This window comes from Pseudorca crassidens, chromosome 17, assembly GCF_039906515.1.
Source record: "Pseudorca crassidens isolate mPseCra1 chromosome 17, mPseCra1.hap1, whole genome shotgun sequence".
Classification (NCBI taxonomy): Eukaryota; Metazoa; Chordata; class Mammalia; order Artiodactyla; family Delphinidae; genus Pseudorca; species Pseudorca crassidens.
Window position 1 is genome coordinate 82,031,501 of NC_090312.1, and position 121,896 is coordinate 82,153,396.

At 43.8% G+C, this 121,896-nt stretch overlaps 3 protein-coding genes across 3 annotated transcripts; 2 read left to right on the forward strand and 1 right to left on the reverse strand.

Moving 5' to 3' along the window:
- Nucleotides 1-40,624: 40,624 nt before the first annotated feature.
- Nucleotides 40,625-45,765, reverse strand: MRPL15 (mitochondrial ribosomal protein L15). The gene is made up of 5 exons (XM_067712331.1): nucleotides 45,605-45,765; nucleotides 44,626-44,780; nucleotides 43,880-44,045; nucleotides 41,588-41,711; nucleotides 40,625-41,133 (listed from the first exon to the last, which is right to left on the reverse strand). Exons 1-5 carry the CDS (start codon nucleotides 45,710-45,712, stop codon nucleotides 40,796-40,798), a joined length of 891 nt encoding a protein of 296 aa, XP_067568432.1. The 5' UTR covers nucleotides 45,713-45,765; the 3' UTR covers nucleotides 40,625-40,795.
- A 10,760-nt stretch (nucleotides 45,766-56,525) lies between these two features.
- LYPLA1 (lysophospholipase 1) lies at nucleotides 56,526-76,248 on the forward strand. Its single transcript, XM_067712336.1, has 9 exons — nucleotides 56,526-56,694; nucleotides 57,478-57,509; nucleotides 63,700-63,765; nucleotides 65,592-65,639; nucleotides 67,442-67,512; nucleotides 69,858-69,931; nucleotides 71,273-71,374; nucleotides 72,689-72,865; nucleotides 74,485-76,248. Exons 1-9 carry the CDS (start codon nucleotides 56,626-56,628, stop codon nucleotides 74,536-74,538), a joined length of 693 nt encoding a protein of 230 aa, XP_067568437.1. The 5' UTR covers nucleotides 56,526-56,625; the 3' UTR covers nucleotides 74,539-76,248.
- Nucleotides 76,249-83,966: 7,718 nt separating this feature from the next.
- On the forward strand, nucleotides 83,967-117,086 carry TCEA1 (transcription elongation factor A1). The gene is made up of 10 exons (XM_067712330.1): nucleotides 83,967-84,194; nucleotides 92,493-92,555; nucleotides 97,320-97,425; nucleotides 102,319-102,406; nucleotides 105,382-105,527; nucleotides 106,664-106,720; nucleotides 108,393-108,547; nucleotides 111,150-111,296; nucleotides 113,773-113,844; nucleotides 115,535-117,086. Exons 1-10 carry the CDS (start codon nucleotides 84,132-84,134, stop codon nucleotides 115,541-115,543), a joined length of 906 nt encoding a protein of 301 aa, XP_067568431.1. The 5' UTR covers nucleotides 83,967-84,131; the 3' UTR covers nucleotides 115,544-117,086.
- The last annotated feature ends 4,810 nt before the right edge of the window (nucleotides 117,087-121,896 follow it).

Below are 121,896 nucleotides of genomic sequence, written 5' to 3' on the forward strand. Positions count from 1 at the left end.
AAGCAAAGTATCCCGGGCAATGAACTGGATTCCAGACCCTTTGAACAAATTATCACCCCCAAACGAATTGTCCTCTTATCATTGGGGGCCTCTCACCGTTGTGGCCTCTCCCGTTGTGGATCACAGGCTCCAGACACGCAGGCTCAGCGGCCATGGCTCACGGGCCCAGCCGCTCTGCAGCATGTGGGATCTTCCCGGACCGGGGCACGAACCCGTGTCCCCTGCATCGGCAGGCGGACTCCCAACCACTGAGCCACCAGGGAAGCCCTGGAACGTTTTTCTTGATAAAATGATTTAAAATGTTAAAAATAAAGATTTTAAAGAGCCATAATTCTCCTCCCTTCTGTGACTATTTTTGTTTTTAGCTGTTATCCTGCAGTCTTTGCCCACCTGCAGACATGGTTTCTCATAGTTTCCGGCAAGGATTAAACTATTTACATCCTACTTTTTTATGTGACATTATTCATTTACCAGCACAGATCTCACATTATCCTATAAAATAGCTCCAGAACAGGCCACCATGTAAAAGTTTTACAATATTGGATGTGAATATTATATTCAGGTTTATGCTACAACAGGCCTCTTTATGACCATAGTTTTATTCTTTTTCATTTTTCTCTTTAGTAGATTATATTCTTTGCAAAAATTATGGAGGCTTTGATGCTTTATATTTGTCATGCATTCCCCTACAAAAATGAGAATGACTCTTTGTTACCAAATAGTAGATTCTTCATCTGATTATAGCCAGGATTTTTGTTTGTGTGTTTGGCTGGTTTTTTTAAAATTTATATTGGAGTATAGTTGATGTACAATGTTGTGTTGTACAGCAAAGCGAATCAGTTATACATATACATATATCTACTCTTCTTGAGATTCTTTTCCCATATAGGTCATTACAGAGTATTGAGAAGAGCTATCTGTGCTATACAGTAGGTCCTTATTAGTTATCTATTTTATAGAATAGTGTATATATGTCAATCCCAATCTCCCAATTTATCCCTCCCGCATCCCTTTCCCCCCAGTAAACATAGGTTTGTTTTCTACGTCTGTGATTCTGTTTGTTTTGTAAATCAGTTCATTTGTACCATTTTTTTGGATTCCACATATAGGCAATATTATACGATATTTGTCTTATCATATGATATTTGACTTACTTCACTCACTATGACAATCTCTTAGTCCATTCATGTTGGTGCAAATGGCATTATTTCGTTCTTTTTTATGTACAGCCAGGAATTTGATCTGGGGGCTGATTTCACACTTGGAGAAATTGGGGTACAAACACATTCTAACCGACCTGTCCTTAGAACCCATTCATGCAATGTACTCATCTCATTTTTAAATGACCAGGAAAAGCAATGCTGCTGCGTATTTCAGCAGTAGGATCCCATGACAAATGACCCAGCATTTCCAGAGAGAAAAACCACCCTGGACTCACTGGAAGTCTGGAGCAGAAGTAAAGTAATGGGGGAGGGAGGGCAGGAAGAGAATTAGGACAAATAATCTGTTACACATACATTGTGTGTAGCAAGAACAAACTGAAAGGGCACTCGGACTGCCTGAAGGGATAGGATGTAGCTGTCCTTCTGAATGGGTCTTATGTCCTATCGAAGCCCATTGTTTCATGGAACCCAGGCCTAACAATGTCCCATTGTGGCCATGCAAAGACAAGTTGGTTAAATGCGAGTTTTCCAGATCTCTGCCTTCACTTTCAGTCTCCCGGACTGTACCCCGAGGATGGCTCTGCTCTCACTGCCTGTGTTGCCATGCTGCTGGCCATGTAAGTAAGGATGGTTTACAGGCTCCTTGATCCGCCTGGAGGACACTGTAAATCTCTCACCTTGCTCTGACTTTATTAAGTGTAAAGACTAGAGCACATATTTCCAGAGAGATAACAAGGGGAAAACTATCTCTAGAATTGCCGACCCTACTGCCCATCTGCAAAGCCACCTGTGGAACCATGAGGATGCTTCACACAGATGGAAGATGTTCTTAAGGGCTTTATACAAATCAGTGGGTGGTTTGATACGTTCATTTTAAAGGGAATTTGAAGACCAACTTCAATTGCAAGAGACTGCTTTGCTTCAAATAAGCCTGGAATGGGAATTAGTACCAAGAGGATTTTAAAATCCCTGCACTGAAACAACAACCCCTATGGCAAAAGAGCATTCTTGTTGCCCCAGATTTCTGGGTCACGTGACATCTCGCCACAAACGCACAAGGACTGGGTAACCAGCCAACTGGAGATGTTTAATAAGGAGGCACTGGAATGATGGAAAATTCCCTGGAAATCATCTATTTCCTATCTCACCTCCCAGATGGGGAAGGTGCTGGCTTCTAATGGGGAGGTTTTGCATTGCTTGCTGATGGTTTCTACGGAGAAGCAAAGAAATGAAAACCCAGATGTTTCAAAGAAGGGAAAATGTTGCCATTGCCATGTGCTCTGGGGTCGTACCTTTGTCTTTTCCTTCCTTTCTGGCTCGGAGGATCCTGGTAGAGATGGGCTTTGGTACAAGACCCCTGCTGGACGTGGGGTGAACAGGAAGAAGAGGCTGGGGGTCTCTTAGGCTGCTTCCTTTGAAAAGGGGTGAGTTACAGAGTCTAAAATATACTATTCTATCTGGTCAAGGAGCCTGTGGCGTGGACGCGCAAGGAAGGCATCCCAGCTCTGACGCCGCCTGCCCTGGGCGGCCTAAGGCCTGCTGTTCCATCTCTCTGTTGCATCCCTTCCCCCAACTACAAGTGGGGGTGATGACTGTCCTAGTGTCCTCACGAGGATACAAAGAGACCTAATGTAGGTGGAAGTGCTTTATAAAAATAAGTTATGTGTCTTTTGGGTTGATTAACAAACACTGAGGGAAGGCTGGGGGTTGGGCTTGCACGCTCAAGTGTGCCTCTTCCAAGCACTGACCGCACTCCCGCACCACTCACACTGAGAACTAGTTGAGAACTGCTTTCCGTGTTTGCAGAAGCTGTATTTCCTCCTTTCCTCCACGGGGGTCAGGGTGCCCGGAGGACTGACAACTTACTCGGGCTTAGCAGGGAGCCCGTTAGGTTGAAGCTTGGTGGAAAAGGTGGAAATAGGCTGAGGGTGGAGGAGGTTTGGGACACAAACCATAACCCACATTTCTCCTAACAGGACATTGATCAAACCTAGTTTTGGATGGAAGAGATGTAGGCGACATTTTCTAAGTCGTGTTTTGATCTTCCTAACGTAAAGCACCTGCTTTTTATGTGTTTAGCTCTGCTATGTATTTTTAAGACTCTCTGGGTCCAGTTCTTTGGATCTAAAACCCAATCCTCTGATTCATTAGAGTGTTATCCTTTTTCCTACCTGATTGTAAAAGAAGAGAAACATGTACTTTATCTATAGGTAAGCCTGGTCCTATTCACCAGCCTCAGTGAATACTTAGGGGGTGTGGGTGACCTGATGTCACCTGGAACCTTTCTCACGAAGGTCGTTGTAGAAAGAAGTATGTTAAGTGATAATCCTTCCTGTGAGTTGTTTCCCCATCTGTGAAGTGAGGAGTTTAGAGGAGCCCATCCAGTCAACATGGAGTAAACAGTGACCTCTCACGACGTGGATTTTCTCTTCTGCTTCTGCCCACCCACCCATCCCCCCCTCCCCTAACCCTGGGGTTTAGTAAATAGTAAACCCACCCACAGGGGCAGGGGCAGGGGCAGGAGAGAGGTCCTCACGGATTCCTCTGGTCCACTCAACCCTCACCCGCCTTTCCAATATCCACCAACGGGAAAACCCAAGATTTCTCTGAGTAGGTTGAGTTCAGGTCAGCAATCATGTGGGGATTGACTCTTACAAAACAAATCTGTGCTAGGCTCTGGGAATACAAAGTCAGTGCATGCCTGTCTTTAAGGGCCTTTCCATCTTAGTGGGGGAGAGAATCAGAGACACAGAGCAGTGAGATAACAAAGCCAGTCCTCTGCAAGGCACATGCCCAGGTGCGGAGGAGCTGGGAGTGGGGAGAGAACCTGGACCAGTCCACTGGACCTGGCATGGGTGGAAGAATCACACAGCAACGCGGGTGCAGATCGCAGGGCTCCACGGCCAGCTGAGACCAAATGGAGTCAATCAGAACGTGCTGGAGCCCTAAGGACTGTTGAGTTACTTCCCAAACATTCTAATATGATGAGATTTCATCTGTCGGAGGTGAGAGAGCAGTGGCAGGAGATCCGCCGCACCTCCACTAACCTTCACACAATAGGTCTGATAAAGCCCCCTCCTCAAACAAAGTCCCGGCAGTCACTTTATCAGATGTAATTACATTTTCTAATCTCACAGTGACTTCCCCACAGGTACTGAGAAACTCAGGTGAAGGACCTTCCCACAGGTTATCTGCTTAGGTTCTGTCCAGTTTACGGCTGCAGGTCTAAGCTTTATGAAGCATTGTCCTGGCCCTCCAGGTGGTGTCACAGCAAAGCAATCCCCTAGACCCGGAGAGGAATCCACCTCTATCCCTGAACAATGTCATCACTATGCCACCCAGGCCCCTCCCTCTGCGTGAGAAACCTCAAAGGCATTTGGTGACATTCAGCTGAGGAGGTGCCTGGTTTGGTCAGTGTGACCACCTGAGCTACACTCACGTCACAGGTGTGGTCTGCATTACACCTGAGGCTCATGGCTGCTAGACCCAAGATTCCACGTACAAGGACTCTGTCAGTGTGATGGGGTGATTAAAGACAAGTGGCATTAAAACCTGGTCTGAGATTGTGTAAAAATCATAGGTGGGCGGGTGTCCCAGTTTGTCATCCAGGGCTTCTTATTTGTGAGTTAATTAAAAGAAGAAAACCTTGGGGCGGGGGGCAGGGAGGGACAATGCTGGTACATATATCATTAGCCCTAAATGTCTTACAGTTCCTCAAGTCTTTCTTTTGGTGAATTCTTCTCTTGTTTTGGAAATATTTTCCTAGTAGCTTTAGGATTTCTCCAGCTCTGATCATGCTGCTAAGCAATGACTTGATCACAAGTCCCTTTACCCTCTCCGTACACAGTACAGAGACGTCATCCTCCGCCACACCTGAGGGCTACAGAGGTATAAAATTCAGTATTTCTCTCTTGTCCAGTTAGAAGCTTGAGTGTCTGTTTAGTTAAACACTGTAACTTTGCAAGTCCATTCTTTGGAAATAACTGTGCAATGCTTCATTTCCCAGGCATAGAGGAGAGGTTCCTACCCCTCCACGTCAGTCCTCCCCCTTTCCCTCTGCAAGTCACACCTGATCTTCAAGGGGTAGCTGTTATGTCGTGGCACAGTAAAGGTGTCCTTACGAAAAAGTTCTCCTGTATTTTTGTCACCAATTTGCCCTTTCAGAAGTGATAAGTGCTTCAACATCCGGTTAACTCAGGCACCATGGGATGGTAAATGGTGCAATGGGATGAATTAGCCCCTGGTCTGGGTGATCAAGGAAGCCATGCCCGACGCAGTTTGGAAGCCAGGTGTGTGGGTAACAGGGTACCTGGAAAGCTCGTCCCAGCCCTGCCTCAGAACCAGCTCTGTGACCCGGGGCCCCTCTGCGGCCTGAAATCCATCTTCTCCTGAGGGACCTAGGTGTAAAACGCATGTTCTGAGGGTTGTGCTGGTCAGGCACAGATGGCCCCTTGTGACACCAGGACTTGACCTTGGGCAGGGGGCCTTCTTTCTTTCTTGTATCACCTTTAACTCATGAGAACTATTTAGTCTAATCTATTTAAAGAAAGTGGTGCAATGATGCCCAGATGAAGACTCTGCCAGGAAAAACAAAATCCTAATCGCTTTTTTCAAGCTACGTTTATTACCAAGTGCCAGGTAAGTTCTTCACGGGGCACCACCGGGTTAAACCTCATACCAAACTCTGGGTATCATACCCGTTTCTGAGAGCGGAAACTGGGGTCGACAGGCTAGAATGTGCTCAGGTCGCTCACTAGTACACAGTGCAGCTGGCACAAATGAATCCAGACTGCGTGTTCTTTACTGTTACTCCTGGGAACTACACACAGTGATTTGAATAGCGTCTCGTCTGATCAGGGTGCATACAGTGGGGCTGGGACTGGGACTGACCTAAGATTGTCCTGTATTTCCATGAACTTGGGCTTCTGTTTAAATTTCCTCTATAGTCTTCTAAAGTCAAGTCCGTAAGGTCTTGCATGGATCAGAAGAAGAAAATGTCCAAGATGCTCGTGAGGGGAGGAAGAGTGTGAAATATCATTAGATGGTCAGAGGAGGAAATGATCAGTTTCAAGCTGCTTTAATCAACTGAATCGCTCCCTATTTGTACAAAGAGAACAGGGTGGTCCAAGCCCATTTGCGATCCTATCTTTGGGGCGTGATGCTTGTGACTGGTACAGTTCCTGAAGATGTTTTAACAGCCCCTCCCTGCCTCCATTGCTCCCCCTCAATGAGGCAAATCAGACCTGGGGGCCTGAGGACCCGTCTCGCTGGAACACCCAGTGGTGGGAGAGAGTCGCGCATAAGCCAGTAGGCTATGCGAAGAATTTGTAGAGGACACAGAAGTTCACAAATGGAATGGCCTCTGAGCTCCCCAAAGAATCTCGTTTCTAATCTTCCTTTGTATTATAAGACGTGGCCTGGAAGCACAGCCAGCCAGAATTAAGAGACAAAGCCCATTTTCCAGGAGGGAGGGCCCTTCTCCACAGAACGCCCTTCCTCTCATATTCTTACAAAATGATGATCTGTTGGCCCTCTCAGTGTGGAATCTCCCTTGAATCTCCCGTTGGCCGCCCTGCCCAGCCGCTCACACTGAACTCTCTGATAGCCTCCTCTTGCGAGGAAGTTGTGGACAGGTGGCCAAGAGACGAGGGTGGGAGGGGACATTCAGACCGAGGGAGCAGCCTGTGCAAAGGCCAGGGGAGCAGCTCACAGGCTCTGAGCGGAGGTTCCTCCAACTCGGCTGCCCGTTGCAGTCACCTGGGGGGACGCAGGACAGTCCCCAGGCTCACGTTTGACCCTCAGATTAATGAACAGGGCCTCTGGGGTCAGGATGCAGACATCTGCGATCCCTAGTGCAGCCACTTCTGAGATCCTGGGGTGTAGAGGGTGAACCCAAAGAAAGGCCGGGGGTGAGGCCGAGGGCTGCTGTTGGAAAGTGTGTGGAGGAGATGGTGGGGTCTTAGATGAATCTCCTGGTTCTTGAGTATGAGAGGAGTGTGACCAGGTGCTGTAGGAGAATAAGGAACAGGGAGAGGACGACGGTGAAGCAGGACAGCCGTGAAGAGGCTGCTGTGATGCCCGGCAGGAGAGGGCGGTGTCAGGCCTGACTCCGGACACAGTAAGGACCCAGAGCACACAGGACGGGGGCGGAGACAGCAGAGCGAGTGATACGGGAAGAGTCAGGGGGCGGGGGGCTACAGGCCCAAAGGAGACGGAGAGCGGGGATGGGTCTTGACCACCCAAAGCAGCCTCCTGGGCTTCTCCTGCTGCTTCTCCAGATGTGCCAGCTGGACAAGCTCATGGGGCAGCAGCTCCGGGGCCTCCACGCCGCGCTGTCGCCCTGGACCCGGGAGCCCTTGCTCCACACGGGTGAGAAGGAGTCCTCACCTGCAGGCCAGCAGTGCCCCACACCTAAGTCTTAGGGCCCCGAACAGGCTCCACCAGCATCACGGAAGTATCTCCAGGGTGACCATCTTTTCCACGCCAGAAACTGGAACACGTGTGCTGACCAGGAGTTTTCACACTTCAAGTATGATCTCAGGGACATCACCTGTCATGAAACTTCTAAGTCCTTTCTACTTTTTATGTGACTCTAAAGATAGAGTGTTTATTTACCTACTTACTTACTTATCTTGGCCGTGCCGCGTGGCTTGTGGGGTCTTAGTTCCCTGAACAGGGATTGAACCTGGGCCCTCGGCAGTGAGAGCACGGAGCCCTAACCACTGGACCGCCAGGGAATTCCCAAGATAGGGTATTTAAAATAGGACTATCCCAGAAAACCCTGGAAGTATAATTTCCATAATCAAGTACTACACTGCTTTGTTTACCAAGTATTTTTTACTACGTAAAAAATAATTTTGAAAATATTCACCAAAAACGAGGACGTTAATGTGTGCGGTAATAAGCTTTCTTATTCATACAAATAAAATCAGAAGTGGTCCTCAACGCAGCCACCCAGCTTAACTCAGCTCCACTCTGTCCTCTCTGCTATGTTATTTTTAATTATTGGTTCGATTTTACAGAGTGAAGAACAGCGTCCGCCTTCTGAAGTCTTTCATAATTTAAATCTACACAAAACTGTTATGAGAGACGAAGGAGGGATCGAGAAATAAAGGAGTTTCCAGAAATGATAAAATAAAAATAAAGTCCTACGATATGTCTACAATAAAAAATAAATTTGAATTATGAAATAAAGCTATGAGGAAGAAACCCAGCCCCAAGGTTGCAAACTAAGTATTTAGCATTCAATCCATTCTTAGATTTATTTCAGTTAAGGGTACTGACAAATTATAGCACAGAACAGTGAGAAGAGCGCTGCGTCCCGGCCCGGCTCTGTCCTCACGCTTTCTGTGGGACCCCAGCTGCCCCTCGTTTTTGAGCCTCGGATGCCACTCTGTCTCATGAGCCATTGGAATAAGCAGTATTTCTCCACCCTTTTGCCTGTTAGACTCCCTTGGGGAGATTTTTAAACACATCAATGCCCCTAGAAATTTCCAGAACTCTTAAGCTGGATTCTGGTCGTAGGTCCTTGGGATCAATATTTCTAAAAAGCTCCCCCAGTGGTTCCAATGCATTGCAGGAGCTGAGAATTACTGGATGAGAGAGATGATTTCTACGTTCTCTTAGAAAAAATTAGGGTTTTTAAACCTAATTTCATGGGACACTTCTCCCTCAGGCTCTCATTCCAAAAAGAAAATCCAGACTAGCACAAGCTTCCTTTTGTTTCCAGGAAACACACACATGCAAAGATGTAGAGGTCAAGACCAAGGTTTACGCAGGACCCTCAGCGTCATGATGGTTTGGCTGATTTTAAGGAGAAATTCTAAATAGTTTCTAAACAGTATTTGTCGCTTCCAGGTACACTGAGAGGTCCCCAGGTGAGCACGAAGGAAAGGAAAACGATGGAGCCCTGGGCCAGCTCTCACGTGGGAACCGGCCGCGGCCACTAACCTTTACGCCAGTGGAGTGAGCCGTCCTCTGAACACAATAGAAGCTCTGCCACTTTGAAGATAAGCTCGCACAGCCCGCTTGAAACAATAATTCTGTACTTTCTTTCCTGTTTCTAGATTTATTTTAAGTATTAGTATAAAATGTCAGAGCAGCTGATAGCGGCCAGATCAGTTTGTATAAAACTCGACTGCCTGTTTGTGGTATATTACGGCTATATTTGACACAGGAAAGCACTTAATCATGCATGCTATCAGCAGACCACACCCACCTTTGTGAGGACCCTCCGAGGCCTCGAGATTTATCACCGTGAACTTGAACTGGATGGACAGGCCCTGATGGATAACACAGGCTGCTTCTGAGAAGTTGGGGCTAAAAGGGTACCATCCACAATCCACAACAGTGCCAGGAGAAAGTCGCGCAGGGATGCCCTGACTCTTATCTCAGGCTGAGATTTTAGGAGTGTAAATCTGATGATTTGGCAGTTGTGGGAACCTCCCGAAGCCCCATTTTGCCTCCACATTAAATGGTCTTTTTCTGAAGCCGTTGACCACATTTTCCTGTGTACACCACCTGATGAGTGATCCAGCTTAGAGAGGAAAGGCCGGCGTCTTCGCTCTTCACCGCCCTCTTTTCCGGTGGGTCATCCTGTTTGCATGTTTGCAGGTCTCAGCACCTGAGGGCTGGCCCCGTGGGGCAAGGCATGGGGGTGGAGGCCCTTCTCTCCATTTCATACGCTGGACACCTGAGGCCCATAACGGAAGTAAGTGACCTGACCAAGGGGAAGCATCCACAGGGGACCGCGATCCAGAAATCCTAGCCCTAACTCCTTCCTCTTACACACGAAGCACTCGGGCCACGCCATCTGGTGTTGGCATTTGACCAGAAGTCAAGAAATCTGGATTCCACTCTTGGTTTCCACTTTCTGCAGTGAAAATGTGACCTTTCACAAATCACCTCTGACGTCTGCTTCCACCTCTGAAATGGGGATGCTCGTCCCCATGTACCCAATGGGGATATACCCAGATAGGGAGGCACATCTCAGAAGACCGGTGTTGAATGGATAGGAAATAGTTACCACGTTGTCATTAAATATTAATACTTTTAAATACCTGTTTGGAATTACACTCTGGGGCCAGACTGACTGGTCACAGCTCAGCTCTTCCAAGGCGCTTACAAAACCTCTCCTAGGGACTTCCCTGGTGGCACCGTGGTTAAGAATCCACCTGCCAATGAAGGGGACACAGGTTCGAGCCCTGGTCCATGAAGATCCCGCATGCTGCGGAGCAACTAAGGCCGTGTGCCACAACTACTGAGCCAGCGCTCTAGAGTCCGTGAGCCACAACTACTGAGCCTGCATGCCACAACTACTGAAGCCCACGCACCTAGAGTCTGTGCTCCACAACAAGGGAAGCCATTGCAATGAGAAGCCTGTGCACCGCAACGAAGAGTAGCCCCCACTTGCCACAACTAGAGAAAGCCCACGTGCAGCAATGAAGACCCAACGCAGCCATAAATAAATAAATAAATAAATAAATGGATTAAAAAAAGAAACAACCTCTCCTAGCCTCAGTTTCCTCATCTGTAAAACAGCAATAGTAGAATCCCATAGCTTTTTTTTTTCCTCTTTATTATGGACATTTTCAAACATACTTTTAATGGTAGAGGGAACAGTAGAATGAACTATGGAAATTAGTGCATCACCTAGTCCCAAATATTTTTTTCTGAATTCCTTTAAACCAAATCCCAGGTATCAAGGCTTTTTCCCATCTCTGGCTAATTAGGTTATACATTTTCTAACATCACCACCATGCCGTGCCACGTCACATCCAGCAAAATTAACAATAATTCTTTAACATCATCTAATATCTAGTCCACAGCCAATTTCCCTGGTTGTCTCAAAGATGTATTTTTACAGTTGGTTTATTAATTCAGAATGCTAATAAGCTCCAAACGCTGAACATGGTTACTACGTATCTTAAGCCATGTTTATTCTGTAACAGTTCTCTCTCTCTCTCTCTCTCTCTCTCTCTCTCTCTCCATTTAAATCAAAATATTGCTTTGTTGGAGAAAGCGTACCATTTTATCTTGTGGACTCTTCCGCATTCTGGATTAGGTTGACTGCTTCCTTCTACCGGTATCTAACTTTTCCCTGTCAGTCTTCAGTACGGATGTCATCATAGGTTTGATGGTAAGGATTACATGAGTTAATACCTGTAAAACTCTTAGTACTATACTAGTTTGCAAGGGCTGCTGTAACAAAACATCACAACCTGGGTGGCTTAAACAACAGACATTTACTGTATCACAGTGCTGGAGGCCGGAGTCCATAATCCAGCATTCTTAGGGTTGGTTCCTTCTGAGCACCACGAGGGAAGGATCCAGCCTTCTCTTCTGGGTTTGCAGATGCCATTTCTCCCTGTGTCTCTTCACTTGCTCTTCCCTGTATTTGTGTCTGCCTCTGTGTCCAAATTTGCCCTCCCTAGAAGGATGCCAGTCATATTGGATTAGGACCTACCCTAATGACCTCATCTTAGTTAATCACATCTGCAACAACTCTATTGCCCAATAAGGTCACATTCTGAGGTGTTGAGGGTCAGGACTTCAACATATGCATTTTGTGGGGACACAGTTCAACCCATAAGAGCACAATACCTGGCACGTTGTAAAATTTCTATAAATATTAGCTAAGTTGTCAATAATTCCATCATTACCATGTTATATTGTTACTCATTTAAGGATTAAATGAGTCAATACATGTAAAACATTGAACATAATACCCAGCCCGTAGTGAAATTTCTATAAATATTAGCTATGAAGTTGTAATATGTTACAATGTTAACTATTTAGTAACTGTTTCCATACTGATGTATATTCACGTTAGAGTATTACTTCTTTAGTAATTTTAATACTAATTTAAATTCATAAGGCGCAATAAGAATGAGCCTCAGGCCAACTAAATTTTACTAGCTAGGGGCACAGGAGAAGGTCTGAAACTTGGGAGGCTAGAGGGAAAGGGGGAGCCTGGCGGCCACCAGAGCGGCTGGGAGCCCCACCTCGGGGAAGGTCAAGTCCTGGCTCTCCTGTGCCACCCAGCCACACCACCTGGACAAGCTACTTCTTCAGACTGAGGTTTCCTTCCCTCCAGAGTGATCAAACATTAGATATTCTCCAAGCCTCTTTCACTTCTGATATTCTAGGTTCTGTAAAGAAAAGGACGGTGAAAGGCATAGCAGGCAACTGTCATTTGTAACATCAAGAAAGCTATTTCACTATATTTATAGTATCAGCAAAAAAGTTAAATGCTTAAAATGCATGCTGAAAATGTACTTTTATTTTAGTAAAAGTGGTCAGGCTGACATATGTCAGCCTTCTTTTATATCACAATTTTCTTCACTTTGGTTTATACCTAGTTGTTTTTCTTTTTCTATTTCATGGATCATTTTTATTTTCTTTTTGTAAGTGAATTTTCTTTGCTCTCAGTGTTGTGGTTATTTCTTTCTTGTTTTTAAGCCTCTAACTACTTTCTTTTTTTAATTTTCTAAAATTTTATTTTATATTACAGTATAGTTGATTTACGATGTTGTGTTAGTTTCAAAGGTGTACAGCAAAGTGATTCATTTATACATATACATATTTTCATTCTTTTTCAGATTCTTCCCCATATAGGTTGTTACAGAATACTGAGTAGAGTACCCTGTGCTATACAGTAGGTCCTTGTTGATTATCTATTTTATACATTAGCTAATTAGTTTGTCTTCTTTTTCCATTTTTCCATCACTAAGCTCTCCTTCCTGACCTGTATTCTCTGTTACTCCCCTCCCGGGTACGTTTTCTTTTTTTCTCTCTCTCATTTCTTTCTTCTCTCATCTGGATGAAGGAGTCCAAATCTCTTGCTACAAAGATGGAATCGCTTACAGCATCCCAGTGAGATTTCATCTTGAAAACTCTGCTTCCCTTTTTCAGATGAGAGCAGGAACCCGGAAAGCTGCCGGCCAGGGATAAGGACCCAGGGCTTGGGATAAAGAACCACACAGCTCTTCACAACCTTACACGAACCCTCTGCCTCACGCCCCACAAAAAATCATCCGTCCCTACCGAACCTTTCTCCCCGGGGAACACCCTACTAGGGAGCTCAGCCGCCCGGCACTTTCACTGCCCAGGAGCCTACAGGTAAGAACGGTGGACGGCGATGATGCTCGGTTGGGGGGAGCCTGTTGTGTGGCCAACACACAGCCTTCGAGACGCTGATGTTGTGAGAAGAGTGAGGATACACGTGCGGATCGTCAGAAATGATCACTAATTGAAAAGAAAGCCCAGAGTCCACCGAGGACTCTTCACGTCTTCTTGTAGCCGCACCCCCAGTGAGGGGGGCCCGGTGAGCAGCTGCAGGGGGACGTGGCGAGAAGGGGGCAGTGGGGTCGAAGGGGCCACCCAGACCAGGAGCCGGCACCCAGGGGACTGTCCATCAAGAGGGCTCCTTCACTTTCTGTCTCCACCCATGCGCCAGGCAGCCGTTTTGTCCTGCTTTCGTTTCCCTAATAAACTTCCCTCCTGAAAAGACACAGCTCCCGTTAGAAAAATTACATGGCCTTTCTGTGTCAGACCCATTTCACTTGCTTGGACAGTGTAAGCCAGTTCTCCCCTAAAATCTGATTACCCTGGATAAGCTGAAAGGCCAAAGTAATACGACCAGAGCTTGGCAACGCTTGGGATGTGAGGGCTAAACGATGTGGGAAGAGTCAAAGTCAGAGTTCCTAGAAGGCTGATACACCACATAGAATAGGACGAGGTAGAGTCCATCCAAGTAATCACCTTCAGCCTGGCCTCCCCACCAACCATCACTATTGCTGTCTTGGGGTGGTCGGTCCGTTGGAAGTCGTCTGGAACCTCAGGGGCCGTATTTCACGTCCGTGTTCATTGAACAACTACATGTTACGTGCTCACTACATGCAGGACCCTGAGATGGATGCCATGAGATTGTACAAAGATGAAGGACACAGGGTTGAGTCTGGAATATAAGACACATGTAACTAAAAGTGCAAGCGTACTGGTTATTTGTATTATGTGTCCCTTAGGCTGCTGTCAGCAGCAAATAATAGAAAATTCCAACTTTTAATTTGGTTTAACTAAGAACTCTAGAAATAGGGTGATTGTAGGGTTGGTTAACGTAACAGCTGAGATGTCCTTCTGGACTAGGGTCTTTCCTTCTTCCCCTGCCGCCACCCAGGCACGCTGGCCTTGTCCTCGGGTCTGTCCCCTCACAGGCACAAGAGGGCAATAGCTCCAGTCACTACACACGGCACATTGGGTGAAAGAACAGGGTCCAGCGTCTCCGTGTGTCTCTCCTTCATTTTTATGGACAGAAAATCACCCTTGGATCTGCCTCTCCCCCACACTTTCTCTGGGTCTCACTTCTCAGAATTACGTCACCGGCAAGACAAATAATATTAACCTGAGCACTTGAACCAATCAAGATTCAACCCTCTGGGCCTGGGGAGGGAGCCCTGGACACCAGACACTGAAACAAAATCTGGATTCTGTTACCGAAGGAAAAAGGGGGGAAGGCTGGCTGTCAGGTAGACGGTCAACAGGGTTTACAGAAACACATACTGCCGCTGGCACATTTACTTCAAGCTGCTCAGCCACATCCCACAGATGTTTAGACAGACCTAAACCTGGACGACAAAGTATCTGAGCGTCTTACATTGTTTTACAGGAGAAAGAAAAGCACTGTTTCTCCCAGAACTGAGGACAGCTCTTGGGTCCATACAGCCGCTGCTCATCGCAGCCCTAATGTACTGGATCCCGTGTGCGGGTCTGTGCTGAGCATCTCACGCCCGTTAGCTCCATCAGTTCTTACCACCGTCCTGCCGAGGGAATGTCTTATCCCCATTTACACAAATTAAAGGAAGCAAAAACAAAAGCTTTGCTTCAAGGAAGTGAAGGAACTTGGCAGAGTCACACAGCTAAGATGTGACACAGGTAAGAGTCAGGTGGAAGCCCTCCCCTCGCGGTACCATCTCCACTGCATCTTGTGGGGATGACCGTGGGGTGGGGCTGGGGGGAGCAGAGCTGCGTGCCCCCCACAGGCTCTGTGCCGCCGTAGAACATGAGGCTCAGGGTTGGATGGAAAGAAGCCCCGGAGGCTTATAAGGGGGGTTGCTGGTTGTTTGAGGACCACCTGGGAATCCGGGAGCTACAGTGACAGGGATTTCCTCCCCTTTCTCCCAGGAAACGTGGGTGCTCAGCGCTGCGGATGATAGCGGGACGGAGAGCTGACTTGTAAAACGCTCAGACGTGCACCCGAGAGCCACGTTATCCCATCACACTTCTGTCTAGGAAATCTGGAATCCCGTCTGCGTCCGCCCTAATTACAAGCGACATGCGTGTGCTGCCCTTCATGGCGTACGCGCCACCTCATCTGATGTCAGTGACGGAACAGCCTGGACCAGCTCTGTCCCGGAGAACTTCCACGACGGTGGGAAGGTTCCGTGTCTGCCTGCGTGATGCAGGTGCTACAAGCCCCATGGAGCCGGTGAGCACGTGAAATGTGCCTGGCGCGACAGAGGAACGGACTCTTTAGTTTCACCTAATTTTAGTTTAAATTTAAAGAGCCACACGCGGCTCCGGCTGCCGTGGGGAGCGGTGCAGGCGCGGGCGTGGAGTGACTGCCCCGGGTTTATTGCTCTAGTAAGCTTGACGCCTCTATTTGTGGTAACCGGTTGCAACCGGAATTCTTCCTGGGTTCCTTGAGTTAATCATCAACCTGATCTCAATGCTGGAAATTAAATTCTGTTGCTAAAACTCCTCAAGTATGAATTCGATCAGGCGAAGGGACCAAAAATAGGTGAAATAAACTTTCCTTTATGTCGATGAGATCTGAATTTGTTGGGCAATGAGAGCAAAATATATATCCCATCACCTGAGTGAAGTTTTCCACTCAGGCTGTGGGTAAAAGAATGAGCTTCTGAAGCCAATAACGCAATTGCCTAAGAAAACCTATTCAGAGTGGCAGGGCCATAACTGTCCTTGCCCTCTTGAGAGGAAAAATAGAATCAACGTCTCTCTTGTGATTCACTCGAGTGACCATAATTTCTGGAAAGTTCTAGGCACCAAACAGAAATCATTATCTGACACCATTCCCACTTGTCAGCCCTGGTCAGGCCCACGGAGGAGACCTGAGGACAGGAGGAGGATGACAGGAAGGGACGGGCCTGCATCAGTGAAATCTCGTGCTTTAACGGAAAAGGGGGATGAGGGAATAAAGGGTTAGAGCAAGTCCCCCGGGAAGACATTTCAAACCTTGTGAGGCTGTGAGTGGAGCTCCCTATTAATCTAAACAAATACTTCATCCTGCAATGCGATGGGGCCAGCATCCCGGGCTTTGTGAGGCCCTAGATGCCAGGTCTCTGCCGGCTCTCTGCCCACTAAGGGATCTTGGAAATGGCTGAGAAAAGCTGCCAATGACAACATCCACACTCCCGCCCGGCCGCGACCTCGGGGAGGCCGGGGTCGCACCGTTGCGTGAAGCTGAGGCCTGTCAGCAAGCGCCCTGCTATCTCCAGAGAGGTCCCTTCCTTCCTGGACTGATACAGGGGTAGCTCAGCCGGGCAGGTGACCCTCACCTCCACCCCGGATCGAGTCCCATGGAGTCAGACACTTCATTTCATCATCATTATTAATAGCTGGGTGTGGGAATGTTTCCTGAAGGACACGATAAGAACCACACAGAATCAGAAGGAAACAAAGTCATGACTCAGCACTTTTCCCCCTCCTACCCGACGGCCGGAGGGAGTTTCCTGTTTGACCTGAGGATATCTGTGGGGTCTGGGACGCCTGCCCAGTGTCTGCTTGAAGATCTAATATCGTGTGGGCTCAGGGTGGGCAGCCACTGAGATTCAGAAAAATAGTAGCTAGCCTCTGTGTCCCAGCCCCCCTCCGGCCCTCTGGGTACCTAACGCTGATGAGCAGATCTACCTTCCAAACTTAATTACAGTGCCAGCTTCTCCTTCCTGAATTCCAAGGAGTTTGGCAAAGGGAGGGAACCTAAAGTATACTGAGCATTTGTACATAGGTCTATGTACAAATATAGATGTGTATCAGATTAGCCTCTTTATCTCCCTGTGAGATAAGAAATATTAACCTATTTTATAATGCCATTTGCAGCAACACGGATGCAACTAGAGATGGCCATACTAAGTGAAGAAAGTCAAAAAGAGAAAGGCAAATATCGTATGACATCACTTATATGTGGAATCTAAAATATGACACAAATGAACCAATCTACAAAACAGAAACAGACCCACAGACACAGAGAACAGACTTGTGGTTACCAAGGTGGGAGGGGGGTGGGGAGGGATGGAGTGGGAGGTTGAGGTCAGCAGATGTAAACTTTTGTATACAGAATGGATAAACAACAAGGTCCTACTGTATAGCACAGGGAACTATATTCAATAGTCTATGACATACAGAGTGAAGTGAGTCAGAAAGAGAAAAATAAATACCGTATGCTAACACGTATATATATGGAATCTAAAAAAAAAAATTGGTTCTGAAGAACCTAGGGGCAGGACAGGAATAAAGACGCAGACATAGAGAATGCACTTGAGGACACGGGGAGGGGGAAGGGGAAGCTGGGACGAAGTGAGAGAGTGGCATGGACATATATACACTACCAAATGTAAGATAGATAGCTAGTGGGAAGCAGCCGCATAGCACAGGGAGATCAGCTCGGTGCTTTGTGACCACCTAGGGGGTGGGATAGGGAGGGTGGGAGGGAGACGCAAGAGGGAGGGGATATGGGGATATACGTATATGTATAGCTGATGCACTGTTATAAAGCAGAAACTAAACTAACACACCATTGTGAAGCAATTATACTCCAATAAAGATGTTACAAAAATAGTCTATGACAAACCATGATGTAAAAGAATATTTAAAAAAAAGATTGTCAGGACTTCCCTGGCGGTCCAGTGGTTAAGAGTCCACGCTTCCACTGTAGGGGGCCTGGGTTCAATCCCTGGTCGGGGAACTAAGATCCCACAAGCCTCACAGCACGGCCAAAGTAAAAAATAATAAAAATTAAAAAACAAACAAAAAACTCTCCATGTAACACTCAGAAAAATGTCACGCCCCAAACCCACAGCCCACATCACCTTTCTTGTCACTGACCTGCCTCTCCAGCAGGGGAACGATGACGTGGGTGAAGCACCTTCAGGGCACAAAATACAGTCATTTCCCAGACACCAAAAAACTTAGTAATTAAGATAAATAACATCTTATTGAAATATTTTTAAATAAAAATGAATCCCAAAAGAGCCATGAGTCTTTGGCCCTTCGTATTTGGGCCACAGCTAGCCAGGGAGAAGAGCTACCTGTCCCCGCCTCTTCAGCGTAAGTGGAGCCCCCGTGAGGGAACGCCGAACTCCATTCTTGAGATAAAGGAACTACCGTTTTTCCCACGACATTATTACTATCAAGCTGTTACCAATAATCAGCAAGTCTGGGCTGAATGCTGGCTGTCTTGCAGATGTGGTCCTGGGTGCAGAGGGCTCAGTAATGAACAGGGGAGGTGAGGCCGGCCGGCTGCAGGGGAAAAGAAGTGGTAGTAACCGTCCACGGGGCTCGGCTACAAGCAGCCACGTGCAAAGGAGGGGGGGTGGCGGATGCACGTGGAAGACACCTAGCCTGCCCAGAGGCATCAGGAAAGGCGTCCGGGGAAAGTGACATCTCAGTTACCAAATGGCAGGGGCAGTAACATGCCTCCTCTGGCACCAGGCAGACGAGGACCGTGTGTCCAGAGAGGCTGCTGTTTACTGAATACTTATATTAGTTGACAAATCACAAGCTTCGCGGCACTGAAAGCTCAGGCCATCCCACAAGACAGCTGTGCTTCTCTCTCGAACACTCCCATCTAATCCATCAACAAATTCTGCTTGTTCTACCTTCAAAATACATAGTCCAACCACCTCTTGAAAGGTCCATCCCGACACCTAGGCTGAGCCCCCAAGTGACCACCTGGCGTTCTCCTTTGCCCCCTTACTCATCTCTCGGGACTGGTTCCAGAGCCATCCTGCCAAAGCGTAAATCTCATCACGCCCAAACCTTCCAACTGCTTCTCGCTCTTCCTCAGAGTAAAGTCCAGTAAGTCAGTACTTCCACTGGCATGACTTACAGGAACTCAGGAGACCCACGAGAATTATTTCCACACAATACCCACCCCTCATTTCTGCACCATCTTGGTTCCTAGTAGACACTCCTATAAAAATACCACTGTCATCCACTCCAATTTATCTGACTAGCAGAGGCTGGGACCACGGCCCCTCAAGTAGTCTCATGGCCCTTAGTTAAGGCTCCTGCCTCCCAGGGTCCGAGCAGTAGGGTGAGGCCAGCCTGCAGTACTGACCCCAACCGTGCCCCCCAGGGCCCTGGAGCCAGCGAGCTGAACAAACCTCACAAACATCAGGGTCTGCCTTAGAGAAATCCAAGTGGCTTTTCCCTTAACTTTCTGTGTTGCTCTTTTAACTTGGCCCAAGGCATTAATCCAGGTACAGAAGGAGGATGTCTAGGGCATTCTATCAGCCATAACAACCCTGACCAATGAGTTTAGACCGACCTAACTGGCTTTCAAGGATGAGGTCATATCACTGACTGCTTCAGCTAAAATCAGGGGCAGATTCCACACCACCTTTTCTAATCGAATGCTTCCCACTGTAGGAGAAACTGCTCACAGGGGCACATAAATAAGAAGCCAACATCCCTCCACGGCGCTCCCTTGAGGACCAAGGTACTGCTGCTTTGGGGGAGGGCCCCACGGCTGTCCGAGTGTTATGTGATCTCCGGGTAGTATTTTCTTAAATACTTGCAGGTCTCCCAGGACCACTCCTAGGGGTCAGGTCCCTGTGTCTTCATAAGAAAGGCAGATTAACCCCTGGCTTCCAGACTAGACATACAGCACTGGGAGTGCACGCCATGCCCCTGGAGAGAAGTTCACAATTGTTGGGGCCATTCAATGAGACCCACACCCCGGGTTTCTGTGACAAGACGGACAACGCCAATGATGCAGCATCTGAGCCAGCTGGTAGGTCTGTGGGTCCCAGTTCAGTCTGAAAAATTGAGTCCAGTCCTTGCTTTTAGGAAGGGCATCCCTGCAACCTGTCCTGTTTGGATACACCACCCAAGCAGCCCGCAGAACTGTGGAGCCGTGGCTACGGAGAGGGCGGGGGTGGGGAAGGCATCCAGTGGTGTCAGGAGGATGCTTTTGTTTTTGCATGTGAGGGCCCCCCACTGTCGCTTCCAGTAGGTTTCTCAGTAAAGAGTGAGCACTCATGGTCAAAGTCACCTGGAGGAGGATGGCAGACCCAATCAGTCTCAAATTTGATTCCCTCCCGACAGTGTAAAGGAGCTGCACTAGGCCATTTTCCTTTTTGAGAAAGGCTCCGAAAACGATCATTGATGTCCCTCAAGCCCCCGCAAGTCCTGAAGTCCACGGTCCCCTCCCCAGGTGCCTGGGAGGTGCTGTCCCTCTACTGGCGCAAAATCGGTGTGGCCGGCCTGGCACCTATAACTTCACCTCTGGTCTAAATGTTCCCCTCCTCTCACCAAGACCTTTCTCTGGGAGGGTCAAGTGCAAGACGAACAGGGCATGTTTTTATGTCCTTTTTAATTAAATTATTTTACTTATTTATTTTTGGCTGCGCTGGGTCTTCGTTGCTGCATGCAGGCTTTCTCTAGTTGCGGCGAGCAGGGGCTACGCTTCGTTGCGGTGCGCGGGCTTCTCATTGAGGTGGCTTCTCTTGTTGCGGAGCACGGGCTCTAGGCACGCAGGCTTCAGTAGTTGTGGCACGCAGGCTCGGTAGTTGTGGCTCATGGGCTCTAGAGCGCAGGCTCGGTAGTTGTGGCGCACGGGCTTAGTTGCTCCGCGGCATGTGGGACCTTCCCAGACCAGGGCTCGAACTCGTGTCCCCTGCATTGGCAGGAGGATTCTTAACCACTGTGCCACCAGGGAAGTCCAGGGCATGTTTATAAAATGGACGGCGAACACATTTATTAGCATGAGCTGCCGTAAAAAAATACCACAGACTGGGGGGCTTATACAACAGACATTCATTTTCTTCTAGTTCTGGAAGCTGGGAAGTCAGATCAAGGTGCCAGGGCTGGTTTCTAGCAAGGCCTCTCTTCTAGGCTTGCAGACAGATGCCTTTTCAATATGTCTTTACATGGCCTTTCCTCTGTGCTTGTGCAGAAAGAGAGAGAGGTCTGGTGTCTCTTCCTCTTCTTATAAGACATCAGTCCTATTGGATTAGGACCTGCCCTTATGACCTCATTTACCTCATTCAACTCCCTCAAGGCCATATCTAAAAATATATTGACACCAGGGGTTAGAACTTCAGCATATGAACCATGGGGAGGAGGACACCATTCAGTCCATCACAGCCCTTAGTCCCCAGACAGGCCACGGTAGGAGGAATTGGGAAAAAGGGTCCTCAAGCATGTGGTCATTATCTTCATGATCTAGGGCCACGTTAACCCAACGAGAGAATCCATGTGGCTGAACCAAAAGGAAGTTCAAGGCCTCCCTTTGCCTGGGCTGCCCCCAGAGAGTGCACCTCCAGGCCGCCAAAGCTACCTCTAGGTGAAAGAAAGGAGCATCATACCCAGCTTTCATAAGGGCAGAATCCCCAAATGTTCAAAATAGGTCTCGATACCTACTGAGACACAGTCCCCTGGGGTGCTTTGCCACATGCCTTATGAGCAAAGGCACTGGCTCTCTGTTTTAGACCCTTCTTCCAGAAGGTCTGTCCAGCAAACAGCCTTGGAGGGTAGAGGCAATCTCTCGCTCCAGATCCAGGGGCAGCTGTGCTAACTTTCCGGGGTAATAACATTTCCCTCCAGGGCAAGGAGCACGCAGGCTTGTTGTCCACTATTAAAGATTCGGGGCTCCTTAAACTTGGGGTTCCTTTCACGGATGTGACCCCTACACGCGCAGCTTCCACCCACCCCTCACCACGCTGCTCTGTGGGGAAGGCTCGCGGGACTCTGACCAACTGCTACTGCCATGAGTGGCCATGTCCTTGGTCTCTGACCCAGCGGGTTCTTGCCTTCTGCCAGCATCACTAAAACGATGGAGGCTAAGTCCTCAGTTTGCAAGTAGGAGAACCCCTTCCCAGGTCTTAATGATCACCCCACCTTGTTCATCCTGATCATTGCCCTGGAGGCCGCCGAGGGAAGACAGTTCCTTCCTGGGGACTGCCTGATCCAGCGACCGGACCCTCTCCCTCAGGCATGTGGGCCAGGAAGAGGTGAGGGCGTAGAGTCCCATATTGTTTCCAGTCGATTTTGCAGGAGGCTGTTTCCATGCTCAGCCACACTGGATGCCTGGGAGTGGCGCAGAGCTCGAAGTTCCATCAAATACTTGACTGTCAGAGCCTCTTGCGATAAAAGGCTCACCATTGTCAGGATGCAAATGGTCCAGAAAGCCAAACACAGACGCTGTCTCACGGGCTGCGGGGCGCTGGCAGAGGCCGCGCTCAGAATCGGATGACACCGTAACCCAAAAATGTGTCAATGGCACTGACAGCCCTGAGAGGTTCCAGGGTGCAGCGTGGTCCATCTGCCAGGGGCGATCAAGAGCCGTGTCCCACGTGATGTGGTCCCTGTTTTGTGAGGACGGTTGAAGTCTGGGAGACTGAAGGATAGTTCTGGAAAAGGTTCAGTGAGGCTGACAGGGAGTCCTCGCACCAAAGGGGCCCGTCCCAGGCATCCCGGGCACAGGCCTTAGAACCCCTGGGAGCAGCTCCGGGCAGCGTGTCCCCTGTGTGATGCGGAGGTGGGGTCAGAGGTCAGCCGACGGAGCTGGGTCCCACCACACTCTGCAAGAAACCCTACGAGGTGCATCCTCATGGTTCCCCCACCAGCTGTGGTTAACAAGGATCCCAGAGTAAATCACATTAATGAGGAACAAAGGGACTAAGATTCTGAAAGAGAAGAATGGAACAGCAAAAATAAAGCGTACATTCAACATGTATGTACGTACTGTGACTACATGACAGGGAAAGGACTACACAGCGTGCCACAGAGCGTCACATCTGTAATGTGCAAATATTTGTACTTTAAAAAGACTCTAGGAGGACCTAAAAGTCATCTTTTAAGCCCTGCAGAGAAAGCCGTGCTAATCTGTATGTAAGTTTTTTCGGTGTGATTTACCATATTTTTATTTTCTCCATAACCAAAAGCAGCCTGAGCAACTTCTTTTCTGTCTGTGGGACTCAGATGAGTAGGAGGAGGGAGTAGGGGAGCCCCCTCCCCTTGTCACAGTCCAGTGGGAACAGGCTTCTCTTTGGCGGCCTGGGTTCAGGATCTGAGAGGAGGAGAAAGGGGGGCGTGGGGTGCAGCAGGCCCAGAGCCAGCAGCTACATCACAACGTCTCATCACCTACCTACCTACCTACCTACCTACACGTCAATTCTTCTAAAGGTGGATTCGGATATAATTTACCCCATGTGAAATATACATGGTGTTAGTTTATTCACAGCGCTGTGGTCTGAGTTTAGGATAATCACATCTCTCCAAATATCAAAACCCATTAGCAGTCTTTTCTCCAACTAGTCACTGATCCAGCCTGAGAAAACCACCAGCTTACTTTCTTTCTCTAGACCAGCCTATGTTGAACAGTGCACATAAATGAGATCATGCCGTACGTGGCCCTCTGTGCCCAGCTTCACTCATGCAGCTCAGCCCATTCGTGCTTCATCCATGGTGTAGGGCAGTGGTCCCCAACATTTTTGGCACCAGGGACCGGTTTGTGGAAGACAAATTTTCCACCGACAGGGGACGGGGGGATGGTTCAGACAGTAATGCGAGCGATGGGGGGCTGAGGGGGGGCGGCAGATGAAGCTTCACTCGCTCGCCCGCCGCTCATCTCCTGCTGTGCGGCCCGGCTCCTAACAGGCCGAGGATCGGCACCAGTCTGCGGCCCAGGGGTTGGGGACCCCTGGTGTAGGAGGTATCAGCACGTCATTCTGTTTTATGGCCAAATAACATCCACTGTACCCCACACCACGTGGTGTGTATCCATTCATTAGTTAATGCACACTCGGGTTGTTTTCACGTGTTGGCTGTTATGAATAATGCTGCCGTGCACCTTTATGTACAAGTTTATGTATGGATGTGTGTTTTCAATTCTCTTGGGCACGTACAAGAGGAAACATATAGTAACTCTATGTTTAATATCTTGATCAACTGTCAAACTGCTTTTCTTACCAGCTGCACCAGTTTACATTCCCACTAGCAATCTAGGAGGGTTCCATTTTTTCCATCTCTTGGCCAACACTTGTTATTGTTGTCTTTTGATTATAGTTATCCTAGTGGGTTTGAAGTGGTATTTCTTTGTGGGTTTTTTTTTTTTTTTGGCCTCGCGGCACGGCACGTGGAGTCTTAGTTCCATGACCAGGGATCGAACCCACACCCCCTGCAGTGGAAGCACCGAGTCTTAACCACTAGATCACCAGGGAAGTCCCTTTCTTTGTGGTTTTGATTCACTTTTCCCTAATGGGACGCTAATGATGTCCAACATCTTTTCACGTGCTTATTGGCCATTTGTATATCTTCTCTGGAGAAATAGCTATTCAAATCCTTTGCCCATTTAAAAAATTCTGTCCATTTAAAAAATTCTGTAACACCTCTTTGTTGACTTGGAAGAGTTCTTTATATATTCTGGATACCACTTTCCCATCAGATATGTGATTTCTACATGCTTTCTCCCATTTTGTGGGTTATCTTCTCACTTTCTTGGTATATCATTTGCAGCACAAAAGTTTAAATGTTGATATAGTCAAATTTACCTATTTTTTCTTTGGTTGCTTATGCTTTTGGTGTCATATCTAAAGAGCCATTGACTAATCCAAGGTCACAGAAATTTACTCTCATGTTTTCTTCTAAAAATGTAATAGCTTTAGCTCTGACATTTAGGCCTATGATCTATTTTGAGTTAGTTTTGTGTGTGACATAAGGAACGGGTTGGATTTCACTCTTCGGCATGTGGATATCCATTTTTCCGGCACCATTCATTGAAAAGACCCTTCTCACCCTAGTTTCACCCTATTGAATTCTATGTCAATTTTGAGCAAAAATAATTCTGTTTCTCTCTGACCACAGCCTGAGGGGAGGACAGCCAGGTTCATTAACGCAGTCCCCTCATATTCCAGAATTTCTAGTACCCGGTATTTTGTGAGACAAACCTCCTCCAAACGCATTTGTTGACTAAACTAACACAAGAAGCGTACTTAACCTTGCTGAACTACCTAAGAACTTGAACCGCTTCTGCTTGCTATTAATACTCAGTGCTGTGAAGGAGGCTACTGGTTTCTATTGAAACTCGATCCTGGAGTATTTGTCTGGGAAGCGGGGGGACTGATTTTCCTGTTTTACCCATGACCTCTCCCAATAAATGCATTTATTAATTTCCATGAATTGTTGTGGCTGCTGGGAGGTGAGGAGCAGCTGCCAGTGGTGGCTCAAAAGCCCAGGCTGCCAGCAGAGACCACAGAGACCCTGGACTCACTGCTTCCCGACTCTGTCATGGCCTTGGCCCCTCCAGTTCATGCCCTAACTCAGCCTTCCATCCGACTTGCAGAGAGAATCATGGGCACATTTTAAGTTCTCCTGGCCAGTCCTATGACAGCATCTCAAAAACATCACATGAAGTTTTGGCCTTCAAGGTGGACCAGCTCAAGCTACTTGGACCACTGGAGGCACTCAAACCATATTGTAGAAGATATTCAAGATTTAATGCAGAACCTACGTATGTTTGTTCCACGGGACTCCAGAAAAAAATCACTATTGAAGTGGTCTTCAAGGAGCCCAGAAAAAACCTCAAATAAGGGGTTGTAATTATTTCAGAGAAGTCAAGCTCTAATTCAACCTGAGTGTCCTTTCAGGCCGGTGTTCTTCCTTCTAATAGGTACACCACCGTCAGAGCCACGGTGTTCCAGGGAAAAGCACATGCACTGGAACATTCTCAAGTCCTGGCGGGACCCAGAAGAATGGGGTTCAGCCTCCTCACCCGCCAGCATGACCAACATGTCTGCTCCTCTGCTAGGAAGAGATATGGAAAGGCCTGGAATCCCAGGATCTTTTTCTTTTTCTAATGAATTTATTTATTTTTATTGAAGTATAGTTGATTTACAATGCTGTGTTAGTTTCAGGTGTACGCCACAGTGATTCAGTTCTACATACATTTTTTTTCCAGATTCTTTTCCCTTATAGGTTATTACAAAATACGGAGTATAGTTCCTTGTGTTATACAGTAGGTCCTTGTTGGTTATCTATTTCATATATAATAGTCTAGAATCCCAGGATCTTAACAGGAAGAGGCCTTCAAGATGCACGACTCTCCCTTATTTACAGATGAGGGAACCGAGACCCAGAAAATCAAGGGATTTGGCCTGTGTCACGCAGGGAACTGAGGCTTTGGAGAAAGACTGGAAAGTACTGGCACGTGGTAATGTTCTGGGTCCAGAATCACTGGTGTAAGACAGTTTTCCATTCAAAATCTGATGCTTCAAACACGCCACTGTCTTGCCCAAACTATTAAGCTGAGATGTGGATAATTAACAGCAAGTGTTGGCTAAAAGATGGAGGTGGAGGTGGGCAGTTACTACAGCCTCAAAGAAACCCAATCTAAATATAATTCCCCACTGCAGCACTGGGACACAAAAGACATCCTCTTGTACCTTTTTCTCTGCATGAAATGTGTTACAATGAGAGGTCAGCTGACCTTTGTTCCTTGGATTATGTTGAGATTGTACAAAGAGCCTCCCAGTTTGTATTTCACAGGGCCCAGGTGCTGGCCACCCCTGAACCCGGGTCCCCAGACCTTACTGTCCAATGCAGCAATTATGTTCTCTCTCTCTGCAGCTGCACTCGGAAGAGTGCTTTCGTGGCCCACCAGGAATTTCCTGTGATAGAATATCAGAAAGTCACTGGTGGCTCGGAGGAGGTGACCTCACAGGGCAAAAGCTCCCTGTTTTCTACAATAAACATTCTCAGTGTGGCCATGCCGGAGACTTCCTACACAGACCCCACACCTACGAGCCACTTGTCATCTTGACACCAAACAGCCGGAGAAAGAAATAGAACCATTTCTAAGAGATTATCTTTTTGGAAAGTGAACTGGCCTCTGGGTTCCGAGTACATCAGCAGCATCATAAAAACCAGTGACAAAAAAGCTTACCCAAAAAGGATTTTAAGAGAACATAGGGTTTTTAAAATTTATTTATTTTTGGCTGCGTTGGGTCTTCGCTGCTGCACGCAGGCTTTCTCTAGTTGCGGCGAGCGGGGGCTACTCTTCACTGCAGTGCACGGGCTTCTCATTGCGGTGGCTTCTCTTGCTGCTGAGCACAGGCTCTAGGCATGCAGGCTTCAGTAGTTGTGGCTCACGGGCTCAGTAGTTGTGGCTCGTGGGCTCTAGAGCGCAGGCTCAGTAGTTGTGGCGCACGGGCTTAGTTGCTCCGCGGCATGTGGGATCTTCCCGGACCAGGGCTCGAACCCGTGTCCCCAGCATTGGCAGGTGGATTCTTAACCATTGTGCCACCAGGGAAGTCCGAACAAAGGGCTTTTATAAAGCAAATAGTTTGCGGTTCGTAAGCGAGGGATGGAGGCCGTCAAATGACCCTAAGGCCCTTTAGCATCTTAAGGGAGAGGAGCAGGGCCGCTTGCTGTGCTCCACGGGAGACCTGGGAGCATGGTGTCGGGGGAGGCCGAGGCCTCTGTGCACGAGGCTTTATGTCTCCAGCCCTATCTCAACAGCCAGCATGCAGAAGAGTCACTAAGAATGAAGCCAGGACCACGAGGTGATAAACCATCAGAGCTGGCATCCATGGAAGACACAGGCCATCCTCTACGGATTGGGAGACAGTGGTCCAGGGCAGGGGCAGCCAGCATACTCACTGCAGCTTCCTCTGTGGTCCAGACGCCTACCACCAACGGAGGCGGCACCGCAGGCCAGAGGGTGGTGTTTCCTCTTCTCTCTTCCAAAGACTGCTCTCTACACCTCGATTAGCCTTTGTGTGTGAAAGTGTCATGGATCCTCATCCGCAAAATCTCATGCTTAGAGGCTGCGCGGAGTGCCATTTGTAAATAAGGAAACCGTGACGGATTGACTAGCTGTCTAGCATGAGAGAAGAGGGACCCGTCAACGCTGAAGGTTAACTTCAGCCCTTCTGAAGGTCTTTGTAATGAGCCCCGTGCTTAGCAAGGACTCCTGAGAACACATCTGCCTGTCCCTCCCCCTAGCTTGTAGCTTGGACTCCCCACTACCACTTGCTTCCAGTGGTTACTGTTTCCCATTCATACAATTAATCCCCTTGGTAGCTAATAAGCTCCTGTCCTTGTAAACTAGGACTTGATGGTTTGATTAGGCTTGTGTTTTCCTGGTCTCTGTGGCTCGCTCTCTCTCTCTCTCTCTCTCTCTCTCTCTCTCACACACACACACACACACACACACACACACCCCGAGTCCTTCCCGTCTTTCCGTAAGAAGGTGACAGCATCTGGGGCAGGCTGCAGGTGGGCGTCCTGGAGCTCCTGTTCAGAGCATCCCCCGAACCCAGGCCCCTCAGGTCAAGTAGGAAGCCAGTGTGACCAACGGCAAGCACTGACACGAATCTTTACTGCATCCCTTTGTCTTGGCATGGCCGCATTCTCACAGTCCTCCTAAAGGGTCCCAGGTGTCAGACAAGAGCTCCGAGCCCCTTTCTTCTCCTCCTTCGGTGTGACTGGAATTACAGGCAGGCCACATTAGCAAAGGGCGGCCCCTCTCACACCTTGTCTGAGGCACAATGCAGTGTGCCTTTGACGTCACTTCCGCTGACCCCATCTGAGGACTGGACGCACGACTCCTTTCCAGACCACAGTGTGGGTGACCCGGGCTCCCCGCCCCCCTAGTCCAGCGTGCTCTGGTCAAGCTGCCATTGTTTGCAGGGGGGCACACCCGCCCGAGGAAGGTGGTTCCAGGGACCTGGTCTAGGGAAAGGATGTTGCAGGTACCATACAGGAGAGGATTTCATTTAGTTATTTATATTTTAGACCGCGCTGCGAGGCATGCGGGATCTTAGTTCCCTGACCGACCGGGGATCGAACCCGCGCCCACTGCACCGGGAGTGCGAAGTCTTAACCAGTGGACCGCCAGGGAAGGCCCCGGGAGGGGATTTCAGGTTCCAGCCTTATCCAAACAGGGGCTGAATCAGAGATGTCTTAGAGCCGGGTCCCTGCATCCAGCAACACCCCGTCACTCCCCACCGCCGGCCCAGACAGCACTGTCCCTGCTGAAGGAGCAAAGCGCATATTCTGAGGCTTGGGGAACGGGGCAAAGAGGTACGCCTGGCTCCCCGCTCCTGAGGAGCTACTGCGGCCACGTGTGGCGGCAGCTTCCGCAGCTCGGGCTGCGTTTTCTTGTTACTCAGTATCACTCCACGCGGGATGCCTGGGCTCCCGCTCCACTCACCCACTGTTCAGCTTCCTCCTCGTCAATCCCCAAGCCACTGCTGAACCACTGCAAAATACCGTTTATAGACACATTTGTGTAGCTGTGATAAATTGGCGCTGACTTCTTCTCTATAGAATATTCAGGAAGGACGTATACAGTGGGTCCCAGACAGAGGCCCAGGCCTGGCGGACGGCACTACGAACTGGGAGCGAAGACGTCTGGGTCCCGGCGCTGCCAGCCCCTCCCCCGCGGTGACGGAGAACGGGGCGCATCCTCTCCCCGGACCTCCACCTGCTCCTGCATCTGTACACCAAAACTATATGATCAGAGGGCCTCAGAGGCCCTCAGGCTCTGAAATTTCAGCTCAGTAATATGGTTTCTGAGTGCTTACCTGGTACCAGGCCTAAGACAGCCCAGACCCCTATGCCCGTGACCTTAGCCTAATGGGGAAGCCAGACAGCAAACACATAATTACAAACAATAAACTTACAAGTGTCTGCATCACTACAAAGGAACACTCAGAGTGCTCTCAAGGTACACAGTCCGGTCTGGGTACCGTGATGGCAGGAACTTTTGCGAACACCCAATGGCATCCAGCTACTCGTGAAGAGAAGGTACAGAAAACGCAAGGGTCGCATTTCAGCGGGAAATACAGGAGGCCAGAGGGCATCACCAAGAGGCAGAACTGGAAGAAGAAAAGACAAATGCAAAGGAGCCCGTTTAGCCCAGTTCTCACTCCCTGTGCCCTCAGGGTCCGGTCAGTCCTGGTGAATCCACAGCAGCCGCCATTTCAAGGCGTTTCCATCAGCAAGAGAAGCCGACCCGGGCGGATGCCGGCAGAGACGTATGCACTGAACCGGTCAGACCGCCTGGAGACCCGGGTTCAGAAAACGGCAGGAACAAAGGCAAGCCGGGCAGCAGGAGGCAAACCAAAACCACAGCCAAGACCCACACCCCGCGGCGCGGGGGGCTGCCCGGAGGCGGCCTGTTTTGTCCACATCTTAGCAGCAACCGGCTGTGCAGCCTTGAGCATGTCGCTTAACCTCTCTGCGCCTCAGTTCCTCGTATGTAAAATCAACCTAAAACACCGTATTTCAACAAGCCTAAAATGTTGTCAACTGTAAGATGTGCTATTTTATGAGCCACTAAGAAGGAGAAAAACGCTGCCAGTTAAACTATGATGCAGCGCTTTCTCATCACTCCAATTTTTTATTTTACATTTGGTAAAAAATCCTTCTTAGATCTTGTCAGATGGAGGTTTTTACCATGGCAGTCTTATACAGACATAAAAAGGAAAAATAAATTAGGATACTTCCGGACCTTTCTCAATTTGGAGCCCAGATCTCCTTCCGAATGGCTTGTTGGTCTGGTCATTGTCACCCCAGGCACCAGCCACCGGCAGCACTTCTGCAAAGCGTTTCTTTTTTTGTTGTTGGTTTTTTGGTTTTTAATTAATTAATTAATTAATTATTTTTTGGCTGCATGGGTCTTCGTTGCTGTGCGCGGGCTTTCTCTAGTTGCATTGAGCGGGGGCTACTCTCCGTTGCGGTGCGCTGGCCTCTCACTGCAGTGGCTTCGCTTGTTGTGGAGCACAGGCTCTAGGCATGTGGGCTTCAGTAGTTGTGGTACGTGGGCTCAGTAGTTGTGGCTCACGGGCTCTAGACTGCAGGCACAGTAGTTGTGGCACATGGGATTAGTTCCTCCGTGGCACGTGGGATCTTCCCGGACCGGGGATGGAACCCGTGTCCCCTGCACTGGCAGGTGGATTCCTAAGCACTGCGCCACCAGGGAAGCCCCTCTGCAAAGCACTTCTGCACCGTCTTCTCCTGGACTGGCGTCAAGCCTCAGACACCCCTCCTCCGAGTGCTGCTTTCTTGACCTCCCCCGGGGGGGCTGCGCTTTCAGGGCACAGACAAGGTCCTTTCCAAGTGACCCTCAACACGTTTGTTGCCTGAGACAGCGAGGGTTTGTGTACCCTCCACGCCACCAGGAAGACAAGCAAGCGTGTGCAGCAAGACAGGCCTGGTGACCACGCCGGATTCCAGACGCTGGGCGGGCTGTGCCTCAGGTCCCAGGAAGGACAGACGTTCCTGCCTGGGGCCCAGCAGGTGGTCACGACCTGGAGTTCATTTCTATAGGGAACCTAATTGTAGTACATTGTCAGCACTCAATAAACATCAGTTCTTTTCTGCTTTGAATAAACACTTGTAGCCATAGGGAACTATACTCAATATTTTGTAATAACCTCTAAGGAAAAAGAATCTGAAAAAGAATTGTGTGTATATATATATATATACACACACACACACATATAACTGATTCACTTTGCTGTACACCTGAAACTAACACAACATTGTAAATCAACTATATTTCAATTTAAAAAAAAGAAATGCTTGTAGCAAATTATGAATGTTTTACAAAGATGAGCCTTTTCCTCTGAGTTTTGCAGGTTGAGCAGTGTGGCCGGAAGACAAGGTACAATGAGCTGACTGTTCTACCATTTGCGTGCTTTCAAAGAAACCTGAGATCGGGGTGGGAGCTACCAGGAGAGGGACGAAGAAGTGAACCTGGTTTCTTCAGCCCTGCAGGTAGCCCGTGTCCTCGGGATGAAGCTCAACGTGCATGACCAGCAGCCAGCACTCAGAACGGCTCAAAGAAGCCCCAGCAAGGAAGGGACGTTCCTTGGGGTTCAGTGCAGGTGCCTAAATAACTGTTTTTTCCTACTTTTTCCATCTCTAATTATTTAAGCTTAACTCGGTGATTACCCAGTGTTCTTGGGAGCCCAGAACGGCCTTGCTGGTTCTCTTTTGTGTGATGTCAGGGCTTGGAACACTGAATTCTATCTCGGACCGTGACAGCTCACACACCTTTCCCACGTGTGAGAGTGGGGTGGGGGATGGGAAGGGCTCTCCCCGGGGAGGGGCCGTCGGAGGAGCGAGTGGAACAAAGGCCAGCCCCCACTGCATGAATGACCGGGGGGCCGGCGGGAGGCAGCTGATGGGTTGCTCTGCCCAACTGGAATGGCCTTTATTTCACAATCCTTCGTGAAAAATATAAGACCTTTAACCCTTCACCACTATCGGTCCCTCCCCCTTGCATTTGCTTTGGTGCAATTCGGTGTTTCTAAGGGAAATATCTGAAGAATACTGTGAAATCCTGACTTGGCAAGTCATTGGCTACAGGGACCAAAGCTCTTCGGTTTTACCTGTAAGATGAGAATAAGCAGCACAGGCAGACCTGGGTGGCAGGCGCCCAGGAAAAGGAAGCGGAGTAGGGGCACTTGCCTTCCCTCTGCATTTGCAGGCCAGGACGTCAGGCTTCTAGTGTTCCAACACCATTTCTGGCTTACAATGTGGCTTTGAGCCTAAAAATATGCGTATTTTGTATTTTGACAAATACCATCCAGCTGCACTCTCAAAGCCTGTGCCCAAATGCAGTCCCATTAAGGAGGAAAAGAGAGCCCAGCTCCACACAGGCTCACCGGCCCCGGATTCTTTGGTTTTTATCTCATCATTGGTGAGGTGGTGCAGATTTCACGCGCTTACGAACTACTTCTCTGAATTTCTCGTTTCTCTGTCAGGTTGTTAGAGCCGTCCTCATCTGTATCTTACAACAGCAGCTTAGAGGGGGAGTATCTGCTGGGACGGAAGGGGGACCAGGCGCTGGTAGAAAAGGTCCCCTGAATTCTCCACTGCAGTCGGGCCCCACGGAAACTGGGAAGCTCTCTCCAAGGATCCCGCTCCTGAAACCTGGAGGTGGAGAAGCCAGAGCTCCGAGGAGCTACCACAGGTCTCACCCTCGCCAAAGGGCTGAGCTGCCAGTGCTGGGTGGCCCGTGGCAGCAGCTGTGTGGCCCAGGGGTGCAGGGCAAGCGGCTGCTCCCAGCTCTCTTTGTATCACTCAGCCCAGCCGCAGGGTTCCCCGTAGCTGGTAAGGCTGGAGTCTGAATTTATAGATTTCTTTGTTTATTCTAAAGAAAAGAAGCAGGAAGTTCATTTTTACCAGTGACCTTGACTAGAAGTCTTTGATGATGAGGTTTCACGGGTTAAAGGTTCATCATGGCTTATTTATGTCATTTCTTTAATGGATGGACTTCATGAAATAAACTATACATACACAGGCGAGCACCTGTAGTTCAAAGCCAAAGTTCTTCCATTTAATATACCTATTTTTATTGTAGCTCCATCCCAAGCGATAATACAAATAATGTCATATCACTTTCAAATATTTGCCTGGACTTTTAGAACAATGATTGTTCTAGTCTTTCTAAAATATTTTAGACCTTAATAGAGAAATTTAAAGATATTCCTTCTCCACAATCATTCATCAAATACAACTTTATACGTTTTTTGTTATGCTCTTTGTTTTCTCTTTGTTTAAAGAGCAAAATGTTATTCCAGTGGAGGAAAAGAACTTTATTGCAAAAAACGATTTACAGCTGTGGTTCTAAATGCACCCTGAAGTATAAGAAACCTGGGGAAATGGCTCCACCTAGTGCCCTAGGTGCGGTACTGCAATACGCAAGCTCCATAAACGGTACCAGTGCTTCTCAAACTTGACCGTGTACAGAAATTATCCGTGATCTTGTTAAAATGCAGATTATTACTCAGGTGAGAGGTGAGGACTGAAACTCTGTATTGCTAACAAGCTCCCTGGGGATACACATGCTGCTCGTTCATGGAATTTCCATGAATTTGATGATAAGTCTAGTTGTCTAAATAGAAGGTTGTAATTAGATGTAAAGACCCTTTTAGATGTTAAAAGTTCATAAGTCAGACTTGTTTTCCCCCTTTTCTACAAGGGGCACTATATTAGTTGTGTTGGTGATGTTGATTACTAATTGCAGAAAAACCAATTGCCCTAAGTGAATTCCCTTTAATGTTCAACCCTTATTTTGTAAGTACAACATCTAAGAACATGCTCACGTATTCCCTTGCCCACTGCCTTACTGTGAACAGTTCTAAGAGCAGCGTTTCCATGTTCTATTTCATCTCCCTGGCAGCTGGCATTGGCTAAATTACAGCAGGTGCCCAGCCCGCTGGTCTAGGTAGGTGAGTTCTCCAGGTGAGAGACTAAAGCAGGTGGGCATGCAATGACAGGTGGCAGGTGCAGGGAGCCCCGGCTAAGTGTGTGCTCCGAGACTCTGCTGCACGAGGAGAGAAATTTGTGTTATGGGGACCCTCTTCCCCGAAGCCGTCCATACAATGTCTTCACAAAATAACAAGTGCTCCCACTTCTCGGACCCCCATTGTGCCCAGACTTGCCGATGACGTACACCTTCCCTCTCACACCCAGCACCACAGCCATCTGAGGGACCTTGCCATCTCACAAGAGAAGCTGCTGAAGCTTTGAGCTTTAACAGACCTCCTGGGTCAGCAGCCCACTCAGGACACACATGCAGAACCATCTCATTCAAAATCTCTTCCTTTAAACCACTTTGCCACCACAGGTAACGCTAGTTCCTGAGCGCACACCTCCTGGGGCGTCTCTTTCTTAAATAGTCTGCAGCTGGTTTTCAAATGTGTCTGTTAATACAAAGTCTCAGAAAGTGAGAGCTTATCTCTTCTGTGTCCTTAACACGCTAGGCGGTGCTATTAATGTGCTATAAATGTCGTTTTTGGAAACTTGGCAAGCCACTTCACAGGTTTCTGGGGGAGCTAAGTGAAAATCAGTGTAAACCATTGTTACTACTTTGGCTTTGATTTCCTCCTCCTCCTGTCACCGACGGCCACCAAGGAAGAACCTGGGTTTGCCGTGCCCAGAGGCAGCTTCCACTTCCTTCAAAATTAAAGGTGAACTAGAGTATTGGGAGCAGGTTACCTGCAGCACCTACTGCTCTGGGATTCAATTTCTCCTTCACTTGCTTCTCCATTCCCTTCTACTGGTGCGTGTAAGGTGATCACTCTGCCTTTCTGACTTTAGTAGTCCCAGTGCCTGTTGTTGGGCCTGCTGTGTGAGCACTTCGGGTTTGCTGAATGTATAAATCATGAATAATTAACAATCCTAATTAAGTGGGACCAAGATCACACCTGGAAATTCCCACGAAGTGCTCACATGTGGTCAGTAGGTGGCAGTCTTGCCTCATTTCTGATGGCTAAGGGGCGCGCATGCGTATGCGTGTGTGTGTGTGTGTGTGTGTGTGTGTCTAGTTGAAAGCCTGTGCTTCCTCACTTGTAGAAAAAAGGAGAATTCTCTTTCCAATTCTTTATAGAGTTGGAAAGAGTCTTCTGCAGGTCCCTCACTCCATTTGTCAAAGCAGAGGACCTGGGCTTCCTTGGTGGCGCAGTGGTTAAGAATCCGTCTGCCAACGCAGGGGACATGGGTTCAAGCCCTGGTCTGGGAAGATCCCACATGCCGCAGAGCAACTAAGCCCATGCACCACAACTATTGAGCCCGTGTGCTGCAACTACTGAAGCCCGTGCACCTAGAGCCAGTGCTCCACAACAAGAAAAGCCACCACAATGAGAAGCCCATGCACTGCAAGGAAGAGTAACCCCCGCTCTCCACAACTAGAGAAAGTCCGTGTGCAGCAAAGAAGGCCCAACACAGCCAAAAATAAATAAATAAATAAAAATTTTAAATAAATAAATAAATATGCACCCAACATAGGAGCACCTCAATACATAAGGCAAATGCTAACAGCTATAAAAAAGGAAACTGAAAGTAACACAATAATAGTGGGGGACTTTAACACCTCACTTACACCAATGGACAGATCATCCAGACAGAAAATTAACAAGGAAACGCAAGCTTTAAATGACACAACAGACCAGACAGATTTAACGGATATTTATAGGACAGTCCATCTGAAAACAGCAGATTACACCTTCTTCTCAAGTGCACACGGCGCAGTGGTTGACAATCTGCCTGCCGATGCAGGGGACACGGGTTTGTGCCCCGGTCCGGGAAGATCCCACATGCCGCGGAGCAGCTAGGCCCGTGAGCCATGGCTGCTGAGCCTGCGCGTCCGGAGCCTGTGCTCTGCAACGGGAGAGGCCACAACAGTGAGAGGCCTGCGTACCGCAAAAAAAAAAAAAAATTACAGACCAATATCACTGATAATTATAGATGCAGAAATCCTCAACAAAATACTAGCAAACAGAATCCAACAGCACATTAAAAGGATCGTACACCATGATCATGATCACCCTGCGCCCTGAGGGTGACACGTCACCAGGCAGCTGTTTCCTGTTTTCACTCTTCCCTTGATCAAGTGGGATTTATCTCAGGGATGCAAGGATTCTTCAATATATGCAAATCAATCAATGTGATACACCATATTAACAAACTGAAGGATAAAAACCATATGATCATCTCAAAATGTCCTTTCTCAGCAGATCCTGATTAAAATAATGAAGTTTAGCATGCCCTTCTTTTCATCGACAAGATGCTGACCACAGACTGTATGAATCTTACGGCGGAAAGGAAGTAACATTTATGGAACAGCTACCACATACGAGGTGGACCACATAAGATGCTTAATTCACCAACACTCAGAGGCACTTCTGTGTCAGGCGCAGTGTAAGTGCTTCACAAATACTGACGTCTTTCAATCCCCATCATCACTGGATGCATTAGGATCTGTCATTATCCCCTTTTTCAGATGGTGAAACCGAGGCTCGGAGAGGTTAAGTAACGGTCACACAACTAGTACCGGCCTCTGAGCCCAGGGCAACTCTCCTGGCAATTCTGCAAATTGGCCTCCGTGCCTGGAGCCTCTCCCTGGTAACCCAGTGAGCCCTCAACCACAGGAGAGGGTGTTGCAGTTAAAGGATGCACCCCAGGTCATCTGGCTGCCATTGGGGCCTGAAGCAGCACTGAAGTTTACACGTGCAAGACCATGCCACGCCTGGCACACTGTCTGCAGCAAAGCCTCCCAGACGTGGCCACCAGAATCTGCACTAACTAAAGTCAGGGAGCATGCTTTGTTCTCTGACACACGTGGAGCTGGGTCCCTCTGCTGCCGTCTGGCGTTTTCTCCGCCCTTGCAGAGCCGCTCCACATTCCAAAGAATAAAGTAACATTCAAAAAGGAAAGTAAACCGAGGAAATCCAGTTACTACTTCCAGGCATGAAAAGATCTTTCCCAATGCATATCAACTCAAGCTTCTCTGGTCTTGGACCCACACAGGCCACGTACACTGAAAACAGGCTGAAGCCACACACCAGGAAAGGACTGGAATCCAGACGGAGGGCGTCTGGCTTTTCTACTTAGATCTCCAGGTGATGTGAACTCTTCATCCTTGGAAATGACCAGCAGCACCCGGCACTGTTACATAATTCAGCTTGAGTCTCCCTGCTACGCAGTGATTTTAGGACTGGCTTCATAAAGCAGAATGGACGGATTTTGTGGAACGTGCCTGTTTTGGCCAAGAATGATCTGCACGATTATTCGATTAAGCCCAGGATACAGCTGTTTGTGACTAAGCCCCTGCGCCCTGAGGGTGACACGTCACCAGGCAGCTGTTTCCTGTTTTCACTCTTCCCTTTATCATTCTATCCGGACTTCCTTTCACCTGCAGGCCCCCAAGACGACCAACTTCAGCGAGTCTGACGTCTGCCATCTCCCATCTCCTTTTCCACCCTCACTGCTGCTCAGGGTAGTTGAGTCATTTACGTGGTGCGGGGACCCTCGTAAGGGCCTCACGAGTACATCCTGGGACTGGAAGGCGAGGAGACCCCGTCATCCACCTTCACGCAACTAACTGCCCCCTCATTTCCCGTGAAGAACTGTCTGTCGAGGCGACTCCGGCCCCTCCAACAAAACTGCAAAGTGAACCACAAAACAGAACCTCTAGCAGCACGTCCGGGGGGCAGTAACCCACCCAGAGCGAGGCTGGAACTCTGCACAGAAAATGAGTGGTCTCTCAGGCTTGTCTCCTGCTTCAGGCCGGACACAGGACAGGATGTGTTTAAATGTAAGGAAGTTCATTTCTGTGCAAATAGGTTGAGGTCAAAGCAGCTTTCCTCAGCACCAAGGCAACACCTCAATCGTCATGGTATTTGAGCTTGTAATATACAAAGATTATGGGTCACTGCACTTTACAGTTGGGAAAGGTGAAGGGACTTGCCTAATGGATCCTATAGCAATGGCTTAAGAATAGGGCGTAGTCTTCCCTAACGGAAAGTGCCTTTGAAACAGTATTAGATGTAACAATAAGAAGTAAGGTCACTGCCTTTATTTGCAATCTATGCCTTTTTTTTTTTTAATTTATTTTACTTATTTTTGGCTGAGTTGGGTCTTCGTTGCTGCGTGTGGGCTTTCTCTAGTTGCGGCGAGCGGGGGCTACTCTTCGTTGTGGTGTGCGGGCTTCTCACTGCGGTGGCTTCTCTTGTGGAGCACAGGCTCTAGGCACACATGCTTCAGTAGTTGTGGCACGTGGGCTCAGTAGTTGTGGCTTGCGGGCTCTAGAGCGCAGGCTCGGTAGTTGTGGCGCATGAGCTTAGTTGCTCCGTGGCATGTGGGATCTTCCCGGACCAGGGCTCGAACCCGTGTCCCCTGCATTGGTAGGTGGATTCTTCACCACTGCACCACCAGGGAAGCCCCCTGCAGGCTATGCCTTTTTGATTCAAAAAAAGAAAAGAGACTCCAAACAAACTAAACAGTGGTAGTAGGTCAGGGATGGGGAACAGTAAGAGAACATGGACTTCTACTTTTTAGACTTCAGTATTACATAACTTCAAAACAAGCATGGACTACTTTTATAATGATAGAAAGTTTTTTGGGACTTTTCCCCGTGATTTTAAAAAATGAAAATGTATTCTATTCCTGACTCTTAGTCACTGTAATCGTCAATAAAAACACGTTTTCTCTGCATCTTGGAATTCTTCTTTGCTACCATCTCTCTTCTTCTATATACAATATTCAAATAAAACTTTTTAGATACCTAGCATAGGAAATGTAAGATGGCTTTATGGCCAAAATGTTTAGAAAAAGAGGCACAGAAAAAAGTAGATGATTTCTGGTGCTTTATCATCACTCTCCCTCAAAAACACCTGTCACTTGTGTCTCTGAAAAATAAAAACATGTTTTTAAATTGTTGCCCATCCTCTGAAATTCATAGGTGACTATCCGAGAAGATGGGGCTAGTAGTGATTCTTATAAGTTCTGGGTACTAAGAAATGGTTTAATAACAAGCCAAACTAAATAATCCTGGATAAAAACTGAAATACACTCTTCGTACTTAAATTACTTTATAAACGGAATCTTAGCTCAGCTATATTTGAGGTAGATAAGGTAACAAAATAATGCACTGTTTAGGTTTTTAAATTTTTTTATTTTCATAAAATAAACAAGCAGGAATCATTTTATTTCTACTGTTGAAGAATTATCATGAATTATTCAAGATTTAATTGCATCAGGATAAATTAAGCTTTCACGTGCTTAGATACAACAGACTTACTGACTGCTGAACCTTTTAAATTAACTGAGTTTAACTTTCACATGACCAGTTGTTTTTATGGCTTATATAATCATTGACCATTTTCTCAAAAACATTTAAAATGACTGAAAAACAAAGGTTTCCAAAGTCTATAAGTAAAATCATATCAATTAGAATTAGAACATTTACCTTCTTCAAGGAAAAAAATGATACTGGCTTGATCATTTCTGTCTACTCTGAGTTGAGAAAATGAATTCCCTTGGAGTTCTGGTCTCAATTTTGCTAGCAAATATTGAACTGCTTAGAAGCTACTCACCAGTCTTAAACCTTCAACTCACACCCCACATCTTAATCATCCCAAGCTGAAGGCTTGCTGCCTTGACACTGGGCAGCAGCGCTTCCTCGCGGCTACCGAGTAAGAGGCTCACCAGTTCATTAGCAGCCCTCTGACCTTGACCAAGCAGCCAACAAAGCAATCCCATCCCACTTGCACGTCCACTCTGATTTGCAACAGTAAGACAAGACCTGGATGGAAAGATGATGGAAGACTCAACCGGAAATTGACTAAGAGTTACACTCTTCCTTGGGCAGAGAACCAGGGAGCTCAGAACGGAGACAGAAGCACACAGATCCACCAGATCCTCTATGCAGTCCTTGCTTACTGTATTTTTATTTTAATTTAGATAAGAAAGAGAGAGATGATTACACAGAAAACACCAACATCTGCAGAATTACAAATTAAGCAAATGCAACGGGAAACACACGTGTTTCGGTCCCTTTCTGGTGCTCTTTTACCATCTGCTCTCTTGGAAGGAACTCAGGAGCTGTAGTACTTGAGGAGATTCTCATCCGTAGGTTTGAGGATTTTCTTATCTGCCATATTCACTACCCACCCAGGAGCAAGACCAAAGAAAATCTGCCTTGGATCTTTTCGAGTGCTGAGCATTTGGAAGAGTTCGTCTTTCGTGATATCAGGTAAGATATAACCATACTTCTTGGCGAGCTCCAGTCTCGCTTCAGGAAATTCAGCAGGATCCGCCAAGTAACCACGATTCCTTGCATCAGTGTAATAGGTTACCAGTGCCTCAGGGGGGAGCATTCGCTTGGGAATGGGTTGTCCACGGAGAAAGAATGGAATAGGTTTGCACAGTATTTCTAAAAAAAATGTTTAAATAGAAAGAGAGAGATGCAAATACTGCCTATATACACAATGACTTTCTCTTAATAATGGTATTCTTTTAATTATTAATTTTTAAATATTTCCAAGAGGAAAACTTAATTCCCAAAACTTTTTTTTTTATTAAACAGGTTTGTCTTAAGTAAGCAAATGGAAACACTTGACTTTCAAAAGTCTGCATCTTGAAAGTCAAAGTTACTCCTGCATCACCAACAGCGAGTGAATTTCTAAACGTGGGAAATAGCATATTGAAGCCCCATGTTTCAAAAAACAAAACCTTTTTATGACACACTGGCTGAGGTGTATGAGAAGGCGGAGCGCCACCAGCCACACCAGTAGTAGAAACCCCTCAAACAGGAAGCCAAGGGAGCTGCAGAGCAAGTCAAACCCTCGTGTGGCAGTCAGCACGCGACCCCGAGGCAACAAGCTTACCCAGGCTCCGAGGGTCGTAGAAGGCCGTCGTGACGACACCCCCGTTCTTCTCGATCGCAGCGATGGCCAGCTCTGAAGCCAGCTGTACTTCAATATTAACTTTTGCCTTAAAGGTGTCAGCACCCTGTCACCCGTCAAAACAAGGTCTGTGAGGAGACGGCTTGGCTACAAGTGAATTAATTACATGAGCTTCCCGTCTACACTGTGTTTTCTCCTCTAAAGGGCCTGCAACGTGACAGCTATTCCTACTTTAAATACCTCTGCTTTGAGGTCCTATCAAACACCAAATTCTTCCACGTTTTTTAGGCCAACTTGTTTTACCAATTTTCATTCCCTATGAGCAGGGATGACTAGAATTCCATTTTATGCATTTGGCGGGCACCACCATAAATACACATTCCCATTACTTCAGTAACAGCAGATTGTTTAATCCTCAAGACAACTCTAGACCAACAGAATCACTGCCACACCAATGTCATAGACGGCAACACATAGACGGAAACGCAGAGAGGTTAAGCAACTTGCCCAAGATCACAAAGCCAGGGGGAGTCTAGTCCCAGCGCCTTCGTTCCTAACCACATTATGCCATGTGACACAGATAAAAACTTACCTTCCTGACCCTAAGTAAGCAAGAGGCCAAGAGCTGGTTAAAGAGGGGGGCAAGAGGGCTCGAGCCAGCAAAAGAACAAAGTATCTGAGCTTGGGAGGGGCCACTCTAGGGAAAGGGGCAGAGACAACAACAAAAATAAAAATAGTACTCAACTTTTTAAAGTCCCGTCTGGGCACTTTCATTAGGATGTGCTATATTTTACTCTAATTGCAGAACAGATTCTGACAAAATAAAAAGATGGTGGCCCTACCATTCTTTTTGCAGTAATCAAAATTTTTTTTGCTATTCTGGTACGGCCGAAACAAGCTGGCTCCCAATTTCAAAATATTCCATCAATTCTAAGACACATTTTCTCACATTTTTCCCATCTATGATACTGGTAGGCATTTTTACAGTCAATGGCACTCTTGACTCAATGAAACAAAGTCTTGCCATATTATTTGAGATTTCTAATTACTGTTCCACAGATTGCTTAACCATTTCCCCATCCTTGGGCATTGGGGTTAGTTCCAGCATTTTCAGTGTTATAAGAAGAATATTTAGCATTTCATTATATCAATTAGGTTTCTTTTGTTTTTCCTTAGGACTTCTGTTCCCAAATTGGTAATGTTGTGCTGAAAGAGCAAAAGAGTCTTATTACTACAAATCTGAAATCCAGAAAAGGGCAAGCAGTTTACAGAGCTGTAAATAATGTATAACTGTACTTATTCAACCAATGTCCTGGTGTAGATTTCAGAATGATTTTTGCTAGTTTAATAGACACATGCCTGAAAGCTGTTGGGATGTGCATTAATGTCTGGTGAGGTCATGGGTTTTTCCATATGTTAATCTACAGTTGTGTTCCCTTATTCGCCTCAAGTAGAATACTGAGGTTTAATGGTGTATTTGGTATTGTCTCTTCAAATCATTTTATTTGGAAAACTTTTATCCACAAGTGTACTTTTTCAAAGGAATCTAAAAGGTTTTCCCATAAACAATGCTCCCCTCTAGTGGACACTAAGTTACTTACACAGCAATATCGTATTACTGACATACAAGAAACAGGTAGTTGATTAACAATCTACAAGTTCATTTGCTTATGAAACTCCTGGCCAACTTCTACAAATAGAAAACCGCTTCCCTACAATTAGAACTGAATTTGATTCATTTCTGTCTTCCATAAATACTGAGTGACTATCACAAGCCAATATTTCCAATGTTGTAAATACAGCAATGTATCAAAGTACCTGCTCTCAAAGAACTGACATCACAATGAGGAAAAACAATGAAAAATAAATACATTACTTGGTAATAAGTGTCAAGTGTTCATACACTCAAAGAAAAATCCTTTGGGCAGAATAAGGCAGACGGTCGGGTATGAGGGTATGAATGTTCCTTTATAAAGAATGTCAAAAACATCTTCCTACTAGGATGACATTTGAACAGAGAACCAAACAGAGTGAGGGAGAAGTACGAATGGGTACACAGGAGAAGAACATCCCAGGACCAGGGAACAGAGCCGCCCCTGCCTCCCGCCACCAACAGCATGCAGCTTTCTAAAACCACGAGTATAACACGATCGCCACTACATAATGTTTATGACAACTCAAAAGGGATAAAAATAAAGCAGGCAGGGTGTCGATTATATGCAAATCAGAAATAGCCATCTATGTAACTCCAAAAACAATCTAATTCAGACTTACCTCCTCTACCAGCTGAACACCATAATCCCTTTTAGATGGCTGGATGGTCACGCCTCTCCCATTGACAAGTTGGGTTAAATCAATAGGTTGTGTAGGATCAACTCGACCCAAATCGATAAGATACTGCAGCCTGTTGAGACTCAAAGGCTGATACTGGCGTCTGAAGCTACACAAGAAAGTAACAGTAGTTGGAAAACTCAGCCAGACTTACCTTCCAGCAAGATCTCCAGATCAACTCAGAGCTTTGTCCTGGGTTTTCCTCCATCAGTTTATATGGTTTAACAAAATAAAACCCCTGAGTATGGCATAAACATGTAATATCCCTTGATTTGGGGGCAATGAAACAAAACCAGTAAGTACTTACTTTGTTTCACCAACAATTATTTGCCTAGGCATCTACTTCACTCATTTAGACAAATAAATAAATATTTAACCCACTATGTAAATTATACATTAATGGAACTCAAAGTAATGGTGATTACCATTTATTGGGTGACGAAAATGAGTCAGATTTTATATATGTAATCGCCCTAAACCTCGCGAGCAGACACCATTATCTCCATTTTGCAAGTCAGTGCAATGTCTGGCTTTTTCCCCAATTCAGGCTAAACTTCATTACCAAAAATGGTTCAGAGAAACAGCAATGAAAGTTTGCCTCAAAGTGGATTTAAATTTCTACCAACCTAGTTTTAGGTAACTCTCAGTGAGAATTAGGTATTTTACACTAAGAAGAAAAGCAAACTTACCTATGTCCTTCATTAAACCCGTATTTTGGGATTCGAAGGTAAAATGGAGTCTGGCCTCCCTCAAAGCCCAGCCGGGGCCGGGTTCCTCTCTGTCGTTCTCCCTTGTGGCCTCTGCCACATTTCCTACCTCTTCTCTGACCTCTTGGTCGTCTTCCCTGTAAGGAAAGAAAAATGTTTTATGATCTACAGATGCACTTTTAAAAATTGCATTTCACCTTTGCACTGTATCTTTTGGTTACGCCCTTCATTCATCCAACCAAGCACGACTAGCCAAGCCCACTACGTGCCAGGCACCATCCTAGCTGCTCTAAAGTCCAAACACTCCACATGAGCAACTCTGCCTCCGAAGATGTAGCTAATTCTTGCAACCAAACTCCAAGTTGTGTTTCAAAGGGAAAGTTCCAAGAATGAGATGAAAAAAAGGAGACTGTGACAGGTTGGAACTGAAAAAAATTGTAGAATTAAAAACATCCACAACAAGCAAAGTTTGCATGATACGCAAGCGCATTTATTTTGGAATTAATTGTCAATATGCCATTGTTACCCATATATAGCGTTTTATTTAAATACCAACTTATAAGGAAAATATTTTTCTTACTTTACATCCTGTCACTTCAGGAAAGCAACAAATTGATTTTTAAAGTGACAGTATGTCCATGACAGCTTTTCTAGCTATATTCAATGATTTGCAAAAGAGACATCAAATGTAATAAATCTTTCCCATGAAAATAAGGTATGATGGAAAAGCACTCCATGTTAAACCCAATTTTAAATGAGACAATCATTTGTACTTCCTGCGACCTCGCTCCCCCGCCCTAATTAACGTAATTAAGCCTCTAAACCTGAACCTTACAGAGAACTGGGACCACGTGGGCAGGTTTTCCCGCGTCACCTAAGCAGAGGGGCTCAGGGGCCCCTGGTTCCCCCAGCGCCTCTGCACCCGCGACCCCGAGGGCCCCCGCGCCGCCCGCAGCCTTACCGGTTTCCTGGAGCCCGGGTTCGGCCTCAGGTTAGCCAGGCTCACACGAGGAAGGGCCCGCAGCAGGTCCAAGGCCTGGGGCCCTCCGCCCCGCACCGGGCCGGCCATAACGGCGCGCCCGCCAAACCGCAAGGACGCCGGGCCGCCAGAGCTACGTAATTTCCGGCACTGCTTTACGGCCGAGGCCCCGCCCCTGTCGTGCTGCAGGCGCGCCGCGCCGCCAGCCGCGGGGCATGCCGGGAGCCGGGTGCATTCGCGGTGGCGGCAGGTGTGCGAGGGTGTAATCTTCGCGGTGCGCCGGCTTTATGTTTAGTTCGTTGGGGATGGGATCCTGTTTTGAGAGGTCGTGCCTTGACCTTGGCTCGGAATGTGCTGCGTTCTCTTCCGCCGCACAAAGCACGCGTTGAAAACGGTGTGTGCGTTAGAGGGCTTGGAGTCACTGGCCTGATGTGTCTCCCAGCCTGGTCCTTAGAGGCGCAGGGTCTTCTCCGAGCTCCACGTGGGGCCCAGAATAAGATACCCTGGGCGCTGAAGTACCGACTTGGAGCTGAGCCAATTATACGCCCTGTCCTCTGAAAAGAATTGCACAACGGAGAGTTGTGGGTTAATTGTTATTTGGGGCAAGATGAGGGCTATAGCATGGGAGATAGCCCCTCAGCTCCGAGGAACTGCTCCGGAGGTCAGTATATATGTGATTTACGTGAAGGGAGGTAGTGTCATCAAGCACACATGTTGGCAGAGGCTTGCTGCTGGTCACAGGAGCAGATGTCACCGGTAATCATTCTAGTGCCCTTCTAGATACAAGGAAATGCCAGAATTTGGGCTCATAAAATCTTCTGGAAATGCCTATCTGAAAACCTGTTCTGCCAGTTTTCCCAGAGCAAAGTGCGCCTTACTCCTGATCTCAGCCCTCAAGTCTTTTCAAGGGGTGTTGGAGGTCAGCGGCTGCAGTGGCTACCGACTTCATCCTTGTAGAGGCAGATGGCAAGTTCCGACTTTTAGCTGGCAACCTTGAGACTCGAAAATAATACTCAGGGTCGAGCTATTACAGTGTCTGGCTGGTACCAACCCGTGAATAGGACGCAAATTCTGCATCCTGTCCGAGTGCGTCTGTGTTGCTTTGACCAAGTCACAGACATGCTAACTTCACTTGCTGTTAATACTGAAGGAGCCACGCTGAGCGCTTGGCTGTGTGTCAGTCGCGTGCTGAGTCACCCTCATTCGATTCATCAACTGAACAACCCCTCGTGGGGTAGATGTTATTACCTTTCGGACTTGACAAGGGCGGTAGCTTGAACGACGTCTCATAGCAAGCAGCAGAGCCAGGATTCACACTTTGCCTCCTATTACATAAGTAGTATTTTTTATAATATAAAGTTGAATATCTGCAGCACAAAATACATAACAATATTTTCACTCAAAAGTATCGGCTTCCCTATTTTTGTCTTAAGTGAGTATAATATGGACCATGCTCTTTTCTTTTCCTTTCTTTTATTTTTCTTTTTATGTTTCACTGTCTTGCTGGGGGATTGTTCTGCTCATCCCTACTGGTGATCACAAATGGTGAAGGTGGAAATAAAATTTTGGAGGGCAACTACTTCTCTGTTTAAACATTTTTGAAGTTATTTTAAATCAAGTGTGAAAAACTACAGAGGGGACTTCCTGGTGGTCCAGTGGTTAGGACTCTGTGCTTTCACTGCTGGGGCCGAGTTCTATCCCTGGTCATGGAACTCAGATCCCACAAGCCCCGTGACCTGGCAAAAAACCCCACAAAAAACACAGAAAGAAAAAGTTGCATTCATTCCTTTATTTAAGCAATATTTATGAGCGAGACACTGAACTTGTTACTGAAAAATATACATGGATGAAGTCAAACAGGATCTTCTCCCAGATTGTTTGAAATCTAGTAGGGGAGATTTTCCAAGAATTATTATTATTATTATTATTTTGGCTGCACCACGCACTTGTGGGATCTTAGTTCCCCCACCAGGGAGCAAACCCGGGCCCTTGGCAATGAAAGCGTGGAGTCCTAACCACTGGACCACCAGGGAATTCCCCAAGAATGAGTATTTTTGAAAAGTTAAAAAAAAAATCAGGCCTCTTGTAGAACAAATAGCACTACAAGAGAAATACAAATATGTGAGTTCTATAAAACAATATGAAGATAAAAGTCCATACTATTTAGAAGTGTAGAAAGAAATATAGTGAAAAAAATAGAAGCTAGTCCCTGCCTTTAAGGGTTTTCAATTCAATATATTTCATCATCTTTCTGTTAGAAATTTCATACTTCTGGGAAGAAAATTGCAAAATATGTTGCAAAATGTGTCCTAATCTACAGAAAGATACATAGTTTCCCCCCATCTAGAAAATCATTGTTTTCACTAAGTAATGAGCTCTAGATGAGTGTTAGTTCCAATAATATTCTTTATCATCGAAAAAAATTTTATTGAATAAATGAGATACAGGAAATATAAAACAGTGTGCTGCCCTTCTGTGAAGTAGATGCTTTTTGTTGTATACGTTATGTAATGTAATTGGTGGACATCAGTTAATGATAGTGGAAGTAATAATTGTAGGCTACATATTTGTTTAGCCCATATGCAACATGTTGACCAAGCATATAAAACAGTCAAAATAATTTGATGAGTCTCATCTGTGTTGTAAGAATGTAAATTAAGGGTGTATGGTGAATAAGTCATCGATCTTTAAGCCTACAGAAGTTTTACATCATCATTATCATTGCAGGATAATATTTATTAAGCACCCACATGCTTGGGGTGTTGTCCTAGACCCTGTTTAAATCACATTAAGGAGACCTTGTAATAAGAAAACATCTCAGCAACTATTTAAGAGTCATCCTGACTCCAGCCCTGGTTAATAGTGACTACTGAGTCATTATATAAAAGAATGAAGTGAACCCTATAAAGATGCTATAATTTGAAGTCCATTGGGAAGGCCCTCCTTCTCATACACTCCCAAATAATCTTCCTCCACCTATCCCAGTGCTTTGACAGTTGTCAATATAGATTGATTCCTTTTAGCTAATTAATTAAAATAAAAATTTTCAAGGATGTAAGAATGGGAGTTGGGGATGAAAATAAAAGGGGATAAATTCATCACACAAGGTACTGTGTATGAACCATAATGATAATACACTATGACATGAAGAGTCACGTCAGGACTTCCCTGGTGGTGCAGTGGTTGAGAGTCCGCCTGCCAATGCAGGGGACATGGGTTCAAACCCTGGTCGGGGAAGATCCCACATGCCGCAGAGCAACTAAGCCCGCGCGCCACAACTATTGAGCCTGCGCTCTAGGGCCCCGCGAGCCACAACTACTGAAGGCCGTGCTCCACAACAAGAGAAGCCACTGCAGTTAGAAGCCCGCACACCGCAAGAAAGAGTAGCCCATGCTCTCTGCAACTGGAGAAAGCCTGCACGTAGCAACAAAGACCGAACTCAGCCAAAAATAAATAAATAAAACAATAATAAATTAAAAAAAGCTCAACTCAACTGTTTCTGAGATTAAAAAACAACAAGACAAAAGCATGCACATAAAAGTCTCCCATCTCATCTCCCTAAATGAGGTCACACATTAAATGATATTTTGGCAGGGATGGGAACAGGAGGAGGAAAGGAATTTCAGTGATTCAGTTATTACTGACGAGTCATTTTTAGAATGGGACCAAGAATAGGCTAATTTTGTGAAGATCAAAGTTGAGTAAAAAAAACTGGAGATGTGATTTTTCTTAGTGAAGGAAGGAAGGAAGTCAAGGGCGGGAAAGAAGTGAATGGCTTTGATACTGGGAAACAACAAATATTGAGAGAGAAGAGAGCATGAAAAGGGTTGAAAATAAACGTCACCTTCAAAAAAATTACCTAGTTTTATCAAAGGTTGTTCCTGACTCAAAGGTCTTCATTCACACCTAGATAATTTTTGTTTTGATTTTATCATAGTACATAATGCATTCATTTGTTATGAAAAAAATGCAGCTGTACAAAAGCGCCTACACTGAGAAGCAGGAGATCTTCATAGGCAATCACTTTTAACTTTCTGTTTTCATTTCTTCTGGTGATTGCCTCCATATTTACAAATTAAAATTTCCCTACACTAATTGTTTTTTATCAACTTTTGACATTGTATATTCATTCACTTGTTTTATGATAGCTGAAGATCTATATTAAACTACTTCCTTCTAGTATTTTCTCTCATGGTAAACTGTGTGATTTAAATAATATAAGAACTTTAAATAATATAAGAACTGCTTCTTGGATGTTCAAGTTTCAGAAGTATATATGAGCTCCTCCCTCTAAGATGAAGATACTGACACGCCTCCCCTGTCACTCCTTTGCCCCTTCTCATTTCCAACCTCTGTTAGCTGCCTATTTACTAACAATTTACTGACAATTTAATCCATTGTCATGGATTATCAATATACCTGTACACTTTCAATCATCATTTAGTGTAAATAAGAAGCTACGATTACTGTATTTGCTCTTTCTAGACCAGTTTTCAGTATTTCCCTCTTTTCTGGCCCCAGAGAACTGGCTTTCAGGTTGATAGACTTTCTTTAAATTCATGGCCATAAACCTCAAATTGGTCATCCTACCTCAGTGTTCTAGAAAACTTACTTTTTCACTCTCCATGATGACTATTTTGTATCTACTTTCCCTCTCTCTCTGTCAATGATTTTCCTTTATACTTTAGAAAAAGGAGTCATGAGATGGAGAATTTCTTCCACATCCCACCAGTAAATGTACAGTCCTTCCCTAGAGCAGCATTCATCCTCTATATCCTATTAAAGAGAAGGAAGTGGCTTTTCTCCTGCTAATGGTCAGTCTTTCCACCTGTGATCTGGACTCCTCCCACCTGCTTAAGAATTTTGTAGTTTTCATATCCCCTTTCTTTCCTACATTATCAATCTCTCCTTGTACTGCTAATCAGAATACAAAAAGGTAAAATGGTGGGGCTTCCCTGGTGGCGCAGTGGTTGAGAGTCCGCCAGCCGATGCAGGGGACATGGGTTCGTGCCCCGGTCCAGGAGGATCCCACATGCCGCGGAGCGGCTGGGCCCGTGAGCCATGGCCGCTGAGCCTGCGCGTCCGGAGCCTGTGCTCCGCAACAGGAGAGGCCGCAATAGTGAGAGGCCCGCGTATCGCAAAAAAAAAAAAGTAAAATGGTGCAGCCTCTTTGGAAAACAGTATGGAGTTTCCTCAAAAAAGTAAAAATAGGGGACTTCCCTGGCAGCCCAATGGTTAAGACTCTGCACTTCCACTGCAGCGGGCGTGGGTTCAATCCCTGGTGGGGGAACTAAGATCCTGTGTGCCACGCAGTGCAGACAAAAAAATTTTTTTTAATTAAAAAAATTTTTTTAAAGTAAAAATAGAGCTACGTTATCCGGCAAGCCCACTCCTGGGTATATATCCAAAAGAACTGAAATCAGGATCTCAAAGAGATATTTGCACTTCCATGTTTACTGCAGCATTATTCACAGTAGCTAAGACATGGAAACAACCCATGTGCATCGACAGACAAATGGATAAAGGAAATATGGGATAGACCTAAAATTAAATATTATTCCAATTTAAAATTTAAGGAAATTGTACCATTTGTGACAACATGGATAGACATGGAAGATGTTATGCTGAATGAAATGTCAGTCACAGAAGGACAAGTACTGCATGATTCCACCTATATCATGTATCAAATAGTCAAACTCATATAAGTAGAAAATAAATTGGTGATTGCTAGGGATTAGGAGTGGGGTAAATGGAGAGTTGTTGGTGACTGGGTGTAAAGTTCCAGGTATGCAGAGTGAATGCTATCTAGGGATCTATATGATCTAGGGATCTATAAGGTCTAGAGATCTATAACATTACAACATGGTGCCTATAGTTAGCAGTGTGGTGTGTGCTTAAAAACTTAAGAAGGTAAATCTTTTTAAAAAATATATATATATTTATTTATTTATTGGCTGTGTCAGGTCTTAGCTGCGGCATGCGGGATCTTCGATGGAGCATGCGGGATCTTTTGTTGTGGCATGCAGCCTCTCTAGTTGTGGCTCGTGGGCTCAGTAGTTGTGGCTCGCGGGCTTAGTTGCCTCGAGGCATGTGGGATCCTAGTTCCCCGACCAGGGATCAAACCCACATCCCCTGCATTGGAAGGCAGATTCTTAACCACTGGACCACCAGGGAAGTTCCAAGATGGTAAATTTTATGTTAAACGTTCTTATCACAAGAAACAAAGCAAGGGGACACAAGAAATCTTTAAGAGGTGATGGAATGTTTATTACCATGATTGTGGTGATGGTATCACAAGTATAAGCATATGTCCAAACTCATCAAAATGTACACATTAAATATGTACAATTTGTATATATTAATTGTACCTCAATAAAGCTAAAAAATAGAAATTATCTTCTAAAGTGAGTTCTTAGCAGCACTCAGAGCAGTTGGCCACCCCCACTTGAAATATTTTCCTTGTTTGATTTCTGGATAGCCCACATTTCTGGTTTCTTTCTTCCATCCTGGCTGACCTCTCTCACTTTTACTGTCTCCTCCTACACCATCTGACCTCTAAATATTGAAATTTATTGTTTCTATGCAGATGTTCTCCCAAGGTGATCTTAAATGGTTTATAAATTCTCAGATTTATACCCGCGTCCCAAATCAGAGCCAATCTGTATAGAGGGAAGACTGTGAAGACACAGGGAGAAGACAGTCACCTACAAGTCACGGAGAGAGGCCTCAGAGGAAACCAGCCCTGCCGACACCTCGATCTTAGACATCTCACCTCCAGAACTGTGCACAAATTAATTTGTCTGTTAATCCACCCAGTCTGTGGTCCTTTGTTATGGTAGCCCTAGCAAACTAATAGAGATTCTGGTACCAGGAATTAGGGCACTGCTCTAACAAACATCTAAAATTGTGGAAGTGACTTTAGAACTGGTTAATGGGTAGAGGCTGGGAGAGTTTTGAGGGGCATGTTAGAAAAAGGAAGGAAAAGAGAAGATTTGGAAATTTCTCAGCCTTTCTATATTGCAAAAAATGAGAAAGAGTATTCTGGAGGGAACATCAAGGGTGTGACTGGACAAACATTCACTACAGGGGCACAACAGTAAGTGTGAACTGAAAGATGGAAGAGTCAGAGAACTTAAATACAGATTGTTAGAGGTTACGCAATCTGAGGAACAGAGAAAAAGAATGAAGAAAACTGAGCAGGGCCTTACAGAATTGTGGGACACCATTAGGCATACCAGCATTTGTGTAATGGAAGTAACTGAAGGAAAGGAGGGAGGGGAGCAGAGAAATATCGACTATATAGTGGTTGAAAACTTCCCAAACACTATGAGAAACATTACGTATCCAAGAGCCTCAATAAACTCTTAGCATGACTGAAAGGAGGTCTACACCCAGACACATCATGGTCAAATGCTGAAAGCTGATGGTATATGTCCAAAGGAACTGAAAGCAGGAAGTCAAACAGATATTTGTATGCCAATGTTCATTGAAGCATTATTCACAAAAACCAAAAGGTGGAAACAACCCAAGTGTCCATCAACAGACGAATGGATAAACAAAAAGTAGTGTACACCTGCAAAGGTATTTTATTCAATCATAAAAGGGAATGGAGATATGATACATGCCACAACATGGAAGAACCTTGAAAACATTATGCTAAATGAAATAAGTGAGATACAAAAGGATAAATATTGTATGAATCCACTTACATAAAATATCTGGAATAAACAAATTCATAGAGACAGAAAGTAGATTAGACATTACAAAGGGTTAGGGAGAGGGTGGAATGGAGAGTGTTGCCTAACAGTTACAGAGTTTCTGTTTGGAGTGATGAAAAAGTTTTGGAAACAGTGGTGAAGTTTGCACAACATTTTAAATGCAATTAACGCTACTGAGTTATACACTTTAAAATGGCAAAAATGGCAAATTTTATGTTAAATACATTTCACTACAATTACAAAATTAATGATGTAATGTACCAAAAATCATTGAATTCTACACTTTAATGGATGAATTGTATGATTTGTAAATTATATCTCAATAAAGCTGTCAAAGTAAAAGGATGTAAAAAGATAAACAGCAACAATAAGAGAGCTGGAGCAGCTATGCTAATATCTGAAAAAATAGATTTTAAGATAAAAATTGTTAACAGGAAGCAAAAACTGACAGAATCTAAAGAAAACAATAGACAATTCAACAATAAGAGTTGGGGACTTGAATTCCCCTCATTCAAAAATTGACAGAATAAATAGGCAGAAGACTGATGAGGTTATAGAACACTTGAACAACATTAAAAACTAGCTGGACATAATAGACATCTATCAAACACTCTGCCCAACAACAGCAGAATACATATTCTTCTCAAATGCACATGGAACAGTCTCCAAAATAGACCATATGCTGTGACATAAAACCTGTCTCAATAGAACTGAAAATCTGAAGTCACACAAAGTATGTTTTCTGACCACAATGGAACTTGTGAAAGAAATTTGGGAAATACACAGATACATGGAAATTATTTTCAAGTATATAATTGCCTAAAAATCCACCAAAAAAAAAAAAAGCTACTAAAACTTAAGTGAGTATAGCAAGATTTCAGATACAAGGCCAGTATGCAAAAATTAAATTCCTGTATCTAGCAATAAATAATTAAATTGAAATCTGAAATACCATTTACAATTGCATAAGATATGGATTTTCTAGGCATAAATTTGACAAAAGGTATTCCGGCCTATACAATGAAAAGTAGAAAACATTACTAACAGAGGGCTTCCCTGGTGGCACAGAGGTTAAGAATCCGCCTGCCAATGAAGGGGATACGGGTTCAGGCCCTGGTCCGGGAAGATGCCACATGCCGTGAAGCAACTAAGCCCGTGCGCCACAACTACTGATCCTGAGTTCTAGAGCCCGCGAACCCCAACTACTGAAGCCCGCGCGCCTAGAGCCCGTGCTCTGCAACAAGAGAAGCCACCGCGATGAGAAGCCCACGAACCACAACGAAGAGTAGCCCCCGCTTGCCACAACTAGAGAAAGCCCACGCACAGCAACGAAGACCCAACGCAGCCATAAATAAATAAAAATTTATAAAAACAAAGAAACACTTTAAAAATAAATAAATAAAACATTACTGGTAGAAATCCAAGATTACCTAAAAATTCACACTAGTTCTTGGATCAGAAGACTCAGTTGTCAGACGTCCTCAAATTGGTCTGTAGCTTCATGAGAATCTCACTGAAAATCCCAATAGCCTTTTTATTTTGGAGAAATCAGCACCAACTTAACATTTTTGAGAGCCCACAAAATTATCAGCACTCAGATCCAGTATAAGAATGATTGGGGAAAAAATAAAAGAGAGTATGAATAAGACCCCCAAACTTCAAGCATTCTGGCTATCATATAATTAAAGTGGAGATTTTGTTGTTTTGTTTTTGTTTTTAAGATCTTTGTTCACTAGCTTCCCCTTCCCTTACACTGGACTCCCTAAGGATTGTTAAAAAACAAAACTCAACAGAATAAATAAAAAAATCTAATTGGCTTTATGCAACGATTCATGAATGGGGCAGCACCCCATCCAGCAAGTAGAGAGGAGCTCCGGGGAGCCGCACAAACAGAAGACTTTTAAAGGCAGAAAGAGGGTGGCAACGAGGAAAGAGCAGATTACTTCATTTTTCTTTGGGGGATGGAAGGGGTCTAGACAGGCTGATTAACTCACTAGCGCCGACTAGGAAATTCCAGACTGACTTTAAGATTACATCCTGCCAGAGATTGAAACTGGAATAAGTTTAGGTAGTAAGTTTCAGTTTGGGGATGATGTGGGCTTAGCACAAGTGACTCCATTTTGGGCCTGTTATCCTCCTTTTAACAGACTGTATATATCCTCTAAGTTTCTCCACTAGATTGTGACAACTAAAAACTGTCGTTTGACACCGGTTCTACAAGGGTGAAGTCAGTAGCCGCTGCAGTCGCTGACCTTCAACACCTCCAGAAAGGAGTTCAGGGCTGAGATCGGGATGAGGTACCCTGTGCTCTGGGGAAAACTGGCAGAACAGGACTTCGGATAATTAGATACTTGCAGGTGAAAATTTTTATGAACCCAAACTCTTGCATCTTCCCACATTCAGAAAAGCACTAAAACCATTAAATCTCTTCTGACTAGCAGCAACCTTCTAGGGAGACACGTGCTTGACTGCATGCACACTTGGACCAAAATCATCTACCCACTGACCTCGCCCCCCACCCAAACTTTTCAGAGCACGTCCTCAGCGCTGAGAGGAGGTGTCCCAGGGCATAGCCCTCAGTGAGTCCCCAAATAAAACGGAACCACAGCTCTCACTGTGTGTTTTCTCCAGTGGTCAACTGCAACCCTCCGAAGGTCAGGGCATTTTGCCTTTAGGTGTGTCCATCTCCGCCCCTCCCAGATCCTACCAGGTATTTGATGGGCATCGGGCCACCGCTGTAGAATGGGGTCATGTGTTCTGGGGCCTAAATCAGTAGGACCTCCAGAGCCACCAATCAGCAAATTGTGGAAACTCGGTGACAACTGAGTGCTTCCCTCTCCAGTTGCAGTTCAAAGGAGGCGAGGCGCGGGCCCCCAAACTACACACCTGTGCAGCCCCCAGTGGAAATACCGCAGAAGCTGCTCCCCAAGTCCAGTCCTTCCCGACCTTTGCAAGTGAGTGGGGTCGGGAGTGACCGCGCGGCCCCGCCCCCCAGACCGGCCGCCCGCACTGAGCACGCGCGGCCCGCGGGCCTGAGGTCAGCTCGGGCCGCCCTCTGCCGCGGCCAACGCGGCGTCGGGCGGCCGGGCACTGTGACGCGCGGGGCGACCGGCGGGGCGGGGCGGGGCGGGGGACGGTACGGCGAGGCGCGGCGCGGCGTGGGCGCGCACGCGCCTGAGCGCGCGCCCGTGGGCGGGCCGGACTCGGCGCTTGCACCCCCCTTGGGCAGCGGCTAGGCGCCCGCTCCGCCTTCCGCTTCCGACGCGCGGTCGGTGGAGCCGGTGTATGTGCGGCAATAACATGTCGGCTCCGCTGCCCGCCATCGTGCCCGCCGTCCGGAAGGCCACCGCCGTGGTGAGTGCGGTGCTGGGGGCCTCGCGAGGGGTCGCGTCGCGGGCCGGTGGGCGGCGGGCCGGGGCTGGGACGGGGCGTGCGGTCCGGGGGGTCGGGCGCGGTGGTGGGCGCCGCCCGGCCGGGCTGTGTGCGGAGGGGGCGGGGTCGCGGCGGGCGGCACCGAGGCCCAGCGCCCCCGGCCCTGCATCCCCCGGGCCCTGCGCGCGGATCCGCCCCGGGACCCCGGAGGCACCCGCTTGAGTGGACGGCGCCCCAACTCCAGGTGGCTCTGGAGCACGTTGCTGCCTTGTCTGTGCATGAGGTAGATGCCTTGATTGTGTCACCTTGCACCCCTGTCCTCAGTTAAAGAAGTTTGAAGATTTAGTGTCCTTTTCGATCAGAGGTGCTGTTCCTTAGGAAACTTGTGCGTGAGGATCTCAAACTTACTTTTAGCCGCCGGAAAGCTCCCTTTTGGGATGGAGAAATTATACTGTACGCGTGAGAACTTTCATGGTTTGACCCTAAAGAGACAAAACGATTTTTCTTGGAATGTGATCATTTGCCCAGAAGCCTGTCTAACTGGGACCTCTTTAAGTGCTAAAATCCCACGTTAATTATCTTAGGAAATGCACCGAGAGACGTTAAGTGCTTTTGCCCCTTACGCGAGGTCTGTAGAGATTGATTAACTTGCTGAAGGTAGTGTTCTGTGATTCCGGCCTCCACCTTAACTGGGGCTCTGGAGTGTGTAACATTCCGCTGGGTTTATTTAGGCATTGCTTACTCATTGTTCCTCTTCCGTTCTAGGTGATTTTCCTTCATGGATTGGGAGACACAGGGTAGGTACCATTGTTAGTACCCTAATGAAACGGGTCATGCAACTCTACACGAGCAAAGAATTCTAGGATTGTATAAAAATAGATTGATAGTCATATTTCGTACAGTCCAGTCATGAGATAGAATCCTTTCTTTTTTTGAAAACCCCCAGAATTTTCCCCTCATTCTCTTATTTTGTCATTCTTCACCTCCTCTGTCTGGAACATATTAAAACTGCAAACTCCTCCTTGAGTTGCCGTGTGTAGTGGATACCAGAGATGGGAGGTATGTTTGTAGAGATGCAAGTGACAGCTTTCCAGAGGAGGTAAAATTTCAGGGCAGGTTGAGAAGAACTAGTTGATTTTGATAAGTGAGATAATAGCAATGTGAACATTCTGAATGAGAGCTCCGATGTTCCCTTAAAAGAAAAAAATCCGTTGAAGGGCAGGGAATGCAGCTCAAAGATTTGTTTGGAGGCTTATCAAACACATTCTGTTGTGCTAACTGTAGCCGCATGGTTTATCTTTCACTCAGTCTCTTTCTATATTGAGAGCTTTTTAAAATTTAAATCAGTGGTTATCTGTTTGAAACTTCGATCAAATTATTGTTATAACATTGTTACAAAATTGAAGAATTAGAGGAAAAGTGAAGATAAATTTTGATAAGATAGCCAAGAAACTATTAAATCTTTGCAAGGAGGCACTGGGCCAGATTAATTCTTGAAAGTGATTCCTAATATCCTTTTATGCCTCCCAAGTAGAGGTACATGACACATGCCTTGCATGGAGTTATGGGAAAGGTTATAGGACTGTTTCTGGCCATCAGGTAGTCCTATGAAAAGGACAGACTTACTTTACTATTTATTTTTTTTTCTAAACAGAGGTTTTAGAGGAGTTCTGTTTTATCACCAAACCCTTCTTGATGCTGAGACCCAGGGAGGATCTAGTTCACCTGTAACTTTCCCAATAAAGAGAGCTTCAGGGTCTGAAGAATCAGTCCAGGGGGTAAAATCTTCAGTTGTAGAAAGATTCTCTGTGGACCCCAGTTTAGCCAGATTCTTTAGACCAAAGTTAAGAGTGAAAGTGATGAAAAAAATGAACAATGTGAGATTAAAAACACCAAGAGCAGCCATGACATCTTGACTAAGAATTAAGTTTATATAAAGAAGTAGAGGTCTCCAGTTCTGACAGTATTTACTTTGGGGGAGGGCACGAAAGAAAGCTGACGCTAGATTGCTTCCATGAGCACATGACGAAATTCAGAACCAGCCGATCTGACAAGTGGCAATTCAATGTTTGAGTTACTTTTTGGAGGACTAAAGTTCTTTTGTCAGGTTACCGTAGAGGATGATAGGGATTAAGCGACTCAGCTATGGAAATGGGCAGCTTTGCCTTTCTTGGTTAAGGTTCTTTTTTGCAGGACCAACCAAGGTGTGTGCTGTCTGGGAACTTGGGTCTTGCAGTCTGTGTTCTCATGAAAAGTCTCTGATGGCCAAATAAGATTGGGGGACCCTGTATAATTCTATATTTTCTCAATTCTAATATGTCATTTCCCCCACATTTTTATGTTACTGAGATGGGTATTCATCTTACGATATGTGTGTTTATTGTGGTGGTGATTTTTTTTTTTTTATAAAAGGCTTTTTTTCAGTGGTGCCACTTAGATTATATCTTAGTGTCTAGGAAATATGATACAGCATAGTCTCCTGTAGAAGATTTACTGGGTATGCACTAGCATGTTTAAAGCTCTGGAAAGTTCTGCAGGAAACACATCTGACCACAAAATTGTTTCTATGCATAACATGTATAATAAAATGTGTTAGTTCAAACTATATTGCCTAAGATCAGTTTTCCTTCCAAAATAAAAACAGCTTGTCTTATGATTATGAAAATGTTACATTTGTCTTACAAAAAAAATTCAAATACAAATATGCTTGAGAAGAGAGTGAAAAACAGTTGAACAACCCAGAGATACATATTTATTTTTGATAGCATTTTAAAAGTGTTTTATTTTGAAATGCTTTCAAATTTATAGAAGGGTTGCAAGAATAAAACAGATTCCTTAAAACCTTCTACTCAGATTCACTGATCTCTATCGAATATGTTACTGTGTTTGCCAAAACTTGGGAGAATAAATTGCCGATGCCATGATTCTTTATTTCCAGACTTCAACATGTATCTCCTAAGAACAAGCAGAGTCTCTTACGTAACCACAGAAAATTACCAAATTCAGGAGATTCAGCGCCATTTAACATTGTTATCCGGTCTAGTCTGTCGTCTAACAGACCTTGGCAGCTGCCCCAGTCGTGTCCTTTGCAGTAATCCTGTCCGCCTGCACTTCCATCCCAGCCGCACTGCGCTGAGCTGCTGCAGCTCTTCAGTCTCTTTTAATCTGGAACAGTCCCTCGGCTCTTCTTTGGCGTTCGTGACATGGACGTTTCTGCAGGGATCAGGCTGGTCCCTCCATTTAGGTTTATTTGACATTTCCTCACGATGACGTTCAGCTGGTGCATTTTTGGTACGAACACCATGTACATGGTACGGCCTGTTCATTGCATCACGTCAGGAGGCACGTGGGACGCTCCGTCCCATTACTGATGCCGACCTGGATCACGCGATAAAGGTGGTCTCTTTCTTCCTCTGGGTCTCTCTACGGCACCTACTCTCCCTGTGTAGGTAGAGTGAGTCGTGGGGAGATGGAAATCGTACATCAGACTTTCACCTGATATTTTTCGCGTCTGTGGATGATTCTTGCTGGAGTAGGTTGTTACTGTGATGTGATTTTCTAATCCTGCCACTCCTTTGATGTCTATTAGCTTGCCCCTCCCCACTTGTGTAGTTTGGACTCACAGATTTACTTCGAGGGTTACATTCCCTCGTTGTGTTGTCATGTAAAATTTTTAACTACTTCTTTTAAAATAACTTCAAATTTACATGAAGGTTGCAGAAATAGTATTTAGAGGTCCTTCTACCTGTCACTCAGATTACGCAGTTGTTAACATTTCTCACACGCTTGAGAATAAGTTGCAGACATGTTGCCTCATGACTCCATAGAGCTTCAGTGTGTATTTTGTAAGTACAAGGACATGGCCACCTAGCCATGGTGTAACCATCAATCAGGCCGTTAACCCTGATCTGAAGCTACCATCACATCCACCAGCCCCACTTGCCTTTCCCTGGGTTGACCCAGTGGTGTCCTTTCTGGGTCCAGGATCTCAAGTTAGATTGAGCTGTCACGTCTCCTGAGGCTCCTTCAGTCCTGAGCAGTCCATTTTCTTGTCTTTGGTGACCTTGACACTCTTCCCCTATGGGCCAGTTCCTAGGTAGGATGTCCCTCAGTTTGGGTTTATGTGACGTCTCCCTTTCGGCAGGGACACCGCAGAGGTTGCTGTGGTGGTCCTGGGACCACACTGTGTTGATTTTTGTGCCTTTGCTGATGATACTGTGTTTCATTATCTGGTTAAGGTAGTGTCTGCCAGGTTTCTCCACAGTAAAATTAATAAATATAATTGCACTTAAAAAGTGTTTTGTGGGGAGATACTTGGATTTTATGAAAATATCTGTTTCTCACCAATTTTTCACCTGTGGATTTAGCACCCATTAACGATTGCTGTCTGGATCTGTTATTGTGATGGTTGCCAAATAATGCTCTTTTAAAAAATTCCTTCATTTGGTATTTATTTGTTGGCAGTCTACAGTATTATTTTCAATCCTCTCCTTATTTGACCTCTCAGTAAGATCTGACCCACTTAACCACTTCTGCCTTTGAAACTTTGTTTTGTAAACTTTTACAATCTGGCCTAGAAAAATCTCACACAGATGGGCGATACAGACCAGCGACGCCTGGAATATACGGAGGGGAGGGAGGGGTTTCCATGAAGAGGGCCTGGCTTTCTCCTTCCCCGCTCCCCTTCGTCAGAGCTGTGCTTTCCGGTGTCACGGTCAGCTGTGAGGGGAGGGGGTGTTCCCACGCAAGAAGCATGACTATGGGTGGGGCACCTGGGGGGAGGCAGGTCCCAACCTGCACTGCTGGCCCAGAGCTGCCAGAGCTGAAGCCAGCTTTCTCGCGGAATTACGAATACGGGAAGGGGGACCGACTAGGAAAAAGCCTGTGGTGTTGGGCTGGAATCGAGGAACCAGCGTACGCAGACTTTTTAACAAGTTCCCAGACTTTTTAACAAGTTCCCAGACGGCAACACATTTTCGAAAACCACTGGACTGAATGAACTGTTTGAGGCCACACTTCTAGATAGAGACAGAGTTGGGGCTAGAACCCAAGACTCCTACTCGTTCATTATTTACTAAAGTATTTTCCTTTGTTGCTTGTGCTTTTGTCTTCACGTCTAAAAAACCATTGCCACGTCCAAGGTCACAAAGATTTTCGCATGTTTTCTTCTAGGAGTTTTATAGTTTGATCTCCTACATCTAGGTCTTTGCTATATTCTGAGTTAATTTTTGTACATGGTGTGAGGTAGGAGTCTAACTTCATCCTGTTGCACGTGGGTTTCCACTTATTCCAGTTACTTTTGTTGAAAAGACTATTCCTTCCCCATTGATTTGTTTTGGCACCCTGTTCAGAAATAAACTGACCATAAATGTGAGGGTTTATTTCTGTATTCTCAAATCTATTTCGTTGATTTGTATGTCTTTTCAGTGTCACAATCTTTATTACTGTTGCTTTGTAGTAACTTGAAATTGGGAAGTGTGAGTCCTCCAACAATACTTTTTTTTCAAGATCGGCTATTCTGGGTCTCTTGAGTGTCCAAATGAATTTTAGAGTTAGCTTGTCAGTTTCTGCAAAGCCAGCTGTGATTCTCGTAGAGATTGCATTGACTGTGGATCCATTTGGGGAGCACTTCCATCTTAAGAATATTAAGTCTTCCAGAATGCAGGATGTCCATTATATAGATCTTCTTTCAACATGTTTTGTACTTTTCACACTAAAGTCTCACATACACACACACACGAACCCACATGGAAACACACATACGCACATGCACGCACCCATATATAACTTCTAGAATAGTGCCTGACTCAGTGCAGTGTTACATAAGTGTTAATGTTCATAATGTTACTAAGTTTTCTGTATTTCCTTAACATTTTGGGGGAAGGTGGATTAAAATAGAGAAGTAGTTAATAGAAAAGCATTTAACATTTATTTCAAAACTATTTAATCCAAAAAGGTCTTAAGTTACCTTTATTTTACCCTCTAATAGAGGTAAAATGTGGAAAGTATCAGGTGTAATGTCAAGTGTAAAGACACAGGGAGCTGTATGTATGTATAGTATCATTCCATTCTTGTGAAATCTATTTCTCAAGTGATATGCATGGAAAAAGTTGGAAGGAAATACGTAGAAAGATTAACTGTTTATTTCTGGCCAGAAGGATTTTGATGACGCCTCATATTCTGTTTTGAACATATATATGTACATATACGCATAAGGAGAGAACGTTAATTAAAGTTACTTTTTCAACTTCTTTTCTTTTTTTGGCTGCGTTGGGTCTTCGTTGCTGTGCGCGGGCTTTCTCTAGTTGTTGCGAGCGGGGGCTACTCTTCGTTGCGGTGTGTGGGTTTCTCATTGCGGTGGCTTCTCTTGTTGTGGAGCACGGGCTCCAGGCGTGCCGGGCTTCAGTAGTTGTGGCACGTGGGCTCAGTAGTTGTGGCTCGCGGGCTCTAGAGCACAGGCTCAGTAGTTGTGGCGCACGGGCTTAGTTCCGTGGCATGTGGGATCTTCCCGGACCAGGGCTTGAACCCGTGTCCCCTGCATTGGCAGGTGGATTCTTAACCACTGCGCCACCAGGGAAGTCCCATAGGTTGTTATTTTTAATGGTGTAGTAAGCATGGAGAAATATCAGACAGCTGCTTTACTTTACTCCTCTGAGAATTTTTTCTTCATATAAAATGAATTATATCATGTCTTGCCTACTTTGTTAGGCACATTGTTGGGAGGTTATAAAGAGATTTAAAAAATGTATTTTATAAATTATAAAGCCCAGTGAAGTATATGCAAGAGAAAACACTGCTCTTCAGGAATCACGAGAGATCATTTTTATCCGCAGGTGAAGCTGAAATCATAAGCTTTGGGTTGTTTCTAGATTGGTGGTGGTCTTTTAAGGGGTTGAAATTTACCCTCACAGATTTACTCTTCTGTTATTAACTTACTGGAATTTAAAGCAGTATCTAATGGCGTTATTCATGTGGTTTCTCCACCAGGCATGGGTGGGCAGAAGCCTTTGCAGGTATCAGAAGCGCCCACATCAAGTACATCTGCCCGCACGCGTAAGTGTTTTCAGTTTTCAGGCTTGGGATTCAGAGTCTGGAGAGGAACAATCGTGATAGCTTTACTTTTCCAGCAAAGCATTTGAATATAATTAATTTTTATCTTTTAAATGTTCAGCTTCAAAATAAAGATTAGTAAGTTCTGTGAAACTAAAATGTGTCCTGGTTACGTTGAATTTTTTTCTTATCCTTTTTGTTGAGAAATTTAAAATAATGCTCTCTTGGAGATCAGTTGAACTCACAGCCAGAAAAATTTTTGTAGACATACAAATGCTGTTAAGTTCTCAGGACATCCATGAGCTGTCTCTGAAGGGGATTTACCTATCAGGTTTGGGAGAAATCTCCACTACCTTGAAAACACGCCTAAATTTGATCAGTTCGAGGCAATGTGATGCAGCGTGGAAAGAGCACAGACTCTGGAGACTGTTAGGTTTGGTTTTGAATTCTGAAGACATTTGTCGGTGTCAGAAAGAAACTAGTAAGTTTTGAGCAAACTCAGAAAATCACTAAGATGAGCAAGTCTTAGGTCAAAGTGTGCTGAGAAGCAGTAGCCATGAAGAAACAGGTGGGGTGAGATACATGCTGATAGCTTAGTAATTCATCCTCGGAAGTGGTCGTAGCAGCAGAGTCGATAAATGTGAAAGAGGAAAAATACGAGATTATGTAAGAAAACATCCCCCCTCTTTTTATCCTGAAAGGGTTGCGGTGTCCTTATTAATCTGACTCATGCCAGAGACAGAATTCTTTTTTTTTTTGTCTTTATTGGAGTATAATTGCTTTAAAATGTTGTGTTAGTTTCTGCTTTATAACAAAGTGAATCAGCTATACATATACATATATCCCCATATCCCCTCCCTCTTGCGTCTCCCTCCCACCCTCCCTATCCCACCCCTCTAGGCGGACACAAAGCACCGAGCTGATCTCCCTGTGCTATGCGGCTGCTTTCCACTAGCTATCTATTTTACATTTGGTAGTGTATATATGTCCATGCCACTCTCTCACTGTGTCCCAGCCTCCCCTTCCCACCTGTGTCCTCAAGTCTGTTCTCTGTGTCTGCAAGACAGAATTCTTGATGGTGTTGGAATTTCTGCTACACTGTTATTGGCTCCAAGATTGAATTTAGTTTAAGGCTATTTCCCAACCTAGGGAAGTTTATGTTTTCGTGGAAATTTTGCTAAGATTTTGTGACCTCTAAGGTAAACTTGTTTCATGAGTCAGGAGGATGGTGGTGAGATGTAGTTAGAGTGTATTTGGTTTTCTTTCCTTTTGTACCTAGCTGCATTCAGGTTGTCCAGCAAGTTTTTCATCACAGAATTGAGTTGGGTATAATGGACACTTAGGCAAGACTTATATTTCCCTTATTTATTTAGAGGTCTCTTAAACAAGCAGGTACATAGCTAAGAACTAGAAAATAAGCAAAAATGTAATTTGAGCCTATGGGAATTGATGTCACCATTCCTGTGCAGTAAGTTGCTTGTGTCCTTAGCCCCTTAGTCAGAGTCTCAGAAATTTCCATCTGTCTTGGTTACTGTTTTCCTTCTCGTGTCTGGTTTGAAAGTATCAAATAAAGATGTTGAAGAAGGAAGATGTTGTTTATTCGCCAAGCTTAGTCCATTCCAGCTGCGGCTCTGTCTTGAGAACCATTTGTAGGGTGTGGAGAACAGAATTGTGCAGGTGTACGTGCAGTGAAGCAGCTCATCTATTCAAATTGTAGCATTCAATTTTGTGAGAGCCTCAAGTAAGCATCTTCAGTTGATGGAATTTATCAGGTTTTGTACTTTGGTATACTATACTTATTTTTCCTTTTCTTTTTCTTCCCCATGTAGACCAGTTATGCCTGTAACATTAAATATGAACATGGCCATGCCTTCTTGGTAAGTAAGACTTCACTTATTCAATAAGAACTTTTTACTTATACTTTTTTTTTTAATCAGAAGTGCTTTTGCATATAGCAATTTTTAACTAATTATTTTTAAGTTGCAAAGTTATATAAATTTAACCTTTATTCGACTACTTCAGGTTTTATATGTTAGATTTGGGGTAAATCTTAAGGAGCTGCACCAACAGGTAGAGAAACAGGAGAGAGTGGGTGGATAGAGATATCGCAGAGAGCACCTCTCACTGCTTGATAAACCTTTGTTGATTTCAGTACCCAAACGTGTTCGTGCGCCCATGTGGCATCCACTCTGGTGAAGCCGTGGCCTCTCCACCTCCCACCTTCTTGCCTTCCTGGAGAGCTGGCCAGTTTTTAAGGAAAGCAATTCCTGCTGAGCCCTCTCGAGACATTCGTGATGTCAGGCGTTCCCTGTGTGCTTTACAGTCGGTTCTTTGTTCTCTGAGCCACTTACAGACCATGCTTTCTTCCTGCTGCTCTGAGATCTGCCGTCAGGTCTGTTCAAAACTGATGACTTTGACACCCGATTCCTATTTCCCTTTCCCCTCTAGCTCCTGCCACCGTCTTACCTTTCAGGTGACTGTGGGATCCAATGTCAGTGACCCATTCACAAGCCTTGACCGGCTTGTCACTTCCTGGACTCTTCTCTTTCCGCTGACGTTTTCCTCTCTCAGCTTCAGGCACCCACAGCATCCCCTGGGCTTTGTCGTCTGGAACTGTTCCATCTCTGAAGGCACTTACTTCAGACCTGACTGTCAAGTGTAGTTGTTCCCCCTGGGAGTTTGCTCCCCCGTCTCTGCACTGCCTGTTGAGGCCTCCTGAGGACTCCAGCCTGTCGCCACCTTGTCCTCTGCTTGTTCCCACTCACCTCGAACCCACCCTGCACCTTCGTTTTTATCTGCTGGACATTGCTTGGCAACTTTTACAGGTTCCTGCCTCCCTTGACCTTTGATTCTTCCACCTTCCCGCTCTGGCACAATTCCTGTCCAGAAGCAAAGTTTCTACCTCACGTTGCTCGAGACCATAGTGGAAGCACCGAGCGGGTAGCGAGGTAGTCGGGGCCAAAGGAGGGCCCCAGCCTCCGGTTTGAGGTCGCTGCAGTGCGTGGTGACGGGTTTTGCAGAATGTGGATGGAGGTGGCCTGTGTGCAGTAGGTGTGGGCCGCGCGTGCGCAGGTGCCGTGGTGAAGTAGCTCTTTCCAGACGGCTGACTTACGATGCACTAGGAGGGAAGCGAGGGGCTGGAGTTTATTCCAAAGATCTTAGGGCTGTGGTTTGAGACTCCTGTCAGGTGTCAGGTTGGACTAGGTCATTCTCCAGGTGTTTCTACCTTAAAATTACATGGTACTGTGACTTTTTAATACAATCTGTATCTAGTTGGTGTGAGGGGAACTTACAGGATGTCACATTCACGCATTTAAGTTGACCGTTTGGCCTCCAGAGACAGTTTTTTTTGTTTTTAATATTTATTTATTTATTTTGGCCACGCCGGGTCTTAGTTGTGGCATGTGGAATCTTTTAGTTGCGGCATGCAGACTTCTTAGTTGTGGCAGGTGGGATCTAGTTCCCTGGCCAGGGATCGAACCCAGGCCCCCCTGCATTGGGAGCACGGAGTCTTACCCACTCGACCACCAGGGAAGTCCCCAGAAACAGTTTCATTTGAGTTTAATGTTCTAGAGAATATCTTTGGTTAGCCTTTTTTCTCTAAAATTACCATCTTCTTATCAAGAGTAGATATTCTTAGAATTGAATGATTCTTTTAGAATTTTGCCTTATTTTCCAGGTTTGACATCATTGGGCTTTCACCAGATTCACAGGAAGATGAAACTGGAATTAAACAGGCAGCAGAAAGTGGTAAGTAAGAAAAGTTTTATAGTAGATTCAGTCGTGCTGTTGTTGTTGATGAAATACTACATACTATGTAAACGCAGGTGGTGCTGTCCTTCCTTTCTGATGGCTCACTGTCTTGTTTGACTCGTTAATAATGGCCCGTGAAGGTGAGGCATGTGGGGAGGAACGGCACTTGTCAGGCTTGAGTGCTGTCGGATGCGTCGTTTTGCTTTGACTGACGTAGGCCAGTGGAGAAAATCGCAGCATGGTTGATGGCTGTGACCAGTTATTGTCATTAAAGAGATTTGAAATAAGGACATAGATAAGGCTACCAATGATGTCATGATATATAACGAAAATTATGGTAATGGTTAGTTTTAGTGAGGGGCCCCTGCTCGAACACTACTGGACCTGCCAGGCGATTCCTACAAATCATCTCACTGGGCACTCCTGTAACGGTATGAGCTCTGCTTTGCAGGGTCTCCAGTCACGTCCTCGCTTATGAACATGGTAACCCCGCTTACTTGTGGGGTGAAAGCATAAAGAACACTAACTTACCGGGAGAAGTCTGGTTTTAGCCCATGCCCAGAAGCACGTGTGTCTTTGACTCGTATGTACTGCAACATTGACAAGTAGACAGCGCGGTGGCCAGGCCGGCCTCCCTCATGACCTGGGTGATGACTTGGTGGCCTCGATGCAGCAGGCCTGGCTGTGAGGCGTTCGTTACAGACGCGAGGTGATAGGTACCCAGGGAACCCTGCATGGTCTTCCTATTTTCACATTTGTTGGAAATTTTCAAAACTCATTTAAAAACCAAAAACGGTAGGTAGGTTCCTTTTTAAAAATCTTTTTATTTTTTAGAAGAACTCTTAACTTTAAGACAGGGAAGATGCATTCAAAACATATTGGATATTAAGGAATGTCAAACCAAGGACACTGACTTTTAGGACCATCGAAAAGTGGATCAATGCTACACTCCTAGAGCTAGGGTTTTGTCAACCTATAATAGAGCTCGTGTCAGGTCTGGGGGTGGGTTGTCAGGGAGGGTGGGCCTTGTGGAGCAGACGGCCAGGCCCAGTGGGTTGCAGGGTGAAAGTCCCTTCCCCGGGTAGGGTTGGCCCGTGGCATTCTTCGTGTCTGACGTGATGTCTGATTGGAGAGAATCGGGTTGAGGCCCAGAGTTAGGAATGAGGGGTGTCTCCATTTGGGGCCGGGAAGATGTGCCCGTGAACAAAGAAGAAAGGGCTCGGGGTGCGTCCAGGGCCTGGAATCAGGACCCGTCACTCCACAGCTGACTGTTGTCACCATACCTGGTTTAACTTTATCTCAGCGCTTGGTGTAACCAGAGGAGTGAAGCCGTTTGAAACGGAGGGAAAGTGGCCCCAGCTCCCTGCTCCTCCCCAGCGCAGGGCTGCTGCTGCCCACCTGCATCTCCTTTCCCGCCCAGGCCCTGCATTCCCCCTCAGTAAAGCCTCAGGCTTCTCAGCAAGGCTTTCACCTCTCTACTCCTGTCCTCTCCTCTAGCCCGTTTTCCACACACTCATCAGGGTACCACTTGCTTTTCAGCCTATTCTAACTAAGAACTAAATTTATACAAAAAGAAAAAAACGTTTAATTTGGGCTTTGGGGTTTTTGCAGTGTTCTAATAAAAGCAGGGTTTTGGTAAAAAGGAAATATAAAGTTGGCAAGTTTCATCTTAAGAAGATGAAACTTACACATATGTCAAAAATGAGAGGAGATAAATTTGTAAAAGGTGCAGTTATCAAAAACATAGTATTATAAAGAAAAAGGAAATTCTAGGAGTTAATCAAGTAATACAGTTAATGATGCATGTCAGAGTATTTTGCAGAAACAAAAGAATTCATTTGATTTTTCTCCCGCATTGTTTATTGGCTATAGGGAAAAGTATAGTGTCTTTTTTTCTTTTTTTAAAAATAATATAGTGAACTGTTTAAACACCGTCAGTCACAAACCATGTAAACTACTTAACTACCTACGATTTTAAAATAACAGCTTTTAGGTACAAATGCCTATGGTTCATTGAAGAGAAAGAACTGTAAAATGTATATGAGCAGAATGGACCATGGATAAAGGACTATCCGTACCCATCTGTTGATGCGAGAAAAAACTTGTTTACAGATTATGCAACAAATAATTGAACAGTTTAAGTTTAAGTAACAGCTGCAAAATCTTGAGTTTTTGAAAATCCATTCTAGTTTTGTATTTTAATAGAGTGCTCCAAGTTTTTCACTTGTTTTGACCTTTAATGTACTTTGTGGTTTTCTGTTATTAATTTTTTTCCTATTTAAATTATATCAGTGGGCTTAACTTTGAAAGTATTGGTGATTTAACTTTTATGTTATTTTTAGTAAAAGCTTTGATAGACCAAGAGGTGAAGAATGGCATTCCTTCTAACAGAATTATTTTGGGAGGATTTTCTCAGGTAAGATAAAAGTTTGGGTGATATGTCGGCGTCATCAGTATATTTATCTAGAAGTCTGTAGTTTCCATCGTTTTTCTATGGAGGAGTCCTGTTTTTAGAAGATGTTCTAGAATCTGATATATTGCTTACTGTTAATGCTGAATTAAGTTTGAATGGACCAGAAATAATGATTGATTAATTAGAGAGTGTGTCATGCTCTTTTCCTTTTTTAGTTTTCTCTCTTCAGTGATAGCCTTCACCCTATAGATTATGTCTTGAAAGTCAATTTTTTAAGGAAACTGATTGGAACCTGGAATGTATTTTTCTAAAATAGCTAGTACACATGCAGTTAGGCCTGAGTTAACACTCTGTACCTCTCTGAACGAAACTCTGCCTAAACGCAGGTGTAAGTCCCCTTCCCAGGAGCAGACGAGCAATGGAATAAAAAGGTCGAAGACAGGAGAATTCCTTCCCTCTGTTTGTCACAGATTCTCAGTGGTCGAGCCCTGCGGACTTCCCTGTAATCCCGGTGGGGTGAGATCAGGGTAGGGACTCCCACAAAGCGACCCCGGCGCAGGGGCTGTGCCGGCTGCTTCCTGACCGCCACTGCATAGCGCAGGGGCTGTGCCGGCCGCTTCCTGACCGCCGCTGCATCTGTCCTGGTCCCTGGGTCGGGGGTGCTTCAGCCGCACCCCATGTTCAAGGATCCCTCAGTGGTTCCCGTTCTTGAGTAGATGGTGGGGTCGTCCTTGGGAGGGGAGCAGAGTCAGTCTTGGTAACAGCACGGGTCAGAGGGCACGCAGGCCCCAGCATACGGGTGTTGTGAGCTGGCGGCCAGTGCTCCAGAGGTGTCCGCCGCGGGCTTCTTCTCATGAGTTCTTGTTTTGGAAAGTAATACCAGTCTAAGACCAGATTTTGGTCCTACGTGTTTGCTGAGGAGGAGATAGTTACTCTAGGGGACTTCCCTTGTGGTCCACTGCTTAAGACTCCGCGCTCCCACTGCAGGGGGTGTGGGTTGGATCCCCGGTTGGGGAACTAAGATCCCATTTGATGCATGGTGCAGCCAAAACAAAGAAAACAGTAACTATAAGTTAGGAACTTCCGTACGGCATTGTCAGGGCAGCAGCAGGCTCTGCTGTTGGCTGGTTGGGCAGTCGCTGTGCTCTCACGACGGTCTTCACCGTGGAGAGTCAGGTCCTTGTGGACACGGCGGGGCGTGCATGTATTTCTACCAGTTTGCCTATTGTATTGGGCATCAGCCACCCGCTTCGATTTTTTTATGAATGGTGTTGAGAACAAGCATCACTCCCGTTGCTGCCGGCAGAATTTGTGTCCCACTGACTTTCCCTGTTGTCTTTCCAGGGAGGAGCTTTGTCTCTGTACACGGCACTGACCACACAGCAGAAGCTGGCTGGCGTCACCGCTCTCAGCTGTTGGCTGCCCCTGCGGGCTTCCTTTCCACAGGTGCCTGGCGCACGCCTGCAGCGCGGCGTCACTGAGCGGAGGGGTGGCAGATGATGTTGAGGACACCGTCACGTTATGATTATTAATAAATTTAATTTTTTAAAGCAGTTTCAGGTTCACAACAAATTGAGCGGCAAGTACAGAAGGTGTCCATATACCCGCGTCCCCGTCCACGCACAGCCCCCCATCAGCATCTCACAGCACAGGACGCATTTGTTTTAACCAGTGAACCTACGGTGACACGTCAGTGTCACTCAAGGCCCGTAGTCTACATCAGTCACCCGTTTTTAAAAAGAACTGCCGTAGACTTGTGTGATGTACTATCGCTAGGCTTTACCTGTATACTGCACTGTCTCTACCGTGGGTTGCATGGAATAGAATAAGAAATGAGTCCTTAAAAAGAGAAAGGAAGAAAGGGAGGGAGAGGGAAGGAGGAAGGAAGCCCTTACTGTCATAAATTCTATATTTGAAGTCTTTGGTACATTTTAAGATACATATCAAAATTAGGGCTATTCTTCACACATAGAAATGATGCTTTTGAATGCCCAGTGTGTTCATTGCTTGGTGGCAGAATTCTAGTGTAGAATGTAATTTCTAGATACTCAACAGTATAAAGCAACATATAGCACACATGGGGGACGCGGGTGTTACTTTATTTTCAAATTCATCCTTAAACCTAGGGGTTTTTTCTTACCACTATATAGTAACCCTTTGGTGTCTTGCACATAGTAAGTGCTGTTTATTAACTTTCTTATTCAAATCAAATAAGAGGGACTTCCCTGGTGGCGCAGTGGTTAAGAATCCACCTGCCAATGCAGGGGACACGGGTTCAGTCCCTGGTCCAGGAAGATCCCACGTGCCGCGGAGCAGCTAAGCCCGTGCGCTCACTGCAACTAGAGAAAGCCCGCGTGCAGCAGCGAAGACCCAACGCGGACAAAAATAAAAATTAATTAATTAATTAAGTAATTAAATACACATTCTTAAGAAAAAATAAAATGAAAGAATCAAATAAGAGCTGCAAAGAACATGACTCAGCTAAAACATACTTCTTGTGTCCAGCCACCCGAACATATGATTAGGATACAATGTGTTTCAAGGAACTGATTCATTAGGAAAACATACAGCACAAGGCAGGGTAATCATATGTCCTATAAAAGTCTAAATAAAGAGATGGGGGGGTATAAGGATGGGAGGAATTTTATTTCTGTGGCCAAAGATAACCTGTAACGTGAGCAAGCACGTGTTGTATGTGCCGAGCATGACGCTCCACACGCTTGGATAAATGGTCCTATAGTCCTGTTCTGTTTTCTGCAGGGTCCTATCAGTGGCGTGAATAGAGACATTTCTATTCTTCAGTGCCATGGAGATTCGGATCCTTTAGTTCCCCTAATGTTTGGTTCTCTTACTGCTGAAAGGCTAAAGACATTGGTAAATCCAACCAATGTAACCTTCAAAACCTATGGAGGCATGACGCACAGTTCATGTCAACAGGTAAGTGTTTGGAAGCAGTGATTATAGGGACACGTCTGCAACTGTTTGCATGTGATATTTTCAAGATAAATAACATTTGACTGCTTGGGGATTTCAAGAAGTTAATTAATGAATTCACATTGAACCATAGGTTAGTAGGACTTAGATCAAAGTTTATGCAACTTAATTCAACAGACATTCACTAATTTCTTATTACATGTAAACACTGTAAATAATTCAAGGACAAATAAAATCATTTCTTTGTTAAAATCTAAAGTAGTTTACTTAAAATGAAAATTTTGAATAGGGAGGAGGATATATATCCAAGTAACTATATAGAAAGCAGAATGTGGTATGTGTTATATTAGGAGTTTTTTAAAAGTGCTCTGAAACACTGAGACGGGTGATCGTAAGAATGAGGGTTGTCAGGATAGGTTTGGAGGCTTGAAAAGGACTAGAATAAAAATCAATTGCTAAAAAAAAAAAAATTCAGTTGCTAAGCATTGAGACAGTCCAAGTTAACATTTTTTGCACCTGTCAGCCTGGCGAAATCATTTGCTTTGGGACAGAGAAGGCAGGTAGTAATATGACTTATCCAGAAAGATGGGGAACCTGGGATTCTAGGCGTTACTGAGAACATAGTTGAGCCCCTGATGATGCATTGAATCCAGAAAGGGCGACACGCCAGGTACCAGGAGGGAGGGGCTGAAGGTCCAGAGCAGTGGTTTTCAAAGCACACCCACCGCCCCCCCCCCCCCCCCCCGGAGCTTAACAAACACACAGATGCCAGGACTCCAGACTCGGTGCCTCTGAGTCAGCACACAGGCTTCAAGGGGCAGACGCAGGCGGCAGTGTGTGTGTGGATGAGACTGTGCACCACACTGGAGAACACTGGACAGACGGTTCGGGGCAGGAAGGGATAGGAGGTGGGGCTGGAGGAGGTGGGGTCGCAGTGGGGGCCACACGGCGGGTGAGACAGGCCACCGCCGTGCCGTGCCTTCTTTCCCGAGTGAGGAGGCGATGCGGGCGAAGGTTCCTGCGTGCTCCTGTGTGGGTCTAGCGGTGGCAGCAGGAGATGTGTTTGAGGGAAGTGAGAAAGCTGGGCCAGACGCAGGAGGTGTCGAGCAGTTTCCTCTGTGGTGGATTCACCTCTGCGTCTCTCCAGGCCTGCCTTGGGGACCTGCTCCCCTCAGCCTCAGCTGGCTGGTTGTGTGTGAATCCTTTGGAAAGGCACAAAGCATCTGGTACTGTTGATTTCGCATCTCATTCTAATGAGGGAGTGTTAGAAGCTGGGCACGGACACTTGGTTGACGGCAGTTGTGTACATACCGAGTCTTCTCTGTGTAGTTATTGTCACTTTTAGACCCCCTTCCTCTCCCCCCGCCACCCCCAGTGTTTTATTTTGTTCAAGCAGTGCAAATGCAGACCATTTTCATAAGACTTCGTAATACGTGAGAGTGATCATTGAATTACGATAATAATCGTGGGAAATGTTTTCTAATTTCTATCGGTACCTCATTTCTTTTTCACCACTTTTTATATAATTGTAGTAAAAATGTGGTTTTAGTTAGTGGTATTTAGTGGGGATTTAATTTCTGATTTGTGTAACTGCATATTAATAATCCCTTTATTCCAAACAGGAAATGATGGATGTCAAGCAGTTCATTGATAAACTCCTACCTCCTATTGATTGACGTCACTAAGAGGCCTTGTGGAGAAGCGCACACCAGCATCATCGTCATAGAGTATAAAGTTTTTTCTCTGCCCGATCTTGAAACCTCTGATGTTTGCAGTGTTAGAGTGTTTTGCAAATACACACCAATGACACAGACTAAATAAATCTCCTCATGGGAAATTTATGATCTTTTAAGTTTCTATGTATGTATTTGTGTAACATTATCCAGAATATATTAGTATTAAAATAGGTGAAGCAGGTAGCTTCTTTCTCTCATATGTAATTCAGCAAAATAATAAAATACTGTAACCAGATTTTTTATTACATCACTTAAAAATTATTAGTATGCTTAATGAAAACCTGCTCAGGTATAAATGAGCAGTTAAGACATAAAAAGTCTATGCGTGCTGTGACTTAAGACTCTGGACTTATTCCCAAATTACTTAGTCACCATGCAGTATCTGTATTTTTATATATGTGTTCATATGTACTTAATGATTATAATGCATAATAAGAATGAGGTGTTATTACATTATTCCTAATAATAGGGATAATGCTTCTAAGTGTCAGTAAAAAGAAATATTGCTGTCTTCAATTAATGGCCCTCTTATTTTGGGGACCAGGTTTTTCTTTCCTGAATATAATTTCTATTTAATACTCTTTTTTCCTCTCTAGAAAAGAAAAGTGTTCTTTCTTCTTTTTTATCCTTCATAACAGACCAAATATTGCCTACTTGCCATGGACGTCTGCTGTCAATACGTGCTGTAATTTGACATTCTGAATCACAGACGTGACGGCACTGAAAGTGTATTTATACTTGTAGAAAGAAGCCAGGCATCCCTTCAAAGTTTCTACACTACTTCTTAAACTGGACCTTTGTCTGCAGCTTAGGCCTGCAGAGTTACAGGTAACGAGGATAATTCTGTGGTTGTATTTTTCTGTAATTAACTGAAAGAATAATTAGGTCATATTCTAGTATGTTCCGAAATATTTAAGACTGATCTTACAAACTGTAATTTCTAAGATGATTTGTTCTAAGATGATTCTCCTCATAGCGTAGAGTTTTAGTTTACTTATTTTGCACATATGTTTGAAACCAACTGCTGTAGGAAATGAACAATCCATTTGAAAAATTTGCTTTACTTTTATCTGCCAGTGGACTTATTTGAAATTTTCACTGTAGTCAGAGAGGATCTTTTTAAGTTAGTTTCTGTGCAAACATGAAAGTAGCAATTATTTGATTTTAAATAGATTTTTCAGATTATTGGTTAACATTATTTGAAAACAAGTTTATGGGTAATAAAAGTTAGTCAGAACTCAGTACATATGGTGTAGTTACCACCCAGTTTAATATGTAGCAAAAATGTACGCCTGATATTTCTGAACTGTTGTTAATTTTTCTGCTGTATTCCAACTGACTAGAACACCGTTAGGAACGCATCTTTATAAATGGGTGCTACTTGATGATGGAAATGATTTCGTATGGACAGTGTAGGATGTTAATAATGAAGCCATACGTTTATGTCTGGATTTACAATTTTTAAACAATCATTTACTAAGTCATTTTGCTTTTATCTTGAAGAATGTAAACTGTTGTTTCACTTACACAAATCAGCAAGATCTAATTTATGGCAAGAAATATATTCCATTGAAATGTGCTGTAACGTGGGAAAATGTAAATCTTTTTCACGGTTTCTATCAATGTGAAATAAAATGTAATTCTGACTTTTCTGTGACTGGCTCTTTGGAATATGATTGTTAACATTTGCGTTTCCTTGGAATGGCTGTCTGTAAGGAAAAGGAGGAAAGCGACAGTGTAATCCCAGGAACACACATTGAGAGGGAAATTTGATGGTGGTGTGGCCCCCGCCTGGCTCTCTCCAGGCGGGGCCCAGGCTTCCTATTCCTCAGTGTTATTAACAAGCTGAACAAATCTTCAGTTTGATTTTCAGTGTTCCTAACCTATTTAAGAAGTTTGGTGTTTTGCTCTGTCTTTTCCTTCCATGTAGTATTCATGGGATTTTTTTAAATTCGTGTCATAAATCAGTTATCCAAGTAGTTTCTTCTCCTTTTATCTCACTGCTGATTTCTAACTCTTCCCAGGAAGGAATCCCGTCTGTTCTGCCTCTTAAGCAGTCCTTCAGCTTCTGCTTTTGAATAAAGTGACAGCTCCCCTTTTTGTGAGGCTGCTTGTTCCATTTTGGGGTTGCCCTCCTGGTAAGAGAGTTCTGTACTGTAGTGCTCTCTTCAACAGCTCTTTTTTAGATTTATCCTTCTTCACAGCAGCATCATATTTCACGTGATAATCTTTGATTTCATCATCCTTTTGAAACTCTTGGTTCACAATCAGATGTGGTCAGAGCATGGTATTGTTTACGTCTGTCGACAGGTAACGACAGTGTCTATGTATGTGAGTCATTGGGAGGTTTGCCTACTGCTGAAGTTCTTCTTATTGCTACTTTTTAGAAGTAGATACATGACACCCTCCTAACAACATACCATTTTATTCGTAAAATTTACTAAAAAGTGAAAATTTGTTTATTCGTTAAGTACTTAATATATTCCAGGCAGGCACTGTACTAAGCATTTTATATCCTTTACTCATATAATCTTCACATCAACCTTAGCTTCATTTTACAGAAGAGGAAACTGATCCCTGGAGAGATGAACTGTTTGCCTGTGGTTACAGAGCTATTATGTGTAAGAGCCAGGGTTCAAAATGATGTGCCTTAATTACTTTGTGGTCCCCTGCCTTGCCCTGTGCCCCTGTGAGGTAATTTAAATGCTTCTAAACATAAATAAATGAATAACTAAATAAATACAGCACAAACTTATATTTCATATAATTCAAAACACCTAGAAATGCTAAATAAACCAGGGTAAAAATCAGCTTGCCCTAAAGAAATTGCATCCTGCGGTACCCAGAGAGAACTCAAAAGGGACCTAAAACCCACACGGCACACTTGACTTGGGGTGTCTCAGAAATTACTCACCGTTATGAAGCTAGCACCCTTTTAAGGGCTGCGCTCTTTGTCATATGAACTGGAAAAAAGTCTGACTGCCAGGAAGCGATGGGGAAGCTTGTCTATTTTGGCTTGGGCTCTGAATGAGAGAGAAGGGAGCTCTTCACTTGAATTTGTTTAACCAGAAGCTTGTCCTCATAGATATTTGGATTTTGAATGTATACTATTAATGTGGCCTGGAAACACATAAGCTTCTAAGTTAATATCAACAATTTCCTTGGGGACTTCCCTGGCAGTGCAGTGGTTAGGCCTCGGCACTTTCACTGCTGGGCTTGGGTTCGATCCCTGATCGGGGAATTAAGATCCAGCATGCTGCAAGAGGAGGCACAAAAAAAAAAAAAAAGAATTTCCTCAGACTGGCTCTGACCCTCAGGCACCTGGAAGAGGCAAACAGATTCTTTTTATTTGTTTATTTATTTATTTAGGCGGCCTTCTCATCGAGGTGACTTATCTTGTTGCACGGGCTCTAGGCACATGGGCTCCGTAGTTGTGGCGTGTGGGCTCAGTAGTTGTGGCTCACGGGCTCTAGAGCGCAGGCTCAGTAGTTGTGGCACACAGGCTTAGTTGCTCCGTGGCATGTGGGATCTTCCCGGACCAGGGCTCGAACCCGTGTCCCCTGCCTTGGCAGGTGGATTCTTAACCACTGTGCCACCAGGGAAGTCCCCAAACAGATTCTTTATGGAGAGTGACATTCTCAACCCAGGCTGGTTAATTTAGCCCTGCCAAAAGTGAGCTGAACACCCCCAAAGGATGAAGCCTATGAGAGAACTACCTACACAGGAACACGAGATGACACAAAAGGTAAAGGGATCATTGGGCTCTCAGGAACTTTAAAAGGATAGATAGTATGAGAGAGTTAACCAACCAGAGAAAAGAACAGACAAGTGAGAAGGACACAGTATCAGAAAATGCAGCTTTGGGGACTTCCCTGCTGGCGCAGTGGTTAAGAATCCGCCTGCCTATGCAGGGGACTTGGGTTCGAGCCCTGGTCCGGGAAGATCCCACATGCCACGGAGCAACTAAGCCTGTGCACCACAGCTATTGAGCCCACGTGCCACAACTACTGAAGCACGCGTGCCTAGAGCCCGTGCTCCGCCACAAGAGAAGCCACCGCAATGAGAAGCCCACGCACCGCAACCAAGAATAGCCCCCGCTCGCCGCAACTAGAGAAAGCCCACCCGCAGCAATGAAGACCCAACACAGCCAAAAATAAATAAATAAATAAATTTATAAAAAAGAAGAAGAAAGAAAGAAAATGCAGCTTTGAAAAAGAAAACGTCTAGAAGTGAAAAATAACCACTCAAGTGAAAAATCTTAATGGAGGAGCATTGTTTATGATGGTAAAATATTTGAAACAACCCAACGTGGGATAAAAGTGGACCAGCTAAATAAACTACCCTCTGCCTACACAATGGATTGTTACACTGCTATAAAAAAAGAATGAGGATGCTCTATTAATTTGGGAAGGATTCAGAATACATTATTGATGAAGAAATAAGGTACAAAACAAAGGGGAGGAAATAAGACCATATATTTGACTTGACTAGAATTTGCATTAAAAGAAAACCTCAAATGCGACAAGGATGCAAAGAAGAACCTAATAAAAGTGGTTATGGATGGGGGAGAGGATGAGGCAGGTAAGGAAAGGAGGGGAGAAGGCCGGCCTTGGATATGTTTTCTTTTATTTTGCAGTACGCAGGCCTCTCACTGCTGTGGCCTCTCCCGTTGCGGAGCACAGGCTCCGGACGCGCAGGCTCAGCGGGCCCAGCTGCTCCGCGGCATGTGGGATCTTCCTGGACCGGGGCACGAACCCGTGTCCCCTGCATCGGCAGGCGGATTCTCAACCACTGCACCACCAGGGAAGCCCGGATGTGCTTTTTTTATTCTTCAGATTTTTTACTGTGGTAAAATATAACAAAATTTACAGTTTTAACTACTTTAAAATTATACAGTTCAGTGGCATTCATTACATCCACATTGTTGTGCAACGGTCACCACCATCCACCTCCAGAACTTTATCAACTTCCCAAGCTGAAACCCCATACTCCTTGTTCTTCAGATTTTGAGTTGTAATATCTGACCTACAAAAAATATTCAAATGGATGAATTAAACTGCATACTAGGGACTTCCCTGGTGGTCCAGGGGTTAAGACTCCACACTCCCACTATGGGGGCCTGGGTTCGATCTCTGGTCAGGGAACTAGATCCCACATGCTGCAACTAAAGATCCCGCATGCCGCAACTAAGACCTGGCACAGTCAAATAAATAAATATTAAAAAAACCCTGCATATTAGACACAACAGACGTGTATGTATGTGAAATTGTGTATGAAAGAAAGCTCTGAGGAATTTACTCAGGAGAAATCCCAGCAAGCAAAAGGGGAGGGTAAGAGACTAGAAAGGTAAAATTAAGAGGTCCGACGTAAAGTGTAATGGAAGTTGCAGGAGAGAAGAGGATGGGACAGAAGCAATATATGAAGATACAATGACTGACATTTTCCCAGACTTCAGGAAAGGTAAGAAATCTCAGATTCAGGAAGAAAAATGTTACTAAGAGTATAAATAAACTACTAAGTCTCTAAAGAGACATTTCATGGTGCAAAGCAGAACTGAATACCATAGAAAAAGGACTTAATAGCAACCAGAGAGAGCCTGCTTTCAGTGTCACACAGCATATACTTAAGAAAAACACCACCAGAGGTCAGAAGATAATGGAATAACATCAAAGTGGGAGAGAAAAGGACAATTGGGAACTTCTACAGAGGTCAACTCATTTCACAGTGAGGGCAAAAGAAAACCACTTTGTCATAGAAAGTGTATGAGAAAAAGAATACTGACAGAACTGTTAAAAGGTGTTCTTTCAGAAGAAAAATGAGCCAGAGGAAAGGAGAGATGCAAAGAATGGGGAAAGAGTGGTAAACATTTGGGTAACTAAACAAAACCGACTGCATGAAACTAATACTAACTTGGGAGCTGAAACACGATAAAAATGAAGTACCTGCCCAAATCAGTTGTACTTTATATACTAGCAAGGAACGTGTGAAAACCAAAATTTAAAACACAATACTACTTATAATTGCCCAAAAGGAAAAAAGAGTACCTAAGTGTAAACCTAAGAAATGTACAGGATTTGGAGGCTGAAAACTATAAAATGCTGATGAAAGACATCAAAGAAGATGTAAATAAATGGAGACAAACATCGTGTTCATGGATTGGAGGACTCAATATAGTAAAGATGTTACTTCTCCCCAAATGGATAGAAAATTTAATGCAATACCTCTCAGAATCCCAGCAAGATTCTTGTAGCTATACACAAGATTTTCTAAAATTTATATGGAAAGGCAAAGGAACCAGAATAGATTAAACAGTATTGAAAAAGAAGAAAGTGGGAGAAATCCATTGGATTTCAAGACTTACTATACAGTGACAGAAATCGAAACTATGTGTTATTGGCAGAGAGAGACACATAGATGAACAAAATAAAGCAGAAATAGCCCCACACAAGCACAGCCAAATGGTTTTGGACAAAGGTACAAAAGCAATTAAACGAAGGAATGATAGTCTTTCAACAAATGGTGCTGAAGCAATTGGACATCCAAAGCCAAAGAAATGAACCTTGAACTAAACCTTATACCTTATACAGAAGTTAATTTAAAATGAATCATAGACTTAAACATCAAATATAAAACTTATAGAAGAAAACCCAGTAGAAAATCTTCAGGATCTAGGGCTTAAAGTGTTTCTAAATAAGACAGCAAAAGTATAATACCTCAAAGAAAAAAATTAATTGGACTTCCTCAAAATCTAAAACTTTGGCTCTTTCAAAGACCCTGTTAAGAGGATGAAAAGACAAATTAAGACTGGGAGAAAATATCTACAAACCATATACCCAAATATCCAGTACCTATAATATATAAAGAACTCTCAAAACTCAATGGTAATCGAGCAGATGAAAATACATTCAACATCGCTAAACCATTAGGGAAGTGAAAAAACCAAAATGAAATATCACTATATACTTATTAGAACAGCTAAAATAAAAAATAATGTCAATGCCAAATGCTGGTGAGGATGCAGAAAAGTTGAGCTTTATTTCATCCCCACCCCTACAAGTTTGGAAGCTACATATCATTGTATTCTTTTTTAGTTAATATTTAAATGGAATGACTATTTCTTATCTACTTTCCGAAAATAGGAGAACCATAGAATATTTCAACTTCTATCATCCCTACCATTGTATATAAGAAACCCACAACTTTTCTTTTGAAGCATTCATAGATTGACAGGGAATTATGAAGATAGTACAGAAAGGTCCTGTGTACACTTCACCCAGTTTTCTCCAATGGTTACATCTTACATATGTAAGATGAACAGAGCCTAAGAAATCTGTGGGAACCCATCAAGTATATGGAGTCCTAGGAGAGAAGAGAGAGGCAGCAAGAATATTTGAAGGAACGATGGCAAATCTCTCCCCCCACCCAAATTTTGATGCCATTCCCACCAGATTTGTACTATGGTTCCGCTATCTCCACATCCTTGTCAACACTTGTTTTTATCCATACTTTTATTCTAACCATCCTAGTGAATGTGAAATGGTATCTCGTGCAGCTTTAATTTGCATTTCCCTATTAACTGATTGTGTTGAGAATATTTTAATGTGCTTGTTGGCCATTTATACATCTCGAGAAATGTCTAGTCCTTCGCCCAACTTTTAACTAGGTTGTCTTTTTGTTGTTGAGTTTTAAGACTGCTTTGTATGTCCAGGACACTAGGTTCTTATCAGATATAATTTGCAAATATTGTTTCCCATTTGGTGGGCTGTCTTTTCTCCTCTTGATAGCAATCTTTGATGTGCAAACCTATTTAATTTTATCAAAGTCCAGTTTATCTGTTTCCTTTTGTTGCTTGTACTTTTGGTGTCATACCTATAAAACCATTGCGAAATCCAAGGTCGTGAAGATTTATCATTGCCATTTTAACAAAATTAAGTGTTTCCAGGTTGCCTTTTGTAAGCTCTATAAAACTAACCCTTGCCCCCAACACCCCTGGAAAAGTGCACCACTGCTTGTGAGGCAAGGTACTCCCCAATCCATGGATTGTTTTCCTTTGGATAAAGCACATCAGATTCATCACTAAATTGTTTCAGTTTTGTCATTTGACAATGTTATGTGTATTTTACCACAGTGAAAGTATAGTAAGCTGATTCTTCGGAAAAAAACAAAAATGACAATTATTAGAGTAAATGTACAAATCTACAAACATAAATGGCGATTTGTACATACTCATTATTAACTGATGCATCAAGTGGACAACAAACTGAGGTATAAGTATTTGAACAATAAAATTAATTTCGGGCTAATGGGCCCATATAGAACTTCACATCTGCCGTTATAGAATACACATTCTTTTCCAGGACACATAGAATATTTATAAAAATTGATAAAACAAATCTCAATAAATACCTTAGAACCAGTAACTTTGCAATCGTGTATTTTTACTGCAATTTAAGTTGGGAATCAATAATAAAAAGACAATTTTAAAATGAAAAGAAATAAATGAAATAAAGAAAAAGGGACATGGTTCAAGTTACTCTTTCCCCCAAATAACTGAGGTAGAACAAAACCTTACATCATAATATAGAAAAAACATTATTAGGTGGTGAATTTTGACTAATGATGGTTTAATTGGGTGTGGGGATAGGTCTGCAAACTGCACGAGATGGTAGTCAAGGGCGTTACTTGGGCAAAGACCTATTGAAGGAGCCTATACTCTCCAGTACTGATAATTTCAATTTTCTACCTTGGCTTTATGTTGTTAGTCATAACTCTTTAGGACGTCAACTTCCTCACTGACCTTCAGAGCAGGCGAGATTATTAACTTCTTTGATGAGAACGTTACTGTCAACTATTATTCAACTGTATTCAAGGTACTGCGTCCAACATTCTGAGTCAGGAAACAAACAAGATTGGGTCTCCGGCTTTACGGCGCTTACAAACGACTTTAAAGAGGAAGCGCTTACAATGGTCACATTCCTACGATAAAGGCCTATTTAGGGGGATGGGGAATCTGATTTCCAGGCAGCCGTCGACGGCGGGGAAAATGCTGGGGTTCCGACTGACTGCAAAAGCCGCCCACGTTCCAGCGTCCAAAAGCCGCCGGGCTCGGCGTCCCGGGGCTCTCTGCGGGCGCCACAGCCCGGAGAAGGGGGACCGGGGGACTGGGGACAGGGGGTGGAGTCCGCTGGGCGGGCTGGGCGGGGCCGGAGGGAGCGCGCGCAAAGCTCGGCCGCGCCGCCCGCCCACTTTCACGACAGCCGGCGAAGCCCTGCGGCCCGGCGGACTCGTTGCCCAGCTGGTCCTCGATTGGAGGTCCCTGCTCGGCGCGCGCGGAGCTCGATTGGCTCTGCCTGCGGGGGAGGAGCGTCGCCTCCTCAGCCGCTGCCGCCGCTGCCGCGGGCTCCGTGAGTGAGGAAGCGCCTCGGTCAGGCCTGCTGAGGGCCCTCGCCGACGCCTGGGCTCGCCCGCCGCCCCGCCAGCTCCGCTCGCTTCCCGTCCCCCGCGGCCCGGCGCGGGGCAGGGCTGCCGGAGCCATGGAGGACGAGGTGGTCCGCATTGCCAAGAAGATGGACAAGATGGTGCAGAAGAAGAACGCGGTGAGCGCGGCGGGCGGCGCGGGCCGGAGGGAGGCCGGGCGGCGGGCGGGGGCCAGTCGGCCTGAGGGGGCTCCCGGCCCGCGGTGAGCGCGGCGGGTGCCGCGTGACGGCGGCGAGGCCCGCGCTCTGGGGAGAGGGTCCTGGGCTGGGGGCTTCGTGTCCCGCGGCCGCGTCCCGGGCAGGGGTTCTTGGGGGGCGTCCTGTCCCACTGCTGCGTCCCGGGCAGGGGTTCTGTGGCGGGGGCGTCCTGTCTCGCGGCCGCGTCCCGGGCAGGGGTTCTGGGGGGGGCGTCCTGTCCCGCGGCCGCGTCCCGGGCAGGGGTCCTGGGGGGCCCGCAGGGAGGGCGTCCGGTCCCGCGGCCACCGGCGCTGGGACCCGCCCTGGGCGCCCGAGGCCCCTTGTGATTAGCGCAGCCTGGTCAACTCCATCGAGGCAATAATGCTCCTCGTTATTTTAAACGTCACGGTGGTAAAGCCTCGTTGGTTTAGCTGAAGAGTGCAGAGAGCCCTCCCTGTTTGAAAGCATTCGTTCTCTTTTCTGGGCTCATTGGCCAGCGTCGAGAAAACAACATCAAACAGTGGTTTGTGATCAGTTTTAGACGTGAAACTGTTAAAGCAGAATGTGAATTTCCTAGAGCTTATTTCTGAAGAAGGCTGAACATTCCCTCGATTGTCTCAACCACCCTGCATGTTTGCTTAGCAATTAAAAAAAGGTAGACTATGCCAGTGTACTTGGCAAGTGGCTAAACTTTTTTGACCAAGTGCATCTCGTTAGGCCGCGGCGTGCGAGGAGCTGTGTTGAAGGCACTCGCACTGACGAGGCTGTGCTGCCGGCTGGGTTTGGACACATGTCGTTGTTGGTCCTCTCGAAGTGGTTTATGGTTGATACCAGCGGCGTTTTCTGTTACTGATAATGTGTTCCTGTGAACGTGTTCTCTTGTGGTTTGCAGGAGGTGCTCCAGTTTCTGCATTTCTGTCCACCTGTGTGGGCCACTTGCAGTCCCTTGCTTCCGAGTCGTCTATTTTCAGCTAAACTTCTGAAATTCTAAGTCAAACTAATGTGAAGGAGAAAAGGGCCGCTCTGATTTGCACAGCACTTTGGAGTTACAAAGCATCTGTGCAGAATTCTTTGGGGACTCACGACAGCTGTGTTGCGTTCATTTTACAGAATAAGAAACTGAATCAGACCGCTAAGCAGTTCACCTCCTTAAATGAATTGTGGATTAAGCCAGGACCCGAGTTTTCTGCTGGGCAGCAGGCAGAAGTAGTGTTAAACACTGAATTCTTAAGACTTCAGACGTAGTCGGCTCCTCTTTTCCTTTAGCAGGTGCATTGCCCAGCATGTAATTTCATACCCTGTTAATCAGTATTTGCAATTTTGGCTTTTTTAAGTATTTCCTGTTTGTTTTCTGTTCCAGACGTTGCCTGTGCCATTTATTTTTTCTGTTGATACAGGCCTTTCATTCCTCACTGCAAGTGATGAGTTCTGTATATTTGATTGGCTGAATGTTTCTGTTATTCCCGTTAAACTGGCAAGTTTCTTTTCTTTGCCTAGAGAACCCTGGACTCCCCTAGTAGAAGCTGGCTCCTAGGGAAAAAGGCTGTTACTTGGGTAATTTTTTTCTCGAACTCAGGCTATAAAATGTGTACCTTTTAATCATATAGTGCACTAGGTGTTTTTGTTTGTTTCCTTTCCTTGAAGTAGATGTTTCCTAGAAATGAGGAATTCCTTAGTGAGCAAGTATGGAGAAGACCACTTAGTATTTGTGTGCAGTTCTCAAATTATAAACACATAATGCGCCCGCAGGAGAATGAGGATAAGCTCCAAGATAGTCCTCAAGGCTCATTGTTCTTCTCAAATCTTACATTTCTAGTAGTGCAAAACTTCACCAATGTAAAAACTTGCCCCCCCCAAGAGAAAGGGAAAATTGACTGGCTCTTTTACTTTTTATTCCTCCTCTATTTTCCTGTTTGTCTTACAGAAATTCAAATAGGCAAATGAGATAGAGAAAGGGAAATGGTCTGAATGACTCTCCCTCCCTGCCCTCCAGAGCACATCAGCAGCCCATAAATAGTTTTTTAAGTGTTCAGTAATTTAACAGAAGTCATTCTGGGCATTTTAGGATTATGGTAGATTTGTTTCTCTTTTTTGTGTGTGTGATTTCCAGATTTTCTCTGAGTTAATTTTTATATTATTTTGATACTGTGAAAAAGTAAACTTTGCTTGAAAAGTAATAGTTGTCCTATGAATTGAAATTTAAGTGCTGTTATTAGATATTGTTTTAATAAAACCGTAGGTGTCACTTTTAAGTAATAATAAAACAGCTATCATTTATTGAGCTATTACTCTGAGCTAGGCATTCTACTAAGTTACCTACCTTATCTCATTTATTCCTGACAGTTTATTGAGATAAGCATTATCTCTATTCTAAAAATGAGAAAATGAAGTATTTAGAAAGTTAATTGTCTTAAGCCTAATAGCTACAAAGAGGCCAAATGAAGATGTGAATCTAAATCTATTTTGCTTCAAAGCCAGTACTACTCTGTTCAACTACAGCATCTCTAGAAGACCCTTGCATCTGTATCTGAACCTTGCCTGGGTACAGTTGTACGACCAGGGCACTTGCTGTCGTGGGGCAGACGGGTTTCCCTAAATACCCCAACAATATCTTGACCGGGTACTACCCAGGGTGTTGCCCCACGTGTGTACTTGATCTTAAACAGTACACGCTTTGAGGCCATGATGAACCATGTGAATTAGTGCCAAATTTTCAGATATTAGCTTTTTTTTTTAATAATGTATTTTTTAAAAAATTTATTTATTCATTTTTGGCCGCGTTGGGTCTTTGTTGCTGCACGCGGGCTTTCTCTAGTTGCGGCGAGCAGGGGCCGCTCTTCGTTGCGGTGTGTGGGCTTCTCACTACAGTGGCTTCTTTTGTTGCGGAGCACAGGCTCCAGGCATGTGGGCTTCAGTACTTGTGGCTCGCGGGCTCTAGAGCGCAGGCTCAGTAGTTGTGGTTCGCGGGCTCAGTAGTTGTGGCTTGCGGGCTCTAGAGCACAGGCTCAGTAGTTGTGGCTCGCGGGCTCCAGAGCGCAGGCTCAGTAGTTGTGGCGCATGGGCTTAGTTGCTCCATGGCATGTGAGATCCTCCCGGACCAGGATCGAACCCGTGTCCCCTGCATCGGCAGGTGGATTCTTAACCACTGCGCCACCAGGGAAGCCCCAGGGTGTTAGCTGTTTTTTACATAGCTTTTTTCTTGTCATTTTGACTTTATCAATAAGCAAGTCTTTGACTCCTAATCTTGGTTCAAATCCTGGCTCTTCTGAACTTTAGCTGAGTGGTCTTAGGCAAGTTTCTTAACATCTCTAAAATGTTTTTCTTGGTAGTGAATTGGAGATAGTTTAGTAAAGATTAGATGAATATGAAATTCTTGGCAGTGCCTAGGATATGGTAAAGGCTAAAAAACCTTCTGGGTTATCTTTGTAAAGGATTTATAGCACTAGACTGTAGAAAGAGGAGTCAGGTGAGAGCGTAGAATTTTCAAGCTCACAGACACATTTTGTGGGGTGTTGAGGTTTGTGTATTTTTTCTGCACTGAAGGCTTAGGGCTGAGTAGAATTAAATTGCAGAGAAAGAAACTGAAACTAGGTGTTAGAATTTCCTAGGAGCAGGGATACCTGAAATATGTACATTTCTAAGTCTTTATTGTACCTGGGTTAGAAAGAAAACTTTGGTTTCCATATTAGGGTGAGATTAATTAGCATAAATCGAAATTTAGAATGACTGCACAATCTTTTATAACAGCTTTATTTAGCTGTACATTACAGTTCACCCTTTTAAAGTACACAATTCAGTGGTTTTTAATATATTTGCAGATTTGTGCAGCTATCGCCACTATCTAATTTTAGAACATTTTCATCACTCCAGATAGAAACTGTCCATTAAGTAACCCATTACGTCGTCACCATATCTACCCCAACCACTAATATACTTTAATAAAATAAAAATAAAAGCTTTTATTTTCAAATTTTTATTTATTCATTTTTTGGCCACGCTGCGTGGCTTGCAGGAGGATCTTCATTCCCTCACCAGGGATTGAACCCAGGCCACTGCAGTGAAAGCACTGAGTCTTAACCACTGGACTGCCAGGGAATTCCCACAAGCTTTTAATTTTTATGAAGTTGATTTTATATATTTTTTTGTTGCTTGTGCTTTTGGTGTAGAATAACTACAAATTTGAGGCGACATAGTAAATTTATATTTCCTAGTTTATAGTGATATTGCTGACTCAAACATTTATAATTTGTTTCCTTTTTAAAAAAACAAGTGGCATCTTAATTTTTTAGACCTTAAAATCTCATCATAATTCTTAGTAAGAATTGTTTTTGAATTGATTGAGCTTAAATAATGCTCTCTTAAAATGCTGGCTTTATGGCTTTTTGAGAATATTGTTATGGTAGAAACAGACAATTTTTTGTATCTTTTATACCTCTTATCAACCATCTCCTTTGTGTTAGGCACTCTAATTTGATACTTCATATGTGTTACATTACCTCATTTGACCATTTTAACTACTCAGGGTTGGCATATTATGCTCATGTACATATAAAGAAGCTGAAGCTTGAGAAGGCCAAGTAACATTTCCAATATCTTGTAATTTGGAAATGACAGAACATGGATTTGAATCTAGATCAACCATATATGTATAGCCCGTGTTCTTAACTGTATATTCCATGTTGCTCCTTTTCTCTTACATCTCTTTGAAGAGAAGGAGTTTTGTATCCTGTACAGTCTTGTATATGCTGGGTTTCCAGTATACCATATTTTATAAAAGTACTTCTTTCTGATAACAAGTAGAAGTACCACCTATGTTACATGGTAGTGTGGTGGCTATTTATTTTTTAGCCAGTACTATGAACTAAATTTGACTCTGGAAGTTAAGGTAGGATCTTTCTTTCTCTTGCATCATTGTCTATAGGAGATGCTGCAATCTAGTAGACTTGACCTTTAGAGGCAGGTGATGATTGGGGACTGTTTGATAATGCTGTTCATCGGAGTTCACAGAGCGGAACTGCCGCGGGGGTTGGGGGAGGGGTTATGGAATGGAAAGAGCAGTGGTATAAGGGTCAGGAAACTGGATTCTTGTCCCTTTACATTATCCATCAGTGTGGCCTTGGGCAAGTCACTTACCTTCTCTGAGTTTAAGGTTTTTTTCTTGTGTAATTGAGGGTTTGAAGTAGATGCTCAAAGGTTTCTGCCTATTTTTGAATTCGCTGAGGTCAGAAAGGGTTTATGTTGTGCTCATTGCTGTGTCCTCAACACAGAGCAGAGCTTGGCATATGGTGCTAGTTGGGTGTTTGTTGAGAGGCAATAAGTGTCCTTTGACAGAATGGGGTAAATCTCACCCTTTCTAGTTAGTAATCATGTGACCTTGTGCAAGTTTCTTAACTTACCTGGGCTTTAATTTCCTCCTCTAAAACGGGGACGATAAGATTCCCTTCTTCCGTAGGGCTTACTGTAAAGATGAAATGAGATACTGCATGTAAAGTGTTTACCACAGCGCTTGGCACACAGTGACACTCAAAAGCTTTTGTCACTGAATTAATATACGATCATCTCTTTTTTGCGCTTTTCACTCACACAGATCATCATAGTTTTTTGTTTCTTTTTTTATAAATTTATTTGTTTATTTTTGGCTGCGTTGGGTCTTCGTTGCTGCGCGTGGGCTTTCTCTAGTTACGGCGAGCGGGGGCTACTCTTCGTTGCTGTGCACGGGCTTCCCATTGCGGTGGCTTCTCTTGCTGCGGAGCACAGGCTCTAGGCACGTGGGCTTCAGTAGTTGTGGCTTGTGGGCTCTAGAGCGCAGGCTCAGTAGTTGTGGTGCACGAGCTTAGTTGCTCCACGGCATGTGGGATCTTCCCGGACCAGGGCTTGAACCTGTGTCCCCTGTGTTGGCAGGAAGATTCTTAACCACAGCGCCACCAGGGAAGTCCTGTCTTCCTTTTTAATTGATCCTAGGTCAGAAATCGTTCAGAAAGACCATGGAGACATGGGTAGAAGAAAAACATCTATGGTAGATAAGGATACAGGCCCACAATCTCGCAATCAAAACCTTTAGAGTCTGATATATTTGAGAATTCCAAATTTTTCAGGTTTATAAAGATGATATAGTACAAACATCATATATTTCATAATATCCTCAGTGAGATCTGGGAAGTTCCCAGTAATCAGATATTAGCATTTCTGTAGTGAAATGCAGCATTTTCGCATTAAGTGGGATAAGTAGAACATAAATAGCTTTATGCAACTGTTGAGATGAGATGTTGCTGCCAAGTGAGTTTACTGAAAATCTGTAAGAAATGAGAAGTCTTTGGTTTTCAAAGGATTTTGGTTTGGAGATTTGCAGATACGGGATTGAAGATACTCGCTCACAAAAATGTCATGCCTATAGAAATTTGTAATTAATAGTAAATTTAAAGTCAGTGTTTTATTTTTTAACAACTCTAATGTTTTACTATTTTTAGTTGCCTGTAAAGAAAAATTATAGAATTTTGTGATCAGAAGGAATCTGTAAGCAGTGGATCATTAACATCCTTCATAATAGTCTGTTTCGTAATTTCTTTTGAACTTAAGTTTTTATTTATGAGGTACTGGGTTAAATTAAAATGATGTCTCTGTTTGTGGCCAGAAGAGTCAATACTGTTTTATTCTCTACAGCCAAGTCTGTCTGTCAACTTTAAATGGAAAAATTATCTGACTGGAAACCTCTGCTTGATTTTAAATTTAAGAAATATACTGATACCATGAGGTTCCATGCTTGTTTCTTCCTTTAGGGTGCATATGAGGGATATGTTGCAGGGCTTTCTGTTTTCCCTGGGTGTGCTGTGTTTCACTGGTTTGTAGGGTGCTAGTTTTCATATTTTAACATTTCAGAAAGCAGAATGAGTTACACATGTTGCTGGCCAGATGGCCGTTGGGATGTACTTTCACAGGCAGAGCATCAAAGCCAGCATCGACATTTGCGGAACAGGTGTCAGTGGCTTGGAAGCAAATCTGAGAGAGTAGTGGAGTGCTCTTCGACCCTCGAGGGACCAAATGGTAGCAGAGAAGCGGGGGCGAAGGCAGTGAGGCCCGCGTGCACCTCAGTGCCCACAGAGAGCTAGTGGCTCTGAGCTCTTTTATGGATTCTTGTGTGAAGTGTTGCGTTCCTAGTGTTTTGATAACAACTCTTTGTGGGCTAAAGACAGATATTATTGAATCTGAGTCAGTGAACAGTTTATAAGCATTAGACTCTGAGTGCGATATAGTTTTAGAACCGCCTTAGCCAGTTTTGATTATATTTTTCTTTTTCTGTATGTAAACGGTGATACATGATAAAAATTCCAAGTCTGAAGGAATTGCGAAAGTAAAAAGAGGTGATAAAAAAGTTTACCGTAGTTTAATAGTTTTTTTGTTAGTAATATGTAGAATAATGATTTGTCCAAATATAGTACATTAAGTCACTATTAGACTAAACGAAATATGACTGATTAAGTGGATGTATTAGAGGAGCTGAAATATGGCCGATGGGAGTGAATATCAAATTGGAACGTTGGCCACAAGCTGCAGGTGGCGCTGTTGCTTCTCCCCTTTTAACCTTAGCGCTCTCCATAAGTTTCCAGGTTTGTTCCGTCTTCCTCAGCTAACGTGGGAGCCTTTGATTCTAGGTGGCACCTGACAGTGGACAGGCCTGCCAGCTTAACGCAGATATTAACTGTGGATTTCCTTTTAGAATTTGCTTTTTACTGCTTTGCAAGAATCAGGTAGACAGCAGTGTTCTTGTGACTGAGCAGCGAGGTACAGGGGCCTCGTGAGAATTCCAGGGAAGTGATGCCCCTCGGGAATGCTGGAGGTGCTGCGGCATTTTGGGGACCCTCCCCACTGCTGCCATTCCCACGTCCCCAGGCAGCTGCCCTCCATGAATTTTGGGATGTGTTGTACCACCACAGTAAGAAACATTTTATATTTGTAATTGGGGCACATATAGACAAATACTGGTGAAAGTAAACTTTCACAAAACAACACTTAGGTGTGGGTTATAACCCAGTAAATGCATTTTATGATCCTCTAGTGAGTTGCAACCCCTGTTTGGAAAACTCTTTCTCTCTCTCTCTCTCATCTATATATCTATATACCATTCTCCTCACATGAATAAGTGAGCCGTAGTGAATTGTGGATAGGAAAATATAAATTTAGATCTCTAGTTACTCCTTGCTTTACTATCTGGGAAATTCAGTTTGAAATTATTTTATTTTACAGGCTGGAGCATTGGATTTACTGAAGGAGCTTAAGAATATTCCCATGACCTTGGAATTATTACAGGTATGTGTTAATATGTATCATAATTTTTGAATAGGTATTTTTGTATTTTCCTGTTATGGTGAAACATTATTAACTTGTTTTTTTGAGATGGTAACGTAAATCAGTAGTCTACTAAGTTACCATTATAGAAAAATGTTGCCTTTCTCAGGAAGAATAAAACATACCCTCAGAGGTTGACAGTGGGAGTGAAACTCACTATGAAAGGAAGTTGGACTCTTGGCCCTGACTTGATCTCCCAAGATTTCCCTTTCTGGATCTGCGGTCGCCAGCTGTGCTGCGTGAAGCTGGCCTGAGGGTGAGGGTGCAAGGGTCGCTCGCTCTTCTCCCTCTCTCAGCGCCGGCCTGCCCTGTGCACAGTCGGGTGTCTCGTCGTCATTGTGTAGAGTCATTATTAATGTTGCAGCTGGACTAAAACATAAAAATACAACTTTAACACAAGTCACAATGTTAAAAAGGAAGCTGAATTGTGAGATGAATCTGGCTATTTTCTACTACACATTTCTTATCATCCATGAGTGCCGCCTTTGATATTTCCATTCCATTAAGTCAGAATTTAGGGAAGGGTGACAGGGGTGTGTACGTGGTTGAGGAAAAGAAATCACATGTATTTTCACTAATATCTAACTGAAATCGAGCATTTCTTTCAATTATGAAGGCAGTAAACCACAGTTGAATTAGTATTTATGACTAACTGAAAGAAATCACAGATATTTTAACCTCAGATATACTGACGCGTGTTTTTGCCCATTATCATGGTAGCTCTTATATGTTACGCTAGATCTTATTTAAATGTTTCAATAAAGGAGCACATACATTACTGTATCACATTTAAGAAAACATTTTGTAACTTTATATAACTGCTTTTCTTTGTAATCCTATGTATTTATTTAATCCATTTAAAAAGCATTCTGAGGAGGAGTCCATAAGCTTCAGTTTACCAAAGGGATCCATGGTGGGAAAAAGGTTAAGAATGCCTCCTCTAAGAAGGAGAAGGGAAGCAAGTCATTAAGTCCTGTCTTCTCAGTTCAGATTGTCCAAGGATCAGCAGCTCTGGCAAGTCAGCTCTGAGAATAACCTTGAGTTTGTGTCCGTACCTTACCACCTAGATGTGGCCTTATCCCAGCAGTTCTGTGTGGGGATAGCCACATGGAAAACAACAGTAACCTCACCGTTTGTTTAAGAGATGGGTAGTTTTATAGAGGCTGTGGAGTTTGGGTAGGATTATCATTTATAACACACTTCGGATTTTTTTTTTTTTGCTTCGTTCCTTGGAAAGTTTATGTATTTATATAACAAACATTTGAGTTTTTATTAGGATTAGAAATTGTGTTGGGGTTATAAAGATGCATAAAATATGGTCTTTCCCCCTCATTGAGCTTCAAGTCTAGTAGAGGAAAACTGCCATGTAAACAAACAGAAAGGTATAGTTGCCCAGATAGACGTCTGTATAGGATTTACAGTAAGTCCCCTACATACGAACGAGTTCTGTTCCAAGAGCTCATTCATAAGTCTAATTTGTTTGTAAGTCCCACAAAGTTAGCCTAGGTACCCAACCAATACAATCGGCTATATCGTACTGTACGGTAATAGGTTTATAATACTTTTCACACAAATAATACATTAAAAAACAAACAAAAAATAAAGAAAACATTTTTAATCTTACAGTACAGTATCTTGGAAAGTACAATAGCACGGTATAACAGCTGGCATCCAGGGGCTGCCATCGAGTGAACAGGCAGGAAGAGTTACTGACTGGAGGAGGGAGAGGAGGTGGGCGATGGTAGAGCTGAAGTATCCTCAGCAATAGCAGACGGAGGGCGACCTGCCATTTCACTCATGCCTGACGCTGATGGCACAGGTTCTGGTTCCTTGCCGGATTCAAGTCTATCTACCCTCTTGAAAAAACGGTCCAGTGGTGTCTGGGTAGTAGCTCTTTTTTTCTCATCATAGATGACATGGTAGCACTGGATTGCATTCTGAACGGCCTCTGCAACCTTCGTGTACCATTCTGCGTTTGGGTCCTGTGCCTCAAAAACTAACAGTGCCTCCTCAAATAGAACTAACTTATGTGATTGGACATGCGAACACCCGTTCGCATCTTTGCAAGTTCGCAACCTGAAGGTTTGTATATGGGGGATTTATTGTGTTTGTTATAGGTAGGGCAAGAAAGAAGCACAAAGAAGTTTACTTCTTAATCTGATTCCTTAATCTTAACCTGGGAGGCTCAGGAAAGCCTTCATATGGTGATAAAGTGTAAACTGAGTCTCAAAACATGAATAGGTTCTCCCTAGGCAGATAGGACCGGGAAGGGTATTCCAGCAGAGAAAGCAGGATGTGGAAGCAGTGCGACCTGTTCAGGTGGAGGAAGTCTGATGCAGGGTTGAAGACACAGGCTGGCTGGCATGCAGGCTGCAGCTGCGGTCCTGAGAGCATCCTGCCCGGTGGCAGGGGGCGGGGGAGTGCGTGCCCAGGTTTGCAGGGAGGAAGAATCGGGAAGCTTGTTGACTGACGCAGGTGCTCAGGGAGCAGTGATGAGGGCCTGAACTAAGGGCGTAGCAGTAGGAGCGGAGAGAAGGGGTACTTGTTATTGAGGGACAACCTACAAGAATTGGTAGCCAACCAGATGGGGGGGGTGAAGGAGAAGGTGGAGTTTAGGATGACTGAGGTGTTTGCCGTGGTGACTGGGTAGATGGTGCCATTTTACAGTAAAGCAAAATTCAAGAAAACCTAATGTGGTGGGGTTGGGATGAGAAGGAAATAAAGGTGGAAGGGTAAAGAGATAAAGGATAATTTTGGATCCATTGGGTTTTGAGATGCCTGTGAAACAGATGTAGATTCTGCTGTGTAGCTGAGTTTATATCCTAGAGCAGTGCTGTCGGATAGCTTCATAGTCCTTTCCTCTTTCTACTTTCTTCTACTCTTCCCAAAATACCTCCTGAAAGGAAGAAACAAACTTATTCAAATAATCTTAGTGTTTCACTCTACCTCCACAGCCTCGTTTCTCATTATTCTTGACTGGACAATCTCTCCCTTAGGTGAGCATGTTTATTACAGATCCCTGTGTTCTCCTTATGGGTTTTCTTAGGTTTTAAGCAGAGCTTAGGTTTGGTCTCTTTAGTGATCAGAACGTTCTGTGATAATTAAAAAGCAGTCACTCTACAGTACACGGTTTGTTCATAATCTTATACCTTTGCTCGCCTCTGACCACCTCCTAAAGTCCCATTTTCTTTGCCAATCCGTGTTGATCCCAAGCTCCAGAACTGTATTAGTGACTCAAGTTATTTCCTCCACTCATGCCAAAATTGGGTTTTCTTCTAGGCGGGGGTCAGGCGCTGGGGAAGGAGGGGCGCCACAGGCATCGGGGCGGTAGCAGTCAGCACGTTAGCAGCATCCTGTGGGGCGGCTCGGAGACGACGAGACTGAGCTGTGCCGCCCGCCCAGGCACCTGCCTCTGGAAGGTTTTCTACATTGAAGTGCCTGCTACACCAGCTAACAAAGTAGTGCTTTAGAGAAGTTCTAAAGCATTCTAAAGTTCTAAAAGTCTTTTCTTCACTGAAAAGAGTTCTAAGAACGTATTATTTTCTACCAGAAAGAAGCCACTTTCTGTGGGAAAAAAATCCCCAAAACACTAATCTCAAATCATCTTGGAGTTTTAGGGTCATGAGTCCCCTGTGTCTCTCTGCTGTGGCACCTTCATCCGCCTTGCTCAGCTCTCCAAGAGAGAACACAGGGCACTCCAGCCAGACACATATTCTAGACTCTTGAGCAACTGTCCCGATTCTCTTTGTTGAGTACTTTGAATAATTTAAAAGGAAATCTTAAGGACCCATTTATTTCTCGGCCTTAAAGTTTATAGCAGGAGTTCCCTTCTCTTTATTTTCTCACTAACAATTCCTTTTGTTATTTTGTTCTTCCATATCCATATTTTGAAAGATTGTCTACTGACAACCTGAACTTACTAAATTTACCATTTTTAATTTATCATCCATAATTGGCCTGTCATTGCCTTTGTGTTCTTTAAGCACAATTTGAAAACCGTTGATGTGTTGGAAAGAGCATGGACTTTGGAGGTAACAGACCTGGATTAAAATCCAGTTTTGCCAGTTAGTAGTGGTGTGATGCTGGGCAGTTATTTATTGATACTTCTAGTCTGTTCATCTTTAAAAATAGGGATAATGATCTCGACTTTAAAGGGCTGTTAGGAAGGGTAATGAATATGGACGCTCCCAGCATAACCCTGGGCATGTAGTGTCGCCACAGTCAAATTATCTGTGTTCTGTGACATCCATTCTTAATATCTGTGATTATGTGCTGGTGTTTAAACCTCTGTGGGTGGTGGTATTTGTTTGGGTGTCCTTACAAGTTGCAACAGGCGGTGTACAGAGTAATCTGTAGGAGAATGTAGAGAAGCAAAGTGCGTGTGTTAGCCGTGGTTGCATCAGCCTGCCTTGTGTACAAACACAGACACTTTATCTTCTGTTCTTCTCTTGTGGGAAAGACTGATTTCATTGTGCTAGTTAACCAGCCTTACTTTAGTAGCAGGTTACATGCTTGCAGGTCTCAGTGATGAGAACCTTGATGCATCTAATGTTTGATTTGAAGACGTCTGTGTCTTAAGTCTACAGTCTACCACTAAAAGAATTCAGATAATTGATTTTTTTTCTGTTCTAAAATGGACACAGGCATCTGGGAAAGAAGAAAAGGAAACAATGAATTGCCTGAAATAAAATCGCTTATACGTATTTTTTTGTCATTGCCTTGCAGTCCACAAGAATCGGAATGTCAGTGAATGCTATTCGCAAGCAGAGCACAGATGAAGAAGTTACATCTTTAGCAAAGTCCCTCATCAAATCCTGGAAAAAGTTATTAGGTATAATCAATCTTCCATTACATATATTTATGATGTTCTGGTTTCTTCAGACATTGGGTTGTTGTATTCTTTTTCTCTTAATGAATATAGATGTTTTGAAATCAGTGCCTTATAATACTGGAGGCGGCTTTAGTCTGACTTCCTTGAGGGTTCTACTTTTTAAACTAGTCAGATTTAGCTTTCTTGTTTTTCAACATTTACAACTGAATTGCCTCTTTAAGAAGAAAGTTTTCCTCCGGGGGGGAAGGTGTGACACTTATGGAAAAGGTTTTTGAAATAGTTTTCTAACTTACAGAAAATTTGCAAGAATAATAAAAATAACTCAACGTGTCCTTTTTCTAGATCATTAATTTTTAACATTTGCCATATTTGTTCTGTCATATTCTCTCTCCTCTGTATGTATATACTCTCACACACACATATTTTTTCTGAACCATTTGTGAATAGGTTGCCTCTGTCATGCTTTATTTACTCTTTAATACTTAAGTGTGTGTGTTCTTGGAACAAGTTTATTTTCTTATGTAATCATAATACAGGAAATTCAGGAAATTTAACATTGGTGCAGTACGTTACTCTGCAGTGCATGTTGCAGTTTTGTCAGTTGTCCCAGTAATGATCCTTCCAGCTTTTCTCTCCTCCAGAACAGGACCCAGTCCAGGACCATGTAATCTAGTCTGCCAATGTGGAATAGTTCTTTTAGTACATTGACTTTTGAAGAACGCATGCCCCTCCCCCCTCCCCCCTTTGTTGTTGTGTGTGGGTTTTTGTTTCTTTGTTTTGTTTTTTGGGGCTGCACAGCGCAGCTTGTGGGATCTTAGTTCCCTGACCAGGGATTGAACCCGAGCCCATGGCAGTGAAATTGCGGAGTCCTAACCACTGGACCGCCAGCGAATTCCCTGCTTTGTTTTTAATAACATGTCCTTATTTGGGGTTTATCTGGCATTTTCTCATGACTAGATCTGGTTGCACATCCACAGTTGAGGTACTGCATACGTGTGTTGTGTCTTTCCCAGGTATCACGTGCAGAGGCAGGGTGGTGTTAAGGTTGAGACCCAGCCGAGGTGTGCACTGCATCGTTTATGATTTTTCCTCTTGTATCTAGTAGGAGTTCTGTGGTGGTCACTTTAAGACCCTGAAACCATCTTGTTCCCCATCGGGCCCCCCCCCCCCCCCCGCCCCAGCCCCAGTTAGTACCCACCGATTGTTGCCGAAACCACCCTTTACAGTGACAGTTGCAAAGTTACGATTTTCTAGCTTTTCTACTTCTTCAGTATTTATACGTTATCATTCTATAAGAAAGAACCCTCCTTTTACCTCCCAGTTCTTTTTCTATTATTAGCGTGGGCACGTGGATTCTTATTCTATATAATGGATTATAATCCATTACTGTTCATATTTATTTTGGTATTTATATTGTCCCAGCTTTGACCAGTGGGCACCCCTTCAAACTGGTTCCTGTGTCCCTTTGACAAGCTCCCTTCAGTTGTGTGTGTGTTTTTTTTTTTTTTTAATCTCTCTGACATTCTGGCATCACAAAATATGTTGGGCTTATCTAACCCAGCCCTGGAATGAGCCATTTCCCTAGCAGTTATCAGCCTTATATGGAAGAGAAAATAGAAAAAGCGAAGCTTTTAAAATTTCATAGACAGCAATAGTAATAATAAAAGACTTGTTACTTACAAGAACTTGGAAACTAGGAACCAAAAATTGTAAAGCCTATAAAATTTAGAAAGTCTTATCTTAAGAAAACTAATGTAATATATGATCCTGTATTGGATTCCTAACCAGAAGGAAACATTGCTATAAAGATCATTATTGGGATAATTGGCGGAATTTTATAAGGTCAGTGGGTAGGTAAACAATCTTGTATCATTGCTGGATCTACTTACTGTGGTTATATACATGAATTTCTTTATTCTTAGGGAATTCATAGTGAAGTATTCAGGGATAAGGGAGCATAGTATCTGCTACTCATTTTCCAGTGGTTCAAAAGAGATGTGTCTTTGTGCACACAGTGGTGCGTGTGAGTGTGTATGTGTCTGCACATGCGTGTGTATGTGCATGCCGGGGGCTGGGGGATGAATGAGTGAGGAAGGAAGTGTACCAAAATGTTAAACAGTTGGGGGGGGGGTCTGAGTAAAGCTGTTTGTAATACTTTCTTATAACATCTGTGCAATTGTTGAGTTCTTTCCGAATAAAAAGCTTTTTTAAAAAGGCTGATCTTTAAAGACACACTGAAACTCTATATTTCGTTTAAATTTTAAATTAATTCCACATTCTAAAGTAATTAAAATTAGCAACAGAAAGTTGATTAAGGACCATATATGTACATTTTTATTTCTGGAAAGAATGGTTTACGTTTTGTGGGAGAAAAGAGTGGACATTGCAGTTATGTTCATTTAATCTTAAAGAAGTTTTACTCTTGTATACTTATTGGAGGTATCTAATATCAGTACAAGTTCTTCTATAAAAATGTTTTTATTTATCCTAAAAGATTTACATGTTCATTAAATAAAATTTGGAGAGTTGGAGGAGGGAAAAATCATCCTTATTAAATCTCTCTCTAAATACAACTGTCAGTTAATATCTTGTATTTTCTCCTCTTTTTCCTCCTGGTACATGAATTTTGCTTCAACTGTAATTTTACTTATGCTCTGTATACTTATATTGTCTTTTTTTTTTTTGCGGTACGCGGGCCTCTCACTGTTGTGGCTTCTCCCGTTGCGGAGCACAGGTTCCGGACGCGCAGGCTCAGCGGCCATGGCTCACGGGCCCAGCCGCTCCGCGGCATGTGGGATCTTCCCAGACCGGAGCACGAACCCGTGTCCCCTGCATCGTCAGGCGGATGCTCAACCACTGCGCCACTAGGGAAGCCCTATATTGTCTTTTTAGTGGAATTTTTTTGTATTTTTCCATCATCATAGCTCATTTTTATTGGCTTCAGAATAATCTACTGGGTGATGAATCTCTCTCTGCTTAAAACTTTTTCTTTAGATTGTTAGCTAGATTTCTGGAAGATCTGCTGCTTCCAGGTAGCACAGTTTTGAATACTTAAGATATGCCAAGCATTGGGCTTCCCTGGTGGCGCAGTGGTTGAGAGTCCACCTGCCGATGCAGGGGACACGGGTTCGTGCCCCGGTCTGGGAAGATCCCACATGCCGCAGAGCGGCTGGGCCCGTGAGCCATGGCCGCTGAGCCTGCGCGTCCGGAGCCTGTGCTCCGCAACGGGAGAGGCCACAACAGTGAGAGGCCCGCATACTGCAAAAAATAAAAAAAAAAAAGATATGCCAAGCATTGACCTGTATTAGTGCGTTTAGTTCTCCTGACGATCCGGTGTGCTTGGTGCTGTTGTAACCCGCATTTTGTGATGAGGCAGCCGAGGCACTGAGAGATTAGGCACCTTGTGCGCAGCTGGATTGGTAGTGAGTAGCCAGGGTGGGATGTGATCTGCAGACAGTCTGAGCCCAGCGCTGGAGCACTTCCCCGGGGTTCTGCTCTATTACCCACGGCACTCAGTTCACAGAGTAGGAATGTTTTTAAGACTGGTCATACCTCTACTGCCCTGCCTTCTCAGAGGACTGCCCCAGTACACACTGCACTAGAGCTGCTTTACTGCTCCCCCACCATCACTGGACGCTTGTTAGACAGTATCGCCTGGTTACATCACCTTTCCGAAGCTTTCTACCTGTTACTTTGGGAATACGTCTTAGTCCTTGCTATATTCTGTAATGTCATTATTGATCTTTGTTTTCTACCTCACAATACTGTAGTGTGTTTAGGCCTTCCAGGGGAATTATAAAATAAAGGGGGCAATAAAATTGGTGTGTGAGAACTGACGTGTGTCATAGGGACTTGAATTGTGTTTCAGGTTTGGTCACCCTAACATTTACAAGTGAAGTTCTAGAATTGTGATTGGGACCATTCTCGGTCAGTCAGTGTCATCCGGGTTGGTGTATTAGGTCATCTGGTGACGCTCATGCCTCACTGCCAGAGATTTGGATGGAATGGTTTGGGATGGGAGCTTGAGCACGAGGGCATGCTTAGAGTTGCCTAGGTGGTCCTGCCACACAGTTGGATGTTTGTTCTTCTGTATTCTATACAGAGGGATGTGGAGAATGGAATTATTTATGTAGTTCTTATTTATGTAGCTCATGTAGGGATCAAAATGTAGATCAAAGTGGGTTACACAGTAGATCCAAACATTTTCTGAACCTAGCTTCAAGGCTGTTTTGGTTGATTTAAACATGAATGTTTCTTTTCAGTGCTGAAGTATTGCCTTGACCCAGCCTATTTTACGTACTTTATTTCCCCATGCCTAATTGCTCACTTCCTTAAGTCTTAAAGCTTGTGCTCTATTAGTATTAATAATCTGTATTAGTTTACAGATTCTTTAAGGTAGAGGAGGTGCTGGGTAGGCCTAACTAATAATCCTGAAGTGTATTCTATGAAAATGTTCTTTGTTTACTATCCCTGAAATATTTATTTGTATTTTGAGTACCACCTCAAATTTTTTGACTTCATGAAAAATTATCAAAACGATATAGCTGTATATGCTTTGCACTTTCAGTATTTTAAATGACAGTGCTAATGTTTTCCCATATTCCTTCCTTCCCTTGTTCTGAATACTTTTCTCCCTTTTGTTACCACTGGCGTATGAATTTATGGTTCCCACCAAATGAAGGAGTTTATTTGGGAATGCCGACTGAGCACCCATGTACATATGCTAATAGAATAGCTTGCATAAACTTCATTTACTTGTTAAAAACTTAGGATTTTAGTGGGGGTTTTTTTGGTTGCATAAATAGCTTGATAACATGTAGCAGTCCCATGTTTTGTTTTGTCTTGTTTTGTTTAAACAAGTGCTAACAACTTAGGAATTTCATAAATTTTCAGATGGACCATCAACAGATAAAGACTCTGAAGAAAAGAAAAAAGATACTGCAGTTACATCACAGAATAGCCCTGAAGCAAGAGAAGAAAGGTATTTCACTTTATGGAAACTCATTTATGTTGAAGGTCATAGTTTTATTTGAACGTCACTTCCTCCATGGTCTTCTGATCCCATGTCTGTACTCCTTCTTTTTTCCAATCACACAGAATCAGTATAAATGTATATAGCCAGATATCTAAGATTTCTTATAAGATTTCTTGGAAATTTAAAAGAGAGTTAGAAGATACTACGTAAAAGAGAAATGATTTACATTGCACTTGGCGAGTGTAGTTGGATGGGCCCTGGGGTGGCACTGGGAGAGGTGGTAGTGGGGGGACTGACTAGGTGACTAGGGTTCATGTGGTTACTTCCTTTATTTGCCACATTTCTGTTTTAGATATTTTTGTCCCTGAATCTGTTTCTCCTCTTCATGGTTCTGTTTTCCTTCCCAATTTAGCTGTTTGTTGTAAGAACTTAAAACGTGTTCAGTAATGAAGAGTTCAAGTTATTCCTTTGCCACTTAAGAGGGCTTTGCATTTATTCTTTCCTGTGACATGCAGTGAACTGTGCTGTGTCCCCATGCTGACGTGATCAGGGATGTGCCTATTATTCAGTAGATTAAATACATACCCTCTGTTCTTGGGAGGCTTGACTTTGACTTAGAGCAGTACTTCTCAAAGGGTGGTCCCCAGGAGCAAACCTGGCAGCTTTGTGAAAAGCAGATTCTTGGGCTCTACCCTGGAATTACAGAACCAGGGTTTCTGGTGGTGGTGCCAGCCACGTGTTTTAACAAGCCCTTCAGGTGATTCTCACACACGCACATTTTAGGCCACCTACTTTAACTCCATTTACTTCTCAATATTTTCCCCAGATTGATAACGTACTCCTCATTTTTTATTAATCAGCTGTGATTAACATCCCCTACACTGTTTTTTTATGTAGAAGTACTAACTAACTTGATGATAAAAAAGGTAAGCTAAAGATAGAGTTAAACACCAGTTGTTAATAAAGTTTATTCAGTTTTTTTCTAACTATTTTGAGATAATTTTGGGCTTTTAGAAAATGGTATGAATAGTGCAGAGAACTCCCAAATTGCCCCAGTGATATTTATATATGTATTTGCATATGTGTGTATAAATGAATATGCACACGAGTTTTATTTTGAACCAGACAAGAATAATTTACAGACATTATGCCCTTTATACCCCTAAATGCTAAATACATCAATGTGTCTTTTCTAAGAACAAGGACATTTTCTCACAGATAGCCACAATACAGATATCAATATCTGAACATTAACATTAATCTGATACTTTTTCCTGATCTGCAGACCTTGTTCATATTTTACCATGCGTCCCAATAATATCTTTTGTTGCAAAGGAAAAATAATTTCCCAAAATATCATCTCGGGTCACATTGCATTTGGTTATCATATCTGGCTCCTTTAATCTAGAGTAATGCTTCAGTCTGTCATTGTCTTTCATGACCTTGATATTTTTGAAAAGTACAGGCCATAATTTATGGATTGTTTAACACATGCTTTCAGTTGTGTTACATTCAAAGTAATGAATGATTTAATGCCTGGAATATAATATATAAAGGTATAGACAAATATTTTAAATAGACATTGAAGGAGGAGTAAGTTCTTAGTATATTTTCATCAGTTTTAAGTAATTGAAGTTTAGGGATAGAGCCTTTCTACAAAAGCATAGGATTATTTTGTACAAAGTCTGACGAGGTAAGTGATTGGTATCTCCATACACACACACACACACACACAGACACACATACACACACTCTCACTCATTCAAACAGTGAAGAAAATTGTAAAATATTGGAGAAATGAGTCTGAGGTATCATCTAAAGGAAGATAGAAGGTTAGATCTAAGTGAGTTGCAGGTGAGGAGGGTTTTACGCCTTGGTGTAAGGATTTAAGGAGAAAGTGGTGCGGTTAGCTGCTTAGAATGTCAGAAGTGGCGCCAGAGGTGGTGACGTGAGGGGAGAAGGCCCATCGTCCTCCTGGCAGCTCCCAGGGGCGAGCGAGGCGTTGGGCCAATGGGCACAGAGTGAGCTCGTCCTTGAAGGAGCCGAGAGTGGCGTTTGTAAACAGGGCGTGCTCATTGGTGTGCGCTGAAAGCTGGGTGCTGTGCCCCGGGGCACAGAGAGGAGTGAACTGAGTGAATGCTCACCTTTGCCCGTGAGAAGCTCGGGCTGGTGGCCGCAGACACAGACCTGTGTGTAGACGGCACTCTGGGAGACGGGCAGCAGGACTCTGAAGGCCTGCAGAGCGGCCGCCCTGCCTGCATGGGCTGTCTGTGAGCGCAGCCACTCACATCCGTGGGGTGGAGGGCTGGCTTCATCTGGAAAGGTTTGTGGCAGAAATCTGCACTGGGATAAAGTTAGCTGAAACCAGTCAGCAAGGTATTTTGCTAAGAATCTAATGTAGGAAGTTAATCAGAAGTAGTGGAAATGATTAGGCTGACTGGAAAAATTGCTCAACTGTCCTGATTGAATTGATGTTTCTGGGGAGAAATTAAGAGACATTGTTGTATTTTCACAACTACTTCTCACTACACGTGGTTTTTATCCTAAAGTGGGTGTTGTATGTGTAAACCTCCCTGGTTGTCTAGTTGCAACAGGGTTTTTCAAGCATTTTCCCCTCTGTTTTTGGTCGAGAGCGGTCATATTCTCTGGTGCCATCCCTTTACCCCTGTCATAACCAAGATCCTTGCTTTGCAGTTGTTGTATTGAGCTGTAATGTGTATTTTCTATATGAAAAATATTGTTTAATGTTTAAAAGGATGATCAAGGTTAAAAAAATAAAAGACATGAGATTTGTGTCATCTTTACTAAAATTTTAACTTTTTAATCTATATGCAGGCAATTTTTTTTCATGTAAGTCACTGAAATACAGTTTCATATATTTATGCCCCAAATTTTTGTTTTTAGAGAGTGATAGTAACGATATTCACTTTAAGAGAGTTTTCCTGACTTCTTTTTGGTGTGTGTGTGTACGTGTACTTCAGTAGCTCCAGTGGCAACGTAAGCAGCAGAAAGGATGAGACAAATGCCCGAGACACTTACGTTTCGTCTTTTCCTCGGGCACCAAGCACTTCTGATTCTGTGCGGTTAAAGTGTAGGGAGATGCTTGCTGCGGCTCTCCGAACGGGAGGTGAGTTTCGCGTACGTCTCGTGAGTTTCGGTGGTCAGTCATTTGACGGCTGCCACTGCCGCCCTGTCCACCTCCTTGTTTCTGTCCTCCCGGTGGGATCCTGATGATAGCTGCTTGCCAGTGCCCAGCTCAGGGAGGGCCTGCTGTGATGGGGGTTACTGATGGCAGAGAGGAGGGTGCAAACTGGACCTCTGCTTATTACTGTGTATTTCTGAGAAATAGGTTCCTTCTAATATGTGGATGTTTCCCCTGACTTGTAGTAATTTAAGCTTTTCTTCGCAATCTTTTTTCTCCTCACGTTTAATCTGCAAACTAAGTACTCTACCCTCAAGATTGGGAGTTAACAATACTGTATTTGGGTCCCATTGTTAAATGTTAGTATGACATATAGTAAGTTTTATATTCAGAATTTCATTCCTACTTTTTTTAAAGTGGAAAAGAGAGCTTGAGTTGTATATGGGAGCTTTAATTTAACTTGGAGGTACTCATTCTTATGTAAAATTTTGCTTTTAAAAGTTTCATGTATAGAAATATTTACCCTCCTATACAAATTCATCCCTTCTCTTTTCTATTGTACTGAACCACAGTTAGTATGACCTAGTTTTCTCCTTATTCTGCCCTTTCTACTCTGATTCCTTTACTGTCTCTTTATATATTTTTTCTTTTTCTTCCTAGTTTCTTTTTATTTCCTTCTATCCCTTTGAATATTTGCATAGGAGTCTTCTGATTTTGTCCATATATGTGACTGGCAGATGAAATGAATGGTTTCTTGGCATTGAAGCCTGAGTCACAGGAGACAAGACAGTTCTTTATAACTTTCTCTACTCTCTGCTGGAGCAACGAGAATTTATGGAGTTGTGAAGTGAGGAGTTGCCTGCTGGATGCATTACTTCCCCACTCCTGAGGGATAAGGAGTCATCCATGCAGGAGCCCTTTGGACATTAGGTGAATCCAGAGGAGGAGCATAGTGGGTAGTAGAGATGCAAGACTCTAATGAAACTAAACTGAAAGGATTCTTTGTACAGGGCAAGTGGGGTTGAAGAAATAGGAATACAGTTTAACTGACCCTGTATTGAAATTTTCTTTTAATGTGTTATAATCACTTTTTCATGACAATTCTCTGTGCCTGTGTTTAGATGACTACATCGCTATTGGAGCTGACGAGGAAGAATTAGGATCTCAAATCGAGGAAGATATCCTTTGCGTGTATATTCATAATTGTTTTAAGAAATCCGCTAGATTATTTTTTCTTCCTGTAAAGAATTCTAAGTTTTATTCTTCAGTTTCTATCTTGATTGTTTTGATGGGAAAGAGGAGGGCTATCCGTGTCATTTTATTATTCTTGTTTTCCTGTCATTCAAAAGTAAAACACATAGTACTGATAGTATTTTTATTTTTCTGCCTTGCAAATTGAGAACGTAGCATCTCAATTGAAGTTGTGTAGAAGGGCATGGAAAACACACATGCTAGTAAATGGGAAGTAGGGTTTCATCTTTGGGGGTACTCAGCGAAGTGTATACAATCCCCTGAGCTCATTATCCTGGACAGGAGTGTGTTCATGCTGGGGGCCTTGGGAAGGGCTCTGGGAGAGGGAGGGGTCTTGCACGTGGGTCCAGAGAACAGGGAACATCTAGGTGACAGTGTGACTGTGGGACTGTCCTGGTTGAGGAAATGGCCTTGTTAGAAAGGGAGCTGCTCTGGAGCTGGGCCCCTGCTGTTGCCTGTTCTCTTGAGAAAGCCACCTGCTAAACTAGCTTCTTGCTGAGCCAAGGAGGAAATGATCCCTCAGGGCTACTGTGAAAGATTTTCTCTCAGAAGGCCCTCCAGGGTGCTGTGTAGCCTTTTCTTTTTTTTTGATTTGATTTGATTTTTTAAATAAATTTATTTATTTGTTTTTATTTTTGGCTGTGTTGGGTCTTCGTTGCGGTGCACAGGCTTCTCATTACAGTGGCTTCTCTTGGTGCGGAGCATGGGCTCTAGGCGTGGGCTTCAGTAGTTGTGGCTCGCGGGCTCTAGAGTACAGGCTCTAGTTGTGGCTCACGGGCTTAGTTGCTCCGTGACATATGGGATCTTCCCGGGCCAGGGATCGAATCTGTGTCCCCTGACTTGGCAGGCGGATTCTTAACCACTGTGCCGCCAGGGAAGCACTTATTTATTTATTTTTGACTGCGTTGGGTCTTCACTGCTGCACATGGGCTTTCTCTAGTTGCGGTGAGCGGGGGCTACTCTTCGTTGCAGTGCGTGGGCTTCTCATTGCGGTGGCTTCTCTTGTTGCGGAGCACGGGGTCTAGGCATGCAGGCTTCAGTAGTTGTGGCACACGGGCTCAGTAGTTGTGGCTTGTGGGCTCTAGAGCGCAGGTGCAGTAGTTGTGGCTCACGGGCTTAGTTGCTCCGCGGCATGTGGGATCTTCCTGGGCCAGGGATCGAACCCATGTCCCCTGACTTGGCAGGCAGATTCTTAACCACTGTGCCAACCGGGGAAGTCTCTGTGTAGTCTTCTTGAGACTCTTAGGATCCTTGGTAGAATGCAGATTTGGGCAAGGGAAAGCATGTGTAAGTTCAAGCTCTTATTCTCAAGTTTTCTCACTCAGATTGCATATCTGAGTTACCTTTTGAAACCCTTTTACTTTGTGTCTTGCTTGGCATTAAACATTGAGAAAGTATTGCTCATTCATAGCATAAAAGTATGATCACTATTTTTTGCCAGTTACAGATCAAGAAATCAGGCAGAAACAGTGCCTTATTGTTAACTTAATCTAAATTGGAAACACTGCTTAGAAATTTCAGGAATTCTTATTGCGGCAGACTAGGAAAAAGTTATCTTACCTTTATAACTTAACCTTTTTTTCCTTAATGGCCTAGTACCTATCTATCAAGAAATAAGGAATACGGACATGAAATACAAAAATAGAGTACGAAGTAGGATATCAAATCTTAAGGATGCTAAGAATCCAAATTTAAGGAAAAATGTGCTGTGTGGGAATATTCCTCCTGACTTGTTTGCTAGAATGACGGCAGAGGTGAGTATATTTGTACATTTCTATGACAGTATTCCATAATATCAAGTGTAAAGTCTATTTAAATCATAAAGTACTGTATAAATACTACATATTAATAAACTGTTATTAGCTATTCTAATATACTTATATATACAGTATACCAGACAAATACTTAAGGTGATTGAATCTGTTGGCCTCAGTATTTTGTTCCTTTCACAACTGTGCCGTGATCTTTGGGTGATTGCCTTAATAAATTATTGTCTAAAAACAAAAGTGTTTTTTACTTATTGTAGATCCATTTAAAATTAAAGAGTCAAATCTCTAATTGCAAACAGACTTTGTAACCTCTAAGCTCTTTTCATGGTTAAATACTGTAAAGTTGGTTATATCTTATTGACTATTCCTTATATTTATTTAGAAAATGGTGGAGAAAATGGAATTCATTGTCTGCTATTTATAGATGTAGCTGTTCATAGATAATAGCTGCAGTGTGTCTGCAGTCTCACTATCTGACTAAGCATCCAAGACAGTGAATTTGTCTTTCTGTATAGCTAATAAAAATGTTATATTTTTAAAATTCATTTTTTAAAACCTCATTAAAATAATTTAAAACTGTCACAAAGTAGAGAACAAAGTATAATGAAATCCTATATATCCATCACCTAAGGTTCAAGTATTTTCAATAACTAGTCACCTTCTTCATCTATCCCTTTTTTTGTTTTCTTTCTTTTCCCCTGAATTATTATTATCACTATTTTTTTAGAAATGACATCCAGGATTTATTTATTTATTTTTAATAAATTTATTTATTTTTGGCTATGATGGGTCTTTGTTTCTGCGCAGGCTTTCTCTAGTTGGGGAGAGCAGGGGCTACTCTTCATTGCGGTGCGCGGGCTTCTCATTGTTGTGGCTTCTCTTGCTGCAGAGCACGGGTTCTAGGCACGCAGGCTTCAGTAGTTGTGGCACACGGGCTCAGTAGTTGTGACTCATGGGCTCTAGAGTACAGGCTCAGTAGTTGTGGCGCATGGGCTTAGTTGCTCCGCGGCATGTGGGATCTTCCTGGACCAGGGCTCGAACCCATGTCTCCTGCTTTGGCAGGTGGATTCTCAACCACTGCGCCATCAGGGAAGCCCTCCCCTGAATTATTTTCAAGCAAATTCCAGACATTATATCCTTTTACCTTTCTATCCTTGAGAGATATCTTTAAAAATATGATACTTTTCTTATGTAACTACATTGGCATCATGACATGTAACAAATCTAATGATAATTCCTTGGTATATCTAATATCTAGTTCATGTTCATATTATGTTCGATTGTTCATTTATTTTGTATCAGGATCCAAAGTCTAGATGTTACCTTAAGTTTGGTCTCTTAAGATTTTGTGTGTACATATTTAAATCTAAAGCATTTTCTTCTCCTCATGCCCCCTTTTTTTCATAACATTGACCTGTTGAAGAGACCAGTTTTTCTCTTGTATATCTCACAGTATGAATTGCCTGTTTCTTCCTCATGATGTTATTTAACTTTTCTGTCCCCTTCATTTTCTATGAACTGGAAGCTAGTTCTATAGGCTTGGTTACATGCAGGTTTAACTTTTCCTGCATAAATATTTCATCAGTGGTCCTTCTTATTTCATATTGCATCACATCAGGAGACACGTTTTGTTGCTCGACTCTTAGGGTGCGGAAATTGATCAGGGGTTTGTGTACTGACAATCTGATCCCTCCGTTGTAAAGTTCTCCATCAGCCTTTCATCTATGTGTTCATCCACTGAATTGGTGATTTCATTAGGGGTTGCAAAATAGAGATTTCTAAAATTGTGTCATTGCTTTCACATTTATTAGCTAGATTTCTTTGATAAGCACTTTCCCTGAGTTGAAGGCTCTTGGTTACACTGTTGGTTAGAACAGGAAAGGCAGGGTGAATGTGTAATTCTTTCCTTTTGGTTAACAGTTATCAGAAGGAGGAGTTGGCGCCCTACTAACTGCCAGTGGGGGCTTTTGTTGCCATTCTTGCAAACGTTTGTGCTCTCTTTTTTTAAGTGTCGTCACGGACTTGTGACTTCTTATTTATCCAGTGGGGATTGGTCTTTTCCGTAATTCATATTGTTGGCTGAAGAAATCATCCTCTCTGGCCAGTGGGAGGTCCTGCATGTAGCTCCTCTGTCCGTGTGACTCACTCAAAGTAATCAGGTAGTTTCCGTGCTTTCTGGCACAAGATGACTCTGACTTATCTTCTGCTTTTCTTGACTCAGAACTGGAACGAGACATTCCTCCAGAGGCCTCTGGTTCCTTTGTCGGTAGTGGGGGTGGGTGGGTGCAATAGTAGAGACCATAGTCTGGATACGAGACGTGCTCATTGCTACAGGTTTACATTGTTTATAAGCCTTTGAACAGTAATTAAATCCAGTTTTCACATGCAGACTTATAAGTATTTGAAAAAATTTTAAGAGTAAGCAAACTCTTATGAGTTCTTTGAGGAAAAATATTAATTTTTCACTTTTTAAGACTTTAAAAGTTGAGTTTGATCTTGTTAGTGTTAAACTAAGGGAGTGTAAAAAGCATTCCGCATATGTATAGAAGATGCCCGTAACTGAGTGGTATTGCCACCTTCCGAACAGGAGATGGCCAGTGATGAGCTCAAAGAGATGCGGAAAAACTTGACCAAAGAAGCCATCAGAGAGCATCAGATGGCCAAGACAGGTGGGACCCAGACGGACTTGTTCACATGTGGCAAATGCAAGAAGAAGAACTGCACTTACACACAGGTTTGTGATTGTTTATAGAGTCTTATTTTCATACTAAGAATGCTTGCAACTCCTATTTTAAAACAAGTAGTAAAGATAATTACCAGTATTTTGGTGTTTTTTGAGAGGAGATATCTCTTAAGTATAACAGTGCATTCTTAATACTAGCAGATTCCAGTTAATTGAAAATAAGTTGAAATAGTTACACTTCCATAGGAATTGTTACTGTGAAAGCTGTACAAACCGAAATTGATGAAATATTATAGAATTTAATAAAATGGCCATGTTTTTTCTCTAAGAGCTAAAAAGCACTGGATTATTGGTTAGTGTATAAACAGGCTACAGTTCTTTTTATTTGGCAGGATCATGTAGTTTAGGGAAAGTTCTTTGCTCTCCCTCACTCGGAGCCTGGGTACTTTTAGCTTAACTGGTTTCCAGATATTTATTCCTTTTTTGCAACATATTGATGGCTTTTATCTTCATTTATCACATCATATATGATGTGACTGACTTTCCTTTTTGTTCTTGAACCACTGAAAAGAGCTGTGTTATAGTTGTTTTGATTGTATGTGCATATGTGAAAAAATTTTTTCTCACTGTCATTAATTTCATTTGCTAAATAGGCTGTGCTATGTCTGTAATCCGCTAAATTCAAAATTTTCCCTTTAAAGAACAACTAATTGTTTCCGGTTACTAGAGAGACTGAGGGGATTGCATTTTTTGATTGACAGAAAATTAAGCACTTTATAAAAATAATGTTTAGTTTATTTGTTATTCTGTAAGTATACTACTTATAGAAAATTTTGAAAATACAGAAAAGTATGAACAAGAAATTTAAAATCACTTATTAATCTGCCGTCCAGAGAGGGCAATGTTCTATATTTTGGTGCTTGTAGTATTTTGTGGATTTTTTAAAAACCTAGTTGCAGCTAAATACTGTAAACTGTTTTATATACTTTTCCTCACTTTGTGTAAGCATTTTCCTTTGTTTTTTTAAACCTTTATAAACATCTTAATAGCTGTATAATATTCCATCAGATGGGTAGGCTCTAACTTATCTCATTATTTCCCTGTTGGATGCTCAGGTTGTTTCCAGTGTTTGTGTTATTATAAAAGTATACTCTTCAAACATCCTTGTACACAGATCTCCCCTCCCAACTTTATTGAAAAATAATTGACAAATATAATTGTATTTATTTAAAGTGTACAATATGATGCTTTGATATACGCATATGTCATGGAATGCTTACCAAGATCAAGATAATTAACACATCCATCACCTCACATTTTTTTCTTTCTTTTTTTTTTTTTCATTTGGTGAGAATGCTTAAGATCTACGATAACAAAATAGTCCCCATGCTGTATGTTAGATCCTCAGAACTTATTCTTCTTATAACCGAAAGTTTATACCCTTTGATCTACATCTTCCCATGTCCTCCCATCTATTCTGTTTCTGTGAATTCAGCTTTTTTTTTTTAAGATGCCACATATAAGTGATGTCATACAGTATTTGTCTCTCTGTTTGGCATATTTCATTTAACATAATGCCTTCCAGGTTTATCCATGTTGTCTCAAATGGCAGGATTTCCTTCTTTTTTATGGCTGAATAATATTCCATCATGAATATATGCCATTTTTTCTTTATCCATTTATCTGTTGAAGGACATTTAGGTTGTTTCCATGTCTTGGCTATTGTGAATAATTCTGCAGAGAACATGGGTGCAGATAATCTCTTTGATATACTGATTTCATTTCCTTCAGCTGTGTACCAAGATGCAGAATGGCTGGATCGTATGGTAGCTCTGTTTTTAATTTTTTGAGCAACCTCCACACCATTTTCCACAGCGGCCACACCAACTTACATTCTCACCAGCAGTGCACAAGGGTTCCCTTTTCTCCACACCCTTGACAACTTGCTTTTTCTTGTCTTTTTGATGATAGCCATTCTAACAGGTGTGAGGTGATATTTTCTTGTGGTTTTAATTTGCATTTCCCCAATGATTAGTGATGTTGAGCTGCACACAGATCTTTATTTGTGTTTCTAATTACCATCTTACGATAGATCAGATATCAAGTTCCTAGGTCACAGAAGACGGGTATTTAAGGCTCTGTTGCTGCCTAACTTAGAAAGGTTGGTGGCAGTTTATATTTGTCATAATGAAATATTTTTGTAATTTTTACATCCTTGCTAATTTGTAAGAGAAAATTGATATGTCTTTTAATTAACATTTCTGTGCTTCTTAGTTATGATGAAAAATTTTCATATTTATTAGCCATTTATCAGTAGTATAATGTGTGACTTTAGATGAACAGATAAAAGATGAAACGACAAGGACTTAGAAAAATGAAGTTTGGAAACGTGTGTTTGTTTGACATTATTTCGCTTATCTGAGCTTGTTTCGAGCTCTTATACATTTTACTGTGGTACCGTTCTTAATTAGGTTGGACTTTTTGTAGTATTGTGAAAAGTGGTATTTTTCACCCGACTTTGCTACAGGTCCAAACGCGGAGTGCTGATGAACCGATGACAACGTTTGTTGTCTGCAACGAGTGTGGAAATCGGTGGAAGGTACATGCCTCCTGGGGTTCCCGTCTCACCTGTTTACATGGGGTGGTTCTCCATGGGCTGGTCTCTTCGGGTCTGCTTCGGGGGCTGCCTGGATGCCCCGGTGTGTGCACGTGCTCACGCTGCCCAGTGCTGGGCAAGGCCGTGGCTGGCGTCTGTCGTGGAACGTACTGTTTGCCGTCCTACTAGAAATAAAGAGGTTGACTTAATTTGCCAACCTTCATGTCGTCTTGCTGCAGAAATGACAGGTTTGAATCTTAACTGTGCATTACAGCGTCACAGTCCTGTATCTACTGTATCCAGTCAGCTGCTTCCACTCTTGTTCTTCCGGAAAACCCGCACAAGTGTATGGCTTGTCTTTATAGACTTTGGTTCTGGAAAAACTACTCTGCCTTGTTGAAATCCAGCCCGATGATTTTAGTGTTTATTTTAGGAAATCCAGATGAGCACCGCCGTGGTTTCGTAGGCTTTCCACTAAGCCTTCCTTTGTACGGCCTGTGTTCTCTTGAATTAGCCCCGCACAGGCAAGTTAGGTTATTTGAATGATTCATTCTTGAGTGATTTTTGTGAGCCACAGAAATATAATTTAAAATTGAGAGAAGAATTACACATCATACCTGAGACAGAGGTGGGGATACTAGGAGTGTGGGACTGGGGGGGCTCACACTGTAGGAAGATACTCCCTGGAGCCAAACAGGCTTTGAACTGCTTTGCTACTTAGTGTTACCGAACCGTGATGTTCTCATGACCCACGTTACAGGGTGTGGTGAGTGGTAGATATAGTATATTTAAAGTGCCTGGTCATTGTTGGTGCACCAAAAATGCTGGCTGTTTTTATTAGCTTTTGTGAAATTTGTGTAAGATTCTTTTCTTTTTTAAGTTATACTTACATTAGACTTTTTAGTCTAATGCTTATTTTGAATTATTCTTATAGTTTAAAACACTTTCTGAAAACAGAAGTGAATTAAAAGGCAGACAATGGGAGAATATCCTTCACGAGTATAGTGTGAGACTTTAGCTCTCGGCACTTTCTCTGGGCTTGAGGACAGTACACATTTTATTACAAAGATTCGTTCTGCGCCGGGAGATTAATGGTATTGAGAGTGTCTTCGTGGCTTGAAACAGTGTCTCCCTTCCTGAGTTGGCAGGTTTTTTAATTGGTCTAAGAGAGGGATGTTCATTTTTTTCAGTCCTGTTGGGCAAATCTGGCTTTTCCAGAGGGCTCTTGGATTTGTTTACATGATGCCTCGTGATGATAAAGATGATGATGATGATGATGATGATGACTGGGTATATTGCAGTTTGTATTGAATACAGGCAATTGGCTGCTTAAGTGCTGACATAGTTCTGTTGGATTTAAGAAAATTCAATTTAATGTAGAAAGCTGATGCCTACGGTGGCTTACTCTAGCAGTTCAAATTTGGAATTAATTTTTTTAACCTGAAATTAAGGAGAGAGGTACTTGAGAAAATATTTTACACTGTTTCTTTATTTATGTATTCCTAGTAATTCTAAGTTGGAAGAGCCAAACACTTAATATAGGTGACTATTCATGTCTGGAAAACACAGCATCTTTTTTAGAAATGCCTCTTTCTTCAGCAATTTAAGGTGTATGCTGTGTTAAATGTGGGAAGGGATACACCCCACTGTCTGTATTTAAAGGTCTCACAAAATATTTCTTCTTTTTTGACAGTTCTGTTGAGTTGGAAGAATTGGCAAAACACCTGGACCATTAAGAAAATGGATTTTGTAATTAGCTTTAAGACTAGGCCAACCAACTAGTTTTCCTGCAAATCAGATTTTTAAAGTAACATATATCCCTTGGGTTAGTCTCTGTTTTTGACATAGGATCCCTTCCTTAAATGCCTTCTGTAGTTGCAGAGCAGTAAGGAGACCACATGATAATTGTATGGTATCTGCTTCAAAACTTTTTTTTTCCATTTTTATAAGTAAGTTGATATTAAACTTTTGGCAGTTTATTTTTACCTTTTTTTTTCCTTCTTAAAGGAAAATGTACCTTAACTTTTTTACAATCTGAAACATACACAGTAAAAATGTTATTCTTCTCAGTTAATACACAAATGGAAATTACATTTTTTCCTATATTGGCATGTACCTGCAAATATTAAAAGAGGAGAAGAGGTAATGTAATTATAAGTTTATCAAACATGGTGTGTATTCAGATAATACTTGACCAGCTTATCTAAATTGTACATAATATTTCAACTAGCATATGAAATTGATTTTAATTATTATGTTCACAAGTCTGGGATAATTAGTTATTATTTTGCATTTGTAACTAACTGTGATCCTCATTTCTTGTAATTTCTTGTACATGTTTATTACTTGTTCGTAATAGATTTTACTTTTGGAAACATGACTTGACTTTGTTGAAATCAGTTTGGTTTGTTGTTTATTTACCTGTTTGACTTTGTAGTGTATTTTACTTTTGCAGAACATTGTTGTAGTCTAGTAGGCTTTTCCTAAATCCCAGCTCAGGCAAAGAATGAAAACTTTTGACCATTTTTTCATTTTGTAGGAAGACATACTGGGAAGAAAACGTTAGCATTTTAGGATAGTGTTGTTCTTATAAACAGTTCATGACTTAACTTTGATTTGGAAATCTGTGCTGACCAAGGACTTTAAGGTTTATATAAATCATTAACGCTGTGACCTTTCCGTATGGAGACTAATGGAGCACATTTCTGTCCTGACTCTCTTTCTGTCACACAAGAATGAGGTTGTGGAACAGACTAATACGTGGGCTGTAACGCAGCTCATTTGCAGGAAGGACCTTACAGTTAAGTGTGTGCCATCTGTTTTGTTAGGAATAAGAAAAAATGATTTTCACACTTGGTCTAGCACATCTTAAGGCCACTGTTACAAAGTCCACATTTCATTGTGCTCCGTCTGCGCTCTCAAACCTCTATAGAGAGATCTGAGTACCTGCTTTGCACTCCCCTTCTCTCCCTTTTCTCCACTGCTTACTGGAGGTCAGTTTGATGTAATAGAGAAAACAACATCTAAAAGTCCATGTTCAGACCCCACATAGAGGAATTGGCCCACTGGTACCATCCCACCTCTACTTCGTCAGGTCACAGAGTAACCTTTTATCATTTGAAAAATAACGTGCATTTTTGAAAGAATGAATTTAATAAGAATAAAATTAAAATAGTCCCACTTTTAAATTAAGTGATCCATTTTTAAATTTGTTAATTCAATAAAGTTTCTTGTTATTAATCATGTATCACATTTTGTTATTTTTATTTAGATATTGATGCTTGCTTTACTTTTTGTTTAAAAAGTTCTACTTTCCCAACTATTAAGGTGATTTTAAAGTCCAGTTTTAATTAAGTGATGGCTGCCTGGTTGTAAGTATTAAGGGACTAGTATTGAGCAGTAGTACAGAGCACGTTTGTCTTCTTTCCTGGACCCCTGGTGAGGGATGCAGGCTGGTTCTGAGCAGAGCACGTGAGTGCATCCCTTGTGTGCACTTAACGTAATATGAGAGACCAAATAGTGAACCTTATATTGGAAAATGCCAGCCAGTTATAAAGTAACTGGAAGTGAATGTTCTCAAGGGTAATATTTGCTAGCGTCTATTTCCAGGACAGAGTCACGGTGTTAAATGAACACATACAGGAAGTCAGTTAGAAAGGTGTGGCAGTCAGCGAAGCACTGTCCCAGGAAAGCAGAAAATGGCCACCTTGGTTTTCCTGCTCACCTGAGGGTGATGAGCGTTGGTATGAACATTGAGAAGCCATGGCGGGAGTTCTGAAATGCTTACATACACGCAGACGTCAAATCTGTGTATGCCTCACAGATGGAAGAATATTTAAAGTATTAACAAGACTAGACTTTGACAGCGATTGTCTACAGGTCAGAGTGAAATTCGGGGATTTGAGTTGAATTATCAAAATAAAAACTAGAGTTAAAGTGATGAGATTTAAGGAGTTTTCATCAACAGTTCCTCTTTCCTGCCCCCGGCGGGCCCCACCTCCACCCCATTTAGCTGGAGCAAATTAGCCGTTCGAGAATTGAATATCCCACTGGGAAAGGTAATGTGAATAGTCACTGACATAAAATCCACATATTTCTGTAAGCTTCAAAAATAAGTAGAGTGTCAATACCAACATTGAAGGTGCTATTACCTCACAGTGAGTAGGACAGAGTTACTGCCTGATGAGTTCCTAGGTAGTAATGGAAGAATTAGGCTGAAGGAAGCTGAAGTGAAATCAGTCCAGAGCAGTAGACAAGTGTGCTTGGAAGTCTCCCCATGTGGCTGTGCTGTGGTCAATAGCTGTAACTTAGGGAAGGTGGAGTCCATACGTTTTTATGGGAAACTTGTTCACTGCTGTATTTAGCCCCTAGAAGAATGGGTGTCACATAGGAGGTGCGTGTGAAGTAGTTTTTCTTGGTTGTGTTTGTGTTACATTTCTTGACTGTGTGGGAGCTGGGACCTGAAGACTTCCACAATTGAGGACCTGCGGGAGGAGGGTAGGTAAATAGTGTTGGCGATGTTTTAGACTCCAGCTCCAGAGGAAGAAGTAACAAGCTCGAGTCTCGGGAGGTTTCTTTTGGTACTGAAGTTCTGCAAAGTGATGCGACAGTTTTATTATTAATTAAAAAATGTTCGGATCGGACCTGTGTACTCTGGTACTTGTTCATCCAGGTGGGGGATGGAAAATGAAAGCACAGGTGACTGCTTCCAATGACTTGTTCTGCTTCCTCTCCCCAGTGCTGTAAAAAGACAGCTAATTATGATTATTTTTTCTTTAATGGCCCTGACTGCAGAGAGGAACAACATTTCATGTGTGATGTGCCCTACAGTCCGGTTAAATTAGCCCAAGTGTTTTCATAATTGGAAAGCTGAGATGCTTTGACATAAAGAGGCTTTTTCACTCTTATATGTAGTTTACAGTGTGTATCCAAGTTATTTTTGTAATAATGCCATTGGAAAGTATAGCTGATAATAAAAAGGCAAAATTGTGAGAATACTGGCAAGGGAGGGGCATAACTGTATCTTTCGATTTTTTGGCACTAGTTCCCAAACATCTTTTCTGATTCATTTAGGGGACACCTCGCCTCCATGTGACCTGGTAGGTCTGTCATTCACTGTCCCACCCCACCCCATGCTCCTTCCCTGGGGTTACTTTATGAAAGATGGGAGAAGCAGTGTTTCTCCTGGACGAGCTAAGCCAGCAGGAGCTGCCCCTGGGGCTCCCTGTACCATTTTACCAACAGTGTGCAGAGACCCTCTGTGTGTGATGAGCCTGGGGGAGGCTGAAATGGGGAGAAGGTCTCGGTCCAGCCACGTGGGTGTTGGAACTACCCTGGACTTCTTGCTAATGAAAGCCAGTCAGTTTCCTTTGTAGTTAAATTAGATTTAGATTTCTATAACAAGCAACGGAAAAAAGATGGTTTCATCCTAAATTGTTTTGGATGAATATTTAAGTAAATATATGATTCTAAATGAAAGTACTGATAGCAGAACATCAAAACCTATGGGAACACTACTAAGATTTCCAGTTAACTGCAGAAGCATTTTTGATCCAGAAGGAGCATTAAAGTCACAGGTCAGTATCAGGCTGATTTATCTCGGGATTGTTTCACTGATGGGTCCATCCCTGCCCCCTTAATAATTGCAGCCTTCATCTTTTTTTTTTTTTTTTTTTTTGCAGTACGCGGGCCTCTCACTGTTGGGGCCTCTCCCGCTGTGGAGCACAGGCTCCGGACGCGCAGGCTCAGCGGCCATGGCTCACGGGCCCAGCCGCTCCACGGCATGTGGGATCTTCCCGGACCCGGGGCATGAACCTGCATCCCCTGCATCGGCAGGCGGACTCTCAACCACTGCGCCACCAGGGAAGCCCCCTCTTTTTAAATTCATATTTAAAAACATATCCGTAAGATCAAATGCTCATTAATCCTCTCCCCATTAAAAACTTTAAAAATTGAGGTACACAGTTGACCCTTGAACAATACGGGTTTCAACTGCCTGGGTCCACTTATTTGTGGATTTTTTGATACGTACTGTGGTGCCATAGGACCCACGGTTGGTTAAGTCCACAGATGCAGAACCTAGGATACGAGGGCCAACTTTTTAACCTGGTGGAGGGTTGGCTCCCCTAACCCCCCATGTAGTTCAAGGGTCAGCTGTAATCGACATATAACATTATTAGTTTTAGGTGTACAACATAATGATTTGACCTATGTGTATACTGCAAGGTGATTGTCACAATATATCCATCACCACATCTAGTTAACGATTTTTTTAATTAATTAACTTAATTTGGTTGTGCTGGGTCAGTTACAGCAGGCGGGCTCCTTTGTTGCGGCATGCGTGTGGGATCTAGTTCCCTGAGCAGGGATGGAACCTGGGGCCCCTGCATGGGGAGTGTGGAGTCCTAACCACTGCGCCACCAGCGAAGTCTAGTTTACAATTTTTTTCTTGTGATGAGAACTTTTAAGATATGCTCCCTTAGCAGCTTTCAAATATACAGTACAGTATTTTTTAAAATAGATCTATATTGGAGTATAATTGCTTCACAGTACTGTGTTAGTTTCTGTTGCACAACAAAGCGATACAGTATGTTATCTATAGTCACCATACTTTTAATTTAAAAAACTTTTTGTGTTTTTTAAGTAGATAATTATTTTTTTATTCAGACTTCCCATTCTGAGGCTAATCAAGTTTTAACTGCTAGTTTTCTTATAGTTAATATTTTGATTATTTATTCGCCTTTCCAGAATGTTCCACTGGGACAGTTAATTCAAGTGGATGGATTATAATGTCAAGGCCACAATTTCATCCCCTGTGAGATTAAGTTGGCATTACTCAGGAAAAACCCTGTTTGATGACTGCTGTACTTTAGATGATTCAAAATTGAAATTTTTTGATTACACATGTCAGGAAAGCGTAATGGTTTAGCTCCAAATTTGGTAACAGGAAAAAAACAAACAAACCTGACTGACTTGTGTAAGACAGTATCATCTTTATATATGAAGAATGATTTTTTTAAGATGTTTATTTTGTCATGTTCAATGAGAAAAACTGGCCACCTGGGCCTTTGTGAGTTCTAAAAACAGAGAGGCCTGCTGGACGGCTGCTCAAATACCAGCCCGGGAGACTGGCTGGATTACCTTCATCTTCTATGTCAAAGTCGTGAACTAGAGAAGATGATCTCCCTGGCTCTGTAGTTTCTCTGTTACGTCGGCGTGTGTGTACATGCTCATACCGGGCTATCTAGTCCTCTTTTCCTTGGAAATGGGCCCTGCATAGCGGTTAAGAGCGTGGGCTTCTGGTCTGCTCAGGTTCAAACCCAGCTGCCATGTACCAGCTGTGAGACTGACCAAGTACTTCACCCCTCTCCCTGCTCATCTGTAAAGATGAGCATCCTACCGTAGAGGGTTGTAAGGACTAAACGGTAATTTACAGCAATAAGACTTTGGAACAGTATCCAGTTCCACTGGTGAGAAGACTCTTTTGGGGAATGGCCATTATTAACGTTATAAATGGACACATTTTACATACCCTACAGTTTGCTGTTTTAGCTTAGAACACTCGCTGCCAGTGCATGGAGGTGTATGCCAGTCCCCTTTACTGTAGGGCAAGCAGTCTGCGGGTATATACCATTCCCTTGAAAACCTGTTCCCCTGTGGGTAGATTGTGATGTTTTGTCGGGTGGATTCAGCTAGTTGACATGTGCATGCAGAATGATATTGCCAGATTGCTTTCCAAAAAGTCAAGACTAGTTCACCCACCTGCCAACAGCGCAGGAATGCCCATTTCCTGACACCTTGCTAATGCTGGATGTGAGCTATCCTTGTGACTTTCGCAAACCTAGGGGGAAACGGTAACCACTGTCATCTCGTTGTTCTGAGTTCACATGATTTATCATTTTGTGTATGTTGTGTTCATATTTTCTTGTTTTCTGGCCAGTTGATTTTTTCCATTAATGGTTTATATTGTGGTTTTCCTTTTCTGTCTACAGAGTTGTCTAATTTGTAGACACTCCTAATACATTCTGCATAGTAATCTTGAGTGTGTCTTATAGC

What these genes read in the sequence shown, in the direction of transcription:
- MRPL15 (XM_067712331.1), bottom strand. Translation starts at nt 45,712, where the DNA reads ATGGCCGGCCCGGTGCGGGGCGGAGGGCCCCAGGCCTTGGACCTGCTG. An exon ending in GTGTTCAGCTGGTAGAGGAG is followed by an intron (nt 41,712 to 43,879) that starts GTAAGTCTGAAT and finishes GACGGGTGACAG; the next exon opens with GGTGCTGACACCTTTAAGGC. An exon ending in CTACGACCCTCGGAGCCTGG is followed by an intron (nt 41,134 to 41,587) that starts GTAAGCTTGTTG and finishes CATTTTTTTTAG; the next exon opens with AAATACTGTGCAAACCTATT.
- LYPLA1 (XM_067712336.1), top strand. Translation starts at nt 56,626, where the DNA reads ATGTGCGGCAATAACATGTCGGCTCCGCTGCCCGCCATCGTGCCCGCC. An exon ending in AAGTACATCTGCCCGCACGC is followed by an intron (nt 63,766 to 65,591) that starts GTAAGTGTTTTC and finishes TTCCCCATGTAG; the next exon opens with ACCAGTTATGCCTGTAACAT. An exon ending in CGCACAGTTCATGTCAACAG is followed by an intron (nt 72,866 to 74,484) that starts GTAAGTGTTTGG and finishes TATTCCAAACAG; the next exon opens with GAAATGATGGATGTCAAGCA.
- TCEA1 (XM_067712330.1), top strand. Translation starts at nt 84,132, where the DNA reads ATGGAGGACGAGGTGGTCCGCATTGCCAAGAAGATGGACAAGATGGTG. An exon ending in TGACCTTGGAATTATTACAG is followed by an intron (nt 92,556 to 97,319) that starts GTATGTGTTAAT and finishes ATTGCCTTGCAG; the next exon opens with TCCACAAGAATCGGAATGTC. An exon ending in AGAACTGCACTTACACACAG is followed by an intron (nt 111,297 to 113,772) that starts GTTTGTGATTGT and finishes ACTTTGCTACAG; the next exon opens with GTCCAAACGCGGAGTGCTGA.